This window comes from Pyxicephalus adspersus, chromosome 4, assembly GCF_032062135.1.
Source record: "Pyxicephalus adspersus chromosome 4, UCB_Pads_2.0, whole genome shotgun sequence".
Taxonomy (NCBI): Eukaryota; Metazoa; Chordata; class Amphibia; order Anura; family Pyxicephalidae; genus Pyxicephalus; species Pyxicephalus adspersus.
In genome coordinates this window covers 92,899,708-93,043,886 of record NC_092861.1, presented here as the reverse complement: position 1 = coordinate 93,043,886, position 144,179 = coordinate 92,899,708, and the positions used below count along the sequence as shown (strand labels likewise).

At 37.3% G+C, this 144,179-nt stretch overlaps 1 protein-coding gene across 4 annotated transcripts; it reads right to left on the bottom strand.

The window, feature by feature from the left end:
- Positions 1 to 25,530: 25,530 nt before the first annotated feature.
- HIVEP2 (HIVEP zinc finger 2) lies at positions 25,531 to 139,018 on the bottom strand. 4 transcript variants are annotated; one of them, XM_072409026.1, is made up of 10 exons: positions 138,727 to 139,018; positions 109,872 to 109,991; positions 67,329 to 67,401; positions 47,000 to 47,044; positions 39,899 to 45,253; positions 38,282 to 38,433; positions 36,148 to 36,323; positions 31,555 to 31,656; positions 28,918 to 29,801; positions 25,531 to 27,520 (listed from the first exon to the last, which is right to left on the bottom strand). In XM_072409026.1, the coding sequence occupies exons 5-10, from the start codon at positions 44,969 to 44,971 to the stop codon at positions 26,729 to 26,731; spliced, it is 7,179 nt and encodes a 2,392-aa protein (XP_072265127.1). In that variant the 5' UTR covers positions 44,972 to 45,253; positions 47,000 to 47,044; positions 67,329 to 67,401; positions 109,872 to 109,991; positions 138,727 to 139,018; the 3' UTR covers positions 25,531 to 26,728. The 4 variants fall into 4 exon arrangements, with proteins under 4 accessions (XP_072265127.1, XP_072265126.1, XP_072265129.1 ...); XM_072409025.1 differs by lacking the exon at positions 138,727 to 139,018 and adding an exon at positions 137,954 to 138,370; XM_072409028.1 differs by lacking the exons at positions 67,329 to 67,401; positions 138,727 to 139,018 and adding an exon at positions 137,954 to 138,370.
- Between the last annotated feature and the right edge of the window lie 5,161 nt (positions 139,019 to 144,179).

Genomic DNA, 144,179 nt, shown 5'->3' with positions numbered 1-144,179 from the left:
CTTAAATCTTCTTACAATTCTTGCATGGTGGCTTAAGTTTTTAACAATTGCCTCTCTAGCCCAGTCTTTAATAATACTGAAAATCTGAGAGTGGATCCCAAAAATCCAGTACATTTGAAAAAATGTAGGAATATTTTTTAAAATAGAAGTGTTTGCCAAGGAAGAGTGTGAAAAAAATTCAGAGAAAAAGATTGCTAGATGGTTACAAGAAACATTTGGCTGTTGTGATTTCTGCCTCAAGGAGTCTTACTAAGTACTAGCTGACAGGGTGACCAGATGTATGCCACATTTTATGTTTAGTTTAAAATAGAAGTTGTGCATTAACATTTACAGAAATGTATCATGCCAGTATTAGTTTCCCAGAAAAGTTTTATATTAGTTACCTAGAAAGTTTTGTACAGTTTAGGCAAATATGTTTCTATGAATAACCACAGCCTTTAAGGAATAAAATAAAGCTTTCCAGATTTCATTTCTCTGTGAGACAGTTGGTACTAACAACAGTTTACAATACATGGCGGAAGACACTATTGAATGCATGGATTGTGCTATAATATAATTTTATTTTGTACAATTTTAACACAGCTTAGACAGAAATAATAATAAAAAAAAATACTTTGTTATACTTTAATAGTAATGATGCAGTGCAGACACTACCTGTATAGTGCAAATTATTTGGTCTTCTGCAAATTGTGCAAAAAGCCTCACTGTATGCTTTAAATGACAGCAAAGACCTTCATACTATACAAGTCCAACTTTTATGTGTTTATTTTGGACAGTGCAAGGAAGAATTGTGGCCCTTGCAAAGACTTTATTCTTCTTTGGCCTAATTAGCCAGAGTTTTCATTATCTCCTATTAGAACTTTCAAGGTGTAGTATACAAAAAGTATACAAAAGTTAAGTTACATAAAAATGATAATCAGAAGCTGACTTAAGGATGCCTAGGGAACTATTTATGAAGGACCAACAGACTGCTTTAGTTATTTATACACATATAACACAATTTTTCAGTTTAGTCCATTTGCAGAATTTGCAAATACTTTAAAAGATTATCACATTTTTGAATATTTGCCTTTTTTATGATTAACAAACCATTTCTATTTATGTTCTGTTTGCTGATTTGACACTTTTAGTCGCACAGTGCAGATCAGTGCTGTTTTCCCCTATAGAAAGTGGATGTCAATGGAGCTTCTGCCAAATTAGAGGTATTACAGTCCTTCTATTCTCCACTTTTAGAACCCTGATGGCTAGGAAAAAAACATTTTTTGCACTTTTATAAACATGACATTTTAAAAGTGGTGAATAAATTGGACCTCCCGCTTTTTACACACACATGCTAGATATTTGTTGTTATTGTGTTCATCTTGAGTAAAAATCTAGTGTATGTCCCTTGACATTGTTTAGAGATCTACCAGGTGTATCACCATACAAGTTTCCAGGGATGAGCACTGTCATTTACCCATAGGATGGATACCCTGGAGGATGTACAAACTAAAATTAAACTGTGTGCCAGCTAAAATTGCCCATCTGCTCAACCAATGCTTCTAAATCTTTTGAACAATCCCAGTTGTTTTTTTTAGAAACCATCGGTGCAATATATTAAAGACACAGAGGATCAAATATTTCAGTAAGCAGTTTCATCAGAAGACAGACAACAAGTTTGACTACGTCATATGTACTCAGATCAGATGGGTTAAAGGTATTTAGTAAGGAGCTAGGATTTTTACCTACATACTGAGGGACTTTTATTGAGCTCTTAGGGATTGTGCGTACTTCTGTTTTGATGGCCTGTTTTATAAACAGATACAGGGCACTGTCATGGGCTCCAAAGTGGATCCTAGTTACACCAATCTATTTATGGTGAATTTTGAGGAACGATGAAGGATTTTCCGAGTACAGGTTATGATAGGGTCAACTTGTGTGTATTTGAGAAGTTCCGTAAGAATTTAAACTAAAAAAGAATGAATGTCATGTATTTGCTTATTCTGTGAAATCTCCACTGGTAAGTAAATCATCAAACGCCACTGACAAGTGCTCAGCAGTGATTCACAATTGGAAATAATCTTCAAAGACCCTCTATTTGTTTATAGTTGTTCACATATTCTTAGGGATTCTCTAATCTGGGCCAGATATTCTTCAAGAGATAACAAAGTCAAGGCAGATATGCATTGGTTAGAAAAAGAAACCACACAGGGGGCCCATATGAGCATTTTGCGCACTAATTATGTTATTAGAGGAAAATTATTTTACTCATCCCCATACTGTGAAAAACATTCCAATCCCAATCTTTACCAATTTATATGATTTACCTCCTTAATATGTCCTTGAGGAATACATAGAACAAACATCTGGAGAAGTCAGGAAATGCTTTAATGAACATTATTTTGAAGTTACCACTGCACACTTCCTTTGCTCAGTAGCTGGACATTTTTGAGAAGCAAATCCATAAGAATTTTTAGTTACAGTTGGCTGTTATTGAAGAGGTCAAATCACTGTCATAACAGGGAGGTGATTTGCAGAAGTTTATAGTACAGCGTAAAAACTAGACACTTTGCATCCTAAAGGAATCAGTGAAGAAAGATGTTTAATAATATTTCTTCAGGTGGTAGGATAGTTCCAGGTTGATTCCGACTCAGATTTCAGCTACCTCAAACTGACCGTTGCTTGCTGTTAAATATTTATGGGAAAATGCTTTTGGGAAAGTACTTTAGGAACAGTTCTTGTAAACAGTGGGACTGTTAAAATCACAGCAATTATTTCTAGTTACACATTTTTTCCTACTGTTGTTAATAAAATGTGCATGTTTTCCCAATATTGTGACTGTTAACAAAGTGGAATCACAGCAAACCAGTAATATGCCAGGAATTTTTTCATTGTTGTATTCTTAGTCTTCTGTAGACTACCGAATGTGGTAGTTTTAAAATGTCTTGAAAAGGTTGGAAAAAAATGGCAACTGAGATATTTACGAGAGATCAGACACTAGGTGTTACGAATGACAGGGAGGGGAGGGTAACAGGAAGGTGTATAAACTACTAGGCCTCAAATACCTAGGGAAAAGGGAATGGTCACCCCTTGCAAAACCCTAATCCAGCCCTGACTCCTAACCATATGAGCATCCCCTGAAGGTAGGGATACTCATACCCAGGAACCTAGGCCCTGCTAGCCCTGCACAGCCCTAGCAGTAGGGTCTGGATTGAGACAAAACACCAATACACCAAAAGAACAGCAACTTATCTTATAAGCAGAAATCAACAGGAACTCAGAATGGCAGGACACTCCAGCTATTCACAACCCAGCAGTGAATATTAACCGCACAGCATGAAGTGTGAGGCCAGACTAAATGGAAGACCAGTAATGAGCCCCAGCTGCACCTGATCAAAGGGGAGTGGTCATTACAAACAACAACACAGCAACAAGTAAAACCAAAGAGGCTGTCAGATAATCACACATGCAGCTAGTCTGACAGATCCTTAAACTTCTGTCACGGAAGGGACCGTGACAGTACCCCCCCTTCTACGGGTGGCCTCCGGACACCCAGGACCGACCTTATCCGGATTAGCCCTGTGGAAGGCTCTCACTAGACGACTAGCATTCACGTCGGTCGCTGGAACCCACATTCTCTCCTCCGGACCGTACCCCTTCCACTGAACGAGATACTGGAGAGATCTACGGAGAAATCGAGAGTCCAGTATCCTGGCAATCTCAAATTCTAGATTACCGTCCACCATGATGGGAGGGGGAGGCAAGGAAGAAGGTTCCAAAGGCTCAACAAATCTCTTCAACAGTGATTTGTGGAACACATTATGAATCTTCAAAGCCTGTGGGAGTTCAAGTCGAAAAGCAACAGGGTTAATAATGGCAGAGATCTTATATGGACCAATAAACCTTGGACCCAACTTCCAAGAAGGTACTTTCAACTTAATGTTTCTTGTGGACAGCCACACAGAATCACCCACTCTTAGGTCCGGACCACTCATACGTCTCTTGTCAGCCATACGTTTATACTTGTTGCCCATTTTTTTTAAATTATTTTGGATTTTCTGCCAAATAAATGACAAAGAAGAAGAAAATCTTTCCTCTTCAGGAATGCCTGAAGTCTCAGTACCAGAAAATGTACCAAATTGTGGATGAAACCCATATGCCCCAAAAAATGGCGACTTATCAGTGGACTCCTGCCTACGGTTATTTATGGCAAACTTGGCCAAAGACAAAAATGAAGACCACTCCTCCTGATTTTCTGAGACAAAACATCTCAAATAAGTCTCCAGATTCTGGTTGGTGCGTTCAGTCTGTCCATTCGACTGAGGATGAAAGGCCGAAGAGAAGGACAATTGTATGCCCAGACGAGTGCAGAACGCTTTCCAGAATCTGGAAACAAATTGAGTCCCCCTATCGGACACCACATCCGTGGGAATACCGTGTAGCTTCACGATGTTATCGACAAACACTTGTGCAAGGGTTTTCGCGTTAGGTAGCCTTGCCAATGCAATAAAGTGTGACATCTTGCTGAAGCGATCAACAATCACCAGAATCACGTTTTTTCTTCTGTCACGGAAGGGACCGTGACACTAGGGTAGAAGGGAGGAAGGAATAAGCACCACTGCTAAGCACGCCAGAAGTAATAGCAGACAGCCCAGTAATGCATGTTTTCACAATATAGCAAGAAGCAGAATCCTCCCTTGTGAACTGGCTGGCTCATTCATCTTCTTTGTCACAGAAGGAGATGACTACAGTTCATGTGATACATTATGCTGAAGCCAGTGTACCTACTTCCTTCACAAATCCTATAACCTTTCTCTGAGGTATACCATTCACAATCAACTCATCAGCACAAAATTTTCTGGGTCTCAGGAAATAGAAACAAGTATTTTGTGTGAATCACAGGAAATAAGAGCTAATGAAATATGTGTTGCAGCACAAACTGGAGAAGCTAGTGAAAAGTGCACAGGAGGAGAGCATTGATAGTGGCAAAGTTATTTAACGTCTTGTTTCTGCAGCTGCTTCTGCTAGTGGCAGCAGTGGTGATAGTGGTGGTAGTGATTTTGCAGTTTGCAGTCAGTAGTAATAGTGGTAGTATTTAAAAAAAAAAAAAAAAACACATCTTAGACATTAGTATGGCACACATTCAGTCATTGCAGGGTAAAGGAAATATATTGGCAGATTTTGAGAAACAGACAGACACAACATTTTACCATGTATGATAAGCTGTGACTTGTATCCTAAAACAATTTTTACAATCTTTTTTGGTTATATTGAAGAGCTTTAAAATCAATGTAGTTGAACTATTTGCAAATCAGTGGTAGACCCAGTTATACTATCTGATTTATACTATGTGATTTATATTATATAAAATTTTTATAAATATATATATATATATTTATATATTTCTGCACAATCTGAATTAAAGTTTTTAAATTTATGTAATAAGGTAAACCTAGACAACCAATTGATTTTATCAAATCAGGCAGGCCCTTGTATCATGTACTGTAGGTGATGGTAGATGTATCTGACTATCCCTTTGGGCCACTTTATCCATTTGGAGTCTCGCTTACAGTGTACTACCCTTCTGTATCAAGGCTGTTGAGTGTTTGGCAGAGCAAGTCTTATTCCAGTGTCATGAAACACATCATGTTATGATGCAATGAAATAGCCTTACAGAAGTTCTAATCCTTTACCACTCTATGTTAATACAAAGTTTTAGTCTACGTTGGGCTGTAATTGAAAGTCACGTTTTTATTCAAACGGTGTTCAAAACATTGTGTAAATATGTAGATTATTGCAACATATATTTCACTTTTTTAGAAACCAAAAAAGCATGCTTTTTAAGAGCATGTGTTATGAATCACTGTGCTTCAGTTACATTTTCAAATTTTACAAGTTTTTTTGGCATATGTAATCAAATATCTTAGCACTTCATGAATTCATTGAGCCGACTTAGCTACTATCTACTAAACATTTTTATTGCAATGAACACTAATATTTATAGTGTAAATTTATCAAAGTTTGCTAATTGTGGCTTTAATGTGCTTTTTTTTATCACAGTGCAAACTCATTGAACCCAAAAAGCACAGAGCACAGAAAATAAAAATGTAATATAAATCCTATTGGAACCTTTTCATTGATGCATGTTATGCAATTTTCAAACTGTTCTCTTTTTCAGCAGCCCATCCATGTTCCTTTTAACTCACTACTGGGAAGTGAACCCATCCATCACAGTGGCAGAAGAGCAGTAAAGAAAGATTGGATGGAGCAAAGCCGAGCATGTGAACCAATATATCAATACCAAAGATATCTATATTCAAAAACTAAAGTGACATACAACTAAAAATGTCTGTTATTCGAAAACAACAGCACTTTAGTAAGTAAAATACCATTTCAGATTTCTTTTACAGACTGTGTAAGCCACTATCTAGCATACAAAATGAAAACTCATTTTAACAGAAACATACCATAAAACAAGCTTCCGGTAACAAATCAAACACAGTCCCAAATGGCAACTCTCCTTCTTGACAACTCTGTTGTAGTAAAGCCCAGCGGCAATAACTCCTAATATACCAGGTCTCAATCAAGCCTCAAGCCTTTCCTTTGGACAGGTTTTGGGGTGAAATGAAAAGGCCCGAAATTATGCAACTATTGGTTGGTGACCTAGCCCAGGCTTATATCCCAGTATCCACCTTTCTGTCTAGGGGCATCTGAAGCCAAAACAGGGGAGTATACTGCCCATCAGGAACCCATGCCTGGATTACTGTACATAGCGCCCTCCTGCCCATTAGCAAAGTGGAGGCACTATGGATTATCATACAATTGGCCCGGGAGAGGGCATCAGCATTTTGATGCAGTCTCCAAGGTCTGTGCTTTAACACAAAAGAACTTTGAGAAGGACAGGAACCACTGTTTTATCCCAGCATTGGTCTTTGTTTTTTTGATCCAGGAAGAAGGTCATTGTCAGTGACAAGTCAGAACTTCCTACCTAAAACATTGTAGAGTCTAGGACCTATTTCATGCTTGTCATTCCCAACAATGGCATTTTTTCATGAAAGATTATTTCCAGTTTCATAGATTTTGATGTGTGTACATAAATTAAGAGTTAAGATTTATAAAGATCCATAAACTTTATCTATCTGTCTCTTTCATAGCAATAGGTCTCATTTGTTTCTGTTGATAAGAACTAGTTTGTTGTGGTCATAAATAAAGCAAACAAAAGGCCTGTATCTTTTCAGACAATCCTGTAAGTGATGGTAACCCAAGAAATTTTTACAGCTTTCAGCCAAGGTGATCAGCTGAATCCACATGATACTTCTGTGTTATGATAGTAATACATTATCCAACCTGTTCATCCTGTCATGGCCACATCCCTATTCAATATCAAGTATAGATTAGTGAGATTCCACCAGTTGATGGGACTTTAAGGACCAATAACTTTAATTACAAAAAGTGACTTATATTCCAGAAACATCACTTTATCAAATAACACTAAAAACCAATACCAAAAAAGAATTTTAAAAGGCATCCAAACCAAACACAATAGAAGATATTCGTGTCAGGGTACCCTGAAAGGGTGCACCCCATTCGTTTCTACACATTTCACTGAATAATTCTGCTTCTTCAAGAAAAACAGGGATATCTGGTGTTCGTGGGCATGCAAAAGCCCTCCAATATGGGATGGTACAGGGCCAAGGGACAGCAATATGAGGAATGTTTCCCACAAGTAGCAATCAACAAATCTAAAACATCTCAAATGCCATAATCACTCTATTCCATACTTTAATAACCAATCACTTTATAACTTTGCAGAGTAGTTTTTATACAATAATTGCCCAAGTTTCCTTCAAGGTTCAGTAACCTAATATGAGCCAACCATTGCTCAAGACAAACATTGCTCTTCTACCCTCATCCTGATGTGTCTTTCAATGAATAAATCAATTTCCTATTTCATCAAAGTTATTACTCTCACGCTGTCCTGTCAAGTCTTGTTTAGATGCCCTCTTGTCATTGATGTGTGTATAGTGGTTTAAGTATTGCTCCACACCACTGTCCTAAAGAAAAGTATGTTGCAACATTGGGGTAACATTGGAATGATTCAAGCACAAAAAGGTTAGTGATTATAAGTATTAGGTAAAAGATCAAATAAAAAGTCTCTTACATCCATTGAAAATTGTTGTGTGTGGTCTTTATCTGACTAAATGTTACCAACTTTGATCAAATAAACCTGGATGAACAGGGCATAAACAACCCTAATTAGTGTGCAAAGCTGATATATACTCACCAATGCAAAAAAATGTGAAATAGTTATATCTAAAAATTGTATTATAAACTATTGTAAAGGTATGGAAACTAACCCAAGGACACTGCAAGTAAGTCTATTTAGGTTCAAACAACTACAAACTTCAAAACAACTACAAACTTCAAAAAACATCTTTATCTCAGCAGAAAGCATCACAAACAGTTTTATTTTGGATATCAGCAAAACAAACAACTTTTGCAAAAAGCCCCGCAAGGTTTAGCAACTCCACAGTCTGGCGACCAAAGTGACTACACGAGGAGGGCAGCTGGTACTCACAGGTCACACAGAGTGGTGGTATTAGTCTTCCATCCAGGACTAAGTATCTGCCTCATGTTGCTGCTTTCAGCCCCACAGCTTCCTCCAAGACTTCTCCTGCCATTACTCCTGACTGCCCCAGACATACTTGTCAGGCCTGTCTGAAAACCCAGCCTGCTCTTTGCTGGAGTTGGATGGCCCGCCCAGATCCTTCCCTCCTATTCCAGGGGCCTGTAAAAAGCTAATCAAATAGCAACTTCAGGTCATCAACCAAACTTTCCCAGACTCTTCTGGCAGTTGGCAACCTGTTTTCAAAATGTCCATCAGCTAAAGCAGGGGAAAAATATATCTTCTACCTAGGTAAATCTTTTGTTAGTTAAATGGGGGATATATTCTGGTACCATGTTCCTAGTTGAACAACTTCATACACCATATATATTTTTGGGGACTTTTTGGGTACCTCCAAAAAATGGTAACATAACCCTTTATATACTGCATTCTGCGTCCCACATACAGCGCCTATGTTCTCCTTATTGACAGTTTCTGGACAAAAGATCTGAATTACCTGGGATGCTACTTCTGCCCACTTCCTTGCAGTTCCAGCGTGGACTGCAAGCCAGCCCCTCCTGCGGTTCATTATGAGCCGCATCTTGCACATCTGATGGAGGTGGTATATCGCATGTCTAGCAGCAGCTCTGGTCGATAGAGTAGGCTGATGAAGCCAAATGATGAAACGCATTGAGAACTCAAAAACTTGTAATTCAAAGTTTATGTGATTAATTCTTGGAATAGATTAACCAATTGTCCAAGTTTATCTTTGTGAATTATATGAGGTTTTATCATGTTAAGTGTATTTAAATTGAATAAATTATGAAATTTTAAATTTATGTACTAAAATTTTTTGGCAGGTACCAATAAATATATATAGTATATTATCCGCTATCTAGGACCCACCTCAGGAGTCCTGTACACCATGTTAGCATGGCTGCTGGGATGGATAGATAAAAAAAATGATAGAAAGTCTAAAATACTTTTAAAGCATCCACATGACCCAAAACCTAGCCCAGTTTGTTCATATGATCTCTGATGAATGGAGAGTCAGATTTCCTTCCAGTGGCAATCTCATCTTTGTTATTAGCACTTTAGTTAATACCATTTTACCCAGGTAGGAAATTTTAACCACCTCATCTGTGCATCCTTCCCAGCACGATCCAAAGTATATGGCTGCTTTAAAATTGCTATTGAAAAAATGGTTCTATAAAATAAAACCACAGGAGAATAAACAAAGTTTTTGAAAAAAATTATTCTCATGTGATTTCTTTCTAACAAACATATGACAATGTCACCTTAAAAATAATGAACAAAATTATAGTTTGCAGTGCTTTATGTAAAAACAAATAATTTCGGAACTGGTATAGAAAGAAAAATTCCTTACATATTGAACATAGAACATAAATACAAGAGAATAATATCCGTTATTTATATGTAACTAAGTTACAAACTTCATGGTGGGGTTGCTTGGCCTGAACCATACAATTTTCTCCTATTTTAGTCCTCTGACCCACTTTGTGGCCAGACAATCATAAGAAGTTCCAGCTGAAGCTAGAGTTGTCTCACTTCCTGACACGTTTTGCTAATAGGCTTCCTCAGGAGAGGTGGAAACAGGTTTTTCACAGGTTTTAAATAATTTTTTAGCACATTATAGGGATTGGCAAACAACATTTTGGAGCCACCAACACCTACCATTTATTATTTCTTGTCCTTTATATAAAAACATCAGAAAAAAACATCAGAAACTCACACCAACAATAGTGTTTGGCTGATCATGGCACTGTCACACACGGAGAGACAGGACCACTAGGCGGCGCTATGGCTTGGACAGAGGTGGTGTTGGCCCTGAGAAGGGCCAAGGTGCAGAGTCTAAGCAGTAACCGGGTCTTCTCCAGAGCCTCTGATGGTGGGGATGTTGCGCGGCTTGTTACTGCAGTCCTTGAGCACACCAAGGTGGGCAAAATGTGGTAGCAAATCACAAAGCAGAAGGATGGTTGAGGAAGGCCGTGATTGAGGCAGACAGCAAGCAAGAGAGGTCAGGTCACACGCCAGGGGTCAATTGCCAGGGATTCATGAAACAGACACTAGTGACATAGGGGCCACAGGGAACACAGGAGACACTGGAAGCAACAGGAGGCACAGGTGACACGGATTTTCACAGACAGACAGGAACACTGGAACAGCACAGGGAAGTTGGCTGAACAACTGGACAATGAAGGAATAACGCAGGAGCTGGACAGAGGAAACACTGAATTAAGCACCAGGTGAACAGGAACTAGCTTAGCAGAACTATGGGCTCAGTACAATGGAGACACATTGTACGAACACTGAGTGCAGTGTGTGAGCTAGCTAAATAGCCAGGGATGATTAAGAGGCTATTTCCTGATTGGCTTCCTCAAATTATATTTTTTTAAAAAAGCAGGGAAAAATCACCAACACTGCATAAATATAATTATTTTTTTCAAAGAGGAGCATAAAAACCTATTAACTCACATTCAGTAAGTGCACTAAGCACTATGATTATTCAACACAAGATGTACAGCACTACTTGTCAATGGTACTAGTAGATCTGAATGTCATCACAACCCATACATCTTGGTTTGATGAACATTCTATATATTAGAAATCTGGCCAAGGTGTTTCTTTTAAATATGTATTAAAATAAAATTTTATTAATTTAATACACATCTCTTTCAATATTCATAAACATCCCCCGCTAACTGGCACGACTTACGGGGGACGGGGCGCCACGCTTTGTGTACTTGGTAAGCCATCATATTTTGTCTAAGATTAATATCCTTACTTTCTAATAATTCCTATATCATGACTTCTTTCTTAGTGATAAGCATATATACCCCTATATGATTCTAATACTTCAATTTTATAAAAGATACATACCATTATGATTGCAATCCAAATATACTAACTAAGTTATATATTATTAATTATAATACTTCAGTGTATCAACACTACCTTAAGAACTACTGTCCTGAATATATCACTCAGACTCAGAATCTTTATACCACCTGTAAGTACTATTTATGCTACCATCTTATAATTTTCTTATTCATTACTAAAAGTGAGAAGGACCATATACCAGATATATATGGATCCCTTCTCACTATATTTGAGAATTTAAACATCAATTTGCAATAATACACATCTTAGCATATGATTTCTCATATACATTCTCTGCTGTCTACTGTCCATGGTAGAAACAATATGTCTAGTAAAATACCCTATTTCTGTGACTCAGAACAGAAATAGGTAAATCCAATATAACATAGTATGTCAACCTGAACTAATGTTCCTACTTCTGTGATTTCTTTATAACAGAACTAGGTAAGATAATGTATTACATGCTCTAGGTTTGTGAAGTATGCTCTAGGTTTGTGATGTATTTGTATGACTTTGTTATATATGAAGTAAATATGTACTAATACATCCATAGTTTGACACAAGACTCTTTCTTTGCTTCCTCCTTATACTCTATGCTATTCCTGTAATTGAAATTACCAAAGAGGGAGGCCCAACTGTACAGATTTTGAATCCCCCAGGGGTAACAGGGAACACTCCTACTCCCATCACCCCCTCCTTCCTCCCGGAGTCACCGGATATTCGTAACAAAATACAATGTTGTGTTTTACTTTTTAGGTAGGCAAATTAGTCACAGGGCTTCAGTAAAGATAACCAGTCAGAATATTGAATTTGTGTGCAGCAAGGAATTGGCCTTGACAGTTTTTAAAAACAAAGTTCAGTTGTCTTTTGAAACCCTATGAGTTCTTTCACACTCTTTTTTGTTTTGAAGTAAAGACAAAAAAGAGAATACACCTGTTGATTCTGATAGAAAGCAACCCACAAAGGACCTGACAGTTTCAGACCCTCTGTCTGAATAAAGTGTATACTCTGGTATGTGCATAGCAGAGGACAAGGAAATAGATTGTTTGATTCAACTGAAAAAAAAATGAAATACAATATTTGTAATAATTAAATTGCTTTAAACTATAGATAGATTGCTTACTTACCTAGTGGCCCTACAGTTTTACAGACTTCCCTCCTGTACTAAAATTGCTTACTCTGATTTCAATGAACACACACAGCTTCTCAGAGTTTGCAATTAAAGCACTAGCAAAGTGGCCGTCCTATTTTCTGATTGATGGGCATCCAGTAGTTCTTTTCTTCTCTGCATTACTGTCCTTTCCTTCATTGGATTTTAGGTCTTTCAATCAAGGAAACTCATGTGGATATTACCACAGCTTCTTGCTTTTATGCCCCTCAGCTTCTCCCACCTGCCATGATCTCCCTGCTTTTAGGAGACATTTAGCATGCCCTGCTTTTTCACTCCAGCAGGGTTGCCTACAGCAGCGGAGATCTCTGGGTCTACCCTCTGATCTGAAGCTTGCAGCATCCCCAGTTTTCCTTTAGGTGTGCACTTTCCCCCTCCACTTTTCCTGCACATACACTGAGCCTGTGTGCAGCTGAAGAAGATTTAGAGCAGGGGTCCTCAAACTTTTTAAACAGGGGGCCGGTTCACGGTCCCTCAGACTGTCGGGGGGGCCGTACTATAGTTTGAAAAAAAACAGGAGAACATTCTTATGCACACTGCACAAAACGTATTTATTGTATAAAAAACATGAAAGAACAATACTATATGCACAGCACACTTGCCGATCATTAAAAAAAAAAGTGGCGTTTACTTTGGCTTTAAAATTGTTTGAGGTTATTCCTTTGCATGGAAAATGCACAGATAAATTTGAATTTTCATTGTGTGTATTGAAAATGCAAATTTATCTTGCATTTTCCATGCAAATGAATAATCTCAAGCAATTCATTAATTTGCTTCTTTTTATACACCCTACCCTACACCCAACACTACCCCACACTTTTTATTAAGCAAAAAAGGGCTGCTAAAAAAACTTTGTCAGTGTCTGCTACCTGTCACTCACTGCTGCCTTCATACATCGGCTGGATCACACTGCAGCACATGTGTACATGATCAATGTGCATAGTATGTTTATACTATTTACAAATGTACATTGATCATGTACATTTGTGCTGCAGTGAGCAGGGAATGAAGGCAGCAGTGAGTCTCTGCTCTGCTCATACCTTCTCTGCCTGATGGCTTCAGCCCGACAGCTCCAGCGTTACCCCGGCAACAGTGGTGTCACGTGACCGGGTTCCCTGGAGTGCAGATGGCAGGCAGCCAGAGCTCAAGCAGGAGAAGCAGCCTGGGCGGCCGGCGGGCCGGATGGAGAACCTCAGCGGGCTGAATTCGTCCCGCGGGCCGTAGTTTGAGGACCCCTGATTTAGAGTTTCTGCTGCAACCAATGGACAGAGTAATTCCTAGTCCCAATCCTGCCCTGCCATTGGCTGATCTTTATAGCTTCTCAGCTCCTGCTGGTGTGTTTTTTAGCTTGAATTTACTGTTGCTGACACCAGAGGTTGAACTATGTTGCCACCCTTCAAGTCCAAGTCTAGGCAATTCTTTCATGCCGAGTCCCTTTATTTATCCCTATCTGTCCCCATATAGAAACAGAGCTCTAATCCTGTTCTTGAGCACAGGATCGCATTCTAAGTCCACAGATTTCTCTGCTGACAGCTGAAGGGGACGGGGAGGAAAGCAGTGAGGTTTCTGTTACAACACCCCCCCTCACCTTTAGCTGTCAGAGGAGAAAACTTAGACTGCAAGAAAGGCAGGAAGGAAAGTGGTTATGTGTTAAGTGTTATGTTACAGAACACTCACTACTTTCCTCCCCACCTTTGTTGCATTCTAGGTTTTCTCCTCTGACAGCTTAATGGTCTGTGTAACAGAAGCCTCACTGCCTTCCTCCATTCTCCCTCAGCTGTCAGCAGAGAAATCAAGTCACGAGTCGAGTTGCAAGCAGCTGGGGAAAACCCCCGAGCTGAGTTGCAAGTCCTTCATTAGGCAACTTAAGTCCGACTCGAGTCCAAGTCGTGTGAATCGAATTCCAACCTCTGGCTGATACTGTCTGTTTCATTACACTGAGATCTGAGACCCCCAATTTTGCTTTGTCTTTACCCTTGGAAACCTTGTTTGTTGGACTGATTCCTGTGCATGACCTCTGGCTGTGTTTCTGCACTTGACTCTCCTGCACTCTCCTGTACTGTGCTATGTGTGGAATCCTGGTCCTCTGTTAGTTCTTCCCCAGACATCATCCTTTGTGCACAGAAGTCCTAGGGGCAACAGTGTGCTGGGATGGCATAGCTAGCCTCCGGAGGCTGAGGGGGGGGGGGGGGGCTTGCTAAAGGTGAACAGTGTGGAGTTAGATTGGGGGACTGGTGTATGGTGAGCACTGGTGCAGGGCCAGGGCCTTACATTACAACAGGCCAACAGACTACCCAACACACTCTTTGGATGAGGTTATTTAATTGGACATTAGAATTGAACGCAGACTACATGATCTCCACTTTGAAAGACTTTCTATACTCGCTGCATCTTTCAGCCCTTCGGCCACCTCTGAGTTTCTTCCACCTCCCTCTTCAGCTGACGAGCCAATTCAATTGGAGTTCTCTAAGCTGTCATCTACAGGGAGATTGAGGAGAAGGTATGAAAGCCCTACATTGTGAAGAAGTCTGGAGAACTTCAGTGCCAAGGTGGGTCCAGGGAAACCCACCTATGTAAACAGATACTTTCTTTAAAAATCTGATTGTATTCTATTACCTGTTGAGATTGCCTGGAAATCTTCAATTGTATGCTGCCAGGAATTCCTAGATAGTGGTGCTCTGTTGGAATTCAAGTAATTATTTTACCTGAGCTATTATGTGTATTGGTTGTATGATTCTCCCTTGCAGTATGGGAACCAAAGTATTTTCCAAATAGGAGAGCCTAGAACCCTATCACAATTTGGCAGGGGGATGAATGCAAGATTGCATGTATAACCAGGGGTGGGCATTATGAATATGTGGTTATGCAATTCAATCTGTGCAATGCCATCTTCCAAGACTTTGTAAATTACATATTTTGTGTTTTTTTAGGAAAGTTTGCTGTCATCTATTTAGGTGATTTTCTGACAAGTTATTTTTGTTGTCTTTCAATCAGCATCATGCTCATGTTAAGGTGGCCCTCATGTTAAGAATGTATGCTAAGCTGGAAAAAAATGTGTTTTTGAGTTTCAAGTTCCTTTCTTGGCTTACATTGTTTGTTAAGGCCTAACAATGGACCCAGCCAAGGTTACTGCTATTTTTATTGTCTTCAACTTGAAAGCCCTTTAGAGGTTCCTAGGTTTTCCAACTTCTATAAAAGGGTTTTTAGTATAAAATTAAAAAAAAAAACTGAAAGAGGCCTTTTTATCCACTCGTTTACTTGTACTATCCAATAGCCAGCAACCCTTTTTTGTGGAGGTTGATGTGTCTGAGCTTGGGGTAGAGGCAATTTTGTCTCAATACTGTGGAAATCCACAGTGCTTACATCAATATGCTTTCATTTTCTGTCTTCTCTCCTGTGGAGCAAAATTTTGACAACCTGTGCGTGTAGTAAAACTCCTTGCATGGCTCTGGCTGTAACCTTCCAGCCATTGCCTGTTCCTTACAAACCCTGGTGCCATATTGCCATTGACTATAGTGGATCTGTTGTCTGTCTCCAGAAGATGCACAGTAGTTTGGGTAGTGGTAGACAGGTTTTGTACCCCTTTGGCACATTTTGTACCCCTTTACAAATTGCTGTCTGCCAAAGGATTATCACTTTTTTTTTGTTGATGATGTCTTCAGTTTGCACGGAATCCCTGACAATGTAGTCTCTGATAGAATGGTGCAGTTTGTCTCTGTTCTGGCATTTGTTCTATGCACATCTGGGTATTTCTTTGTCCTTCTAAGGTTTTCATCTGGAAATAAATGGGCAGACTGAGATGACAATCAATCTCTGAAACAGTACCTCTGTTGAAGTGTTAGGAAGCGTGGGCTAGCTTAGTTCATTGAATCACCTGGATCTTTTCTTAGCTTTAAAAAGCTTTGGCCTAATTTAGAATTATTTATTGTTGTGATTATTCACAACCTCAAATGTTGAAATACAATGAATATAGCTGCAAGAAAATATGAAGTAAAATATTCTCTGGTTGATATTCTCTGGTCAAGTAATATTCTGTATATATATTACCTCACCATAAATTTCATAATCGTATTGGTTATCCAATTCAAATCTCCTTTCCAAGTTTAGCAAATATATAGGTTTCTTATCTACCCATGTCTGCAAAACAAACCTAATACTATCTGTTGTGAAACAGTATCATACCATTCTTCAAACTATTGTTAAAGACCTTTAAAAAATGGTCAAATCTGAAATATATTTGTAGCTTATTTGTCAAACTCATTCAATCTAATCACATGTAGGAAGATCTCTGCAATTTCTTAGTGCACATGCAGTCCAAATCTTAATTTAAAACGGGCCCCCAAGAAATGCCTTTTTTTTTTTTTTGTTTTTTAATGGGCATGGGAAAGAAATTTGTATTTGTAGAGAACAGAAGTGCTGAGGACATGACAAATCAATGCTGTTTAATAGCAGAGCTCAGCTCTGAGATTGATTTAATTAAAACTGATTTAAATCACTCAACTCATAGAAAGGCTCTTATCTTTCACTGACAGAATTATGCATTAGGGCCTGATATATTAATTGAAGAATTCATGATACATTTTAAAGAAAGATATGTTTCCATTTATATGGTTACCCTCAGCTCTTTCTTCAAATATTACTGCTGGCCTTATTAAAAAGAGGGTACAGCCTAATAAGGGTTCTAGTCTGCAGCTATATACAGTGTGCCAGTGTGGGTTTTAATTACTGTTTCCTGTGCAGTTTCCTGGTAGAAGTACACTACTTTGGGTATGTACACCTAGAACCTAGCAACTAGAACTTCTAGCAAACTAGAACTTCCAGAAGATCTCCCAGCAAATGAATTTGTTTTCATTATTAGTAGCTTTTAGGTGTACTTTAAGGTGGGCTGGGCAGACTTTTCCAGCCTCTGCTTCTCCAATCTCTGTGTCCCTTATTTGTCAATGAAGACTTATCCTTTTACATAGTAGGTCAGGTTGAGAAAAAAGACATAAAGCCACCAAAATCAACCACTAGGGAAATAAACAAGAAAAATGCCATTTCCAGACAAAACCCTATTTACATGGTTGATCTAGAGGAAGTCAAAAACAAGCCTTACACACATGGTTTTAATTCCTTCCTGATCCTGGAGGCAATCAGGCCTTCCCTGGATCTCTGGTGTCATTCCGTTTTAAACTGTAATAGCCACTTATATTCTTTGCTACTAAAAAAGCATCCTTTTTTTCTAAAAGCAATCTATAAAAATGCACAGTATATAGAACTGTGTAGAAACAGTAGACCTAGACAGGGAAAAACTACAAATCTGGCCATAGCTTCCTATATACTTTATAGTGATTTGTATCCTTGTGTTCTAAATGTCCTAAACAAACTTAAAAAAACATAACGAGTATTTGGTTCTGTCACAGATTAGCAGCACAGCTGATCTGGTACTTGTTGTTTACCAGATATATATCAGATCAGCAGCAGTGGGTTCCCTTACGTGGCTTCAGCTGCTCTGTTCAGGCTCTGAAATTGGAGGCATCACCGAACCTTTCCTGCTGATTTATCTGCACCTGCTCATCCAGTCCCCGCCCAGCCTGCCTGTTGGCCTCACTATACAAGCTGGGTTCAGACTGACACTCCATGGTTCATTCATAGAGAGATGCTCTGCTGGGTCTCATGGAGCCGTAGGCCCCTCTAAACCCCACAAGCAAGGGCCCGGGCACATAGTGGAAGATTTGAGCTCTTCATGGCAGCAATATTTTCACATGCTGCCCACCAAGGCTGACTTTTAGCAACTAATAACAGATGTGCAAGCAACCCTTTGCTCTGAAATTGGGGTTCTATGTACGGATTTACAGCTGGGAGAGTGGAAGTATGGGTGAGAATTTACAACAGGCCAGAGGGGATATTGAAGCCCATAATAACAGATCCAGGGACTATCACTTGAAAATCAGGGACCTTTATACCTCCTGGAAGATTTGGATAATAGGGGTTGCAGAAATAACATCAGAATCCATGGTTTACCTGAGGCTACCCAAGATTCAGATTTGAAGCTAGTGTTGCAGGCCTTTTTTAATAGCCTCCTGGGGCGCCCTTCTTCACAAGAGATCTGGATTTTCATGGCCTATAGAGCCTCGAGGCAACCTACCTTGGCCACGAGGCTGCCAGATTTTTTATGTCATCTTGCTGATGTAACATTGAAAGATGCAATCATGCCTGCTGCAAGAAATATGTGCAATCTAGAGTCTGATGGGGCTCCCCTGCAGCTATTTCAAGACGCTTGCTGCATTCTTTACAGATGGGACTCTCAGTTCAGCCTGACAGCACTCCATAATGGGACATCAGCTGTCCTGCGCTACAGGGAGGACTTGCCAGCTTTTTGACGGGATTTGGGAATTGCTATATCTAAGCTTCCAGGATGCGAACCTGAGGAACCCTTGCCCTCTCTCCCACCTTGGCAGATGGCCACGTCCAGGAAAAATTTTAGACGCAGGGTCCGGTATTCCCCTTTGCCTCCACTCCCTCAGGACAGTGGACAGCATTGATTTGATCTAGTCCTCATATCCTTTTCTGTGCTTACTGTATTTGTGCTGTTTGCTCCAGAGTACTTTCATGCCTTGGCTCCTTTTACATTAATATGTTTAAGTTTGTCGCTGGTTTTTCCTTTTTGATTGCACTACAACCGTCATATTGCCTATACTGTATTGATGCTGTATGTCTCAGGGATGTTGTATTGACTGCACCATAACCGCTATATTACCTATATTTACTACAGCATAATCTGTCTTTTGGATGTACCTTGATTGCGATATCTCAGGCATTTGTGCCAATTATTTCAGAGACTGGTGCTGTTCTCACCTTGCTATTACCTTATCATAATGTTTTGCTTAGTTTAACATTGATATACTAGAAATCAATGCTGATCTCACGATTGCATTCTGACTTTTGTAATGCCTGTGTCCAGTGATGCATAGTACTCCCTTTTTGGATATATCCTAAATTTTACTTGCCCTACGACTCCTCGGAGGGTCCTGCACCGGGTTTGGTTTTACTGGTTGTGGTGGGGGACCTCCCCTTGGGGCTTCTTTGCTGCCTGGCCACCGGTGCTGCTTAACTTGATTTATGATGTTGTATTAGTTATTTGGTAGTGGTTCCTGGGACTCCTCGATCCCCCTGGCAGTGTTGGTATGCCCACCAGGTACTGTTGTTCCCCAATGGTCCCTAGGGACCCTTGGGGACCAGTGGGTGACAAACACCAATTAGTCACTAATAGGCGACTGATTCAGGTTGGTTCACTGTACGTTTTATTTTATTTTTTGTTTAGCTTTCTCCCCTTTCTTGTACCTCTTCCTTATGTTCCCCCCCCCCCCCCCCCCCGAAAGGGCATTTTGCATTTTTTAATTCTTTGATGCCTGATACTCTTACCAGGAGGGATAAGCATAAGGGACAAGGAGCTATTCCATCTAAGGAAAATCCTGCATCCATTGGAAAAAAAATTGTTCTCTTTCTCAGAAATTTAGACTAAATTTGAACTCCCGCAAACTTCTTTCTTTGCATACCTACAGAATAGACATTATGCCCTCTCCCTCACACTGACACCCAGATTCAGAGAAGTCACCTAATTTGAAAGAATATGTATGGATGGTCCCCATACTAAAGGTCTTACTTCTTCAATCTACCGCCTCCTTCACAGGTCCATACAAAGGACTGCTAGCAAATTTGCATATATGAGTACCTGGGAATCTATCTTAGGCCGTACTTTGGATAATGATGAGTGGTCAGATATTTGGGAAGCAACACAAAAAACTCAATTTGTACATTGTACAAAGAAAAGTTATATAAAATCATATTTAGATGGTACCATAAGCCAGATGTATTGCACAGACTGTTTCCCTCTGTGGACCCCATTTTCTCACGAAAATGGTACCCAGAGGGAACCCTGGAAAATATTTTTTGGTACTGTCCCATTTTTCAGAGTTATTGGGACGTGTTAACAAGCTGCTCACAGACGTGCCCCAACAACAGATTTGACTAGATCCGATTATCATTTTTTATTATTTTTTTTTATTATTGGCGCTGCCCTTCATGGGTCTCCCCAAACTAGCCGGTACACTTGCTACCCATATTTTAGTAGCGTCTGACACCCTGATTTCAGTCAGATGGAAATCTAATTTGCCGCCCTCAGTGAGGATTAATATATTCGTATCCAAGATGTCTGACTGATAGAATATCTTACAGCTTTTCTTCAAAACAAAGTGGACAACTTTGAACTGATTTGGGAACTCTGGGACATTTATTACTCTCAGTTACAGGTTTGGAGAGCTGTTTTGAATACTTGAACCTGGAATATTCCAACCACTATTGCCCCATCCCCCCCCTTTCCCTCCTTTTTCTTTCCTATTTCTGTTACTGTAAATATTTGTTCTGTGATTACTGTATTTTTGTTTGTTTCTAGCAATACTGTATGGGATTCTGTTACTTATTTTGGACTCTACATTATTTGAATGTAGCACTTGCTACTTCTGGATATGGACATATACTTTGTTTAGACTGCTCTTGTTCATCTACGTTATCTACAAGTTTAGTTTTTTGAATATTGATTTCATATCTGTATTGTCGTGTTTATATTTGTTTTATGTAAAAAAAAACAATAAAAAAAACAGCCCATCCACACCCCTTTAGCCTTGTCAATTACCACCTAAGCAATTCTTTAATACAGCGGTCACCAAGCAGAGGTCTGTGAGAAAATTTTGGTGTTAACTTCATTCAGCTTTTATACTGTTTTATTCAAATGGCAATTATCATACAGAGTTAACTTTTGGGATTACTGACAATGTATTTTAAATGCCCCTAGTGTAATATTTATCAATATGTTTTGTCTTTAGAGGTGTTTAATCCCTGTAGAGCCTTTTTTGATCCTAGGCTCACTTTATACATGCAGCCTCACATTCTTCCAAACTGTTTTAAACCCCTAATCCCTTGTGTTGGTAGGTTTTACCCTTGACCTTCAATTGCCACCGTCTCTACTGCCCCTCTACACCCCTGCCTGTCACTCAAATGGGAAGGCACTTCCCCCAGACTGACGTCATGATACCAGACCCCACCCATCTCCCATCGCAGGTCTAAGCCTGCGATGGGAGAGTGGGCGGGTTGTATTTAGGGAGACAACTCGCCCAAAGCCTGCGATCAATACAGGGAACGTGGTATGTGGCTCTGGCCAGTGTGCCCCCCTAGCGGGGTCCTTCTCCTGAACTCCTGAGGGGCGGACTGGCCAGAGCCACGGACCACCAAGGACTTCTTTGTAAAAAAAAAAGCAGGGTGCTCCCAACCGTGCCTGCCACACTACACCCCTGCTTTCAACTGTTTAATGACAAAGGTTTAGGTTAATGTCTATTTCACCTATTCATCGGAGGGGTTTATACCATACTTAGTAGCATCATACTCTTTATATTCGTATCTAGATTCTAATATAAAGAAAAACATCACTATTTTTTTTCGTGCAACATAGGAACAATTGTCATTTTTTTTTGTTTTTTTTTGTTCCCCTATTTACCTATCTGTCCCATTATTTTCTAATTTGTATTCCTCCTCTAACTATCACTTAGCACAGAGAGTCCCCTTTATTTATACACAAACTATCTTTAGTGTATAGGTTATAGGACATTTAAAGGTTCCCTAATCCCAAAAGGGCTTGCAGAGGCTTTGTTGTAGAGGTTCTGTTTGTATCACGGTGTATTTATTGATACACGGCTTTGAACAGCATTTAAGGGACTTTAAAATTTTAGCTACACTTTAGTAAGGTTGGAAAGAAACTTACAGTTGAAATGAGAAGTTTATGTACACTTGGGGTAAAGTCTTAACAGCATTTTATTTGGTGTAATATTTGATATCCATTGCATTTTGTGTAGAGCAGGGGGTGTGAAACTGGCCCGGCCGAATCCAAATATGAACTGCAGCTGGCCCGCTACTGCATTGAAATAGCGCCGCTACTACAATACCCGGCATCACTTGCGCCTATAGACCAGCGGGCTCTCTGCCTATGCGTGGCCCCGCATTGGTCTGTTTTATAGACGCAAATAATCCTGGGAATTTTAGTAGGTGCTATTTCAAAGAAGAGGGAGTTTCAGCAGCAGGCCACGCAATAAGATTTAGCTCCGCATTGCGTGTCTGGCATTTCCAGCACTCCCCCTTAGTTGTATTTTTCCTTGCTACTTCAAGGCATGGACTTGAATGGTTGGATTTTCAAAGAAGAATATTGGTATTATTATTGTTGGCCTGTGCAAAAAGGTCACCATTGAAATTGAACTCAGAAGGCAAAAATAGATAACAAAATAGATAAAGAGGCATAAGATTTTTTCCTAAATAAAATTTAAAAAACATTTTTTATGCCTCTTTTTCTATTATAAGCTTGTTCCAGATTGAATGTGAAGCAAAACCTCTTTGTTTCCATATGAAAAGAGTTTATATCTAATGAGAAGGGAAAATTTCCTTAATTTTTTCAATAAATTTCAAGGTTGGTCCGCGACTTTGTCTAAGTTTTTAATTTTGGCCCTCTCTGTATTTGAGTTTGACACCCCTGGTGTGAAGCAAAAGTATTTTTTTTTTCCAACAATGTTCACACATTAAAAATTTTACTTTAAATTTACTATATTACAGTTAGTGGGTCACAAGCATACATGTTTTATATTTGCTAGCATTGGACTCAAATTGTTTAACAAAAAGTTGCTGGAATTTAGACTCTTTCCAGACAAGTTTGAAGTCCTCCTTTCTCACACATGCATTTTTAGTTCTGCCACAAACTTTTATTTTAGATCAGGGATTTATAGAGGTCAGGGATTTACGGGGGCCATGTTCAAAAGTATGACTTTGTTGTTCTTAGGCCATTTTGGCCCAAATTTGGAGGTGTGCTTGGGGTTGTTGTCCATCTGGAAGACGTATTTGCAAGTGAGCTTCAACTTCTTCTGGTGTTGCTAAAGACTACATAATGTTCCTTCGACATTATATCATCTAATATGTTAAGTGCACCAGTCCCTCCTGCACCCTCAAAGCATGATGCTGTCACCCTCGAGCTTGGTGGTTGGGATAGCATTCTTTGGCTAGCAAGCCTCACCCCTTTTTGTGCTTTAAACCATGGTCATTGTGACCAAACAGTTCAATCTTTCATCAGACTAAAGGACATATCTCTAGGAAGTAAGATCTCGGTCCCCCCTTCTTCCTTGATGACCAGCATTTCAGGTCATGTCAATAAAGAAATTAGTTTTACTGAGGATATTTTGCCAACTTTCTTCCAGCATCTTCACATTTCTTCTGGGACAGATTTGCACTTTGTACGTGCATACATTTTTATACATACTTACTATTTGTATGTATATCCTGACCAGTATAGTGGCTGTGTTTATACTTGTGTATTATTGCTTATATAGATGGAACCTTTAGTGCAAACTAGAAATTGTTCCTAAGGATGAACAAGATTTCTTTATTTTTTTACCCATTATGTCAGGCAGTTAATTTGATGGTACACCCTAATACATTTACATTTTGACCCCAGTTAGGCAAATTGACTATCAGACACTGTCTAAAGACTTGACATTATTTTCTGAAGTTTCCAAGCTGCTTAAAGGCACAGTTAAAGTGTATGTAAACTTGTGACTCACTTGAATTATGATATAGTCAATGAATATAATCTGTCTGTGAACATAGTTGGGAGAAACTGATTTTGCCATGTACAAAGTAGATATTAAATGCTATGCCACATACAGTTTGTTAGTATAAAATCTGTGAAGGAGCAGTAAAATTTTTTTTTAAGGTAGTGACTCTGTGAAGAGGTTTCAATTCATTCTATATGGGCTATTATGAGGTATGAAATGGATGCTTTCATTGACGTCTAATGACAGATGTTTTACTTTATGTCAGAATCCATTTACCTGCGCTACAATCAAAGTATTTGTGTTTAACTTTCAACTTGGTGGTACTAGAAACCTCCTTTTACAGTGCTATTTGCTAGTGTCACACACATGGACAACACAGCAATGGTAACTGAGTATATATGCCTACTAGAAATAATGCAAACAGATCAGTCAGGAAATGCTGCGCACTGCTCCTGATCATGATCCACAGGTAATGATACTCATGTTTTCGGGTGGGGTTAATTTACTTTAATATAAACTGTTAATTTTGCAAAATAATTATCACCTTGCAGTGAAATTTTCACTTTCCAAAAGGAAATAAGGTGAATCTTTGGTGATCTCATCTAACTAATCATATGAAAGTGAAATTCCTGTGTCTTTGTTTTTATTTTTTTCCTCAAAATCTTCACTCAGCTAAGCGATCATTTCTTTGCATGTTAGTATTGCAGCTTTTTTGTGGTAAAGCATTTTTTTTTTTGTGGAAAAACGATGTGTGTGTGTTCCTCTCTGATCTTTTACTTCTTTATGTCCTTGATAAGGAAGTGTTGCTTGCATGCTGATAGTATTACACTGTGAGTGAAGGGTGCTAGCTTTTTCTGTGGACTTTGGAGAAAAGACGAAGACAGTGTTCTGTATTCATACCCTAGCAAATCTGCTCCTCCAAAGTTATGGTACACTAAGTGAGAGCCATTCTAGGAGTGTGTTACTGGTAGAATCATCAAAATTGAAAACTAATGTGGCCACATCTAGGGGTGTGTAAACTGCAATATTTTTTATAATCTGTTCTGTAGTGTACAGACACTTCCTTTTTTCCCACCCAGATTATCTTTAGACTAGACAACAGTGTTTAACACTTGTGTTCCCAATGAACAGCAGACGAAAATAAAAATGTAGGTGAAAATCTGAGGTAATGTTAAAAAAAATAAAAATGAATGAACTTAGTCTTTTTCACTCATCGCATGACATGCATGAGAAATGTGCAACACAGTTGATGCATGTAACTGTATATTTATTTCTTTTTTAAAGAACACTCCTTAATGTTTTGTAATTCAATATACAAACTTGGTTTCACAGATTTATAATCCACTAAATAGCACAATAACCCAGTTCCACACAGTCAGATGTGCTTTGTCACCTTAATTTTTCCATTTTTTTTTTAAATAGACTCCAGAAAATGTATTTGGTGACCTGTCCATCTGAGATTTACAAATAAATTGTACCAGTGATACACTTGTACATATACATGGGGTGGAATGTTTCCCATATGTATGACTGGAGAATATCAAGCAACATGTTCACATAAGACCATATACTTGTGATATACTTATAACTGTGCCATACAGCATTGGGAGAAAGAAAACCTCACAATAAGCACATGGCTGTACTTTTAATGCTTTTACATTACTATCATTTTAAAATCACAATCAGCACTTAAGTTATTGTCAATTCAGCAAACAAGGGACGAAAAAAGTACATGAGTAAAGAACTGACTGATATAACCGTCATTATTTTTTTCATTGATGTTTACAATGCGTAAGTGCATAATAAGATAATATTTCAGTTTAAATATCTTGCTTACACTATACAATTTTTTTGTTCTAATTACGCAACAGTAAACCCCATGCTTCACATAGAAAAAGCATTTCACAACATTAAGAAAAAAAATGTACAATTTATGAAACAAAGTAAATAAATATTAGTATTACAGGATTGGAGCTGTACATAAAAGCTGTTGAATTTCATCATATAAAAATATGTTTTAGTGCAACCTCACATATATATTGATGCTATTTTTACCTTTGTACATTTAGACCAAAGTGTCCAAAAAATAATGAAATTACAATTATTACAAAGCAGATTCACAAATTCTAAAATATATACAGGGTACTGCTAAAATGCTTATAAGAATATAAGCAAAGTAAAGAAAAGGCACAAACATCTGTACAATTAAAAGTACCAGACCCAATAAGGAGTTTAAAGATTCATTTTGGTCAGGCTCATGATGACTTATCTGTAAAGATACAGTATATACATGTATATTTATATATATATATATATATATATATATATCTGTTTCATATAATAAAAGTACTTTCAATAACAAATAACCGTAACGCACATGAGACATGCTATGTTTTGTACAAGAAAAAAAAAAGGTATTCTGTAAAATAGTCTACATGCCCATTCAAATCATTGCAGGTTACTGGATTCAGGGGAAGAGTCCTTTACTACTTGTGTGCTTGTTGGCTCTTCTTTTTTGCCATGAAATCCTAATTTTGTCATGTCCATGCTCTTACTATAGAATTTGGAATGAGCCTGTGTAGACTGTGATGTACCAAAACTGTCTTTTTCTCTGTGCAAGTCAACTGTGGTGGCTGAGGAGCATGCAAGTAGCATGCCCCCCTCTAGTCCACTAAAGTGCCTAATGCCAAACTGTGCACTTTCTAAAGTTTTTTGATTGGGCTCAAGAGGACGAGACAGTTGGTCCCGCTTCAGCGGTTGACCTTCCTCTGCAGCAATCCTCAGGCAAGCAATGGCTTTTGTGCAAGTATGTATATTTTCCTCCTGCTCCCTCTCAGTAGGCTGTGAACTTTCTTCTGATGGGCTTTGCCCTGGTGAGGGTAAGAGAGTAGGGGAAGCTCCAGATTCTCCTGGAGGAATATCAGGAGAAGAATGTTTATCAAGGTGCAGTGGGATACATGACACTGAATTAGTTTCCTCTTCTGAACTTCTCAGGTGCAATGGTGTAGTTGTAGGAGGCTGAGGACCAGTTTGGATTGCAGAATTAGAGTTTATTAACTGAATCCCACCTATTGGGATCATAGGTAAAGGTGCTCGTATCTGCTGCTGTGAGTGCAATGGCAGGTGACTAAAAATATAGTCTTTGTGGCCATCAGGGTCTTGGCCAAAGCTTTGGTGTCCAGGAACATCTTCTGGATGCGGGCCTACATATGGGTACTGTGGCCAGATTTTTCGTAAACTCTATAAAAGGAAACAAAAAAAATTAGTATATTGTAAAATTTAATCTATTCAAAAATACAAAATGCTATTAAGCCTTATTTAAAAATCTAATAAAAAAGAAAAACTGTTTATGCTGTACAGATTATGCCCAATACTATAGTCTAGAAAGTAACAATAATTAAAAAGCACTTAACCTACTTAGAAATCAGAAAGCAATATGCTCACTGTTTGGGAAAAAAATATATAGCGTCTTAAAGTCATTAAATGTGAGATAATTGGCATAACAAGTCGGTTCCAGCCATAGCAGCTTAGTCACCATGTCGGGAGGGGGTTTACACACCTAGGCAAAAGTTGTGTAACTATCTCCAGACTGAAGTTTTCAGAGATGTTTAAATGTTTCTCAACGTCTCTTATTCACATGCATGTGGCAGATTTTTTTCAGTTTTGTACCCCCCACCTCAGAGAAATTGGGTTCAAAGAAGAGAAGCAGACAGTAGTTTCATAGGTATAGATTTGTGACAGGTAGGTATAAATTTAGGGGCCCACCCCAATGCTCCTTGTTATGTTAGTGGCCCCGGGGTCCCCAATTTGCATTTTCATTTTAGGACACCAAGGGGCACTTTCTTCTGAAACAGCAACCCCAAAGTTCAATTTTCATAACTTTTTACATTTGTGACCCCATATCTTGAAATTCTTTAAAGCTGGGGGGCTGAAATTGTAGTAACTAGTATCTATGAAGGTCCCCTGTGCACCCTGAAAATTCATTGTGACATACAGTTTAGGAGATTTGGAGGTTTGTACGCATTGAGCAGTAAGAATGCAGAACAACATGCAGACTTTATACACAGCTCTAGCAGTGGATACATTTCACCGGCAGCTTTTTTTTTAAAAGAAATCCCAGCTCGTGCTATGAGATGGGGGCCGGGGTTGCCAGTGTTTCATTCACATGAAGGCTGAACTGTGTGCTCACCTCTCATTGGCAGCAGCAACCCTCTGAACAGATGACAGCTGAGCACAGAGCAGCCCCACTGAGATCCGTGCAGAGGAATAGAGCAGCCGAGGAAGAGGTGGGCGGGGGAGGCACAGCAGCTGGGCGGAGAAACCGGCTAAAATCCTCTGGGGAGAACTATGATTCCAGAATAGCTTTTTTTCTTGTTTTTAGATCACACTACCATTTACTGCTTTAGCCAAATGCTTAGTGGTATTATGAAGTATGCTTAGTTTGACCAGTGCTACTAAGATTTTTTTTTTCCTTTTAAACCTTTGCAGTAGGCCAAGGGAACCACCACGCATGACTTGCCTAATTCCTTTTTAGCCTGCCCACAGCCTGTCAAAGTGCCATTTCAGTAGTTGTTTATTGGAAATAGATTTTTTTCAACTAATACTTTCCAAAAATTAGGTATAAAAATTGGACTTACTCCATGGCCAAGTATTCCAGGCTCTGAGTGCAAATAATGACTCATTGGCAAACTTGGGTTATGGTGTAAACGTCTTCTTGGAGAAAGTGCTCTAAATGTGGCCATATATCGTCTCTCCCGCCTTGGAGAAAGGTCTCTTCCAGTGGATATATCTTTGCCAGGTGACATTGGCCGTAATGGTGAAAGATGACGTCTTGGTGATACATCCCTTCGAGGTGACAACTCTCTTCTTATGGCAGCTTCTCTCCTGGGTGACAGATGTCTCATGGGAGAAGCATCTCTACGTGGTGATAAGTGCCTTCTTGGAGATAAATCTCCCCTCAGTGACAGGTACCTCTTTGGTGAATTATCTCTGCATGGAGAAGAATCGTAACCAGGGGAGGAATGACGGCTACAAGATGAGAAATCTCTAGGAGAGGAACTAGGTTCTGAAGTAAGCATATAATCTTCATCAATGCTACCAGGCATATCCATTTTGTCCCGGTCATGATCTCTGCTAGTAAGGAAAAGCTTTTGATAGTCCATCATCTGCGAGTCCCTGCCCATAGTGCTTGAGGTCATGAGATGTGTAATTTGTATACTGGGCATGGTGGACAAGTAGCTCATTAACGGCGAGTGTCCTATGGAACCTTCAGGTGATGCCCTGTGGGATGCAGATGAAGCAGTTACAGATAGTGTGGAAAATCTTGGTGGCTGAGGGCTAGTACTCCTTGATCTACTTTTTGGTGTTACATCTCCCTGATTGTCATCAAATTCTTCCTCCTCATCATCTTCATCTTCATTGTCATCTCCATCTTCACCATCTGTTTCCTCGGCATCAGAAAACTGGTGATCAATACATATGTTGCTTTTCTCTGTTTCTTTGTGCATTTCTTCAGTGTTTCCTGAAAAAAAAATTACGTTTTAACTTTTGGTGCAATGCACATAATGTAAGCAACTGACACAAAGGAAGCACCAATACTAAAAAGAAATGTCAATGATTTACATGTCAGAAAAGTACGACTTTGAGCTATACCAGGAAACTGCCTATATTTTAGTTACTGCCTCAAATGAATAAGAGTAAAATATATTGAAGATACACATGATCAAGAACTATAAAATATATCACCACTGCTCATAATAGTGTGTAAAAAAAATTAGTCATTTTTCTTGGCTTGCTTTTATAAACCAAAAATATCCAGAAAGATAATCTGAAATACAATCATTGGGCAAAGTAGTTTTGTAAAGAACATCCTAACATTACAGTTCTAATGTGGCTGGCAAATAGTCTGATACTGTAAAAACCGAAGTGTATGGGAGAAAAGGAATACAGGCTGAATTACACTGGCTGTGTATGAAGTCACTGTTTTTTGATATCGCGTAATAGGGGTACATATATACCGGTCTCACTGGTATTTTGGCCCTATCCGCTTCAAAACATCTTCAATGTTACAACATATAAGGTTGCGGCTACTTAAAAAGGATTATGGAAACTGCATTCACAAAATTTTTGCATAACATGAAATGTAGGCCAAGGGAAAGGTGCACTGTTGAACAATAAATGCAATATGTTATGAGGGAAAGACATAAGAAACATGAGGACATAAGGCGCCAACAATGCAATTGATTGTGGAGGAGCTTTGCTTTTCAGATATAAGGGCTACATATTAGCCTGAAATATTAAAAAAGTACATGAGTGCTACTGCTGTCCAAACAGTTTTCCATGTGTATGTTAAGTTTTTGAAAATAAAAACAACTCCAGTTTTAAATATACACTATCTATGTGGTAGTGTAGCTAACATAAGTGGAATATTCTCTATGGTTTAGTGTTAATCTTAGCTTGTTAGCTAACTTGCATTCTCATTGTATTCAGCAATATTTGAATAACATGAATTGCATACTAATATAAGTTGATGTAAAAAAGGGTTAAAAAGCAATAGGGCATGTTTTATAGGGATATCACATGAGCACACATTCCCCATGTCAAACATGTATACAGTTCTATGCAGTCCTTCTTGTGAATGCAAATTGTGATGATAAAGAAATAAATACTTATGCTGCTTTATTTGCTCCAGGGTGTAGTTTACACGGCTGAATCAAATGACCATGATGGTTAATGGATGGTTATTAGCTGTTAAACAACTTTCCAGGCACTCATTGAGGGCCCATCTACCGCTGCCTCTGTTTAAAAATTGCAATGAACCATACAGGAGACAATATATGGGCAGATAATGAAAACAGGCATTCAATGAATGTGATTCAGCGCTAAGTTTAGCATGTGTGCCTTCATACCTTGTTACACATTAAAAGTTTGATGCAATTTTGTTGAAGGCAGAATTTTAAGACTCTCATTGCTTTTATGGTGCAAAAAACATTATTTAGATGGTTAGTGCACACTGCTGACAGGTAATAAATTCTGTACACTGACCATGAAAGGGACCTATTTTGTAGATTCTATCCCCCAGGATTTTTTGCTATATTAGAGACATTTCTCATCACTGCAGTCTCTGCTCTTTTGAAATGTCTTTAAGTGCTTGTATCTTTTTGAATTAATAAGCACACAGATTTGTAGTCTAAAATTATCTTCAATGCTAGGCAGGAGTGAGGGCAATTTAGCTTACACAAACACCCAGGAACCAAAATGAACTAGGCATGTACCTGATTCTTCTGTTTCAGTGTCATCCACGGATGTCATTGCTACTCCCAGCTCCAGGCACTTCTTCATGTGGGCCTTCGACTTCATATGTTTTGTCAGATTTCCTATGAGACAAAAAATCAGATTTAGATAGTAGCAGCATTCATACATTTTTTTTAAGCCGGATAGTTCTCTTGTTTTGATTATATTCTTCCACTTTATAGTTTATGTAATTAAAGCAAAATTAAAAAGCATATAGAAGATAGTAACACCTGATTTTTTTTAGCAAAAATCAGAATAATTTACGATATACGAATACTATGACAATAGGATAAGAGGCTTCTGCTTGTGCATTGTTAAAGCCACTAAAGGTATAGCAAAAGAGACACAGATGGCACAGAGTTTTACCCTGTATTGGCACACATTGTTTGTAATCTTTCCAGATTGTTTTCCAATGATGCAGAAACATGATATTTCAGAGATACAGACTTAAAAAAAAAATAAACCTGGAATAATTTAAAATAGTATACAGTCACTAATAATCCAAATATCTATTTTTAAGGATTTTAATGTATTTTAAGGATTTAAATGTTTTCTGTATAAAATCTGGAGAGGAAATCTGGAGAGGTAGCTGTGCTAGTTCTGTGCTTTTAAAGCTATAACCTTTCCACCACTCCATCCAAATACTACTATCTGTCTTTGACAAATTTGTGTGTGTGCGCACGTGCCTGCATTTCCCCTCTAAAAGTACACCAGCCATAAGAAAACCATTGCTGACCTTCTAAAACTGCCAACATCTACTATTTTTGTATTGACACCTTTTAAGACCCAAAATAAACAAGCAGCAAGTACAATTCTGGGAAAACCCAACACCTACATTTTTTTCTTGTAAAGGATATGTGACTTGAAATATGAAAGACAAAATATAAGTATGACAGCCAAGCAACTTGCATTTTTAGAGAGTCAGACAATGCAGTTGTCTTTAACATGTAATTCACAGAAGCAAACCCTCCCTTTGTTGTGCAATGATACTCGGTACTGCCTAGGGCAGTGATGCCAACCTTTTGGATGTCACAGACCACTAAATTTACGGACTCCAGAAAAGAAACTTCCCCCAGAGTGACGTCATGATACCAGGTTGTGTCCAGAGAGACAACTTGAGACAACTGCCCTGAGTCTGCGATGCATATGGTAGACATGGATCACAGCTCTGGCGGCAGGGGGGGTTTGGGTGGGGGTGTGGCCAGAGCCGCGGACAACCAAAATTTTCTCACAGACCGCTCCACCGGTTGATGACCGCTGGCCCAGGGGAGAGCATACAGCCACTCATGAATCGGGTTCCTCTCAGTAACACATCCTGATACAAATACATCCATGTTCCATTTTGTGGCCTTACCTGAAAGTATTATTAGGCAAAGGCTTTATTGGGTTTTTGTTCAATTTTGTTGGTAAAAACTGTATACTGTTTAGTTAGCTTACCTATCTGGGTCTGCATCCCTGGAACCAAACTGTAAATAGAGTATATTTTGCCACACTCAACAATGTTCTACACTTGGTGGTCCTGCCAAATCTCATTTTCTCTATCACACCAATTTAATCTTACTAGTGTGTTGTCTAGTAAGACTGACTCAGGCACAGGCATTTTTCACAACCCAAAAAAAAAAAAATATATATATATATATATATATTTACTGGCTGCACATATCACTATTACTAGATTTTGGAGGATGCCTGCACTCACCCTTGACTGTGTTAGAGGAAAACTGATTTGAGGCTTGCCCTACTTCTCCTGTTTTCCCGTTTTCCCGTATGTTATGACTCCTCCCCTTTTACTAAATGTAATGTTCTTTCTAAAGCTAGTTTATTGGCACTGAACATGTAACCTCAATGTGGTGCAACTGCAGTAAAATGAACGAAGGCAAGAATTCTCATTTCGGTGGTATTTAGTACAGAATTAGATTTCAGTTCTTAGAAAAAAAAGTTGTGTTTATGATATCATTCCCTTATGGGTTTTTCCAGGTCCATGTGTTTTGATGGCAGTAATTACAACCCATTTTCTGAGTTTGCTATCAATTTCATTTTCTGTATGAAAGGCTTGTATGAAAGACTATAAGCTTCCCATATGGCAGAACTTATTGGGCCAATCCAGTCATATTGAATGATTTGTTTGGTATTTCAAAGCTAGGAGTACTGAATATGTCTTTGTTTTCAAAACTTACCTTTTCTTGGTTGCCCCACAATACAGTTATTTTCTAGGCAAATATGGGAACCAGAAAAGACATTTGCTTTGACTTCAGAATTAGTATGCTAAAGAATATAAAACTGGAGCTGAGCTCAGATCAGTGTTTTCATCATGCTGAAAAATTATTAATCTAATACTAAACAAAATAGAAATGGTTTTGAGATGATAATTTTACTGTCAATTGGCCCAACATGCTTTGTACGTATAGAAATGCGCAGATTATGACCACAGATTTATCATCTGTAGCAGCTTTTAATGATCTATCTATGGCTAACCTAACAGGGACAGTAAGACCATCACATTTCAGTGTGGCCTCAAAAAATCATTGTGATCCACTCCATTACAAATTCCACTAACTCCTACAATAACTGGCTCATTTTATGCAAAAAGGATTTTTGAATTACTGAAAACTGGCAAATGTCTAAAACTGAAAAGACTTGCAATAGAGGAGCATGTAGAACAGTAAAAGATCAGAGAGCTGGGAAAACATAACCTGCTTCTAATGTGTTAAAATCACAAAGAGCGAAAAATAAAACTAAGGGTCCAATGTGTGCCACACAGGGAAGAATCTTTCTTCTCAACAGATGTACATACTTTTGTGATTACTTGGTGCTCATATTGAGAGGAAAAGCCAAGTGCATTAGAAAATGTTTTACCTATCCAATAGAGTACATTCAAGGCCAAGCCTGTATCATATAAGATTTCTGTTACAGACAATATTGATTTCAAGGGCTTCAATGCAAATCCCAGCTTCAATAATAAAAGCATCCCTGGACCGGTGGCATCAAATGGAAGTCGTTTTCTCTGCAAAGAATGTATGTGAACACTAGCTATCAGGACTCCATTAATAATTAAAACAGCTACAGATGAAGTGGGCCACCAGGGAGTCTGTGGGCCTTTACATTATTGATAAACTTGAAATCGTCCCACTGAAAGGACCATAAAAGCACACTTTTCCTTGAATACTGCTCTGTTATAATGCCTGTGTCATCTCTATGCACAGTGCAGCCCTCAGCAGCACAGTTACAACAATTGTGATTGGCCGAAGGATTACAAACATCTGTCAGCCAGCATCAGGAATGTACTGCTCCCCTATTGCAGAAAGGTTGGCTTCATACAGTCTACACATCATAATTTAGTTACACATGGAGTCTGGAAGTGTCTCATGCAAATCCCCTAACTACTGAAGAATCACAGGAACTAATATTTTATTGCTTCTATCCATTTATATGGTGAAACGTTTTTAAAAACCATTACCAAGAATAGTGCTTTGTTCAGTTATTTAATTTACTTGATATGGCATTCATTACATTACCATTACATTTCTGGAATTTTTAATGTAGGAAGATACAGTGCATACATTACATTGTTTGTTTTCAGCCTATGTCTATTTACTTTAATATAAAGACAGCTACAGGAATACCAAACGTTTAAAACCTCTAGTGAGCCATAAGTGAATAGGAGCAATCAATCCTGAACCCGATGCCCTATTATGATATGGTAGAGATGAGAGTAAAGATCAAGCACATAAATGTGCAGCAACTACTCTGAATGAGAATGTGAACTCAGTCCACATAACCCCTATTTAGAGACAAAGATTCAATGATAGTGAAAGACTAATTAAACTCATTCAAAGGCCTGATTTGGGGAATACTGTCCATATACACACTAGAAATGGATAGAAATATGTTCCCCAAGATCAAACAAACAAATATATACATAATCTTGTCAAAATAATATTTTGTTTCTCTCTAAATGAAAAAGTTCAATACCTAAAGGGAAAATTACGTGGATTTTGAATGGAAAACCAATAGGAACAATTTTAACATCTTGCCAAATGATAGGCAGGTTGGAAATTTTAGCTTAAATTCAGGTAACAATAAAAATACACCAAATAAAACAGCAATTCATAAAAAAAATGTGATTTTTTTTTTATCATTGAAAGTATGTTTCTGAATCTGACTTGATTTAAGCTTCTTAGTACCCTCTGTACAGTAACACTCCAATTGTTTTAACAGCTGTAGATAATCTGAGGTCAAAACAGCTGTTTATATGAAACCACTAAATGTATATATGTTTAGCTGTTAAAGTTGTTTACTTTGAGTTAAACTTCAGAATATTTTGTAAATGTTAGTGTTAATTGCTCACCAGCACAGTTTACTCATGTTTAGGGTAAACCTCATGGTAGTCTGTCAGAATTCACCTCTGTAAAATGAAAACTTATGCGCATATAGTTATTACTATAACTAAACTATAACTAAATACCTACAACTGTATTTTACATACATAAGCTTAACTTGTATAAGTATTCAATTTGTTTATTGTAAGCCACTTCAGTCCTACCAGCTTTACATATAGGAAGATTAGATCATACCTTTTGTTTTGAAGGCAAAGTTGCACAACTTGCACACATAAGGGCGTACATCCGTGTGGGTGCGGATGTGCTTCTTCAGCATGCTTGGTTTCTTGCATCGTATACCACATTCTTCACATATGTACTTTCCACGACCTCGTCCCCTCACATATACATAATCTTCATTAGACTTGAAACTGTTGGTAACAAGGTGACAAACAATGATTCATTGTTGTCGTCTTTCACTCCTAATCATTCTGCATGTAGCCATGTGGTTTACAGATCACATTTGCTTGTTATGAAAATATACCATATGTAATCATGCCTACACTATATATATTTTTTGTAGAAACGTAAAAGTATAAATATTTAGATTGACATGTAATGGACTATTTTGGACATATGCAAATGTGCAATTCATTCAGATAATACTGTTTACTAAATTGTTAATATAGTTCCTTTAGATACACAACAAATGTACATGTTTTCCAGACTCTCAGATTAATAGTGAGGGACTGTTCCAGTGATGGCTCCGATTGCATTTTTTAATTTGCTAATCCTGTTTAATGTGCATTGAAATAGGGCTGCCTAAATTTTTTTCAATTGGCTATCCAGTGCTTAACGATACACAAAACAATGTAAATGCTTTGCTTGCTGCAGTGCACAGTAATGGATGGCAGTGTTTGGCATAATATAAGTATAAACAGTAACCTTGCACACCAAAGCATGTCTACTGCATTTCTCCGTGTCCTTATTAGTGGAAACAAGCCCGAAGAGGACCTTTTGGCAGCTGCAGAAGTCTCATAACACACAGAGAAGTGTGCATCGCACATGATAAAGTAAAGCTACAACATATGCCATGTTTTACACTTTGAATTTGTAAACTAATTTAAACAAATTTTTCACTACATTGGTGAACTGACTCACCTGACAACAATGTTTCCCCTTAATTTACCCACTGTTCAGCTTTATCCTCTTCTAAAGACACCCTGGAGCACAAACACTTGGGAGAGGCAATTTGGAGAAGGATGGTTAACACGGTTTTTGTATGTGGGTGTTAGGAAAGGGGAGAGAGGATTTATAACTCAAAATGATAATATATCTGTAACTGTCAGCCAGACATTACATCATGAATGCTGCAGATGGCTGGCAATTCAGCTGTGACAGAGCTGTCATCACAGTGAGAGTCATTTTTGCTGTTTAAAGTGTGAGACTCAAAGGATGGTCATGACTAACATGGCTAACCATTCCACAACTCTGCGGCTACTGTGAGATAATTTTAACGGTTGGGCAACAGGGATTTGAGTTTTTTTATTATTGAAGGATTTCTCCCACCTTATGTATTTATCTTTTTCACCTGCATTTAGTGAGGATCTGAACTAGTGTAATTTATTTTCTTTTAAGTAGACTGTAAAATGCTTCATTTTAAATCTTAGTCTTGGTAGATAATTACAAGGATTTAAAGAATTACCAAATTATATCTGTCTAGTGTTACATTAAAGCAAAACTCCAGTTTGGGAGCCTTGTGGTCCTTAGTGCATGGAAATTTTTTCCAAGCCTGTGCTCACTATCCTAACTACTGAAATAATGCTTCTTACAGACGTTTTGAGTGTCACTGCTCTCTGCCCTTGTTTGCTCCAACAGGTTAATGTAAATCGTCAGAGAGCTGCCCCAATTTCCAGCAGTGAATTGAAGCCCTCCCTGTTGTGTTTAATAACACAGGCAGAGATCTTTTTTTGTTGTAAATGGTGGGGAGTGCATCCATTGATGATGCTGGTTGGTAGGGAGCACACTCTACTGATTTACACTGGTCTTTGGAATGAAAGTAAAGTGTAAGTAGAGTGGCAATCAATGAGGCATTGAAAGGCATTCCCAATCATTGTACATTGAATGCATTGATCAAACATTAGTTGGGAATGCCCTAGTTCTTAATAGATTTATTCTATTTCAATAGATACTATGACTACGGTCGCATTGCATACCTTTTTATCGATTAAATATCATTGTGGGTTTTTTTTTTGTTTTTTTATGAACCTTGTTTGAATTGTTCATTAGAAGAATTGTAGCAGCTGAGTAAACCAGATTTCCCAGACAATGAAAAAGCTGTATTCTACATTTTCACTTCTACTTGCAGATAAATTAATTGTTATCCTACCCTCCTTCAAATATTTTAATCCGCATTGGTTCTGTTTGTTTAGCTGAAATATCTTTCTCTCCATGACTTTCTCCTTTTGACCTTTCTTTGCCATTTCCAGCAGTCTTCTTTTCAAATTTACTGCTAGCAAGGAGGGGCGGTTCTGGTTTCATCTAGGGCGAAAAAATAAACAAAGTTGTTCTATGATATCCAACTTTAGCAGACTTCTCTCCACACAGAACTGCTGCTCTGAATACACAATCTACCCTGGCAACACTTACAGGCATTACAAGTCTGTTCAAAGGCTCTCATAAAGGTTCAACAAGTCAACAGTATGTTGTAAGAATACAGTGTTTAAGCAGTTGACAAAAAATAATCTTAACCAATCAATTTTCAATTAACAGTTGGCCAATAGCTAAAATGCCATGTTCTTGATTACTTCCTATCAAGTCAGCATTAACATCTAATTGATCAAATAAACATTGACCTGTCCATTTCCCTATTCAATCTTACAAGAGAGGTAGTAATTGAATGATGCTGTTCCTGTGCAAAGTGTGCAGAAAGGAGGGCTGGGAGGAGAGCTTAGTCAGAAGACAACTATATTCAGTAATTAATTGTTGCTGTTGGAAAGCCACAATTTACTTAAAGCAGATTTATTTAAAGTTATGTAGGCACACAGTTCGGTACTCTCCAGGGTTGAAGCTGTAGAAGTATGGCCAGCTTCACACAGTGGAAATCACTGAAATGAGGAAGTATGTAAGTAACACTATTTCGCTTTTGCAGTTTTTTCTTACATTCAGTCTGGAAGTGAACTGAGTGTTTCAATCTCAGCATTTCACATATTGGACAACAATATGATAACATTAACATAATGTGGAATACACCTATATTTTTTGGGGAAAAAATTACTGCATGGTGTATCCAGCTAAATGTAGCATATGCATTTTGATTTTAAACTCCAATATGTAAATTTTACATTTTAAAGATGAGTTTATATTGTTTGAATAATAATTTCAAGCATCCAAGCACATTTTCATATATAAACTGAGATTTGCTTATAACACAATTAAGTAATTTAGTTTTGTAAGCATTCTATTTTTGCTCAGTGTTAAGATTCCTGAGTTATAGGTTTCTTCTTTGTGTTGTTTTGAAAGAAGGATCGATGATTACTGCTGCGCAGGTTAAATGTAAATAGTCCTAAACAAAGTACAGCTAAAGACTACTTAATATATTAAAGAATGCGCTTTAACATGCCTGTGTTTTATATTCTGGCACTGTTGGAGAATTTCTTAAACAGGGTGACAATGAAGAAATAACATGAGCTAATGCACCATAGTTCATTAAATATATAGTTATTTTAGCACAGTTTTCTTCACAATATAAAATTAAGCAACCATTATACATCACAAAAAAATTATTGTACGGGGGAATCTTTATATTGTTGATAGTGGCATAGAAAAACTGAAGTACAATGGCAATATTCCGGAGGCCATTTTTCTGGATAGCCCTATGCATATTGCCATAGTAACATTTTAGAAAACTGACAGTAGCATTGCATTGATTCTGTAAAACTAAACTAGTTTATATATCTTATTGAGTACATCTAAAAAAGCTCATATTACGCAACTGAAGCATTACCTGTGCAAACTGAAGTTTCCATACTCTTGAAGAAGTTAGTTTTCCAGCTCCAGATCTATTCATAGCAGCCATAGTATAAATTGATAATGCATTTTTTTGCTTGGATCTCAGAAGTGATAGGGATGTTCTTGTGTTAAGGCCTGAAGGGTTGGGGTTGCATGGACTAATGCACCATGAAGCATACACAGAGGACAGTGATTCCTGTTCTATATGGTTGGGTTTGGCATAATTAAGGAAACACCAGCTGACAGTAGTGGTAGTTCGCAAGCTGGGAAACTGGAGCATTTGTTGGATTTCTGAAACATCTTTAATAAGTATACTTGCAGCCCCATCTTTTGAGCCAGAACTTCCTGGCATTTGCATTAAAATTCCTACAGCCATGTTTTTGTTTTTAAGGGGTTCATCTTCAAAGGTTTCACTGGATGTCCTCTGGGGACTTAGGCTCATGTCAGATGCAGCATCTTCATCATAAAATTCATCAGGTGACATTCTTCCTTCAGTAGTGTCACTATTCTTGGATTCAGATAACCCTTTCTCTGTGCTAGATGAACTGCTAAGAGGTGAATTTGATGGTGGTGGAGTCTGAGCAGAAGAGAGAATATCTTTTTGCTCTGTGGTGCGACCCTGTCTAATTAACTGAGGTTTTGAAGTTCGTGACAAATTTTTCTTAATGTCAGAATTACTAAGTTCAACTGCACTCAATTCTTTAACAATTTGCCCATACATTCTTTCTTCTTTAACACGCTTTTGCTGTTTTGTCTCCATAAACAGTTCTAAACTACTGGCAGGTGAAAGCATCCTTTTGCCGCCTCCAAAAGTAGATGCACTGTCAGAGGTAGACACCAAACATAATGGTATTGTAGATTCTATGCCAAGTGGTAATGTCTGTGGCACCTTCCATATTGGATACTGTTCCAGTTCTCCACAAGGCGCTAACATTTGAGCTATGTTGAATCCCAAACCTCTCATGGATGCATTTGTTGCCATCATTTTCTGTGATGTGCTTCCATCTACTTTGCATATAACAATTGAACTATTGGTTTGTGAATGTGTAACAATAATTTGTGAAATGCTAGTGTACATTACACTTCCATATGATGGCACATGTGTCTGAATTCTAACAGGAACTATAGGCCCTGACAAAGGTTGAAGTAGGCCAGCATTGGGAGAAAGAGAATGTTGGTCAGTAGAAGAGTCACTTGATCCACCACTGTAATCCCTTTGAAGTTTTGAAAGAATATGTTTAGACTTTTTGGATGATGATGATGAAGAGCTGGATTCTAAATATGGCTGACAGCTTTTTTCCATATTATGCAAATAATTATAAGGCTTACATCCAGCATGTTCTTGGGCAGTATCAAGATAATAAGAAGAATGTATTTCAGGTTGGCTTGGTGGCTTGAAATAAGGTTTTTGTAAGTTTTGCAAATGGTGCTGAAAGTGTCTTTGCAAAGGATCAATGCAGGATGGCCATAAAAGTGGATGAGGTGCTGGTACTTGAGCCATGCATACCGAAGAATAAGGTAACTGAAAGGAACTATGAATTGGTGGATATAAAGCTTTCTCATGATGTGAAAATGAATGTTGTTGGTCTTGCAAATGTCTTTTGGGAATATAGGACGACTGTGGTCCTAAAGGACTTCTTAACACATCAAAGCTTGAAACTGATTGCTGGGAATAAGGAGATGAGGTACATGCAGGTTGTGGAGAAGTACCAACCTCTAAATTTCCAGCCTCATCAGAGTTTGTAGAAGATGAAGGAGAAAGCTGCCAAGCAACCTGTGAAGATCTCCGACTACTATGCAGTGGATCAGATTGTTCTTGACTTCCAGTTTGTTCTTGTTCTGCCTGGTTATTTTCAGGAAAGCCACTAAAAGAAGCTTGGCGAACAAGAAAGCACTTTTTCCTTTCACGGGCTGGAGAAAGAGTTGTAGTGATAGCACCGGGCCCTGAGGCATGAGTTAAGTTTCCATAGTCGAAAGATTTGCTTCGAATTTCAGGTATCTCAGTAAGGCTAGGGCATGGAATCTGTTCAGAAGAGGACCGTCTCATTTCTTTCTGATGATGGTGGCCAGGGACAGACAGTGAATAGGTGCCAGGTGGAACAGTTAAAAATTCTGGAGGCCTTCCAATTTCATCCTGTTTAGCTGATACAGCTGATTTGATTAAATCATCCCTGTCAAAAGACATTGAAAAACTTGAACTGTGTGATAAATTGCTCTCTTGACTTGGACTACGAGATAGACTTGTTCCTGTTGACTCAAAACTAGATTCACCTGACGAATTCTCCATGTCTGCCAACCGCAGACGTTTTTTCTTTGGTGGCAGTTTCTCTGCAGGCAGTTGTGAAAGAGTTTCACTTCTTTGAGGCCACTGAAATTCTTCTGGGGGTTTTTCAGGCTCTTTAACTGGGATTTCTGGTTCTTTTTCAGGTTTATCAGGTTCCTCTGTAACACGAATCTCTGGTACTGTAATATTATGTTGGCGAACCAATTTGGGTGGCATATGATATGAAGATTGCTGTGAGTGCTGGGATGGAGAGGGTCTCCCTGGAGATTCTGAGACATCTGATACCTGAGTCCAGTCTGGACTCATAGAGGACATTGTGTTCCCACTGTCACATGTTTCTGATGGTGAGCAAGCTGACTGGCTAGCAAGTAGTTCTGTAGATTCAGACCTTTCAAAAGAGTTGGGTCTGCTCAAAGAGTTAGTGTGTTGAATGACAGATATTACATTTCCAGGAGGTTTTCTATTTGATACATCCATAACTTTATCTGTGTCTGATGAAGACTCATCTAATATAGGTACAGGACTTCCCATCAGTTGATGTGATCGACCAATGTCTTGAGACCCACTGTAAACATACTCTTGCCCTGAAATAGAAAAGCTAACTCTTCCAAGTTCCTGTACTTGGGTTTTTGTATCAAACTCTGAAATTGCTGGACTACCTGCTAAACTGTTCACTGCATCTGAAGGAGAAGTAATATCTTCCTCATCCCCAACACTTTTCTCCTTTCTTCGCTTTCTGTTTTCAATAAGTGTTCCTCCTCGTGATTGTAAAGTTGCTGTTGCATCTGTAAAGTATTCACCTGCTTGTTTCATTGCACCTATGTACTGAACATCTCTAAAACCCTGTTTATGGGCTTCATATTCTTCCCATCTTTTTGTATTGATTCCTGAGGCACTATATTCATACATTAATGGCATTTTCTTCTCTTTTGAGGAGATTGTTTTTTCCTGTACAACTTTTCTGCAGTAGGCAGTAGGTGCATTTTTGGACATTCTGGCATATGGATCAATATCCGAATGGCCCTCCAAGACCAGTGGTAATTCAAACGCACCTTGTCTCCTCAGTAGTCTTTGATGTGGGATGCCTGTTGTACCTGGATAAAATACATCATCAGAACCTGTCATACGCTCATCAAATGAGTGACTTCCTCTTATAGATGGTGGGATACTTAAACTCACTCCAGACGAGGTTGGCATTGAATTACTTCTTATAAGTGGTGACACATCACTTGGAGTCTCCAAAAAGACTGCTGTTTGGCCATGGTGCATGTCAGAATACAGTTTTGATTCACTTTCAAGAGACTCTGTAATAAGCTGTGATTTCTGAAGTTCAGAAACACGGATGCCAGTTAATCTTGATTTCATAGTCTTCAACTTGCTGTGATCTAATAGCTCTTCTCTTTTTGATATATACTGTGAGATATGCTCTTCAATCACACTAGCGTTAACTGACAGACTGGCTTCCTGACTTTGCATTGAAGACCTTGGACTTAGTCTACAATACTTGCCAAATATTATTTCTTCATAGGAAGTTGCATTGGTATTAGGAGGACTTATATTTTGCTCTGCACTTTCCGATCGTGAAAAATATCCAGAGTCTGTGCTTCCTTTACTGTGAGGGCTCAAAAGATTTAAAGACTTCTCTGAATCATGTCCTTTTTTTTCTGTAAGCTTTAGTGCAAGTTTTTGCCTAGCGGTATGTGGTTCAATAATTTTTCCACTTAATAATGGGTTATGCAATAGTTCAGGCTTTATAAAATGAGGGTTTTCACTAGGTAAGCTAGTACCACTTTTAGGGATTATCAGTATTGGCACTTTCATTGAGCCACTTAAAGATTCTTCTGAAGTGTGAAAACCTGGATCTAAAAGTTCCCCACTTTTTACAGCCATATCCAATGGAATCTGGGGGCTGAGTTTTTCTGTGTCTTCTACTAGTAACAGTGTCTCTTCATCAGTGTCTGTACTCTGCTCCCCATCAGAATGTATCTCTGCTTCTACATCAATACAAGATGCTTCTAAGTCTAGTTTGGAAACAGAAGAATCTGTGAAAGGAACTAATCCAGCTTTTATAGCATGTGCATGTGACTTCCTGTGCTTATACAAGTTGCTTTTTGTTTTGAAGGAGAAGCCACAAGGTACACAGGGATAAGGGCGCTCTCCAGTGTGAGATCTTATATGTTTTTTCAGCACACTTGGTTTGGCACAAGCCCGTGTACAATACGGACATATATACTTTCCAGGTTTTTTGGGCTTTTGTTCCTTTTTGTGGATGTCTTCTGATTGCTCAGTAGATTTTTGTGAATACTGGCTGAATGAAGCAAGTGATGAAAATTTTTTCCTGGAGAATGCGGCACTATGTCCATGCATTCGAAGGAATAAATCCTCTGGAGCAACAGGCAAGTGGCTATACGGGTAAGCATGTCCTTCCAGACTCTGATGAGGTTTTGTGCTATGCACTAACCTCTGCTGATGGAGAGTATGTTGGGGAAATGAGAGTGAATGTCGATGAGTGTAACCAGGCCTTTTTTGTGTAAATTGCTTTTCTGGCATCTGCTGTGTGGCTTCATTATGTGCTCCTGTTTTTAGGGAACTAAAATATTGTACAGATGCTGGGGTTGAAAGATGCTCAGGGTTAATCTGTGACTGCCTTTCTCCTTCTTGACTATCATAAATGCTCATTGTAACAACAGCTGGATTCTCTTGACACCATCTGTTTGGTACTTTTTCAGATTCTCCACACCTTGAGGTAGATTCTTGTCCTAACACGGTGTCACCAGAGTCCATTTTGATTCACTTGGTCTTCAGTGCTAGCTTACTTTAATGCTATATAGACACATGGAGTGTGAGCGACTTTGCTCCTACATAAATATTTCTCCCATTTTTCCAAATATCTCTTAAAGTCAGCTACTAAGAGATTCCATGTAGTAGTAGTTTTTGGATATTAGAATAAATTGTAATGCATGACAAAAGATTTCCACGCTCTTGGTTCTGATTAACCAGTATATGGAGGCTCCAGTGAGTAATTTTTGGACTAAAGTGCAGATCTAATAATCACAGATGTACAACCTAAAAGACATAAAAACCAGGGTAAATTATACAATGAAATAAGCGGTGGACAAAATATTAATAAAGAAGTAAAAGGTAAAAGGGTAATATACAACAACTTACTATATTACCTAACCAACCAAAAAATGAAGATGAGTAAAATGGTGTATAAATTACAGTTTACTTGCTTGTTTAAAAGCTGATCGGCAATCTGAAAGCACTTAGCACAACTTAGCTTCATGAATCCTTTATTCGTAAACCACAGTTGATTGAGTAAACTGGTAATTTACTATTCAGTATTAAAAATGACATCAGGACATCAGGGTTTATGCATAGGAAGGTGGATCACCAATAAAGGTCAGTCTCACTAGCTGGTTTTAGATTTGCCAATCTGCTATTAAATAAGCATATTGTCCAATTAATGTATATCTAATAGTAAATACTTTACAAGGTCAAAATGTTTGACACTAAAGTCTTTCCAACTTGCTTTGTTCTTTACACTTATACTGATAAAAAAATTGATGAATGAACAAGTATTTCTTGCAAGTCTTACTTGCTAATGACCTTTGCTTATTCTCCCAACATCTCACTATATCACGAGAGAGAGAGAGAGAGAGAGACAGAGAGAGAGAGAGAGAGAGAGAGAGAGAGAGAGTTAGGCCCTAATTTATTAAAGCTCTTCAAGGCTGGAGAGGATATACTTTCTACGATGAAGTTGGTTGATTCAAAAAACCTGGAATGAATCTGTTTCAAGAACATTTGTCAATAAATAGCAAATGACTTTAGGAAATCCATTTCAGGTTTGCTGGATCACCCAACTTCACCAAAGAAAGTGGTAAGAGAGAGAAAAAGTTCTGTGTCATATGGAAATATGAACTTTATATAGTTGTTGTAGTGATATAACACCACGTCCCAAAAGCGTGAGACATATCCAGAGAAATGCAGAGTAAATTAGGACTTTAAAGGTGTATTAAAAAAAAAGAAAAATCCTCATTGATGAGTTAAAAGATTAGGTAAATTGTCATTTCTTACAGGGGTTTCAATTTTGTAGTTTTTTTTAAATGGCTTCTCCTATACATTAATAGTAATTCTAATGTATTATGTCTTTTAAATTTATTTTCATCATATTTTCAAATAGCAATACATATATAGCTATAGGTAAGATTTATGCATGAAATCAAACAGTACATGTTGTAGTAATCTTCTCATGTGCCATACATTTAAGGTATTCATACCCCTCAACCCTGAAACCTGTACTAGGAATACCATGTCTGGTTGTCCTAAACTCCCCCAGTAAACTATTATAGGTATTTCCTTTGAAATCTCTTTCAAAATATATGGATGGGATTAGTGGATAAAATAGGATTATTTAAGGACATCTGAGGACTTTTCCATGTCATGTGGAAATCTCCTTAAGATTTAAGCAATGATTGTTTGTAACCATTCAAGAGGACAAGGAGTGTTTTTCTTAATTTGCTACAAATGTCATATTTTGTGTAACTATAATAACCTGAGATATTTTATAAACATAAATGTGCTGAATATGCTAACATTTTTGTTGTAAGATCTTCCCCTAACTTTAAGAGGCAATACTGCAGATTAGATGACGAGAGACGTTAACAATGAAAGGCTTATGTCTACTTTCTAGATCATATCCTGTGTTCTCATGCTACATAATAAACAATACAAAAAAAATAAATAAATAAATATATATATATATATATATATATATAGCATTTCTATAGCAAGATAAATTATTTGAAGTACCTGTTTGTATCACGGATTTCTTACACATGGCTAGGCTGCAGTTGTCTGTAAATCAAAAGAAACCAAGTGTTTGATTAGCTTTACTACTAAAAGGAAAGCGCTTGAGATCTTAAAAGGGAAGGGACAACACACTAAACTTTTGAATTCTCTTGCATGTAAGTTTTTGGGCAGACCTCATGTTTGCATAATGAAAACCATTGCACCCAGCTGCCAAGAATAACAAGCACAGGAAATGAACAGTGAAAGTATGCTATTTGCTATGTTCTCTGTACTCTTTACAGTCATTTTATTTTATTTTTTACCTGATGTTTTTCTTAACACTTTTAGATCACTGAAAACTTGAAAGTTTTTTGCATCATCTTGTTTTTCAAGTAAAGATTGCTAAAGTAAACTAATTAAAATCCACGCTCAAATCTTTAACGTAAGCAGACAATGCTCATTGCATCTCAAAACTTACTTCCTAAAATAGAAAAAAACTGATGTGTAAAAGAGAAGGCATTATTACTGGTGTCCCTTCTGGAGTGTTCTTCTATATACGAGACCATCTCGTATCATGTATCATTCTCGTATCATGACCAAAGAGCCACAATCACCTGGGAAAGAAACTGAAACGCCTTGGACATATGAGGTTTTAACTTCCATTCAAAGGAACAGGGTTTTCTTGCATGTGATGTCACTTGGGTGTACATGATGTAACTGAAGGTTGAATCCCCTAGGGGGGATACTCCTCTTGTCATGTGTATTAACAAAAACTCCTTTAGTTAGGTTCCATTATTTACTTGATCAATCTTTTACCCATTAAAAACACTTGGCAAATTGGTTATATTATGGAATCTTAAAATGCCCCTTTTCACTGCAAAAATATTTGAAAAGACATTTACAACTTTCCTGTTTATAGACAATCCGCAAAAGCTAAACACAACAGTGGCTCAGACGTTAATACACTTACAATGAAGTCTTGAAAATCCAAATGTATGATGGGTTGTAGGAATCCATTTTATAAAGTAACAACTGGAACTACTAAATATAAACTCCATGACACACAAAGGTTTTCGATTAAAAGCTATCAACACTATTTTTGTTAATTTTAAAACGGTTGTTGAGGAAGCCGTTTTTGCATATTTATCTACTTTAGACACATAATATTCACAGCTATGCACAAACAGATTTAGAAAGGCTTAGTGTTAAAAAGATAAGTTTCAGAAGAAGATTTAAAGGTATCCCAAAAAGCATTTCAAAGTCTATCATGAAACAGTAAGTTTCAGTAAAGCTGGTTGGCTCTCAGATGTGCACAGGTGGTGTAGCTTACAGTTTTCTTTTGCCCATCTCACCCCATGCCTCAGGGTGCACTTTAAGTTGCTATATTTTTGCTGCTCTACAAAAAAAAGGTAAGGACTGGGACTTTTTAAAAAATTACGTAGATATATAGATAAATACATAGATTATGTTATTATTATTAGGGTTTTATACTACTTTATCAACATGATGAAGTTGTAGGTAGTATCCTCTACAAATCACACACAACCTTTTTTTTTCCCAATAAAGGACTTATTTTAGCTCAGATAGTTAATGTTTAAGTGTCAAGGATCAGGTGAACATTTTATTTTTGAGATGATATATTAATGGTATTATACACTAGAAAATAGTTTGTTAATTTAAAGTAAAAGTTCTGCATATTCTGCCTAAATTAATATATTATTAGAAATAAATAATTTAATGAAACCTAAGCATTATTGGTAAACTGTATTTGAACAGCATAACCATATTATGCAACACTGTGCATTAAATAGGGGTTGTAAATGATGAACAAATTTAAACAATAACACAGAAGGCGGAGAGAAGAAAATTTGTTTCCTTATTTGTACTCGCTTTATTAATGAAGGAAAGTATGTAAGTTTTATTAGTCGAACAAATGTTATCCAAAATCATGTCCATTACGCTTGCTAAAATTACTTCACTTCCTAATTTAAATGTGGAAAATCTGGTAATAAAATCAACCCACAGTACGGAGATGTTATTATTTCCTCCACAACTTACACTAGGTACAGGAAAATCAATAGCCCTCCAGATAAACAATTTTAATGTCATGCAAAATGCTAATACGTTTACAAGCTCTGGTAAAAACAAGAAAGTTTGTGCAACATCATAAATGATAAAAAGACATCTTTTAGGTGATATGAAAAATGGAATATTATGGCCTTCAACCTATGCCAAAATAGGGGATGGCAATATAACCCACACAAACTCTTTTCACTCCAATTTTCCTAATGGGAACCTAAACTAAAATTTTTACCTTACATAAATGGGTAGACAACCCTATATACCAGTGGTCCCCAACCTTTTGAGCGGGGAGCAGTGTGTCACTCAAAGGGGAAGACACTTCCCCTAAACTGACGTTATGATGCCAGAACCCGCCCACTCTCCCATCGCAGGTCTGAGCCTGCGATAAGAGAGTGGGCCTGCTTTGTTCAGAGACACAACCTGCCCACCACCGGAGCCTGCGGACCGTACGGGAGACAAAGTCCATGGCTCAGGCCTGTCCTTCTCCTGACCCCGCTGGGAGGCGCATCGGCCAGAGCGGCGGACCACCTAAATTTTCTTGCGTAAAATCTACGTATTTCAAATTGTGTAGTATTACATGTGTAGTGTCATACTTTATTATTTCTTATTAGCCCAGAGGAAAAAAAAAGGTATGTAAAATGTACAGAAACAAATACGCACTATGGTAATATGTAATGTTACATTACAATTTAACATAACGCATTATGCACTTTCAGGAAAACGCATGTATGTTTTCTAAAGCAAAGGTGTGAAACTGCCCTAACTAAAACAGGCATGTTGGATGGATATTAGGTGGAAGCTCAAATTGTTCTAAAACACAAGTGCTTGCTGAGCATTTCTGAAATATGTGAAATACGAGCCACCTTGTGCTATACCATTCATAAAGTTCAATAGGCTTTTTGTTACTCCATTGCCAGATAAGTATAATGCTTTCCTAAATCCCCTCACAGATGTCAGGCTGCAAACACCTGGTGTTAGTGCCAGTATAGTATTTAATTTACGTATCCCAATGCAAGGTGAACATCCTAAATCAACCTGAAATATGGGGGCAATCATCTGTGCTTCAGCAGTAATTTGTCACGTAGATCACAGTTCCTATAAACTGGAAGTATATTAGGTTCTTATATTCTATGATATTCTGTCTTACACAATAAATTCTGACACATGGTTTGAAGCAAATATACACAGTAATGTTGTTGTAGACAAACCAAAAGTTACTTTGAATCAGCAGTTAAGGACATCATAATTTTAGTCTGGGAGAGTAATGACTATTCATAGAACAAAAAATATTAATACTAGCTCATCATGTGATTACTGGATAATCTGGTATTTTCACAGTAATACTCTTCACTCTATTTGTGATTGGTGTATGCGACCCATTGGCTAGCAATAGTAAGTGTGGTCACTAGGGTATTCATAACTCGGAATTTATGAAGGGGCAGTTATGTCAGCCAATCTAATGTTTTATGGGCCAGCCTGACTAAAATGTCATTATTTTAGTTTCCGTTGATTGCTCATTCATATATTTGCCTGTTAGGCCAAGTTTAAACTGTTTTTTTTTTTAACACTTATAAATGCCCAAACAACTTTTGAATGCATTTATTAGAGTTTATACAAGTATTTCAAGGAGTTTGAAAGCAATCCTAAAAATGCTTGTAAAAGCACATAATGTTTTTATTGGAATTTTTAACCAGACGTTTAAAACTCCTACAAACGCCCGTAAACATAGGCATTTATATGCGTTTACAAGCTGTTCAACGCCTTGAGAAGCATTCTCTTTAACACTCAAAAATGTGCTGACCACATGGTGTGGATTGGCCCATTGGCTTCCCTTATTTTATTGGTGCGGTTGTTCTCCTCCTCCACCTTTGACACAGAGCTGTGCATGTCACACAGCTTAAACCAAATTGGTCCCATATGAACACAAACCTACTAATCCTTATTCGGACACACACATTAATGTAATCCTTACACACACACACAGTGCAATTTCTAACATGGATTTCTAACAGGCCATACCCAAGGATCATACCTCTATGTAAGTAGGCATTGTGATACCTGGCATCTGAAGCAACACTTACCTATGAAGAACTGAGTATAACATTCACACTCCTAATGTGTTTAGTACAGGAAAAGACCTTTAAAGTAAACATTTTACTTTTAATACACCACCAGAGCTCTACTTTCTTTGGCAGGATATTATAATTTCTGTGAGCTTTGAAGTCCAAGAAGCTACTGATTTACTGTACATCAAAACGGAGCTTAGAAAATACAGCAAACAAAATGCTTCCTCCATTGCAAGATGGCAGAGTAGCATAAAAATCATACCATCAGTCATACAAAGTAGAAATAAAAAGGTGGTGCAGGCCTGTATGAAAACTCATGGCAACGTCATTTTCCAGGTGTCCCGTGTTGATTTTGCCTTGTATTGCCTATACATTTGGTGCACTGTCCTAAAATATTTGTATACTATTGACAATAATAAAATACAAAAATATCAGTACTCTTAGCCACAACAGAGTCTGGGAAAGGCCCATGTCTTAGGAAAATATCAGCAAAATATGTGTTTATTGTATCAGCGGTGTGTACTAAGCCATTTGTTTAATGAAACATTTCACAAACTCCTAATATGACTTATGTGTGTAAAAAGAGATAAGAGCTTTATACCTGTAATCAGTCTAATAAACCTGAAAGGCTAGGATTAAAAAAATAGTGTATGTCTAATAATAGCTCTTGGATACAAGTTGTCTAAATGTTAAACATTAAAAAAAATTACAGGCATGTCAGTTGTATGGATTGAGACGTATCTCTGCTGAACAAACCTGCTGTTTTACAATATCTCTGCTAGCAGCATTCTTCGTTTCAGCAGCACAGAGACAAGATTTCAGGGCAGCCTATTTGGAGAGAGATATAAATCATTACACAGCAAGGCCTCTCTGTCGGTTCCTCAAAAGAAGACAAAAGATATAAAAATATCTTGTGCAAATGAAGCAAGCACCACGTCAGCAGCCAGATGAACGTGGGTGGCCAGATAAGACTCACTTGCTGCAAAGGGCAAATTATTAAGAGAAGACTTGTGTTTTTTTTAGCTTTGTTCTTCCTGCCTGAGCTCACCCATCACAGCACATGATAACATAAGTGACACCTGACAGCCTTCCTCCTCCTACGCAGTAACAGCATTTTCATAAGGAAATTGTAGCAAGCTATCAACTTGAGGCAGATCTGGTGTCAGAAAAGAGTGTCTTATAAATAGACACAGCTGGGTTTATATTTAGCTCAGGTGAACTTTTTTTTCTTCTCCCTTTTTGAAAATGTGTTATCTCGGTTAACTATCTGATGCCCAATAGCTTCCTGTTTCTATATATAACCAGAGTTGGCGGGCCCTAAAGTTGAGGGGGAGGGCACCCAGATGGAAAAATCAAAGTCGAATCTTTCCACTGCTGCTGTTATACTCATCTATCTAGAACAATGTGCTGGATGTGGTTACAGATTTGACAAAGAAGAAAAATGTTTCTGCCATACTCCACCATTTTTTATTTAGCCGGACATTCCTTAGAAAAGATTCCCTGAGGTTGTATTACAAAAAAATTAATGAAAATGAGGGACGTATTGTATCCTGGCCCTAGATAAAATAAAAGTTTTTGCAAGCTGGTCCGTTTAAAGCACAACTGACAAACTAATGGATAATCCATATTGCTCTCTTGAAATGGATTGGTAGAAATATGAGCTAATAACAAAATTCAATTGTCTGCTTTTCATATTACACAAGAACAGCAACAATTTAAAGGTCTCTTACCTTCTCATTATTTTAAACTTTCCGTAATTTCTTTTGCTTGAGACATTTGCATCAAAATCCATTTGACCGATCAATTGCCCTATACAACTGTATTTTTTTCTATAATTGATATATTGAAATATGAAACAGTCAAATGAAGCACTGTAATCATTCTTACACCTTTAGACACATTATAAAGGGGAACTAAAGATCCGCTTAAAGGATACATCATCAGGCAGGTCATCATTGCAGAATAGGACAGGTGATGCCCCTTCTGGAATATCCATTAAATTGGGAGCACCTTTGAGGGACAGCTAGTAAAATGAAAATTTGTGTGAAGCGCTGTGTAATGTGTATGTCGTCACTAAATAAATACTGGCAAATAATAATAATATTCTTTCATACCTGCTTGATCAATCGGGGATTCTGACAAACAAAACAAAACTGTGCTGCACATGCACAGCATCAGCTTTGTTTGCTGGGATACCCTGCATTCCCATCTTTCTCTGAGTATGCAGGAAATGAATAAACTCATTAAATAATAATAATAATGAGTTATGTCAGCCTGGCCAACTGAAATGGCCGAAGATCCCAAGGGAAGCAAAGATGGCAGTGCCCTGTGTGGAAACAGGCACGGCCATCTTTGCTGAAAGGCCTGAGTAACTCACAGTTTAGTTACAATTTGAATTAAATCACTGTGAGTATCTGAATTTAAATTCAGATAAAGCTTTTAGGAGCCCTTGAACAAGAATGCTGAAGGGAGCCAATCCGTATATATATGCCCGAAAATGGCATGGAAAGTACAAAAATGACTCCACATAAAGAGTATGTTGATAGTGTTTGTATAGGTTTTTAGGAAAAAAAAAACGGGAGTATAGGGCCCTGGAGCCGGCCAAGGGAGTGAAAGGGTGGGTTTCTTTGGTTAAACCCAATCCTGACTGGGATCTATGCACCTGCACTCAGGTGCATTTAGAAGAGGGAAGTGATCAGCAAGAGGCTGAGAGAATTGATCAGCAAGAGGCTGAGGGAAGTGATCAGCAAGAGGCTGAGGGAAGTGATCAGCAAGAGGCTGAGAAGGGAGTCAGAGTGGGTTCCAGACTGAGAGAGAGCCAGAGTGGATTCCAGGCTGAAAGAGAGCCAGAGTGGATTCCAGGCTGAGAGAAAGCCAGAGTGTTCCAGGCTGAGAGACAGCCAAGGTGTGTTCCAGGCTGAGAGAGAGCCAGAGTGTTCAAGGCTGAGAATGAGAGCCAGAGGCCCAGCTGTGGGGTGTGCTGTAACACCTGGCTAAAATAAAAACTGCTGGTATTTTGGACTTTTGGAGTCTGCTGCGTTAATCTGCCCTGTAAGCATCCCGTTACCATGAGAAACTCCCAATAATATACGTAATGTGTTGGCACTATATAAATCCTGTTTATTATTAATAATAAAATTATGAATAATAATATTAATAATAAATAATAAAAATATTAAATAACTATATATATAATATTTTTTTTTTTGGGTGGGGTGAAATTCTGCTTTTAAATAAAGCCCCTTTTGAGCACATTTAACCACAGTGTAAAAATGAGCACAGGTTTTCAAAACATAACTGGATGACATTTAGTCTGCTGCATCATAAACATCTTTTATTTTTTTATCTTGTTTTCTAATAGAAAATTCTATTTAACATTTATATAGATTTTATTTTTGTGCATCTAAGCACTAATATCTTTTTTTTTTTTTTTTTTTTTTTTTTGCCATTTTTTGTTGTGCTTTAGAATTTGCTCACTGTGCAGCTGATTTATGAAGTATATTTTTATCTGCTCTTTACAACATTAATGATCATTATATATGACAATTGTTCAGTCTATGTTCCCTGAATGAAGGGAATGTCCAACAATGTGATAATACTCATTGCTAAAAAATAGAAATCAGACAAGAAGACGTGAAAACCTAATCTTCGTTTACCACAATGTAACTTTCCAAAAGTTGAAAAGACCATTTTTCTATGCCAGTCTTCTGAGTCCTTATGTTTTCAATGGCAGTGAATTAAATCTTACAGGTCCATGTCTCTCAATGGCAATAATTGATTCCCACCAAGGAATGCTTGAAAGAACTTCAGATTCCCTGATTTAAAAATTAATGTGGAATCAATGTAATAATAAATGTGATAATCAAGGAAATAATGTGACCTTAAAGCGCAACTAAACTGAAAACCAAAAATTTTTACTTACCTCTAATCCCGCTGATCTCTTGATGGCGTTGGACCTTCCCTCAAATCCAGTCCCGTGTCGTCCTGGAATTCCTCTTTGTCCCAGTGCTGAGGACGTGCCGATATCTTCAGTCTTCTCTTCCATCTCCTTGTTGTGGCGCATCACCAGATCTCGCACCTGCGTAGGTGTATGATCGGGTAACGTACCCGCTGTAAAGGGGAAGAAAAAAAGAGAGTCGATCTCACTGTTCTTGCGTGAGATCGGCATCTCTTTCCCTTAGTAGAAAAAATGCCCCAAAAGAAGCACCCAGAGCCTCCTGGGATGCGTGAATTAGGTAGCCCGAGAGGCTCTGCACTCCTGTTCAGTCCTGATTGCGGCGGCAATTTTAACAAAAAGGGTGTTGCGCTTAAAAAATTATTAACTTTTTTTTTTACATATAAGGGTTGTCTACCCTTTTATGTAAAGTAAAATTGTTGAGTTTTGGTACGCTTAAAAGTGGAATCAGCACTGAATCTAGTTGGACTGGAAGACTAACTTTTGAACAAAGCATAAATCCACTTCCCATGTATTTTTACTTTGTTTCTTGCAAAATATTTGACCATGGAGTCCCATTCCATGTATTATGCAAGGATAAGCATTTTTAATATTCTTTAATCAACTATATTTTGTTAGTTTTTCATGAATTCTTTTGAGCGTATTGTCTTTGAATCAATGAACAAAACATTTGCAAGACTTAGCAAACATTGAATACCAGGAGGCCTAATACCAGTCACTCAGGTAAACATTGCTGGGATGTTTTGTACTATTTTTAGTCCAGGAAACACTGCATTAGCATGAACCTGTGATTACCAAAGTCAAGGTCTCAATATACAAACAGTGCAGGGTATCCCTTGTTTTTTTTTTTTTTTTTTGGAAATAATTTTTATTGAAAGAAAACAATTCAAGGCAACAAGTCAACTACAAACAGGTTTCAACAATTTGTTGTACAGATGAAAAATATAGTAGCTCAAATAATTCTTCCAGTATGTTTCCTTTCTTACAGATTTTTTAAGTACTTTAAATGGGAAAGGGAAGGCTAACAGTAAATAATATATCTTATTTTTAACACAGCAATAGATAGCTGACTTTAGGGAATGTCAATGAAATCAAAAAATTCATCATTGTTGCTCTAATACAGGTAAGTGGATCAATATATCAAAAAGATTTAACTTAGATTCTCTGCTGGATTTAGGGTTGCACAAATGAGGAATGACACCCATTTAGGGATGTTGTTGCCATATTCCCAGTAAAATCATACAAACAGTAGCAGAGATTCTGGGAGAGCACTGGATTTCACTTTTCAATGTTGTTGGAAAAAAATTTTTTTTTTTGTCCTGTGTCCTGAAATATACAAAAGAAACAACAGAAATATGAGTTTACACTCTGGTTGCATTGTATGAATCAGCTGGTACCAAAAGACCAGTGATCATAAACTGTACAACTCAAGAAAGAGCTGATTATAAAAGATATATGGTAAAAAAAGCCAATTTAGTTCCTAGAAACAAATAAAATGAAAACAAAAATGACCATGGTATTAAACAGTAACTCAGGGCAAGCTATTACTGTAAACATTTGCATGCAAAATTTACATGTCATAGCCCTAAACAAATGAGGATACAAAAACACTGTAGCTCCCTTCCACATATAAGGTACCTCTTGTTCTTTAAGAATTCCCATTCAAATCCAAAAATTCTATAGCAATTTTGGGTTCAGCACTAGGAATGAGAGAGAAGGCCTCTGACAGTCTCGTGAAAATTTCCTCGAACTTCTGATGGGTCCACAAAATTTTGGCAAACCGATTTCACGAATTTTATTAAAGTCAATAAGCCGACTTCAAACATTAAAAGCAAAGCCCCTATACGTGTTAGAACCAACAAATTTGCTAGGTATGTGTAGGAGGACAGTGACAACAAGGGAAAAATACAAAAGTTCCAAAAGACCTTGTGGTTTTCCAGAAAATGGCAGGCAAAGTGACAGCAGGCAAATAGGATTTTTGCGTGATGGACAGCGTACAGAAGGCAGTATAAGCATTAGGACATTGAGAAAGAGTGGTGCTACGTGTGAACTCAACCCACTAGCAGCAGTCTCTGCCATCAAAACAGCAGGAGACCACATTGCTAGCTGGCATCATGACCTAGAGTTGTGGAGAAGTAGCGTGGTGACATTAGGCAAAGGGATGGAGGACCAGAGACTGAGCGTGGGTCAGCGAGAGCAGTAGCAGTGTGTGGCCTCTGGTCAGCTATCGCCAGGGAGACCGCATTGGTAAGTGTCATGAAGAGCTGGGTGTAGTGCATCGTCAATGCCACCCAGAAGTGTACAATAACATTTTAGTGAATGGAGTACTGACAGGTGGCAGCAACAGCAGGAGGAGGAGGCGGTGGGCCCAGAGAAGGAGCGGGGACCGCTTTGGTAACTGGCATCTAGAGCTGGGTGTAGTGAACCATCAGAAATGTACCTGTACCAAACAGTCTTCTATGGTAAATTGCAACAAGTATCAAACACAAAAATATCTGTATTTATTTTACAGTAGGACAGAAATTTCACTGTACCAAACTGTCTTTTTTGGTAAATAGCAAGACAAATCAGAGTGAAATATCTGTATTTTGTTTGGGTAGGACAGACACTTTTCTGCAGCAACCTGGCTTTATTTGGTAAATAGCAAGAGGTATCAGACTGAAATATCTGTATCTTTTTGCAGCAAAAGGTCTTCTTTTGAAGATATATATGACGAGGTAGCATCAAAAACTGCAATATCTGTATATATACAGAAGGCTCCTAACCTGTCCCTGTCACAATCCACATCTCTCCCTGCTTCTATCCTTCACCCAGAACACAAGATGGAGGGACTAACCCCTCCCTCATTCCCTCTATATATGTCTCTGTTCAGATCTCTCCTGATTGGGCTGCTGGGCCTTTGCTGTGCTTCCTGGGAGCAAATGATTCGCTCCCAGCCACGCCATTCTCGTCGGAAATAGTCGCCGTTCCCGCCCCCTGCTTTTTCCCTTGTTTGTTCGTTGAGAAAGGCACAATTTGCCGCGAGATCGAACTTACAAATCTCACTCATCCCTATTCAGCACTGTAAAAATATATAATGCAAAATGTTCAAGTATTATCCACAGCTCCAACCTGATGCCACGAAGTCAGCATTGTTTGCTGTGATAAATAGATTGACACACATGAACAGTTGTGTACATTTATAAAGCTGTGGTTACAGGAGTCTTGGGAGTCAACCTCTATAAACGGGGTTCCAAAGGCTTAATTTACTAATATTACCAAACAGGTATTGCATAAATGTGAATAAACACACAAAAAATATTTCTGAGAGTTGGATAAAACCTAGTTTCTAGTTTTGTTTCCTTTTCCTCATCATACACTTTATAGGTTGCAACCACATTGTTAATATAAAATGTATACATACAAAATAACACACAACTATATGTAAAAAAAAAAAGTTTTGTCCCTCAGGCTAGTGTTTCTGGCAATAATTGGATTTTGACAAATTATGGGGGTGTTATATAAAGCAAACTTGAAATTCCAAACCTTTATGTCCTCTACACTCACGAAAAAGTAACTTCCTGGCTTGCAATTCGCATAGAATTGGCAAAATGGAAGTTAGGTTATCTGCAGAATAGAACCCTGGGAGAAATAAAAAATATGTGTATAATTCTGCTTTACAGAAAGTTTACACAGCTTTTAATAAAAAATGTAAGTTCATGTACACTTTGACTACTGTGGCTTTACGCTAACCCATAGCTGTCTATTGCATAAAAGAATGGCTGACTCTTGTGTCCATTTTTAAGAAGGCTCATCACTGATAAGCCTGACCAAACTGGCTGACTGTTTTCAGACCTTTTGACATGACCCTCCAAAGACTATCTTGATCATTTCCTCTTCTTTTCCTATTACATTCTGCTGTGCTTAGACAATTAACTAATGTGAAGGCTGAATTCACACCATAACAAAACTGCTGGAAAGCACAGCATATGTGGTAAAACAAATGTTAAAGATCCACATTAAAATGCATTGAGTGTAACTGAAATGAAAAAGACATTTTTAAGAGCACAGTGGGTCTTTTTAGGCCGGATGAGAGATTTTGTACAACATTAAGTTGACATACACTATATTGAGCCTTTCATTTAGAATAGTGATTGCAATATTTATACCACCAGGCCAAAACATTCTAGTAAATACCACTTAATAAGTTTCAGTATAATAATTTCAGTATATATGCTGCCAAAGACACTGTAATAAGGCTATGGATTGATACTTATTAATGCTAATTGTTTTATATCTAATTAAAAATACACTACAAAAATATATATTGCAACACAACTTCTATTGTTTAAATTTAGTTATTGGACTTTACAAATCAAATACCTTTTGTGATTCGGGTTCTGAGATTTGACATACAGTGATATCTTACATTGTAAAGAATAGTATGATCAAGTGTATGCTCAATCCATTACCATGAGGCTATTGTGCTTCCCTCTAGGGAGTAGAAGCAGGAATGGTTTTCTTTTAAGTGCAATGCCTGCAGTGAAGAAAGGCAAATCAATGCTTATCAGGAGATATATGTCTAGGAACATGTGTGGCTAATGACATTATTTAGTTATTGTCCCCCCTGATGAAAATTCTGAGTGCTAACATTAAAACCACACCTCTGCATTAAAGCCACATTAGGTTCCAATGAAAAACTGATTCCAATAATTTGAGTTCTAATTCCTCTGTTACCCAAAGGATGTTTGGGTGACTCATATAGTGTCTCTTATATGAACATTTCTGGTACAAGCAATAGTATACTATTTGCCAATAATCTGGAAGCTATCCTTGTCTTTAAAGTTGTATCATAGCTCACATCCTGCTATTGATTTCCACCCAAGAAATTTCAGTACATGCATTTAGTTAACAAATGCATAGTTACATTACCGTTTTATTGTTTAGGCAAGCATTAAGCTCTGTCAGGAAGCCAGAAAACAGTGCTTTTAAAAGAGAACTATACATTTGCAAAAAAAAGTAAATGAGAAGTACACATATCATCATACTTGCCCATATACTTTAAAAGGTGTTCAGAGGATGACCAGAAATCGTTACACCCACCCCACACCCATATTGTATGCTCACCAAATGGAATGGAAGTTTGTCCTCATTAGATTGAGGACCGGGTCTGCAGGGGATGTGCATATTCACTTAAGGGGGTTGTATGTACTGTATTTTTTTTTTACTAACAAAATAATTAGAGTAGGTATTTCTGAGATGGGGCAGGGGAATAAAATCTTATATACCAAATCCTAAAAGACAAGTTGGTTGACTGATAGTATATTGTAGTATATGTATATGATATACTACAATATACTATCAGTCAAGATATCATGCCTTTTCTAGTAAAGTAACGTGTATTTTCTGTGAGCAACATTTAAAAGTACAAAACTGTGTTTTGCCCATGCTGGCAAAATCAAAGGTTCTCTTATGATGACCCCCACCAGAAGCAGCCTATTCTTGCCTTTCTTTTTTCACCTACTGCCACTCCATTTGATGGGTGAGAATGAAGAAAAATGTACCCTAATTTTATTACTACAGAGTTTACCTCTGTATTTTTTAATTTGGCTTTCATAATTTAGATGCTAGCTATACTTTTGAATGTGTAGGGTGATGTCCCGTTTGCACTAAAAGCCTGATTGCTTTCTTGAAATTGCTGAGCTGCACATACAAACCTCTTCATAAATAGCTGGGATATCCGGCACATCCCAGTTTCCCCTGCGGCTGCTGGAACTCCTGTGTGCTTGTGTGGCAGGGACACCATCCCAGTAGAGCTAATCAAGATGGCCAGGATGGAAAAAAGGAGAAATAAGATGGCAGGGCCCACAACAGAATTTGGGTCAGGTGAGTGCATTCATAAAATTGCAACCTGGCAGATTAAAGTTATAAGGTGATGTCCCTTCTGCAAGACAGGACTGATCACATTAAAAAAAAAAAAAAAAAAGGTTCAGTTATACAAACAAGGAGTGCATTGTCTACAGTTTCAGTGGGAGAAGGAGCACTTATGTAGAACTATTCTGAAGCACTTGAAGGAAGGTAGGAGGCACAAAGTGGGAAGAGAGTAAATATGGCTGTCCGCATGTACTCATATCAAACACTGCACCAAAAGGTTTTTAAAACATTAAACAGCTATAGATAATACTAATAATTTTCAGCTAATGTCTTTTTATACATATATCGCAAAAGCAATTTTAATGAATATATATTACATAGTAGTAGTACATATTACAAAATTGCTAAAAAAACACATAACGCTAGCAAAGAGTAAAATTTAAAAAAAAAATAATCTTGCAATAAGATTGAAAAAAAAAAGCAAGAACCACATATAAACATATAATTTTAAGGCTGGTAGTTTTCATCACGTGCAGCTGCTCCAATATGTGATTTTTTTTTATAATACATTCCAGAAAATCAAGTAGTTCTGTTCTAATATTTTGCTGGCTAAAAATCCAGATCTGGTTTCTACTGTTAAAGTCAGAAAGTGCTAGCATCCTTTTCCCCTGAATGGAAAGATGGAGTCATTGTCTGCGTTCATCCATGTTGTACATTATGCCTTCTACTTGGTTCTACAGCTGACCTAAAGCAACCTCTCATCTCTGCTTGCTGTGTCTCTCTACTTTCCTTTGTGCAACAACTACACACTGCTTCCACTAGAGGGGAAAAACAGCCCTGTTCATTCTTAATTGCTGATGGAAACACAGTCATATTTTCCACAGACCAAACTTGAAACCATTACTGTACCACCTTCATTAGTTTTTCCACAATATTTTACAGAAATGTCAGGAAGCAGCTGCCTCTAAACTGGGCTTAGCACTGTAGCGGAGCTTCTCCAACGCAGTACATTTGGTTTCTGGAAGCTATAATGAACGTTTCATTTCTTTGCTCATCAAGCTTGTTTTATATACAGTTACTTAAGTTTTTTTTTTTCTGAGGAGAACTGCATGCCCGGATCTGGTGTTTCTGTGGTAGGAGAATTTGTCAGGCTTTGGAACTGCATACTTCTAGGAAAAGATTGCTTCCTGCAAATTACTCAGCTGTCTTTTTTGGACCATATTCAAAAAAGTTTAAGTCTTGCAAAGGAGTAACATTCACCAGGATCACAGCTAACTTGTACCGCAAGAGGAAAAACAACATATTCTTTAAAAAGAGCAGCATTTCTCTCACAACTAATGATCTTTCATACATTCTATACAAACATAGATTTAATTTTCCAGGTCATGCTCTAAAACATAGCCTCATCAAATCACACATTGTATATTTTCTGGCAAAATAAATGGAACAGTATACCTCATAATTCAGGCTTTAAAGCAGCTGAAATTCTATAATGCTTCACTTCCAGAGACCTGCCATCTAGTGAAGCCCCTTTAGACTGTTGTGGAAAGAAGTGTGACATTGCAGTAATACAGATAGTGAATGAGATATTTGAAATACCTGTGTTCACCTTAACGTTTCTTAATGTTAGTAAGTGGGCCACAAGCCACATGGATATGACTTAAAGTAGTTCTTACATATCTTGCAGAGTTACCCCCGTGTAAAATCTACAATTATCACCATCAGACATTTGAGAAAATTTGCTTGATCTGGCACTGAACAACTAAATCACAGAATTATTGTTTTTTTCTCATGCTTTAAGGTGTCAGAAAAGTTATCCCCACTCCACAGGAAGTGTGACATCTCTTTAAAAGCAAATGTTTTTAGAGTTCCCTGGCCCAGAACATCCAGGTGTGTGTTAACACAATATCAAAGAAAAAAGATGTTTTCAATGATCTTGGAGTGTTGCTGCTAATCAGTTTGGGAAGGGTTTTATTTCTAAACTTTTTGAAGTTTCACATTATACAGTGAGAAAGATTATTCACAAGTGTATGTGTACACCTTGTATGACTTGTTTAGTTGGGTTGCCAAGGGAAAGCTTATTTTCTTTAAAAAAAAAACATAGCAGCACAGCTTCAGTTTGCAAAGTTGCAACAAACCACAATACTTCTGGAACAATGTTCTTTAGACAGACACGAAAGTGGAGATAATTGGCTGTAATGCACAGTGCCAACAAAACACAGCATATCAGCACAAACATCTCATCATAACTGACAAGCATGGTGGGGATCATTTGGGTTTGTGATGATTTGGGAGTCAACAATTTATTCCTCTCTATACCAAAGTATTCTAGTGTCAAATGTGAGGCCATTGTGTGACTGCTACAGGTTACGTGAATTTGGGTCATGCAACAAGACAATGATCACAAACACACAAACAAATCTAAAACAGAATGGCTGAAAAAGAAATTAATTCATGTTTTGCCATGATCCAACCAAAGTCCAGACTTCAACCCAATAGACATGTGACAGGACCTAAGAAAGCTGTGCATAAACAAAGGCCCACAAACGTAAATGGACTGAAGCAATGTTGTACAAAGGAGTGAGCAAAATGCCTCCACAATGATGTGACAGCCTAAAAAAGTCAAACAGAAAATTATTTCTTCATGTTTTGCTGTTACAGATGGTTCTACAAACTAGTAAATTCTGTGGGTGTACTTAGTTTTTCACATATGGGGTCTCTATTTTGGCTTCATTTTTGGTAAATAAATAATGACAAATATAACCTCCTAAAGAGCAGATAATGGTAGTTTCTTTTTCACACTGTATATATACATAACGAGAGGAGCATAGCCACTGTGGTTTATAAAACACAACCATCGCCTTGTCATTTTCTATGAATTGCTTGCCAGAATAAACAGTCAAAACCTTTTATATTTGATTCAGATAAGACTCATATTTAGACAATTAATTGAAGACAAACATTAGCACCATAGGTGTTGTGTTTTATGCCTGTTTATTTGGGCAATGAAACCAATTTGTTTTCATGTCATTCCTTAAGGTAATCCTAAAGCTCTGCTGGGTTTCCTGGGGAATAAAGGATGCATGTTACCCTTTGTCCTAGCGGTACACAAATCTAGCTAAACCCTGTTGTCCATCTATTTCATTTTTAAAAGATATTAGTAATGTCATATAAATTACAGGTAAAACCATAGATCCCCTTTAATACAATTATTTCACTATCCCATGTCTCAGATTCTCAGATACATAATTACCTAAACTTCACAACAAAGGCCTGCCACAACCTTCACATATTTTTCATACCACTGGCCACACCTGCACAGTTGACCCCCTTCCCCCCCCCCCCCCCCAAAAAAAAAAAAAACTATTATGTACAAAGGGAACTCGATTCAAGTAATAGATAAGATTACAACTATTTTCAGATCACTTTGGATGCTGCTGGCACATTGCACAATTTTAAGAAAATATGACTGCACTAAATGTGTGTAATATTTCATATTCAGACTTAACCACCTGAGCGTTACACTGAGGTCTAGATTTCTGTACCAAAAGTGATCCACTGTTTTTCATGAAATTTTTTTTTTAAATTGTAGACCTGTAACTTACAGAAATATGTCCGAACAGGGGTTCTAGTAGATATGAATATAAAAAATGTATTTACTTTTATTTTTTTTTTATTTATTTTTTTTAAGCCAGAATTACTACTACATTGATAATGCTATTACACTCCTAGTAGTGATTACACGCTTTCCAAAACATAGGACACCAGGAAGTGAAGTCACAATACAGAGGCATTGGGCTGTTGGAGCCTAATACAAAGACGATGGGATGGGACATACTGAGGTCGGCCAAAGTTAAAGACAAGTAGAAAGGGCAGTGGAAAATTGACAAAAAATATAGAGGTTACTTGACTGGACTGTCACCTCCACCCACTTTTTGACCATCCGGCTGAAAAAAGTTTCTGTAATGGTTTCTGCACTTCACACTGCCATTGCATAAACAGAACTGTAGACTCTAAAGTGAAAGAGTCTTTTCTTTAGCAGTTTGCTGTTCTCTTGTCCTTTGGATGCCAAGCCACAGCTATAAGGTGACCATTAGAATACCATTAGGGAAGTTGGTCCACTCAGTATTTTTGTAATGATCTGTATTACTGTAATGTTTCATTTCTGAATGTCAAAATAAACCACAAAAGGTAGAAGAAAGCTTGTTCCTGTCAGCAGCTGCCACATCATAAACTCCAAGGAGAGGCAGAATTGGCTTTGCTTGTTTTGACAGGAAAAAAAACTTGACTGAAAAAACCAAAAGCATTCATTAATGGTCATGCTTCTCAGTGGTAGTAAAGCTTAGAAACTATGAAAAGGATCAAAGGAAAAAATGTAAATGTTTTGACTGAATTTCTATGTTGTAACCTCTACCACAAATCAAAAGCTCAAAAGGAACTTTAGATTTCAACTTCAGCTTATTGGTACTGGAAGTCACCTGGTCCAAAAAGTTTTGGTAATATACCAAGAGAAAACAATGAGTGCTAGTCATATTGGGTGATCCCTCAACTAAAAGAATGGACAGCATTATGTAAGTGTCTTTTCTGAGAGATTTATTAGTTAGCAGAGGACTCCAGGTGGCAAGACTCTACTAGAGCACACCACAGAACTCAGGTACAAAATAAATGCTTTTCTGACTGCCTCTTTCATTCTTGCTTCTTTGGCAGCACAAAAACAAACTCAAGAGGTGTTAGAACCTCCTGTTTTCATTTTCTGTAGAATTGCTAAGTTGGTCTTATTAAACCTGAAGTTCATGCTACTTCCTTCCGATGTTCAGAAGGTGTAAATATTTATTTGTTATCAATCTGAATTCAAGCCATAATGACGATGTTTAGCATATTGCAAACAAGAATTAAATCTGACCCCGAGCCATTGCATTCATATTTGTTACCTAATTAAGCTGCATTACAAGCATTAAGAGCATGTAGTAAAATCCTAACCTGGAGTCCTGAAAATATAAAGGGGTGAAAGTACTCAGTTTCCAGTGATCAATAGAAGGATGCCAAAATGTGAACTCTGCAGCAGATTTATAAAAACACTGAGATGGAGGATTTGTTAGAAAAAGTAAGAGGGGTAATTAAAATAAAACTCCACAACAGGCTGCCTGCAGAAAACACTGGGTTGGAGGGTATACAAGTTTTGTGTATTTAGACAATATTTCCAAGAGCCTGGCTTTAACCTAAATTGAAAAAAGCATATAACATTTTTTTAAATATGCCACATCAATATAGCAGAAGAATGTGCCCTGATGAAACATATATTAAAACATTTTATGTATGTCTTTTAAGCAACAACTTTAGGAGAAAATGTGAAAACTACGTATCTTTGTGAATACATGTGCTTCATGAATACAGGTTCCTACTTTTCCATAGTTGATATTCTCTTAGCAATCACCCGCAGTACAGTAACAGAACACAATGATTGTTAGCAGTAAACATTTTGGCACAAATGGAGCCAATGGAATGTAGATACATATACTTGTAACATGTAACAAGTAACAAGAAATGTAACACAATCATAGTACAAATGAGATTGTAAGCACCTTCAAGTTCACATCTGATGTAAATAGATTTAAAATAAAAGTATACATTTTTTTGTGATGAAAGAAAAAAATATGCAAATATGTAAAAACGTAAAGACTTAAGAAACTTTACAAAATTTTTTCTTTATGCCAAGTCTGTCAAAATTAGTGGCTGTTTGCCATGGGAAACTGCACACTAAATTTGCAGGAACGTAACTCCAGCAATTATTCAAGATTTTGCCTTTTTTGGCCAATATGTACTATATGGTTACAAATTAAATGTAGACATTCAACCTAAAGCAACCGCATTAAAATTGAGATTCTGGCATTTTGCAATCAAGTCTGAATTTTGGCTGCTGTCTTGCTACACAGACAAGTTTTTCAGACATTCTGAGAAATATGGTTGATACCAATGGAAATAAAGTGTTAATGCCTGACAAAATTTGTTTTTTTTTTTATTACTTTATTTAAAGACACAGTAGAGGAAGCCCTTTACAGGGATAGCTGCAGTTACTGTTACAAGACAGATGACTGCCTGCTTTAACACTAGCTAGCCCTTGCAGCAAGTGCTTACCCAAACCTAGCTTGGGTTGGAAGGGTAGCCCTTACCCCCCTAATGACAGAGAGCATGACTAAAGTTGTTTATGTAAACATGACAATGGGCTAAATCCTCTGTCTGCATCCCTTTGATTTGTGTGGCTCTACAGGGAAGATTTACTGTTTTAGGTTGGAAGTTCCATTGTAACCAGGAACAGCAGTAATAGGTAATTGGTGCGCTACATACCATTATTTACATAAATATATTAACAAAAAAATTGGTGACATGTACTTACATGTTGTCAGGTGTGGGGCAGCTTTTTTCTTGCAAACAAAATATTGTATCTTCAGGGAAAAGTTTAATAATGTCTGCAAAGGAAGAAAATAGCACTGTATAAAGCAACACATGTACTTAATGCATGTTAAAACATTTTCTTAACAATTTACTTCCCCTTAACAATATTTTAAATAAACCAAATAAGGTAATAAAGTATTTTTGGCAATAACAAGTGACTTGTGCTGTACCTTGAAAATAGTGTTTGGCTTTCCATGGTGCACCTTAGCACAATAGTGCAGTAGATTAATATTCTGAATTGTTGTTCTCAAACCCATTGCTGTGAGTAGCTGTAAGTCACCACATCTACGTAAGTGTTTATGACATTGTGCTGACCCAGTCATAGTTTACAGCCTGAAAAAGGTGGCTGCACCTGGGGATCACTAGCAGTGATAGGAATATTAAAGTGTTATTTGTAAATCAATGCTTTGTCAAAAAATACATTGGTCTGCTCCAGTGTTCAGTAGGAGTTATAAGCTCCAGATTTCTATGAACAGGTTGCAAGTATTCACGAGGTGACCTTCCTGAAACATACATACACTAATTTCAACGCTTGGATCAAGGTTTGTGATAAACCAGGTGCAAGCTTTTAACTTAACTCATTTTTTTTCTTCTTTGAAGCAAAACTATTGTGTCACTGTTGCTGCAGTGCATGCCTGCACAAAACTACAAGGCTGTAAGTGAAAACATTTTTCAAGGACATCTAATACACAACATTTGCAATTATATTTGCTATCAATAAAAACAAGCAGGCAATGATAATGTTTCGCTAAACAGTACATGTAAACATTGCTCCAAATTAGAATTTTAACATATAAGAAAACATATGCTTTGGCCTCGGGTCTATGATCTTTGAAAAATCACAAGACTTTCCAGGAAACTCATCTGGATTCAGTCTATGCAGGACATTTCAGAAGTTTGGAATTATTACAAGTGATTTGCTATTATCTTTACAATCCCAGAATACAAGGAGATTCCTCAATTTCTGTGCACTTTAGCTTTCCCTAGGCAGTCTGCAGATTTCAATGAAAAATGAAAACAGCCCTAATTCGCATTCCAAATGTCCCAAGCTGAGCCCTTTCCAGCCTTATCTAAAAAATGTGCAGATTTCTAGAAAATCTCTGTAGCAAGGGAGGCCAGTTTTGTAATTCATTCCTTTCTAGCAAGCTGCCAGAAAGCTGGAACATGACTTATTTATTGTTTTCCTTTGTTAATAGCAGAAAGTGTTTTTTCCCTACACTCTGCCAGAAACCAACTATGTATATAAAAAGGACTTAGCAGATCTATTATACAGAATCCTGAAATTAAGCTTTTCATTTACACTTTGGATATTTAAAGAGAACATGAAGTGGCATTACAGATACCAAGTGCTCGTTGCTTCTAACTGCAGAAAATTTCCAAGTATTAGTAAGTAATTTTGATTTTCTATTTTGTTTTCTAGGAACCCTGAACCCTGGGGTGCCGTGGTATGTCAATTTTGACTAGTTTTTTAGGGTGACATCCTGGCCAGAATCCTATCTCCGATTCATCATGGAACCATTATTATGATGGGTGGTCTCATTTGCTATTAGGAAAATGCAGGGCAAGGCTTTTATCCAAGAAAAATGGTCACAGACTGTATACCAGAATGCTTCTTGGTCCAGGGTCTCATAGATCAGTATTTTTCAACCTTTTTTGAGCCATGGCTTTATACATTGAAAAAATACTGCAGTACACCACAAAATCAAAAAATGTTACAAAACAACACTCTGTAGCTAATTCTCGTCTCTAAGAATAAACAAGGAAGAGTATTACATTACTCTGCCAGTCACTACAGCACAGACACTCAACAATGGTAATTGGATAAGTTCCCAGGGTACAGCTGAAGATCTCTCACGGCACACCAGTGTGCCGCAGTACAATGATTGAAAATCACTGCTCTAGATGTTCAACAGGAACTTGTTTACCTCTGATGCTCAGCCACAGCCTTCTTATGTGTTTATATCCTCTACGACCAAATTGTGTTTAGTGCTTGTCAATACATTCATACTTGAAAAGAACTATATATTGAACAAGAGATCCCCTGCATACAGCACTGTTCAGACCCCTAAAAAATAGAATTTCAAGCCTCTCCAGTATTTCGGAGGATTTAGACATTGAAGCAGGCTGGTGGCTGTGCAATGAAGGTAAGTAAGCAAGTAATGTGGGTTGTGGTAGTTGGTAGTGCAGTTTAGCTTAAAAGGTCTGCAGAGAGGGCTGCTTTGTGATAATTTATTTAGGTGACCTGTCATATACGGTAAACCTATCTCAAATATAAGGACTTTTAAGGCATCAGTATAAATAACCTGCACAAATAAGGTGTAGTAAGTTTCCAGTTTGAAATGTTGCACTGACTATACCATTTATTGATGCATTAATTCATTTGACTTTGTGAAGGTTATTTATACTGATGCCTTAAAAGTCCATGGAATCTGTGAAATTTTTTTTTTTTCCTTTCCCTTTCAACGTAATGTAATAGTGGGATGTGGCATCTATTTGTGTGATACACAGAAATAAAGTATTACTTATCTAACAAACAAAAGCTGGGTGCAAATGATCATACAAGACAAGTATTTTTTTTTTTAGTTTGTGGTAAACCTTCTTCAGAAAATCTTTATGGTCAACCTAGTGATGGACAACTTCATCAACCAAAAGATTCTTAAAGTGATAATGCAGGATCAAGCTGAACATATACAAGAAAAGTGTATAAAATGAGAGTTGCCTATATGTAGGTATATATATGTGTATATATATATATATATATATATATGGCTTCCTCTAAGAGAGGGAGGAAAACTTGAGGGTTTTTCAGTTTCTTTTTCTTCATTTTTCATGCCAGGAATGTTTTTCATACGCAAAAGAATACAGAATATTGTAATTATGACATACCTTTTGTTTTGTGGGTCTCAAAATGTTGACATCAATACATGTTTTCTATTTTCTAGAATTTCTAGGTATTATAGTTATACTGTTTTGGTTTGCCATAGGAAAAGATGCTTTACAATTCACAAATTCTACAATAAAAAATGTGCAAAGCATCTCTGAGTTCTCCTGCTTGCTTGGCAACTATCAAACCAGCAGCCAATTTGTCAACTGGTGCCCAACCTCCAACTTGTTCTAATACTCTACATCAAACATCACATTCTGACACGACTAAATTTGAACTATGCACAGGCCCAGCCACTGTGAAAGACATGTAAAATATAGTGACTATGTTTATATTTAAATCTGAATACAAGGCAAACAGCTACATACACAGAAGAACCAGAATGTTACTGGGTACTGTTTTATATCTATATATGCCCATCCAGCTCCAGAGTTCCTACGTCTGTTCTTTCAATACCACTCACTAATAACTTGCTGTATATATTGTTTTGGTATGTAACATGTAATATAGGCTTCAACAACATGTTGTGTTAAGTTTTAACTATGAAAGCAAATACCAATTGAACATTAAACAAGTATAAAATATTATTTGAGTGTGGGAAAATAATGCCTGAAGGTAATCTTTTTTTTTTTACTTAAACAATTGTTGCTTAGGTATACATTAGCACTTCCAGGGATTTTCTCTAGATACGTCAATAACTTGACATATCTTCATAACTTTCTTATCTGTGATGTATGACATATATAGGGCTCACCCAATGAGAAATGTTAACATCACTCCTTAACCCCATGGAAACCAAACATTCAGACTAAATATGTTGCACAATTTTACAAAACAGCTTTCTGAGTGAGCAACCTGTTTAATGATATCATGCTGAAGATATGTGTGATCTGCTTACAGAAATTAAAAGGTGAATGACAGCAAACAGGATACATAACGTATGCTCTGTGAGGCAGGGTGGATTCTATGCTTGTCTTACCAAGATTTAATCAAAGTTTAACCCTTTCTGTGCTGTCAAAATCTGACAAGATTTACATTATCATATCAATCTGAAGAGCAAAGTGAATATAATATAAAATGTTTGTTTCTAAATCCTGAATAATTAGTTTATTAGTAGAACTGTATTAGAACTGCAATGTATGAGAACTTTTTAACATAAATAGCAAACAGATAGAACCTATGACATAAACCATTTTACTGCTTCCCTGAAGTATGGCCAGGGAGCCAATCACTAATTATTTTGGTAATAAACCATTTGATATAATCAATGCATATTAGAAGTAAGTACAGTTGCTGGATGAGCTCCCAACATGCTATAACTTAATATGTGCTACCTGGCTACCATAATGATCAGCAAACTGTAACCTAGTCCAGCTACCATTACCTGACCCTTCTGCAATAAAGGACCTGCCTGGTCCTGGAACTAAGGAGAATGACAGAACTTATTGCTCACACGTTCCTATGCAACACTATTCAAAGCTACAGTAAATAAAATGTCATTGAAAACCCTTAGGAAAAAATGTTATATACAGTCCCAGTTACGCATCTCAGTCACACAAAAGAATGGGAAAATACCTGTGTGAGAAAATTTCCAACTTTCCTCTTAGAAAATAGAAACGAAAACAGCATGCAGGTAGCAAAGGAAAATGTGCAGCAATCTTTAAAAGATACTGCTCAGCCAAAAGGCAAAACAACCTGTCCAAAATGCAAGCAAATACCAGGGGCACAAACATCTGTCTATTACCAGCCTTAGAACTTCCTTTGAAAAAAAATTTGAGTAATACAAGATATTTTTAAATTATTTATAAAAAAAAAGAAAAACAGAAGTAACTTTCATCTAAATATAGCATTTGTCACTGGTAGTGATAAGAAAGGTATGTAAAAATACACACAACTTGTCTCCCCACCAGTGACAGAAACTCAAGCAACTTGTGTGGGTTGAAAAATAATAAATGACAAAATAAGGTATCCTGTGGAAAAATATGAAACCACTTCCCATATCGCATGCAAATTTAATACAAGAACTACCATGTGATACCCTGAAGACTGCTTAGTGGTTTTATTTACGGCAGGTGAAATACTGTTAGGTTTACAGATTCTGTGTGAATATGTATTTCATATATGTAATAAGCGGGATGAACTTAACTTAAAAAGCTTGCTTCCTATGCTATAATTTTTAGCTACACACATATATTTTTCAAAATATTTCACTGCGTATACCCTCATCAATACAAGATGGCATCGCTAGATGTATACTCCAACATCAGTTAATAATTATTTTGCAGCAACTGTAGGAAAGGTGTACAATGGGTCATATTCCGTTTGGGGAAACAATTTGCTTGGGGGGGTTTGTATATAAATAAAGATGGCATCAAAATAGGTAATAGTCCTTTTTTGAACTAGTCATAATGTGGATTATAAAATGTCTGTAAATTTTGCCTTTGTTTTTCTTTCTTCTTTTTGGAAATGCCTTTTAATTTATCCAGTCTTTAAAGTGCAAAGCTAGTATGTTGATTTGCTTCAGTAAAAACATATATTGTATCCGAGTTTAAAATCATGTGAATACCAAACCAAGCAAGTGACCAAAACACAACACATCCCCAGCATTCGTATATTAGAAAGACATTGCGTTGACTAATAAATTAGAGCTGAAGGCTAATGAACTTTTTTATTCTTGACATCACACTAGATGTTATCAAGGGTGTTGCAAAGGTTGTTAGTGTTCCACTTACACGTTATGTTATCAGTTATGGTTCATCCTTGGTCACAGTGCTACAAATCTCTTTGAATGTGTTAATCACTTTTCACTTAAAATAAAATTTAACACAAGACAAGCTGCTGTCTCAGAAGAAAAGTGTTAATGAAATCTGAACATGAAGGATATCACTTGTGCCATTTTCAAATGTGTTTAAATTTAGCGTGTGTGATGTAAACAAGCTTGTTCTAATGACAACTCTACATTACAATGGTATCCACCCTCTGATGTAAAATAAACAAGTGCAATGGCTACGTGAATTGTGTCATATTAAGCAATCGGAAATGCATTTCTCCTTTAAAATGGATGCTACAACCGAATATAGATGTGGGTCAGTGACCTCTACTGAACTTCACATTTCAGATATAATGAACTCAAGATTGGCTACTTTTTTTTATTGTATTCAGATAATGCAGTAGACCAGTGGCCGCCAACCTTTTTGGTCCCGCGGAAGGCCGGGTGTCATTGAAAGGGGGAGAAACTTCCCCCAGGGTCACGTCATTTTGACACAACCCTGTCCTCTCTCCCATCCCAGATCTGAGCCTGCAATGAGGGAGTGGGCTGGTTGTGTCCAGACACCTAGCCCCCCCACTTCCCAGAGCCTGGGAACTGTACAGGGGACATGCTCGATGGCCACAGACCCCCATAATGTCCTCGCGGACCACTGGTTGGCCACCGCTGCAGTGGACCAACGCTTAACAGAAGAAGACAGTGGACTAGGTTTAAAAGCCCCATACAGATGGTAGACATATGTTTTTTAAAACAATCGATTTCCAGCACATAATCATTCATTTTAAAAAATGGCCTCTGTCTCGTCTGTTTCTTCTTAATGCTGGTATCTGACTTCTAACAGCAGAGTGACAATATGGCTATAAACCATTAAATCCTACAAAAAGGCAGAAAGTTTGCTAGAGCACAATGGGTAACCCTGAGCTGTAAATGTGGATTACACGTGAATGTTTGGTGTAAAACATATTTTAGGTCTTGTTACAGCTTCACTTTAGATCACATACAGTGTATGTTACAAGGTGGTAATTCTGGCACATTGTATTTCTTGAGTGCAATACTGTATAAACTGGAATTTGCCTGTAATAGTAACCGTGAACCTGAAAAAACACAGTAAGCGTCTTCTAACAGCATACTAAACTGTTGCCAGCTTTATTTCTTAGAACTTTGTGAGAGATTAATGTTTAATCTACACAGGTCAGACTGTCCTCGGCTGTAAAAGTTCAGAGAATAGTACTATCTACTACTACACAGGCTGTTTTACACTTACAAAACCAACCTGTAATGCGGATACAAACCCCAATAAATTGTAATGTTATAAAAAGCAGGCCGATTTAAAGCAAAATGTCTTGAACAAAAAAATTGTAGCTTTTGCTTATGAATGTCAATAGGATTCCATATTTCATTATTCCAGTACAGGCTACAAAATTTACACTGACAACACTTGGCACTTGACAGCATTCATGTTTTTTTTTTCTTTTGCCAAAGCCAGTACAATATATACAAGTCTCCCAAGTCCCTTTAAACAAATAAGACACAACATTATCCACATTGAGTACAGTGGGACTTAAATTATCTACCAATTTTATAACTGATTTGAATACCATATGGCAATAGTCAATAGAAAGTTAAACAAAAACTCAAGAGGCTAGAAGTGGAAGTGCTGATAATATGCAATACCTGTACTACAGAGAAAAGCCCATTTGAGTTTACCTTTTTCTAAACTGCAGCTAATTGCACTGGGCTAATGGAAACACCTGAATGCATAGTTTACATTTTTTTTAGTTATGCAGTTATTATTTTTAACATAACATGGATTCAGGTAGAGATAAAAGGATACACCAATAGAAGAAATGATCATATTGTGTCTAGCCTGATAGATGAGTAGGTATAATGTGAGAAAGGGAAGGGAAAAACAGGGTTTTACATGCAGCATATATATTGATATAAAAGCTTAACTTTATTTCATTATTTATGGTATTTGCTTCTCATTTATCCAGGGGAATTGTGGACATTTGCTACATTTGTATGTGTCTGGTGGGGGTGTAACCTTCCTAGCGGTAACCCCGACTGTGACTCGGGGTAGAAAAAGTTGCTACAAGTGGTAACCCTGAGTCACACTCGGGATTGGAACACCTAGGGAAGAGCGCTTACCTGATCCGCTGGAGTCCCGCGCTGTCCAGCGCTGCGATCTCTGTCTTCTTTCATCTTCCTGCTTCTGCATCCTATGAGTCACCGGGGGAGTTCCCGGTGACGTCAGTGCCTGTGTACGTCCCAGCTGGGCGGGGTGGGAAATTCAAAATCTATTGGTATTGCATTCAATACAAAATAACTGTATTGAATGCAATACGTTGGATTTTTATGTGTAAAAGCAGTACATTGTTCTCAAGAACATTTATTTTACAGTATATAAATTAGTATGAGTATATTATGTATTTTTTTTTTAATTTAATTATTTTTTTTAATTTTAAATATATAGATTTTTTAATTTATTCAATTTATTGTTTTTAAATGATTTTGTTTTTCAAACTTTATAATACTCATACTATTATATTATACTGTAAAATACATTTTCATGAAAAACAATGTACCGCTTTTAGACATATAAAACCAGAAAGAAATGAACCACTAGGGAGGTTAAATCATGGTGTTGCTTGGATTGAAAAATGGCTAGAAACCAGGGTATCTTTTAACGAGGGACACTTTCTATAGGTAATGCTTGGTTTTTCTGATAAAAAATTTGCAGTGTTTGGATCTGCTAAAAGTATGTGCCAATGTTTGAAGAGTGGAATAGATAGTCTTGTGAGTTGTTTGTTAAAAGTCGTAATCAATTACCATCTCATTCATGTGGGTGTTTCCTTTGAAAGGACTAACTCCTTTTCATTTTGTAGTAGGCTTTTTTAAGAAGCTGGTTCTTTATCACAATCTTTGTAAAAAAAATGTATGTATGCACTCAATTAAATACTCACTAACATTGTACTCAAAGAATACTTTTGTACTCTATTACCTGTCACTTCAGCATACTGATTATATATTATTGTAGGTCTCCCAATCCCCTAAGGAAGCCTAAATGGGCAAAACATTTGCGGGGCACAGACCCTGCTGATTTTATAAAACATAAATACGTAAATATACTAAAAAACAGAGAACCACTGTGTTAGTAGATATCTAGCACAGTAGAACCATCATATTTACTTTCCGTGACAATTATCTAGCGTGTGCCCTTACCTTAAAGCTAAGAAAGGTAGGCCTGCATAGCTATGATAGTTTAAGTCACTTTGTGCTTTCCCAGCATACACCTGATTCCTCAAGTTTCTTCTGTTGACAGGCACTTTCCTAATACTCACAATATATAATAAATAAAGCCAAAAACATTTTAAAGACCATCATATTTTAAAACTAATCACAATACACTTAAATTTCCTACTCTGAATACTTATTCACCCAATATAACACTCAATCTTGCAAAAGTGAAATTATAGCCTATAAATATGCCGAAAGGGGAAACATCTGCAATACAGATCATGAAACTACCCCTTGTTAAAGATACAGTCTATTGCAAGTCTTTAGTTCATCAGACATCAGACATTTAAATATGTTCCTAAAGAGAGAAAACTATTTCCATTCTACAAAAAAATGTGAATTTTTAGATACTCCAACAACAGGTTTGTGACCAAAAACTAACACGTTAACCATTTGTGTTGATTACCAAGTTTAAAGCAATCCCTGGTCTTTATTCAGTAGAGAATTGCTGTCACTTCTCTTAATAGGCAGTTCTATGGTAAACGGATTTACATTTCAGCCATTATCAAATAATCAAGTTTTACTGTGTATTTGTGTATAGTGTGCTTTATTTAGTTATATATTAGGCTAATGTGCACAAGTTAAGGGATCTCTGTTAACAAAATTATTTTTGAATTTTTATTCAGTACAGTCAACCCAGCATTCAGCAAATGTACCTCATGAAGCCAACTGTGCCTATATTAGTGTTATTCCCAAACCAAGAAAGAACTCTATGGATATCAGTAATTACAGGCCCATCTTGCTAATCAATTGTGATCTGAAACTTATGACCAAGATATTGTCAGTTCGTTTGAATTCCTTTTTGGGAGTCTATATCCATCCAGATCAGGTAGGCTTATTGCAATAAAGGAAGGCTCCTGACAATACAAGAAGTTCCATTGATTTAATATCCCTGCTTCACTCCAAAGTACCAGTCCTTGTTCCAAGCCAATTACACCACTCTCCTCAACAAGATTTATGCTGACCTAAAACGATGGTCTAGCTCCCCCCAATATGGCTGGGTCGTAAAGCCTCGATTAAGATGATAGTCTTGCCTAGTAATATATACCTCTTTCGCACACTTCCAATTAATGTCCCATTCTGGATTCTCAATTCCCTTCAATCTAAGATAATAAATTTCATCTGGGACGGTGGACAAAGCAGAATCCAAAAAAACACCATGTGGGCACCCAGATCTCAGGGTGGTTTGGGGGTCCCCCTCCTCCAATATTACTATATAGCAGCTCAAATCGCAAAATTATCTCATTCCATGTTACAGGGGGTGAGGCAACAATGGGTAGAGTTGGAAGAGTCTTCTTGCATACATGGGGGAATCGCCTCCAGCATGTGGTCCCCTAAAGAAACAACTAAAGTGGTCTTGGGGTGCTTCTTCCTATCCCACTCTCTTTTAATTTGGGGTAAGTTCCCACACTGTTCGAGGCTTTGTCCCGCTCATGTACTGCTTACTCCGTTATGGAACAATCCGGAGTTTTCCCCTGGCAGAGTTCCAGAAAGTTTTAATGGTGGCTTGATAAGGGCTTTTACCGAGTCAAAGATATTATTGGTGTGCGTGACATTTTTAGTTTTGATTATTTGGTGAGTAAAAGGGAACTCCCAAGAAATACTTCCGTTACAGACAAATTCAATCATTCATCTAACCAAGATCCGACAGGCCCCTCGTCCTATGTGTTCTACTACATTTGAAAGTACCTGTAGATCTATTGCTGATATGAAAGGTTAAATCTCAATAATTTTTGCTGCCCTGGCATCCCCCCCCCCCCCACAAACACACACGAAGAGTGCTTTATTTAGTAAATGTGATGCGGGGGTTTCCACATACTCTTTGAAGATGTTAAAACTTATTCTGTTAGCAGCTCGCATTACTTTGGCTAAATCATGGAAAACTAATGTTATTTTGCTAGACCCTCTCTTTACAAAAATGGACTGGATTATGGCTAATGATCGGCTAACATACACACTCAATAATACTTTAAGAAAATTTGATGCTATTTGGGATCCCTGGAAGGATGCCCAAATAGCATCACACTAGATGGGTGTCGCTTCTGTGTGCAAAGTTTTTTCTTCCTCCCCCCTTTCCCCTTGTCCCTGTCCTGTCCACTCCTTTGGCCTCTTCATCTTAGCCTTCGGGCATAAAGGGTTGTTTTTTAAGTCTTTTGCATTTCTCTTTTTTTTACATTATTACTCAGATGTCAGATTGTTATTGTGCATTCTGTAAGCTGGTGAGGCAATGTTTGTCCTTCTGTTATTACTATTGTTCCTATTATTTTTTAATATTGTTGTCATTATGTGACTTACTTTTCTTTAAAAAACTCAATAAAAATATTGTGTGTGTGTGTGTGTGTGTGTGTGTGTGTGTGTGTATGTGTAATTGTGTGTGTGTATGTGGGTTTATTGCTATGCACAAAAAAGAGACCACTCAGTAAATGAGACTGAGTGTAACCAGTGAAATATGATAAACACCAGGACTGTTAAATATATTTGTTTCAAATTAAGGCTTTACCTTCCCATTAAATTGATCTCTATTAGGCTTTACATTTAAAAATTAAAAGGCCTCTGGTTCTCTGAGTAGCAAAAATGAATTGACTTGGCAACCTGACAACTGCAAATGCTTTGTGTTGAGGGTATACATAAACAATATAACACATCCTATTTATATACCTTAAATTGCCACCTATATTCATAGTAGAAAGCCTGGTGTTGCTTAAAATTGAAAAAACAAACAAAAACAAAAAAAACAAAAAATATGTATCAATAAAAGTATACAAACACACATTTATTTTTTTCCACAATGTAATAAACGGTTGTGTTGTAGTAATCCAGAGGCCATTTATAGGGTGGGCGGGAGCACACTAGGCTGGACCAGCCCTAATGGCTCCTCCCACCACCAGGGAACGCCCCCTGAAGAGAATTCCCTCTCCTCCGTATGCATTGCAGAGGAAAGGGATTTACCTTCAGGGAGCTTTCCCTATTTACCGCGGCGGCGTAAGTTTCAATGCCGGCCACGGTAATTAGGGGAGCAACTGCAAGAGAGCGGCACCGAGGCTCCAGCGGCTCCGGCTCCAGTAGTTCCTAACGCCCCCCTGGCCAATTTGCCGGCAACCCTGCTGTGTTGCTGGCCGGCATTAGACTGGATCGGAAAGGGGGCATTAGGCCGGAACCAACCACTGGCTAGGCCGCATCTGGCCTAAAGGCCAGAGTTTGCCAACCCCTGTAGAAATCAATGCTTCATAAAAAAAAATTTTGAAATGAATGTATTTGTTGTACGTAACAGGAACCACAATTTTGCATTCACGTAGGACCCGCCTTAATGGCTCCCCCCACCACCAGGGAACGCCCCCTGAAGTGAAATCCCTCTCCTCCTTATGCATTGCGGAGGAGAAGGATTTACCTTCAGGGAGCTTTCCCTATTTACCGCGGCGGTGTAAGTATCAAAGCCGGCCGGGGTAAATAGGGGATCAATTGCAAGGGGGCGGCACCGGGGCTCCAGCGGCTCCAGCTCCAGTAGTTCGGACAGGGGGCATTAGGCCAGAACGAACCACTGGCTAGGCCGTATCTGGCCTAAAGGCCGGAGTTTGCCGACCCCTGTAGTAATCAATGCTCCATAAAAAAAAGTTTGAAATGTATCTATTTGTTGTATGTAACAGGAACCACAATTTTGCATTCATGTAGGGAACCTAAAAAAAATACTCCCCTAGCCGCTCTCTTCGCTCCTTCAATGACCTACTACTAAATTCCTCACTCATAACCTCATCACACGCATGGTTCCAAGACTTTTCTAGAGCTGCCCCAACTTTTTGGAAGGATCTTCCTTGTCCTATTTGGCATGCTTCTACAATCTGCTCTTTTAAAAGACCACTCAAAACACATTTTTTTCAAACTTGCCTACCCATCTTATTCTGTCTTTTGAAACCCTCACTACTTCCCACCACTACATATCTCCCCTCCTATTGTGTGTTACTTCCCCCACCTCCTAGATTGCAAGCTCTTCGGGGCAGGGTCTTCTCCTCCTGTGTCACTGTCTGTATTTGTCTGTCATTTGCAACTGCTATTTAATGTACAGCACTGTAATATCTTGTGATTATTTAAATCCTGTTTATTAATAATAATAGTAATAATAATAATATTATTAACAAATCAAGTCAACCAACCAGATTGATTCTCACTCTCTTGTAAGCAAAGAGCTGTAAGTTACAAACAGGCTTTTACTGGTTAGGTCAGGTACAATCTTTTTTATATTATTATATCACATATATTATATTATCACAGATAACTTTTCTTTCTTCTGTCTTTTATATTTTTGTTAAGCCATGGAGTTGCCAAACAAGCATTAAACTTTTATTATTACCCAGATGTCTATTTCCAATGGAGGCCTATTGGAGCCCTACGCTTCTCAACTGAAGGCTAGACCTTAATTCAGAGCTGAAAGATTTGTAATCATCATTCACAATACTGGCTACTATACCTCACGTTATTAATTCTCAGTAATGTTGAAGGAACCCTGAAACTAAGCTGCACTAAGCTTGTAACTATGTAACTATTATGTTTGAAAATCTATAACACAAAAAGTCACTAAAACATTAACCAATGATATATAGTGTTGGTGTTTGAATTCGGGTTGTCCTTATATTCGACACGAATATGGCTGTTAAAATTCAGACAGACCCGACCCAAAAAACATGGGATACGACAATGCAAATTCTTGTGTAAAAAAATGTGTTAAAAGAAAATAAAATTAATGTTAAAATGATTTATTGAATGTGTGTGATTTGTGTAACTTTTTTTTTTTTTACAGGTTATCACACAATGACAGGATGATTACCACATCAGTCAGTTCCTAACCAGTTCCCAACCTCAAGTGCCGCTTATCGCACACTGCTCTCAATAAATGCGACAGTGGTCGCATTCATTGAGAAGATGCCCGGGCACTAGAGGGTAAATGGGGACAAGTTTCCGCATTCATCACCTCTAGTGCTCTGTGATTGGCTAAGGGAAAGGTAAACCCTGATGACAGCTCAAGCATCATCAGGATTTTCCTTTCCCCTCTAGTGCCCGGGAACAGTGTGCGATCCGCGGCACTAGAGGTTAAATGTTGACAAGTCTCCCCATTCAAAACCTCTAGTGCTCTCTGATTGGCTGAGGAAAGCTTTCCCCAGCAAATCAGGGAGCACTATCCCTATTTCTGGATAAAGTTTCCCCATCCGGAAACACAGGACTCAAAGAACACATACAAGTAGTAAAGAGCTGCAAGATCAATCAGGGGAGCGGAGCTGTCAGCTCCTGATTGCTCTTGCAGTTCTTCACAGTTCCTAAAAATAACCTGAATTCTCTCACTATTGACTTTAAGGGTGTTTTGAATTCGGCATTCGATAACCCAAACAATATCTCCCTATTCGATCAAATAGCCGTCGAATCAAATAGTGAGATATTCGACCAACACTAGTGATGTATATATAAACGTTACGCTCATCCACCAGTAAGTACAAATGGTAACAGTGGGGGGAGGGAAAGGCTAAGTGCATAGAATTCCAAAAATCATCAACTGTTTTTAGATTTAATATACTTTAACTATAAAGAAAAACAAAAAGTCACTCTGTTTTATTTATATCAATATAACCATTTCATTTTATTAAAAAAGGCTTTTTATTTAACTTCTGCCTACTTACAGTGACTAGCAACAGAAAAACGTGTATTGGCAGCCTCAGCCAATGAGCAGACTAGTTCCTAGTTTCAATCTTGTCCTGCTATTGGCTGCTAGTCCTATTTAAACCTCTCTTGTTCCAGGCTTTGGTTGCTGGATCTTCAGCATGCTACCCGAGACTTAGCCCAGCTATACTCTGCTATATGATGCCTTTGTGCGTATCTGACCTTGACCACGCTTCCTGTCTCGGCCCACTTAGACTTTTTACTGTTCAGATCTTGTTCCTTGCCATCTCAGTCCGTCTCGACCTTGTCTCTTGTAAGCAGCCTACCCAATACCTGATCTTGGCTGTCCCTACACCAGAGCCCTCTTCTCCATTCTCTCCTAGTGGGGAGAGCCTGAGGGTTGAAAACTGGTGTTTTCCCTGCAGCAAAGTATTCCGGTGGCCATAGGGTTTTTGGCCTTTTGCAATCTTCTCGCTTTGACTGCTTGTGACAATGCACACTGGCACAAATAGGGGGTGTGAATAACAGTTGTAATAATTTCTTCCTCTGAAGTCAGGCTCAAACAAAATGGATTACACTGGTTTCTATAAGATACTTAGCAACTGGTTCCTAAGAGTAAAAACCCATTATTGAATAGAGAAAATAAATGTTTTACTGTTACCAGGTAATGCAACAATAAGGGGGTATCCTATTAGTGTGGTAGATAAAATAATGTATGTATTGTTCTGTGTAGAGACATTTGTACTTTTTTGTAAAACAAAAAAAGGTTTTGTACTCTATAATTAACTAATACATTTTTTTAAACCAAAAATATGTACTGCTAAACCCATGACATTTTACTACAATACATACTTCTACACATACATACCATACTGGCATAAATATTGCATTAGGTGCTATTTTCTGGATAGGGTGACATCTCATTAGCATACTATTTATACTAATATACAGTACATATATATAACTAATTATCTCAGAAGGGTCTTGGTCCATTTTATTGTAACAAAGGCGTTATGGAGCAAAAGTCTTGGCATTTCCTTCTTGCTAGTATAGTGTGACTTGCATGAAGTGTATATACTTCTACGCATTATACAATCTTTAAAAGCTGAAAATTCTTGTCTGTAGGTCACTTAAAAACAGTGCTGCAAAACCCATCAACTACAGCGGATAAAGAGAAATCCTGGAAATGCTAAGAGCATGGATAACTGCTGAATGTTCCTCATTTGTTGTTCCTCTATAACATCAAGTAAATGCTAAAGTACAGCACTTTGACTCCATGCCATTACCTGAGGAAACCCCAGGAAGTGGTGTGAAATAAAGAACAAGATCAGACTTGCTGGTGTTTGTGAGCCTATCAAATAGACACTTCACCCTTGCATCTGCTACTTGATCTGACATACACAATATACTGCAACAATGCAGAGTCCATTAAGGGCAGTAGAAAATGTATCACAGACAGATCTGAGGAATCATTTGTGTTTTAGTGAGTAAGTAACTTGGGAACCTGCCCAAAGGATTAATCATCTACTGCAGTTTCAGGATCTTAACAGACCTGCTCTTTGAACATGACTGCTGAGGGCAGAGGAGGAAATATTTATTAAAGTTTTACTAGTACTGCAGACAGGGCACCAAATGTGTCAAAACAAACATTAGGCTGCAAACTTATCGAGAGACAACATGATTGTCAAGCTTGTCAATGTAGGACAATGGAGTATATTTTTAGAACTGTTTGGAGAGCTTTTGTTTACTTACCTGGTCACGGGTTCCAGAATCATTCTGGGCATCATTGCTCACAAAACAAAGGAAGAAAGACAGGAACATTAATATTCTTCCTTATTATTCTAAATAAAACTTCTAGTCTCCACTGAACAGTTCCTGGCCTAAATTCATGCCTAATCACAATTTCCAAGATCTCAGTCTTTATAAGTAAAAAGTGCTTACAGTTGTTTGCCATACCGTATAAGATGCAGATAGCTTTATGTGTACATGATAACATTGGACAACCCAAACTTTGTCTCCTTGGTATTAGGAATGACCTAAATTTATCCAGCTATACTCAAATACTAAGCCTGGTACGCATATGCAAATCTGTTGCTATTTTTGTGCTCAGCTGACTAGTTCAGTCATTTTCTGTTTATACACATGTACAATATTTTGCCCTTTCAATAACTTTTTTTCTGACCAAAAGTAATCAAAAGTGATTCAAATCTTGTATAGATGAAGCCCATTCTTTGTACACCTGACACAACATATGTAGGACTTTTGATGAAGATTTACCACCATTTCTAAGAATACATACCCAAATCGAAAATAGGAAAAGTAGTTGGCTATAACTGGTTATTAGTTGATTTTACTTTAATTGTATTATTGCTTTAGAAATTGAATGGAACTTGCCTACAGTGCAAGACTGCTGGACTGATGCCCATTACAAATTGTGTACGTTACCACTTCACAAGAAAAACTCCCTGATCCCATTTTCCTTTAAAATTCTACTAGTTGCCACACTTTGCAAATTGTTCTTTTATCTAAAATTTAGGATGTTTTGAAAATTGTAACCTGCCAATGTATTTGACGTTTTTGATAAAGTAGGGAAGAATTAGACCCTCTTTCAGGTTTTTACTGCTGTTTACTTTCCCATTGGGGATATCTACTACTTTTATTTGTCCAAGTGATCATTGTCACAGAAGCAGAAATTGAGGAAAATCCAACATTTTAAGTTTTTTTTGTCATTTTGTGAAAATGTGGAATCATCTCCCTCAGGAAGTAGTTTCAGCAACTATAGTGTTTTACAAGACCAGTTCAATCAAAACAGATACAAATTATATGAAAACATTAAAGTAAAATAATAGATGCAAATCCAAGTAAGTAAAAACTACATCAGGTGTAAAAAATGTTATGTCAGGTGTTTGTTTACTACAGGCCCACCATATCAGAAATTACTAAAGTAGTAGTAGAACCACCAATAATGATAATGCATACAGAATCTGTCCAAAATGTATCTGAACAAGCTAAAGTGCCAATTTTCTGACTTTTAAATTTACTGTACAACATTTCTGTGGATCCAAGGAATGTTTTGGCCACTTTTGCAGCAGCAAGGTCTCTACTTGTAAAACAAACCTCCCTTTCCTTGTTAAAATATAATGCTAATATATCATGAATCTAATATCTGCAGACAAACTACTGCAGACTCCCTAGAGATAGATCTATAACATTAAGTGTAAATTATAAAGGCAGCCTGGCAATAAATCTTTCCCTGGGTCTGACTGTTCCTAAAGACAGCCTATAAAAACATAACACCAGTGATTACATGAGCTTAAAGGAAAAGTCCTGTACATTAAACTAACAAAGGACAATAATAACTATTCATTGTGGAATCATTAGTTAAAATTGTGAAGATATTCAAGTTCAGCCTCATTCTCCAGCTTCTTGCAGATGTGGAAGATATGCTTAAAGGAATGCAGAAAACTTGTAAGTAATACACCTCGGATTTTCCACTCCTGCTGTGCCCACATCCTTTTATCAGTTTTATATGAAAGGAGGAAATTCCTAAAAACATTTGCCATTGTCAAAGGAGAGCTTGGTGTAATTTAAACAGCTGATACATTAAGTAGTAGGAAAAAACTGCTCACATCCTTTGGGATTGCAGGCTGTGGCAAAGCTAGATGTACTGCAGGTTTTACAAACAAACGTCCTTTTGAAAGCGGCGTATATTAAAGGAAGACCCATTAATCATTTGCAGAATTTTTTCCCCCTTTGCTTACAAATGTTTTTGATTTACTCATATTCATGTTCAAGCAATCCATGCACACTTTTACTGGAACTCCAAGGGTCACAGCAAATCAAATGCAGTAAAATATTGCAGCAAGCTGGTACAAGGGCTTGCAATGTAGGATGACTGAATTTCAACATTTGATCTGTGGACTACAAGAATACAGTAGCACCTGCATAGTACCTCTCAACAACAGGTTCACATTAACAGATGACAGGATTTAGACTTTCCCATAAACAGAATATCACAACTTCTTATAAGCAGACTATTAAAGTCACTAGAGTACAATATTACCATCTACCCTATGTTTCATCAGCTAGAATCACACTTTTTTCTTTTACTATTAAATGTGTGACTCATAAGGGGAGTATTTGAATCACATAAAAGCACAACACCTTAGTAGTCTGTGCCACTACACTTTTGGGATTCTGATTTATTGGGTACTTACAGTTTACATAGGGATTTTAAAACTTACTTCTACAGATTGTGGCTTACTTTGGCAATCTAAATACTGTTCCAAGTTAAAGTGAAACTCCAACACAAAGACAAAAATGAAAAATTAGTGTGTGAACTTCTAACAGTGTTCTACTGAGGTGCCTGGATTTATTCTTAACACCCATTTTTCTTAAAGGAGAATACAGGGTCTCGAAAGAAGGAAAATTTCCTGACTAGGGTAACAGTAACTAATGGAATCACGACAGAATCATGTAGTCAGGCCTATTAAGTTTGTGCCAATATTGATTTATGACATTTAATTTTCAAAATCCTTATGTATGGGGCTAAATATATCCTAATCTAATACTGATTTATCAAACGAAACTTGTGAAATTTGCATGCATGATGTATACATAAATATATCTGTGAAAATAGGATATGGCATTTTTATTTAGAAATGTGTATATTTTTCCTAATTCCCTATTGTGATTCTTGTGTGTATTTGTAAGTATTATGTAAATGTTGTTCCAATCATTCATTTTAGATGTTAATGAATGCTGGAAAGTTATGTGTGATTTGCTAGCAAATTACATTTTATAGGTAATCCTGGGGTTGGACACATGTCCACATTTAGTGCTATGAGAAGTCTATAGTTTATATAGAGTAATGAAAACTTAAAATCACCTAATAGTAAAGTAAGCTCTGCATCCCTACAAGAAACTATACACAGTTTCACAAGAATCATGGGCCCAAAACAACTGGGAACTGTAATAATCAAAGTGTGCCTTCAGGCAGCATAGTGAAAGCCAAGGCTGCCCATCACAATGATGAACCAATAGGAATTAAAGTAAGGAAAAGGTTGCTTAAGAATGCTGTGTATGGTTTTGTTTTCTGAGATTGTTATAATGGGATAAATGATACAAAAAATATACAGAGAGCTATGATACAAAAGATATACTGTAACCAATGTTTTTTATATACATTAAAACAACTTTAGACATAAAACAGCTGCTTTAAAATATCTCCTTGTATGAAGGGTTTAACAACATGTTAAGTGGGTTGTTAGGTGATTAGCTACATTGTAGGTATACATAGGAATCTTAATGCTAGTATGGTATTATTATGGACCATTACAGTAATAGGGAAAGCTGAATGATTAGTGTTTTCTTTCCCGCTTTAACTATTTTGTTTAAAAATTGTCATGTATTGTTTCCCAATTCTATCATGCCCTTTTTTTTTGGAGTCTTTCCGTCGTTAAGTGGGGACTAACAAAAAGAAGCAGAAGCCCATGTAGTTGCTAAGATGAAACCAGGTTTGGATCCCCAACGTATATCTGACTACAGATATCAGACAAGGTTGCATGATCTCAACAACTCTGCAACTGTTGATCCAGGGAACATCCGATTGCCCCATGGAATCAGGAAGGAATTTTTTTTCCCCAGTTGAAGCAAATTGTACCAGGGTTATTTTTTGCCTTCCTCTGGACCATCTATGTCTTATAGGGTTTTATATCTGGGATATATTTATTTCCCTAGTGGTTGAACTTGATGGATTTATGTTCTTTTTAAACCTAACCTACTATGTAAATATGTAACTAAAACGTTATTCTGTAGTGTACTTCCAATTACATTCTTGCTTAGAAAAGTGAAATAGGATTGTGAAATGGCACTTGACAGACATAAGAACCCATTCTAAATGTCCACAAGAACGAAAGTCATTTCATGTCTGCACAAACCTTTACATAACCTCAGACTCTGGGTTACCTGTTACAATAACAATTATTTTGCATGAGCATGGAAATAAACATAGAGACCAGCTATTTCATGCCCCACAGAGAGCCTACTATTGACCTTGGCACTGGTTACTGTTGCACCTTACTGTGCTACTTTCTGCGTTTATAAAAATCATGCCTAAAGTGTTTTTTCCTTTGAAATTTGTGCATAAAAAGGGACTCTTGATTTCCTCTTTAAAACAGATGTGGTACAATAGCCAAGTAAAACACAATGGCATTGATATATTATACATAAAAAATGCAAACTAACAGAAAACCTATAAATCATATCTTTATGTAAGATTACTCCAGTTTTTTCCAAATAAAGCTGTTTAAACAGTTTCCTATGTCAAGCAATGGTCCGCTAATTAAGAAATTGTAGCAACGAAGAAACAAGGAAACGTTACTGCCTTAAGCTAAAAACACAGGCACTTTTTAATAATATCTTTAATTATTGCCTTTACTCTATGACAGATTATTAAGGTGAACCTGTCCATCAATGTAAAAGTTTACCTTTAAGGGATCTATTTATAAAACGGAATATGACATTCCCTCTAACATTCTCTGGTGGGAATCAATAACTGCCACAGAAACACATTGACCTGAAAGATTCCTACAAAGGAATGTTTGTGGAACTGTCAGACTCCCTGTTTTATAAATAGAGCCCTTAAAGGTAAACTTTCACATTGACAGCACAAAATCGGCACTGCCTAGGCCAACAGACCATCACTGTTTGAACTGAGATTTTCAGTACACTTGGACCAATAACTTGGAGGGCTCTTTAAAGAATCAGCATAAGAACAACCTACCATATGACCCCATTCAGCAACTTAGGAGTTACAAATAAATAATAGAGTTTCTTTATTAGAAAAATGCTAAGCACCTCTCCTTAGGGTTAAACCCTTCACAAATGCAATCCTCCTATTCAGAAAAAAGGAAGAGAAACCCTCCTATTAAACAGGGTGCAGACAGGTGTGCAAGGCTTTGAACTAAGTCAGGGAAGACAGGACCTAGTAAAATAAGGTAACTAAAAAAGAATGGCCCGCAGATGAGGCATTTCTGACAATACAGCAGACCCCATGGTACCTTCTTTGTGGTCCTTTCACACATAATGAACACATTACTAATTTATAAATTGCAGGTAACTAAGTTTGCTAGAACTGTTGACATCACATTCACAGATAGTGGTGCTCAATATAAGTTCTGAATTTTATGATGCTTACATAAAGGAAACATTGTCATGTATGTGATTTACCTGTACATCCTGAGCATATTTGATCCCCTTTTTATATGCAGTGCTTCATGTGTTGTCATATGCTACTTTGATAAGTAACTTACAACAACGACAACTTACAAAAGGCTGGGACAAAATACTAATTGCCATTAAAGTCAGTCATACAGTTTAGTTAATTGAACTGACCATGATTTATTGTGAAAATTAAACATAAAAGCAAAACTATGAAAAAAGTCCTGTGGGGTGGTCATGGAGCCTTACCTGAACTGGCCTGTTTTCATTAGAATTTACCACCAATATACTGAAACCTTTTCAGATTTTAATAGATCAATTTGTTAATGCGACCTCTGGCCTTTAAACACCTTTTAGCAATTAACTACAGTTCAGACCATTTCACTTTAAAATCTCTCAGTAGCCTTGTGAATCATATCACAAATCAAAACAGGCTTTCTAGGCACTGTGCCATGCGTAATGAATTACAGAGAGGTACAGGTCTGTGTAGTACTGCTAAGCCTAGACCCATACTGTGCTACTTACTATCCTTCAGTCCCAATCAGCCATAGCTCCAGGTTCAGTGCTTGTCTGCTATTTTAAGACTTCTAACCCCTGTAAATTTTACAATGACTTGGCAAAAATCTTAATCCTGACTTTTTTTCGCTTTCACATTTATAGATTTATAGACACACTATGTGTTGTTTTTTGTAGCCACCATTATATTCCTAATCCACATATAATACTAGTGATTAACAAACCCAAAGAATAAAGAATGATCATTATGTCACACAAGCAAGATGAATCAAGACATCATTCAGTAAAACAGTTAAAACTAGGATCACATATGAATAAACCTACCCAAGGTCGTAATAAAAAGACAAATACCAAGTCAGTCACTTCTGAAGCAGAAAATTAAAATACTAAGCTGAATTTTTCACCATCACAAAGCAAAGGGGCAGGAGTTGCAGCTTTTCTAGCATCAGTATTGAAATCTGGACGTCACGTTTCTTCATTGTATCTTCTCCTTAGAATGTTCATCATACATTGCATTCACAAAGAAATGGATCAGTAAAGCCTGCATCTTCTTACGCTGCAATCTTGTGTCCCCAGCCATTCAATAAATAACTTGAAATTCTTGTTATTCATTCCCAAGAGACAAAAAAAATCCCTAACTGCAGCCGTGACTCCCATCAATCATAAGTCCCTCACTGGTACAGGGTGCAGGAGGAGACCTACTGATGTCAGCCAGTCACTAGAGAAAATACCCACTGATGACGCATATCCAGGATTAAAAATAGCTACAGGGCCCCCATAGGGAATCTTCAACAGACACATTTAGATATGCTTACTGGAGACCTGCAGCTGTGTGGTGGCAGTACAATGCTTGAACTCTGCAACAGACACACAATTGTACTGCTGGTAATCACTGTTGTCTTTATACTGGTTTCTGAATGTGTTCTATTTTACAGGCAGCAAAGCACACTTTAATTTTTATTAATAATAACATTGTTTTGTTATTATCAAGCTCAGCACTAAAGATGTAACTGAAAATGATCAGGGTAAAACAATAATATCACATTACACAAGGAAATGTAAAAAGTACAAAATAATGTATGCATGATTTCTCTGTATTTTTTAAAAGGATTGTAGCCAAAATATTGCATTTGCAATGACAGAGTTGAGTACTGTGCATGATACTTTTTTTTTTAGCGCTAACAGCTAAGTTTTCAGGACAAGAAGGAGTGGGAGTAGACCCACAAAAATGTTCTAAATGTTTGTTCTAAAAATGTAACAGTTATTGTTAAAAAAAAAATGGATCAAAAATGGTACTTAACACTGTTAGAATTTTTGGTAACCTTATTTTCTGGAATTTGGTGGTTATGGGCCTGCAGATTTCAATCTCCTAGTTCTAGCTCCTATTTAAAAATGAAAAGCTGCAATTTATATTATCGTTGTTTGCTCGCATTTTGTCATTTACCTTCCCCGTCATTGAAATAAAAAACATACGCTGATGATATTGTAAGCACATGTTGAACATAGAAGAGGTTTTCAGTCCACAAACATTTTTATTGTTTGTATTCATTGTGTTCATTGTTTGTATTCACCTATCAACCTGATTACTATTAGAGTTTGCCTTGTTCATTTTGGGGTTTATAGTTGTGTTTAAGGGCAAAGTAAAAGTTTCACTAAGCATCAGGTGGACTGCCATGCCTTTACTTTCCCTCTTCTTACTCCATTACTGCCCCATGCATCTACTGTTGCTCCTCAAATATTGCTAAGTAAGTTGGAGTGAACCTGTGGACAGACCATGCAACGAACTAAAGACATTCTTGCTTTGACTTTCCAACTAACATAGCATTGCAGGACACAATCCGAACCTACAAAGTGACTTTTAGGAGGGGCACCAGTAGGCGAACAGGGCAGCAGGATTGCAAATGGAAGGTAAACAACTGAGGAAGGTTGGTAACTAACAAGCTAAAAAAGCCTTTTTGAAAGTGTCCCATAGTAAACACCACAGAAAGTGAAGAAAATGACACCACAGAAAGTGAAGAAAACTCTCCAGGAGAATATACACTTTCATCAGTGAAGCTGGGTGATCCAGCAAACCTGGAATGAATTTCTTGAAAGTCATATGCTATTTGTTAGAAAATGTTTTCAATCCTGGACCAGATCCATTCCACGATTTCTGGATCACCCAGGCTCACTGATGAAAGTCTATTTTCCCCAGTCTTGGAGAGCTTTAATAAATCAGACCAATATATTCTTAGTAAGCAAAATGCCACCTTAGTTGTAACCGTAAAATCCTTTTAATCTTACCCTCAAATGTTTTGATTTTTCCCTTCAGCTTTTGGTACAATGATCACCAAAAAAAGGAAGGGGGGGGGGGGCAAATCTTCCCAGTCAAGACACAAACATGAATAAAACCTAATAGTATCCAACACGTGCAAACTATATGCAAAACTAAAATAGGAGTTTTTGGTGTTAAATACACTTAAAATAAAAACATTTTTATACAAAAATCATTGGTGACCCAATGAATGTGAAAACTTTATTTATTTATGTATTTATTTGTGTGCAAACTCACTAATCAGGGAGTAACTGACTAGAACAAGCAGATACATAAAATACAGAAGGACACCTGTAATGCATATGCTTGTTCTGGGATAGTAGCTCATTAAGTAATGAAGCAAGTAAAGATAAGGTTCACTGCCTCTGACTCTGCACCTTAACAAAAAGACATCACTGGTAGTTCCCATATTTGTATTCACTTTATAAAACTTCTGTGACATCCCCTGAGAGTGTTTTTCTGCTTCAAGCAACTGAATCTTCAAAAAAAGCAAATATACAAAACCGATAATCGGAAGCATTATTTTACATTTTTTTACTATTTTTTTTTCAAAATGAAAGATGGACAGTTGCTCCAATACTGTGTTTGTTTACCAGTTTTTAAATCAACCGCCTAGAAATATATAGGGAACCGCCTAGAGGGAATATTTAATCGGATGTCAGATTCCCCATTGTTGTTGTTCTTGTTGAAGGGAAAACTGGTTAAAACTCTTGCTTTCAGTCCAACTGCAAAGTTTCCAGTAGTATAATTGATGGGAGTTACTACAATTAGCAGCTGAACATTTAATGCACCATAATGCTGTGTACAATGATATCTTTAGGTAATTATCAATTATATCACTTAGTCATGTGCTTGTACACTTTTCTGCCATAGAGAATGACATTATTATGTTTACAGTGCCAAGCAGGCATTTTTACACCTCCTGATTTTAATAAATAAACATTAACTAGTTTTACAGGACCATATACAGAAACAGGTAGTTAGTGGATTAAGAATGCATTAAAATGTAAAACAATGACAATGAGCTGCAAAAGAAAGTGAACCGGAGTAAAACTATTCCTCCAAAGCTTTAGGGGATACAAGAATGACAAGCTATTCTAGTTTCCTTACTGCAAACTCTGAGCAATACTTTAGACTCAAGGGATCTGTGCAAAGCAGCACCTTGCCTAGGTAACAAAACAGTGTTCAAAACAATACAACAATGTCATACCTCTCTGCACATATCAAGTGACAAGATACATCATTCATTATTCATTTTTTTATTGTTTCACAATAGGGAGTATACATACACTATGTGCATTGCTACCAGTACATGTGGGTCAGATTTTACGCTGCTTTTACTACAACCTACTACAGTAAGTGGTTAAAGTGTCTGCAACAATTATATTATTAATACCTAGTATTTATATGGTGCCATCATAGTACGCTCTTGTTTACTTCTATTGCAGTCAGACAGATCCATGAACAATGTCAGACAATTGCTGTACAAACGTCAGATTCTCGTCCGATACCAGCCCTGACACGAATCGGACGAGAATCATTCTAAGGTAATTTTTGGAGGATAGCCAATTAACCTAATGGTATGTTTTTTGGAATGTGGGAGAAAACTCACGTAAAGACGGAGAGAATATACAAACCCCATGCAGATTGAGTCCTGGCCGAGATTTGAACTTGAGACCTAGCACTGCAAAGGCCAGAGTGCTAACCACTGAGCCACTGTGCCAACATTTATTGCATTGCAAGAGGATACGATATATGTGGAACTAGATGGTATCCCCAATGATACTGTACATGGACCATGAATGTAAATGATGTGGACAGATTTCTCAAACATTTATTTTATTTACTTCTCAAACAAAATTTCCTATGCATCCACATTTTTTAAGAATTATGTTGCACAAACCCCGCTGTATACTTTGAAATTTTACTATCTCTAGTACTTTTATCTAAACATGAATTCTGCTGTTTTGGCACATCATTTTCCATAACTGTTAACTTTCACAGGAAAGTGAGGATTTGGACAGTGCAAATGACAACTAGTCGGGTTTCAAATATCCTTAAGTCTTGAGTATGCTTAAGGATCATTTCACCTCATTTAAAGTTCACCAAAAAATTAATTCTAATTGATTGTAGAGTTTAAAGCCTAACTAACTTAAGTTCCACTTTAATATTTCATGATCAGGCAGGTCACTATTACAGAAAGGGACAAGTGATGCTTCTTTTGCAAAAATCTCTCCTACCTGACTGACCTCTGGGTTTCGGCACATGCACAGCATCAGTTTTGGTTGGCAGGATACCCGATGTTCCCAGCTATCTCTGCATGTGCCAGGAATGAATGAGCTCTTGCCCAGGCATCTTCATCCCTACTCACAATATATAAAATCTATGAGCACCTTTTGGTCAGTTGAACTATGTTAGTTGTTTCTTGTTAGAGCCACATGTGATTTTTTTTCACACAGTAAATGTTACTATATTATGCCAAAAGTCCTCTACTTCTTGTCTCTTTTTCCCTTTAAATAACGTATTGATGATTTGGGGGCAATTATTTTACTGATATAGAGAATATGCCATTCTTTTCTTTATTTTCACTTCATCCCAACCCAACCAATCGAGATGGCTGAAGATCACAAGGAGAAAGTGAACAAAAAAAGAAAAGATGGCAGAGCCCTGTGTGAGAACGATGACAGGTGAGTAATGCAGGGTTTAGTTCCAGTTTAATTGTTTCTAAAGACACTCCGAATACTTCACATTATACTACTGCAACAAACTTTATATATCTCTAAAACATTTTAAACATGTTTAAATCATTTGTATGCCTTTTAGGTAGGTTTATACTGCGACCACATTATATGCGACCACACAATTTCCCATCCCATCCTTTTTCTTGAAGTGCGGGGACATGTCTGCATTGTTAGAGGGGGGAAAATACCTTCTGATAGAAACAACACAGCACAGCTGGGCAGGGGGAATGGATACTTCACAAGTATAGGAAGGCTGGGCATTGATATTGCATCAGGTAGCTCCAAGCAGCTAACTCAGCAACCACAATATCACATATTTGTTTCTGTGTTGGAGAGGTTGGAATGAGAGAGGAGGAGATGGGAAGTGGCAGGTACACAAGGTATAAGATTACAAGGCAGATTACAAGGTATTTTCCAAGAATTTTCTAAAAATCTGAAATAAATGTAAGCTTGCTAAAAACTTGGTATTACACGGATGAAGAAGTTTAATATTTTTTAGTTAAAATACACTTTAAAATAAGAGTTGGTATATTTGTTTAATAAATTAGAGCAATTAGAAAAATATAATGAAATATATTCTGATTATACCAAAATTACTGCATTATTGGGTGCTTCAGTTTAGTAGTGTATCAGTAAACCAAACATCAGTAACTAAACACACTCCACTGTATAATCATTAGACTGCTTCAAAAGAAAATAAACATGTCCCTAAATCCAGCTAGTTAGAAGGGAGGAAGAAGACTATGCCCATGAGGCCACAGACAAACACAGATTTTGCTTTTCTTGTCTAGCTATAAATACAAACGCTAATTATTTTTAGCTCCAGAACCGAGAAATAGGTTCACATTTCTGTGTTCTGCACATGTTCTGTCAGTCTGCTGCGGCACTTGTCAAAGCTGTCCTCAGCCACCCCTAGCCGTCCCAGTAGCTTGCTAAGTCGAGAAAGTCTACTGATACTGATACAGTTAGTTATGGGCAGTGTTTAATATGTGCGCTGTCCCTATATTGTAAACAAAGAAATGACAGTTTATACTCCTGTACTACATAAGGTTTTAAAATATTCTGTGTGCATCCTAATTTCCTAAAAATGTATATCCAAGAAGATTCCAAAACTCAGGATAATTTATGGAAATGCTGTATTCATGTTTCTTACACATCATTCTCACAATTTAAGATCACACCTTTTTTCCCCCATGTATAACAATGAAAACATGCAGATAGTTGTGGACCACAAGCCTCATGGTTCAGGACATAGACTAGAAAGATATACAAAAAACAATTGCACACTCCAGAATGTAAAAAAATTTAAATGATTGTTTCTGTTTTATGAGCATTGCACATTTTTATTCAAGCTTTACACAACTCCACCACATTCTGTACTCTGGAGTGCCCAAACATATATTTTTTGGAAATTGGAAAGCTTCCTGTCCCAGTACCTTACAGGAAGTTAATATCTGCTTAAAGGGGCATAGAAATGTTTCCTGAAAATCTAGTCTTTTTTGTAAGTAAAGAGACAAATATAAAATATTCAGAAATGGCCACATTTCGGGACAAATATAGAAAATATGAAAAAAAAGTTATTCATATACTTAAAAATAGCTTCACAGGTAATAATCATATCCAGTTCCCAAATACAATATTTTATGCCTTTGTGGTGCATTAATTCATCTGAATTGCCATCATGGTGGCCCATTTCATCATATCCTACTTTAGGGATAAAATAGACAAAATCAGACATGATGTCTCTGCCCACTGAGCCACTCCAACCATATCCACCCCTTCCACCTGTAAATCGTCACTGGCCTCCCTCAGCCCTGTTACTGTGGACGAAGTCTTAACTCTTCTCTCATCATCTCCGTCTACTACCTGTCCACTTGACCCAATTCCCTCTGATCTACTCCGTGCCCATTCCTCCACCCTGGCCCCTGCCCTAACCAAACTATTCAACCTCTCCCTTTCTACTGGTAAATACCCCTCAGCTTTTAAACATGCCATAATTCTCCCTATCCTAAAAAAACCCTCACTGGACCCCTCCCTACCCTCTAACTACCGTCTCCACACTTCTTGAACGCCTTGTCTACAAAAGACTCACCGATTACCTGAGCACCAACTCTCTCCTTGACCCCGTCCAGTCTGGTTTTAGAGCTGCCCGTTCCACTGAAACAGCCCTTACTAAAGTGGCCAATGACCTCATCAAAGCTAAGTCCCAAGGCAACTTTTCCCTGCTCCTTCTCCTTGATCTTTCCTCTGCTTTCAACACTGTTGATCATCCCCTTCTAATACAAATCATGTGCTCCATTGGTAACTGTGACACTGCTCTCTCTTGGTTTGCTTCCTATCTGTCTGACCGCTCCTTTCAAGTTTCTTTCAATGGTAACTCCCCCTCGCCCACTCTCCTCCCTGTTTGTGTTCCCCAAGGGTCTGTCCTTGGACCGGTTCTCTTTTCTCTGTACACCCCCTCTCTCTCGGTAATCTCATATCCTCCTTTGGCTTACAGTACCATCTGTATGCTGATGACACTCAAATCTATCTGTCCACCCCTGACCTGTCTCCCTCAGTCCTGTATAAGGTCTCATGCTGCCTGTCAGCCATATCATCATGGATGTCTGACCCATTTTTGAAACTCAACCTGGATAAAACAGAACTCATCATCATCCCCCCCTCAAATTCCGCATCTCCCCCTGACATATATCTAACTGTTAGCAACACTGGTATTCGGCCCTCCCCTCAGGCACGTTGTCTTGGTGTCACCTTTGACTCTGCTCTCTCATTTACCCCCCATATTCAGAACATTTCCAGGTCCTGTCACTTTCACCTACGCAGCATCTCCAAAATCAGCCAGACTCATCCATCCTTCCCTCCGCTCCTCTTCCGCTGCATCTCTTTGTAGTTCTCTTCATTGGCTTCCATTTCACCTTAGAATCAAATTCAAGCTGCTGGGCTTTGCCTTCAAATCTCTCCACAGTTCTTGCCCCACTTACATTTCTGACTTGGTAAAAAAAATACTCCCCCAGCCGCTCTCTCTGCTCCTCCAATGACCTCCTAATGTCTTCCTCACTCATAACCTCATCACACGCACGGATACAAGACTTCTCTAGAGCCGCCCCAACCCTCTGGAATGGTCTTCCTCGTCCTATTCGGCTTGCTCCTATTTTCTGCTCATTTAAAAGAGCACTCAAAACCCATTTTTTCAAACTTGCCTACCCATCGTATTCTGTCTTTTGAAACCTTCACTACTTCCCATCACTACATATCTGCCCCCTATTGTGTGTAAATTCCCCCACCTACTAGATTGTAAGCTCTTCGGGGCAGGGTCCTCTCCTCCTGTATCACTGTCTGTATTATTCTGTCATTTGCAATCCCTATTTATTGTACAGCACTGCGTAATATGTTGGCGCTATATAAATCCTGTTTATTATTAATATTAATAATAATATTACTATTATTAAAGGTGTTCTCCAGATCTAATAATCTTGTTTACATGCCACACCAGTAAATCCATATTTTATGACCTTACCATGAACAAGGTGTTTCATCTATGAGAAAAAAAAGGTAAAGTAAAAATGTTCCCTTCCATGAACATCTTGTTTCTCTTCATCCTGTTATGCTGGTAGCCAGCTGAGGATTTTGTAAGTGATCCAGGTGACATATGGTGGGAGAGCATCCCCTTTTACAAAACACTGCCTAACTTGTTCTCCATTACAGAGGCTCTTCTGTTCATCCTTAGTTGGTGCAGCTGAAGAGTGGTGGCAGGGTGATAAAGTTGTTAGAGCCTAGTACAGAAGACTTTGCTTGATTTTTATGTCTGAGCCTTTAGCACATTCCCTGTCCATGACCTTATTCTGTTATGTTCTTTTATTTCCACAAAAATATGGTTAGGAACAGATAACTTACTGAAAAAAAAAATCATCTGTCTCTATATTGCCACCACAATATGTTTTTTGTTTTCAACCAAAATGTTACTTTACACTTTTGAAAATAGAATGCTAACTCAACACAATAATCAATGGCAAACAAACAAACTCAGTCAAAGTGGAACTCCACTCAAAATATTTTTTGTTTTAGACAGAAAGCATGAGGGAAATCTCTTTAGCAGATTGCAAGCAACAACACAAAAGCTTCGAACTCCTCTCCTCCCTCATTTCTTATTGTGTCCCATTCAGAGAGATGTTCCCCTTTTCTTAACTCAGTGACTGCACAAGACAAATTTAAGATGACTGATGGGTTACAACCCCTCCCCACTTTGGCTTTTTTCAAACCTCATTCTTTTGTTTTGGCTAAACAAATAGTGAACAAATACCAGTTCCGGCACCATTCATAATCAATAAAAAACTAATATTTTAAAGCAAAACCTCTGATGTTTACCAAACCTTTTTTTTGGTGAAGAACCTTATAGTACAATGTTACAAATGGCAAAATTGATTATTTATTAAAATGTTTGTTGAAATTCAAACTTACTGCTTTTTAAATAAATCCTTAGATGTTCTAATTCAGAAAAAAATCATTTTAAGGGCTTCCACTGTCAGTATTATTACAGCAATATATAAGAAACCTTTTGTTTATTCCTAGTCCTTTACTCTGCTTAGTAGATATAATTTTACAAGGCAGATTCTTCAATATTAATCAGACTAATAATGAAACTATTATGCAGAAAGAAGATATTACCAAAAAAAGCACAAACAATACAAGATGGAACAAAGCGTTATGGCTAATGGATTATACCTAAACAGTAATCAATATGTTGTGCTTACTAACACCACTGTTTGAAATTCCCACTGAATTAACATTGCAGATTGCAAAAAAGTCTTGTCACACGCTTATCAACATATCATAAAAGTAACAAAAAGTAACTTTTTGGCTCTCTGTAAAATACCAAGGACTAACTGATGTGGTTAATTTCCACTTTTAGTAGTTGATAGTTAGATTTTGAGAACACCAGCCAAAACCTTCTACACTGTTTTGTATCAAGTGGGGAAGTGTATGAAACTCATTTATATTGTAACTGGGCAGATTCTGTTCATTTCATTTATTTGACTTTGCTAACTATTTGTAGCATATCTGTAATCAGATATATGGAGGACAGAGATCAGACATAGTTTTCTGTTTTCTTTCCATACCTTTTTTTGGACCCATTGATTTGTTGACTACTCTTTGCAATGCAGGCAGATCATGACTAGTGGGAGGGTCCAGCAAAGGTTCTGTACATACCTTGTTTTAGTATTCCTCTCTGGAGCACTCAGATGCAAACAGTGTGCTGGCTCTTGGAACAAATTAGTTATATATAATAAAATGTCTTGAGTGGATGTTAGTCTGGAGTATGCAGTAATAGCATTCGAGGCTGCATTTGGGGGTTTTCATGATTGAAATTACTGAAATCCCATGAATTAAATAGGACAGGGAGGGAACAACTTGCTGGGTTCAGTGAAATCAGAGTAATCTATTTCAGTACAGCATAAGAAATTGTAAAGTACAAGGCTTTAAGTAAGGTTGGAGTTTAGCGTCATGCACCATGTTGTTGTAATTTAGAAGTTACTAATATAGAGAGGATTTACCTTAATATTAAAAAAAAATTATAATAATAATTTTATACCATTCTTGTTATACCAGTTGTTGAAGCACCCATTAAGATGATTTTTTTTGTGGAACACATTCTTCAAAGGTAAAATACCAAGACTCTGTTTCATCAATGCAAACTTGCTTCATTGCTCTCTTGTATACTGGGCAATCTTCAGTCACCTACTGTTGTTATTAGCAAGCCAAAAGAACAGTGTAATCATGTAATTACATGAGAATATTTTCTACCATTACATTCTCATGTCCATCCTATACACTATATGTCACCAGAAAAACATGAACTTCATAAACAATTTGCACTCCAATATCCTTTTTATGCATATTGTATTTGTTTAATTATGGACACCACAAAGTGTAAATTATCAAAGTACAGAGGTAGGTCCTTGAAAAAAATAAAACTCCACTGAGAACGGGTTATAGTTAAACCAACCAAATAACATAACCCCAATGTGAACTGTGAACAATAATCTTTTCTGACATAATAAAGTGTTTTGGTTTCTCCATGCATCTGACAGACTTGGACATTGGAAGTGGAGGAACAAAAAACAAAAATGTCATAGCAGGCAAAAAAGTTGTAAGAGGGTGACATAATGGATGGCTCATACTGGTTCCTAACACTACACAGGCTGCTGTAGGCAGCACAAATAGCAGATATGATGTGTGGATTGAAGCGACCACTTTAATAAATGTTCAGATAATGCATACCTATCTGTATATCAATAAATGATGGGTTAGCTATACTCATGCTACGAGAGAAGCCACAGAACACCATTCTATGAGGCATATTTACGAGCTTATAATGAACTGTGTTGTCACTGCATAATTAATACCACAAAGTAACATTTTTCCAAATATTAGCTATCAGGACTGCACACATATTTCAACTTCACCCTTCATCCTTTTAAATATTCAACTGATCTGCACTTAGCATTATTTTCTGTTGTGCTGAAATAACAGGGATACTGTAGAAAACCTAATTATGATGATTGACAGATACAAACGTGAACAAATGAACCACAGAGAAAGCCTGTCATAAAAGAAATAAGGAGGCTACAATCACTGACCTCCTTGTGAACATTCTAGTTGCATGGTTGTATTTAGCCTATTGTGATTTACTGACCCAGGATAAGCATACAGCCAGTAAAGTCACAACTCACAATTTGCTAACTTGTTTTAGGAGCTGTGCTTCTGAAAGATTTGAAGCCAAAGCAAGCCAGGCAAAAGAATTTTCTAAATGAGGTCAACCATTGTAGCCTGCATGTTTCCCTCATGAAAGGTTTCCTTTAATGGAAACAGCACATTAAACTACAAAAATGTGCTCAAAGTAAGACACGATATAGAATGGAATATCTGCTGTTATAAATAATTTTTTGTGGCCATTATAAAGAAAAGGGCACAGCAAACTACCATTTCACATCCATTCATTTGTATTTTTCAATGCAAACAGCCTCCTTGTTTCCATGGAGCTAAACCTCTAGTGTTGTATGCCAGCAAGAAAATCAGTGTGAAAACCCCTACTTTGCTGCACATTGTGTCCACATTTTCTTTTTTGGAAATGCTGCATGAATATCAGAATTCAGCCCTGATTTTCTAATTCATTTATTCACCAATTGTATTATTTTATTTTAATTTATTAAGCTTTCTTTATCATTCTGGAGTAACTAGAGTACTGGAGTAAGCTCCAACATTTTTACATTTTGTGGTTGTAGATAGTGACAAAGGAAATTACTTTTTTATTGTCACAATGTATTTTTGCACATCAATGTCAGTGTTTATGCTTATCTGTCTGGTGACCTAGCGTGATTGTGCATTAAAGCACAGAAAACCAAACATACAAATTTTACTGTTGTCCCAGGTAGATCTTAACAAAATCTGATCCTATGATCACCTTTTGTTTACTATGGAATGCATGTTTAACTCAGAGTAAGGCTAATTATAATAGGATAAAGACCCATTTGAAAAGGCTAGTAACATAGCTGGCCTATGTTGTCTGTGGATCTTGTCTTGATGTCCACCTGTTACAATGGCGTCAATAACGTATCAGCCACCAAGCAACCATATGACTTCACTTACTGCAAACTAGTATTTGTTCACTGAGTCAGATAACAAACATATATGCTAATCCAGCGAAAGATGTTGTTCAAGGAGTGCTCCACACCAAGAGTTTAGAAATAGATATATTTCATGGGCCAATAATAATATGAGTATCAGGGACATTGAGTACATCACTTTTATTTCTCAATTTTTATTCCTAAACTTATTGTTTGTTTTACATAGTAAACAGAGAATGAACATGCTAAAGTATAAATGTATTATCTATCTGATTACAGCCTTGCATAGGTCACTATGGCTGTCTAGTTAACTGCTCTCTGTGTAACTAGACTACAGTTCTTTTATTTTAGGTACTTTAGGCAGTTTAGAAGATATACTGGCATATTAGGGAGTGGAATGCATCCACAGCATAGAAAAGAGTACGTGGAAATGGGATTAATATTAAAAAAAAAGTATTTGTACTGACATACACAATACTTTTTTTAACAGAGTATTTGGTATGCACACCAAAGCATGTACATTTAACATGTAGATACAGCTCCTTACTGGACTAGGTCACACCCCCATGCCACAGTAATAAAAGACAAAAAATGCCTATAAAAGTTGAACCTGTACACTAAACTGTCTAATTTTCTTTAATGGTCATTGCTCTGCATATGCCCATACTGTAAATGTTGTCACATGGTTTCGTCCAGGATGACAGGTACATTTGCCCCAGATACAGGTTAAAGGCAGAGTATTTTTCTGTTTAGTCAGACAGTTTTCCTTTTTTCCTTTAGACCTGAAGGTGAGGGTTGAAGTACCAGGCTGAATGACCATGAGCTTCATGGCCAGGTGGGGGAGCTAAAGAGGCCTGGGTATGATCAGGTGTAACTGTCTCAGCTGAAATGCAACCTGGAAATTAGGCTGTGGATATAAACTCCTAGCCTGCTTATTCCTGTGTCTCTGTCTTGGCGAGTGAGCTGGGAGGAGGTCCAAGGTCATCTGTGAGTAGACACCGACTTTGTTGGAAAAGCTGTATGGTTAGGGTCTTAAGAGTCCTGCACAGCACTAGGTTGGGTTGGATTGTTAGTTAAGGGAACTAACAGTGAGTTAGTGGCCAAGTAGCCAGGCTTTATTTTGCTGTTTGTTTTATTTTGCCTGTTTTTGTGTGAAAATAGTAGTAGTAAATAAAACCCTTGATGCACTTTTAATCTGCTGGCCCTGTTTTCTGTTTGAAACACCCCCCCCCCCCCCCCCCGTACTACGGGTGATCTCACAATGTGTAATAGATACTTACATTACATAAGACTAGAAGGGAAATGTATAAACTAGTAAAGTCCTTTAAACTCATTTTTCAACTTTTGGGAGCCTAAAGTTTTTACGAAACTGAATTTCCGTTTTTACGTAGTAATCCAGAAGAACAGGAATAGCAAACCAGTAATGGCCTACTTGTTTCAGACAGGATGGCCCCTAATAAGCTAGGGAAGTACCAAGTTAACTTGCAGCAAAAAGTCCTACACAAAGAATGTTTGATAGCCAAACATGTCTTTCATAGATAAGTATGAGGGTTACCATATAAGAGAATCCAAAAAAAAAAACACATGAAAAACTGGGTTAGTGTACATAACTATATCTTTTTATCTGAATAAGCACTCATCTGAAAAGGATGTACACAATAACTATTCACTGATGTGTATTTAGCCTAACTACAAGTGCCCATTCCATGAACTAAATCAACAAGAACAGAACAAGTGCAGGTGAGAAGAGGGCGAATTATCAGTGGAACCATCAATGTTTTCACTTGAAAAGGTTGTACTTTGAAATATCTGTCTGGTCACAATCTGCGTCATTAAAGGGTTGATTGCAACTATAGCTACTCTATAGGAATTACAACAGTAAAGGTTACTAGCTCTAAAACTGACACTGCTATGTTGCAATAAGGAAGTAAACAATAAAAACAAATGACTAATGAGAAAGGCAAATAAGCTTGATATACCATATTACCATGTGAAGCCTTGAAATGCATTCTTTGTGTTGATTTTGTTTACTATAATGATGCAGTATCTTTTCTGAGAATATATCATTAAAATTGAAGGGGATACAACTGGTTCCCTCTACATTCTAAAAGAAATAATGGAAAATCTCAAATTGGACCTCCGCTTAAGTTGAAGGCATTCTTCCCTCTCCCTTCTGAAAATACCTACCCTGCTCTTAAAAAAAGTAAAAATGTAGAGTTATAATAAATTTGCCCCCATCACAACATTGGGAAATACATCACTGTATTTCCTGTAGATTCATGTGATATGCAAAGCAGGAAAAATCCCATGAGCAGTCGTACAAAGTTTCTGCTCTGCCCTCCACAGGAATATTATTGGATAGACAGTGATGCCATCCTTGATGATTATGGCAAAAACTTACCTTTTCTAAGTGCCCTGCTGCAATCACAGAAGTGAAAACTATATATATGATGCAGTCTGTCAATAACATTAACACAGAAGTCTGGGTTTTTTTTATTTGTAAGCACCCCTGTTAATGTTAAATGGTTTGTACCAATTCCTCTAACTACTACCTTTGCTGGACAGCCTGGCCTGTTAAAGCAAGTTGAAAAATAACATATCTACTGTAAAGATTACCAGGTAATGAATGAATTATTGTTACATAGGGACCTTCAAAGGCAAGCTGTGGCACTTCTATAGAAACACTGCATCATTGTTATTCATTATCATTGTTATTAGGTTGAATACCTGGAATTTTAAGGTGGCTTCACTTGTACATTGGGAAAATAGACAAACAATACAGTCTGTCAGCTGTCAATCATTTATTATTTCCCCATGTCTCTTATCTCATGTGACAGAATTTAATATATATCATATATACTACTCATGTAAAATAGTGCACTACTCAATGTTGTTGGTGTTTTTGTCCTGTATGTAGCCATCATTGAGACTTCCTAAAATGCTCTTGCTAAATCAATCCAAGATCAAGAATGAACATCTGGAAGATGAATCACTACGTTAAAATATTCAAAATCATATATTTTCATGTAAATTTGAGTTATGAAGCCCAAAGTGGTTTTGAAAGCAAAATCTTGTTCCCTAATATAGCTCACTCAAAAGCATACTGCAGAGGCCTGCACATTCCACTAAAGATAGTATTGAAAATAAGCATTGATGATTTGATCCCTTCTATAAATCTCTTACTGATAAATGAACATTATTAAAAATGCCTTTCTAGTTTTCACTTTCATATATACTATAGTATATTTAATAAAATAAAAAAAGGTATATGCATCTATGCATCAGAATTGGCCCACAGGAAAAGGCACCTGGGGGGATATGTAGCTGATAATAAACCAATGCTTCAGGCACTAGCATTTTGAGAAGCTCCCCTGTCTGCACTATGCAGGTATTGTGGTCATAATATACTACCTATGGGGAGCCTCACATGAATACATCTGACCTGTATTTGTTTCAAAAGAGTGAACACCATAAATTTGAGTCTTACAGTTAGGGTTGACAGATTTTCTAGTTTCAATCCACAATGCTAATCAAATATGTAATCAAAATATGAATATTTGTCTATTAGGAGTGTTTTAGTTTTAAACTAGCATATACATTACATCTGGTAAATTACTGCAATGGCCACATTATTTAATCAGCTGCCACTGTGAAATCTGTGAACACCGTTCTATTGTAGGCTTGTGTTAACCACACTATGTTCTCCCTTCAAAACTAATAAAAAAAAAAACAGTTTAGAATGATACAGACATGTGGCAGACAGTAGATTCTTTCACTTCTCAGGGACCACAATGGGAAGCCTTGCAATTATAAAGCCAAACAGTAATGCCTTGCTCCCCTTGGATTCTCCATAATAAACCATTTTGGGGATCCAACTAAAATAGACTGACTCCTTTATCAAAATTTTGCAGGTAGATATGTTGAGAGGAACCACTGCAAGGAAATCTCATCACAAGGTATATAAAAAGCTGGGAGACAATCCAATGAAATGATAAGTTACTTTTATATGAAAACACCTTATTCTGTAAAGTAGATGCTACATAGTAGCATATATTATACTAGAGATCATTAAGAATTGTAAATGTACAAAAACAAACGAGGTATAAATGTATCTTATATCCAGTTAAAACACAAATCGTCTCATGTCAGAAATGCTCATCCCAACTTCCTGTTTTGAATGGTGTTGGATGAGGCCGTGTTAACATCATCTGGTACTTACTTTACCAGCATCTCCATTCGAAGCAAGCAGATAGTCAGTTCAAAGTTACAATGGAAAAGCTTACACTCCATTTGGCGTTAGCAAGACCCACTGCACCAAAAATTATTTCTCACACCACCAGTAAACTTGTTACTAAAATAGCTTTGCCAAAGTACACAAAGTTGTAAGATCTTGTACACATTTATACTAAAGAATGTAGTATTTAAAAATCAGAATTATTATGAGATGGTTACAGATTTTTGTTGCCAAATGCTGCTTGTGCTGTTAGACATAGCTAATAGATGCCATAAGATTATTTCTGTTTACAAAACACATTGTCTGTTGGGAGACACTTTAATAGAATTTCTGTTCTGATCAAAAAATAAATCCTTGTTCTTGATATGTTACATACATTTAGCACCCATTCAAATTTTTGTGGTTCATTAAGGCATGAACATGAATTGTGTTACAGCAGCCTTTTAGCTTCCTAATGTGCAAAAAAACTTTATATATTTATTTATGCACTATTTTTAGCAATGTGGTTGCATCTTGCCACATGATGTGGTGGGCATCAGTGCATGTGCTTTGGAAAAAGTGCACTAAGACACCACAGAGCACCAACATGTATAATGTGTTTTCCAACAAGTATTGCAACACAACTGTGTAATTCTGGCCTGACATGAAATGCTAAAGAATGAAAAAACAGAAGCATAAAAAAATAACCTGAATAACATGTGTTTATGAATATATGTATTGACACACACAGCAGTTAGTTGGTAGGGTTTACAGCATGGGCTTGTTCACAATTTCCCAGTACATGCACTGGCTGCCTCAACTCAACATTAACCCTTTGATTTAAAACCTGCAATGCCTGAAGGACTTTCAATCATAATTGCTGCATCTGGGTCAACTACAACAGAATACTTCACACGTTGAAAGCTCTGGAAAATTCAGAGGGTAGTGAACTGCAAGAATATTACATTTTTGCATTGAAGCATTAAAATGTACATGTAGTCAATTGTTTGACAGCAACACATATCTGACAAGGATAAAATAATTGTTTTATAGATAAAAGGAACTGTTTTAATACCAAGGTGGAATTTTGGACACGCATACTTATAAGTATATAAGCTTGTGTCCTTCTTAGTTCACAGGTTTTTTGCAATTGTAGGACTAACTGTTAACCAGTCCAACTATAAAATTAATATGGCTTTATTACAAAGACCAGCTTGAATTTTACTAGTCAATACAGTCTGTAAAATAAAAAAACAGAAACATGGCAGATGTATCTCCTGTTACTAGATCCTTTGATGTAGTGTGTGAGTCTAATCATGAAACATGATATCCTTCTGACCCTAAAACACCATCCCAAAACAGTAAAACAAAATAAAAACTACTAAAAAACATTTATAGAGGTTTATGTGAACAGAACCCCAGTGCCTTAGAAGCTTTTATAAGCTGTACAGGCTTCAAGCTGCATTAACAGAAGGCAAACATGTTAGAATAAAGAAAACACCTATCTCTATATGTCAGAAATAATTCACATGCAATTATTTTTTGACACATAGCAATCCATGCTGTTAAAAAGTGGGTGAATCCTGTATATATATTAAATAAATATTTTAAAAATTCCCATTGTCAAAATTAAGCATTTAACTATGTAAATGGTGAAATGGGAATAAACTGTGAGAAGTTTTAAGTATCACATGGGAAAAGCCTAAATTGTCCTATAGGCTTAGTCTACACTAACGTTTTCCCTAGCGCTTAACCTGAGGCTTTAAAAGCCCATGCTTTAAATCCCCATGCATTTCAATGGGCTAATCCACACCAGGACGTTTTCTTGAGGCACATTTATGAGTGATATCTATAACGTTGCTTGCAACGTTTAAAAAAAATTAAAACGCGGAGTTAACACTGGAAAACGCGGGTAAACACTTCCATTGAATTTAATGGGGCATTTTCCCGCATTTATAAGCACATAAAACGCGTTAAAAACGCGGCATAATGAAAGAAAGCGTAGTATAGACATTTTCCAGCGTTTTAAAGGCAAGTTTTAAAACGCTAACCAAAGTGCATATAAACGCAGTAGGAAAGTTTACATGCATTAAATGTGTAAATCCAGCCATAGATAGTGATCTGTATACACGATTTCAGAAGTATTTATGTTGTTAGTGCACTTGTATATTGAAGCTTAGTCTGTGTTCAGCTTGCTCTCTCTACTATGAGCAAGAATTATACTAGATCTTCTGAATCCTTTAAAATCTAGAAAATACATATTTGTCAGTATTTGGTTCACACGGAAAGCTCCAAACAAAACACTTTGTATACAGATGATTCTTCACACTGCCAGAAAATTGCATGCACAAGTTTAAGTGCAATATATAAAAGTATGTAAGGCTTAGGCTGGGTCTACATGGACGTTTTTCAAAACGCATGTAAACATTCCTACTGCGTTTATATGCATTTTTATGCACATTTATTAGCTTTTTCAAGCTTGCCTTTAAAATGCAGGAAAATGACTTTACCATGTTTTCCCACGTTTTTAATGTGTTTACGCTTTAAATGCTTATAAATGTGGGAAAACACCCCACTGAAACCAATGAAAGCATTTACCAGCATTTTCCTGATACCTAAGCCTTAGTCTACACGGATGCTGGGAAAAACGTCCGTGTAGACTAAAGCTTAGTCTACAGGGTCTTAGTTTTTCCCAGGGTCCATGTAGACCAAGGCTTACGCTTTCCCCAGCATTAAACCTGAGGCTTTAAAAGCCCATGTTTGAAATTCCCATGCATTCCAATGGGCTAATCTACACCACTGTTTCCTCGAGGCAAGTTTATGAGCGTTATCTATAACGCTTCTTGCAATGTTTAAAAAATTCAAACGTGAGGTTAATGCTGGAAAACGCCCCAAAACGCGAGAAAAAGTGGGTAAACGTTTCCATCGATTTCGATGGGGCGTTTTCCCCTGTTTTTAAGCACTTGAAAACTTGAATGTTTACATGCATTTTTAATAACGTCTGTGTAGACCCAGCCTAAAGTATATAAAAGGTTACTGTATAATTTTTGAAACAATGTTGACTTTATTTAGATGTTTCTAGCTGCTACTACTACAGCTCTTTCAGCAGTCCATTCATTCATGTCAGCAAAGGCTGGAGTGTCAATGACTGCTCATCCCTGTGAAAATACAAATACCTCTGATCCTTTTCTATTTTCAGAGCTCTGTCTTAGTAGTGCTAATTATAACCTAGATTAAACCTGATTTCGCTAAAAGGTACTTACAGGTTTAGTTGGCGTCTTCTTTAGTCTCAGAGTTCCTAATCCTGCAGGTCATGTCACAGCAGCATGCAAAGGTAATGTCTGGGGCAGCCTTGGTTATATTTTCAACAATTGCAGGGGCATCTAGGAGGTAGGCAAAAAAAGTGTTTTTCAATATAAAAAAAGAACAATTTATACAGATGTGTAAATGAATTGGAACAAGTTTAAAATGAAAAGAGACATACATAAATTGTTGTGATTTCTTCAGTACATATTAATACACTATATTGCAAATGTTGCTTGGTCCAGCAAAATACAGTTTAATACATCCGCTCACAAAGGACATGCCTTCAATTATAAAGGTACCAAAATCTGCCTGAAAGTAAGAGTGGAAGCCAACGGAAGCAAGGGGAGTTGCCTGACAGCTAACATTTACCATCAGCCTCATGTTCTCTTGTGTTGACTTAAGGTTATGTAATGGATTAGGGATTTTCCAGTCATTGCCCCTTGGATGAAGCAATAAAGATACTGCAGATAATGGTACTATTGTTTTCAAACAAAGCACATTCCACTCAGAATAACCGCACTTCTTTCATAAAAAAGACATTTTGGAATTTAGTATAAGCAACCTCTTCAACAGCCTGGAAACCACATTTCCTTTAGCAGGACTTTTGGATTTAGACTGTGGACTGACACAGGTGTGCCACCTACACATAATATTGCCAGAGTGTCATTCAAAAAGATATAGAAACAGATAGTTATGTCAATCTCCTTGTGGATATGGTGGACATATTGTAAAGCTCTCAATGAAAGTAAATTACAGTTACAATGTTTGCATTTTATATACTCATTTGTATATACTCATAGGGTAGATTTTCATGTACAGATATTTATATGATAGTTCCAAGACTTCTGTTGTTAGTCATGCTAACATATACCAGCTGTTTTACGTGCACTGGGTGCTGAGCCTATTCCATTCAGTAGAAAGATTATAACACTTCAAAATTTAGCATTATAGTAAACATTGCATCTTACACAGCAGTAATACACAAATGCAAATGTGGTTTCTACGTTAAAGGTAGTCTTCTATGATAGAAACGTGTAAAAATGTCCAGTTGTCATGCTGACCCTTTATCTTAAAGGAACCCTAACGCAATATGAGTATGTTGAGAATTTTCCTAACATGAATACTTGTTTTGACACATATTAGGTGTTAAGTGCGTGTAAACCTGAAATCTTTAAAAATATTTTTCTATGTTCCTGGTAATATTAAAGTAGTTTTTATTTTACCTTTGGAAAACTTAAAGAGAAATTCCTAAAGCATCCACTTTAACTTGCTTTTATTTTTTAAACGGTATGCTCAGACTGCCTGTGTGGTTTTGGGGCTGTTACTGTTTACTCAAGCCAGTGAACCGCTATAAGAAGTGTCTACCCGCGACAACTCCATAGAGAATGAATGGGGGTGGCAGTGAGTGGTACAGTACTACTCATTGCTGGCTGTTTTCACATCTGCAGAAGCTGGGTATTTAGGAAAACCAGCAGTGTGAGTGACCTGCAAGGTGCCAGGAGTTTCCTAATGGTTGATCCCAAAGAAGGTCTGAACCTGCCCTTAGGGTGATAAAACTAATCCAATGCTTTTTAAAATAGTCATCACTGTTTTGTGCACACTACCATTTAGCTGTGTACCAGAACCAGAATGTAGTCATCGAGTCCACTGGCACCTTCAATCTACAGCAATGGAATTTCAATGGCTGCAGGTGATGCGGAAAAAGTCACATGACTGCGGTTACAGCACCCACAAAAAAGGTCCAAATTTATTGCATTCTAAATATCGTATAAATCTTATAAAGGCACAAGGTATATACCACGGCTTAAATATTTGCCTTCACGTTGTCTTTGAAAATGGTAATGAATTAATATTGTATATGATATATGAAATATTTGTAACACCAAACAGGAGACACCTAAGCTGGATGGATCATACTAATCTTTAAAGTCTGCTAGATATGCTATAAGGTGTATATTGTGCTGATTGCCAACTTCACTAAATCAAATGTATTTCATATAGTCATCTCATCAAGAAGCTATTCTTCGTAAAGCTGCCCATGCAACTAAGATAAAAAATTCAAACTGCCCCAGCACAATGCAGAGAATCCTAACTATAATCACTGTTGCAGTATGGCATTTCAGGAAATATTAATGTAAAGTACTAATGAGCAGGTTACTTGGCAGAAACATATCTGAATATTAATATTATTAGATGAGCAAACATCAAGAAAAAGGGAGGGAGTGTGTTTAATTCCATAATACAAACATAGGTATTACAGGCACTGCATTAAAAGTACACAATGTACAAAAAGAATCTACTTGGAGAAACGGAATTCAGAAATGCACTAGAAAACTACAGAACAAGTAAGAGACCTGTAAGAAAATAATAGAAATGAATATTGCACCTGCAGCATTGCTATAATTAATGAATGTATTAGTGAGGCCCAGAGACCTCATGATTTACAACCTTCAGGGTGTGGGTACAGAAGACACAAATCTCCAGTGCATAGGCCTATGCAAATGCACTATAAATATATCAATATACTTTCAAGTAGTAGATAATTGCATAGGATCTTCCCATGGTCCTGAAGGCACTGACAGACAGACAGCTGTAGAAATGATGCAGAGAAACCTTACTTTTGGGTCCCAGTCACACATGTTGGATTACCACAAGACATGGTAATTGCCCTAATTGCATGGCAATTCTTCCTGAAAAGCAACCTAATCCATAAGGCAACTCAGCTTAATGTCTGTGAGTTGCAGTGCACCACAATATACAAGTTTTTTTTTTTTGTTTTTGTATGTTGTATCTAGTTCCCGGCTGACAGCCCATTTATTTGAATGTCTTCATGCAACACACAATAACGCACCCCTGTTAACGCAACATACCAGGAACAACAAATGTAAACAAGCCCTTGTGGTTATTAGTATATATGAACTCATCCTATTTATTTCAGTTTGTTAGGAACAATAATCCACGAACTTTTCAACCAAGCCAAAGGCCATTAAAGGTCATTAAAAAGCTTTGGACACTGCTGGGAAAGTATGGGAGCTTCAGGTGAAAAAAACAGTTCCTCTGTTTATGATTTAGATAAATCTACCCTCCATAAATCATTGATTTCTGATTTTAGGACACTATTGTGTCACCCTGCCATGTCACTGAATAAGAATCTCTCTGCAGACAAGATCTGGTACATAAGAATTTGTATGTGTTATGCAGTTGTTAACATATTATAACTAAAGTACACCAGCCTTCAAAGTAATTTAGATCCAATTTAAACTGCAACTGGTTAAACTTTATACTGATGCATTTAGGTAGTCTAGAGGCCTAGCTGGAAGACCAAATACCCCACTTTTTTTCTAAATCACCTTGTTATCTCTTTATATACTCTTTAATAGGCCATGAAATCAGAAAACATAAAATTCACAAATTATGACTCCAAACTACATTAAACAATTTTTCCAAGTAAGGAACAATATAAACTTGGAATAATTTGCCTGGCAACCTTACAATTTGTGAATCAGGTTTATGAAACTACAAAAAACATAGGGGTTTCAGTTAATGCCCACAAATTGAATAAGGCTAATTGTGTTAGTAATCAGTTTGATAAATGAATTGATACAGTGTATATAAGGAAAGTGGTGAATAGATAATCTGTTTTATAGCTCAAATCCGCTTTCACACTACATTAAAGCTGTTTACGCCAATCTCTTAAATCAGCAGGGTCATTTATGTGTGACCATGATACACCCAAAGCTGGAGAAACAATAGCAAGATTATATTTTTGAACCCTGCATTACTATATTTGCCATGCAGAGGTGGGAAGTACATGATAAGCAATTGTAAGATCGATCTTCGTTAAAAGGAAAGTAAAAGGCATGACAGGTCCTGTAGCTACATGGCTACAGGCAGGCACAGCTACACAGTGTTTCTTTTTAATTTGTAAAGTTCATTTCCAAAGTTAATTCATAAAATGTATGCAAACCAACAGGATTGATTGGAGTGGAGACTTTGCCTTTTCGAATTTTGACTAGGCGTTAATATTAGGGGAAAAAACAAATTCAGGATTTCTAGAAAGATATGGAATTGGCCATTAAAATATTAGGATAGGTATCTACCATTTATTGATTTTTTATACATTTACCTGTAGCTCATTAAATTAGGCAAGATTAGAAGTCTTCAGTTTGAAATATTTTATTTGTTACAGCACTTACGCTAGCATTTTAAAAAAAGAAGAAACAGGCAGTGTTTTCCTGTCTTACTCAAAGGACATTGAAGCATTTGACTATGAGCCTAAAACTATTTAATAATCACGGGAAGTCAAATACTTAGTTTTGACATTGTTCCAAAGAAATCATACAAAATGTATTTAACTATAAAATGGCAAGATCAATAATAACAGATGTTAAAAAGTTCAGTGAAATCACTGGTCTGGCAAATGCTCTTAAAATATACAAGCCTGTGTCCTTGGAACGCAGAAATATGAAGGAAACAAGTTCACAACAGCACATCTGTTTTCAGCACTGGAAAGTCCAGTGCTGCTGATTTTCAACCACAGAGTCTTAGTGCTAATAACCAGTGTGAATAGTGCAGTTATCTAGCATTTTACTCCTACTATTACTTTCAACCCTGAATAAGCCTGTAACAATCAACCTCCAAACCTACCCCTTAAACTGACCCTCTAAAATGGGCTATTTATTATAAGCAAAAGACTCCTATATGATGTAGACTAACGAAATCCCAAATCAAACTTAATATGCACTGCACAAACCTTATAATGAAAACCTTTTTTTAATCTGCCTTAGGTTAAGTTAAATCCTCATTCACTTGTGTTTGAAGAAGGAAAGCAGCAACAGAAGCAGTTCCGTCAGTCCAGAAAGCAGGAATACTGTCTAGGGTTTGGGTGACAATACCTTCTTCAGAGGCCTGGAGGCAAACATTTCTTCACATGAAAACATAGGATTTGCGCAGAAAACCAACTTCATGAAAACTAATATAACTGAGGAGAAACTAGAGGAAATGTTCCAATTGAAAAATGACCACTAATATGGTAGTTTACATCACTTTATGAGATTTCCTCTACCTTCCTCCTAAATCTCTAGTAAACAACATAAAGGGGAAATTTTCCTAATGGTACACATACAATGAACAAATAAGCTGCCAAGGGTTTTAACTATGCAAAAAAATGTTTAAAAAGCTATACATAAACTTTACGTGCTGGAGCACATATTTTTCAAAAAGAGGCCCTAGTTCTACATAAAGCAGACCTATCACCAGAATTTTTATCCTATGTAAAAAGGAAGCCAACCTTTTTTTTTGTTTTTACCCTTTTTCTCTTTAAACAAAAAAGAATGAAGCCCCTCCCCTTTGGTCTTTATCACCGTGGCGATAGAAGACAGCATGGGAGTGCAGAGCTTCCTGGTCACGCATCCCAGGAAGCTTCTGGTTGCTTCTTCTGCACATGTTTGATCTCGGGCATGTGCAAAAGTGGCTTTTTTCCAGTCACTGGGGACAAAATGGGTTTTTCATGCATTTACAGCAAGCTATGTCCCATGATCTGGCACCTGTGTAGTGTAAAAACGGGTGACATAGCCAAAAGAAGAATGAAGACGGAGGAAGTAAAGACTTAAATTTACCGCTCACAACTCTAATCCTTAAAGCTTCACAGGTAACGACTGGGCCCCAATACACATATACTGCAGGTCTAAAACAGTTTATTTCCACAATTTAAAATTTCTGACTGTGACTTTACCACAAAAAGTCAAGCACTTCTCCTATGTACTGTTCCTGTAAAAATACATCCTCTGATTGAAGACTATCATTTTGCTACTTTTTAAATATAAACTTGCATTAAACTCTTGCATTGTGTGAACAAGTGTTACTGCTAACACAATCAAATCCTGTTGGGGAATGCACAGCACAGTAAAATGTGATGCCTTTAAAATCATGCAGAAGATATCTTGAATTTGTGGAGTGGAATATAATCCAACAAAACAACAATAAAAACTAATAAGAAAGGATCATTTTGCACTACAACTAGATTAGCAAATGTGAAGTAAAGTGACATGGTAACAAGCATGAGCGCTACTGAAAGTCCATAAAGCTTTTTGCAATCACTGCATTTATCTGATACTTCTAATGCTAATGTTAACACAAAATATTATAATGTGTGATATTCATTTTGCTTTAATACAATTCATTAAACTGTAAACCTTGCAGACATTACATATTAAAATAGCAATACTATGGAGGAAAACACATATTTAAATGTTTTTACTATTTGCAAGTTTAAACCATGTGCACCTTGAGTCATGCTACAAAAGGCATGTTCATACAGATGTCTGCATGTAGAAATCGGTAAATTAAGAGAAGGCTGTTAGTAGACATCTATTAATACACATATAAATGCTATCTTTTGTCTTGTTTTTTAATCTTATTACATCCAAGGAAGAAATCTTCTGTAATTCAATATGCCTGTATTTAAATCAACACAAATTATTACAATGAGAAATGGATGCTCCTTCAATGAATTGACAAACATATAGCCAGCACTATCAAAAGCCCCAATAGCACAGGGTGTGGTCAGAATAGGGCTTGAAAATCAAGTCATAATCTACAGAAGTTAAAAAAAAATGTAATCAGTAACAGTCACAAATAATTAAAATATGTATTCTCTTTGTAGTCAAGGAAAAATCAAAAAGTAAGAGGACCCAGTTTTCTTTCCACTATTAAGAGCATTTTTTTAAGTACCTAATAATGATATAATGATTATAGACAGATTAAGGAAGCCCAGAATATGAATAAAATACATTTTCTAATACAGGATACCATGCAGCACAAAGGAAGAAAGGTGTAATTGTTTCTATTGCCTTGGGTTTTTGTGTCCAAAAAAAGTGTTCTTCAGGTCTCTCTAGAAAGCTGAGAGGTTAAAAAGACAACAGTCACCTGACTGAAGGTATCTTGGTGTTACTCCTGTTTCACATTGCAAACCTGCCAATATAAACTGAAGTCACCAGTGACTAAGCATTTATTTAAGTACATGACAGTCAGTGGTGGTATACTGCCAGAAAAAAAGCTTGCACAATGCAATGCTTTGTATTTGTCTATCCAAGCCACTATCTAGGACCTTAATGTGTTCTGTAAGATTCTCCTTCTAGAGGAAATGATGGATCCCCATGTAAAAGACCAAATCAACTTCCCTAATCTAAACAATTAGGAGCCAGGACTGAACTTATCAGCCACCCATTTAACCCACCCAAGCTGTACTTATTTTGATGATGAATAAATCTTGTATATACATTTTACAACTATGCATATAAATATCAAGAAATTGATAACAATTATACAGCTTGTAATTTCAAAGAAGTTTGCGTCAATAGTTAGAGAGCTTGCTTGTATTTTACTTGAATTTGAAATCAGTTTATCAGAAATGATTTTCAGTCCATTGACAGGTGCATATGAGCTGCAGTTAACCTATTTTTATTTTGCATTGTACCACATTCTTAACTGCATCAACCTGCTTTAAAGTTGCTTTTGTGTTCTTACTGACTTGCATAGTGGGAGCTATTTTAGCCTCCTGTACAGGAGTTATTCCTGCAAAATTCTGGGCATGCCATGCCTTCTCTCATACCACCAAAAACAAAAACGGCAACTTCCAGAACCAACCAGGTCTTACCAATGTGACCAATGCCCAAGCACAACATTATAAACAGGGTTAATAGTACACAAAGTACCTTTTCCCAATAAAGAACAAATGTTAGTAAACAATACATAAACCTCTCAAATTTGCTTTATGAATAGAGCAGGTTCCTTAATAAAGAAGGTGGAGTGATTGTCCATATATATGTATACTTTTACAAAACAGTGGTAATGCAGCTTGCTATAACTCACACTACGGGCCTGATAAAATTAAACAGGACTGAGCCCGAGTTCAATGTTTGTGGCATACTTCCGACAAGTTCACCCTACTTTGAATATGTCACAATTACTCTTTGTCTTTAAACCTGTTCTTTTTACATACACTGTTACACATGCAGTCATATTTTCAACTGTATTTTTTTTTTTTTTTATCATCAAGCTTTAGCAATAAACGAGATGCATATCATTCAAGTTGATATCCCCATACAGTATTTCTTTATTTGCTGTCTCCAAACATTTATTTATTTTTTGAACTTGGTCTATAGAACCAGCTAAACTGAAGATTGCTGTTCATAAAAGTAGATTGGAGATACTTTGGACATCCAAGTCTCAACATAGTTAGTGGATATCAGTTATTTACCTAGTGTGTGCAAGTTTAGAGGAGACAAGAACAACATTCAGTTACACACATTAAACTACTCACAACAAAGTCATATTATACCATAATACTCTACAAACAGGTCAACAGAATTGTCAATTGTATTATGTATGCTAGCCATGTGATCATGTGACTGGAAAAATCTCATGGGAATTGATAGATTTTAAACACCATATGCTTTATTGTCATATCACATTAAAAAGTATATCTCGATCATAATGCATAGTGGAAAGAATATAAATTGACAGTTTTATGGAGTTACTTGCTTCAGATTTTCCATAGAATAACAAGTATTTAGTATACAACCTTTAAAATTTAAATAAATAATAGGGAAAAAGTTTACAGCAACATAGCAAAGTAACTTTGTAAAAAGCTGGGGCATTCCTGTAATACTACACAAAATATTCTGACCTGATAACTGAATCCATATTACAATAGCTACATAATGGCTACATAAAGACATATCAGGTAGCTAGGGTACCTAGCAAACAAAATACTGCTATGTCCAGAGTTTTTGGAACGTGACATATTGATTTCAACTGAAGCATGGTCTGGAAGCCCTAAAACTCCCTGATAGCTTCCACATAGGATTACCCAAATCCCATTGTCTACATCAGTTTGTCTACCCATGACCTATAATGTAACACAAAGTGTACGTACTTAAAAGGATCACGCCTATTGTATAGATGCTCTCTAATTTTAAAACCTGTCGGACATTAAAACACATATTCTCATTAACAAACGTGCGAAAAAGAAAAATGTCAGTATCTCATAGTTCTCTTGGAAAAACTAGATAGTATGAAATGAGCTTTGATTTTTTACAGTTGTACATAAAGCTGAAAAAAGGAGGATAAAACACAAGGATTAAATAGTTTTGCTGGGGTATAAATTTAACATTTCCAATGTTTACAGGATACTGCAAGATCCTGGAAAATACTGGGCATGCATAACCTTCACATTGCCACATGCATCTTTTACACTCTAAAAGTACAAAGTACATTTCCTAACCTAACCACTGCAAAATATTTCTAACATGAAGTGCAGCTAGAGATTAAAGGAAGTGCTATATTATCTAACATGGACAGATAACACAACCCTGATAACAGTATAGAAAATCTGTAAATAATAATAAAAAAATACATGCACAATGTCCCTCATTTATTTAACTGTAAGTCACACATTAACAACTATACCATAGGTGTTCCTATGTCTTATTAGTGTTTATGTTCCTACGGTATGTAGTGTTGTTAGTGCAATGTATTGGAAGGTGTGGGTGGGTCACTTTTCTCCCATGAACAAGGATCCACAAACTACAAATCAAAAAGGAGTTAGATGAGAAAAAAGGAGGTATAAAGCAGCTATTACATGAAAAAATAACAAAGACTGATTTAGAAAAAAATATGGAAGCTGCCATGTCTGACTTGTTTTTCAAGGTAGAAACTCCAGGCCTATTTGGAAGGTTAGTGACCCAGAGCAAGCATATCAGATTTTGGAACTGACAGTTGAAAACTGTAAGAGCATTTGTTAAAGGGCACACCTAATAGTTGTAAATGTTTTTATTTTACAGTATGTGTGGGGGACTGAGCGTCCAATTGACCGAGACATTGAAGCTGTAATAAACTACTATCCCTGTAACCACAACATGAAATTTTAAGCACCACTCTGCATCTATACAGCTGTGAAAGTTTTGCATTGTATTATGCGCTGCCACGTGGTGAGGACAAGCAGCCAATTCATCTTCACAGGGACCAAAACTTACATGTGTTAAACCAAAGATTTTGGTTTAAGTAATTCTAAAACAAATCACATTTCATATGGCTCTATTTATTAAACAGGGAATCAGACAATCCCTCAAAACATTCTCTGGTAGGAATCTTCCAGGTCTATGTGTTTCAATGGCAGTAACTGAATCCAGGGAATGTTTGAAGGAATGCCATGTTCCCTGTTTTATAAATACAGCCCATGGACGCTTTGTTATGTTATTGTAATTTCCATTTGTTGTAGTTCTCAAAATACTGTTTGAGGGAAATGGTGTGCAGCTGATGTTAGGTAAGGTGAATAGAGACATGAAGTGGCTAAAAAGGTTGGAGAAGATTAGCAAAACTTAAATGCACAAAAGATGAAACCTGTATTTCTATTTTCCAAGCAATTAACCTTTACAAAAATGTAGATGTTGACTCTTGGAAGTTTCTTTTCAAGAGAGAGAAAAAAGTAGACACTGTAACACAGGCACTTTGTGTACTTACTTTTAATGAGCAATAAAGAGAACACATAACTAATAAAGACCAGAGCTCTGGGATATGAATCCTGGATTACTATACATTTTATGAAGTAAGATTTACTAACAGGTAAGGATATAACAAAAAATAACCCTCTCTTAGATTACTCATTAAGTCGTGTATAATGCATCCATAGAATCATCCATCATCAGAAATCAGTTTGAACAGCAGTGTACACAGATGAATGAAAAGACAGGGAACAATAGAAGAAAAAAACCTAAAGCCAGATTTTTCACCTCCAATCTAATAAAACAATTAGTTTTGCAGTTAATCTGTTCTTGATGCTAGCAATCGACCAATTTTTCTATCTTTGATTAGTTGTGGGTAGATAAGACATGCTGGAAAATAATAATTGTTGTTTCATATCTGTAAAATGTGTTTATAAGGTAATACTTGTGTGTAATATATAGGAACTTTCAATCTAATGATTATAGATTAAAAATTCATCAAACTGGGTGTTCAATGCAAAATTGGCAAACTATCTGTCCTTTTATAAAGCTTAATTGACATATAAAAACTAAAAGCCAAAAAATGTGTTTTTTAAAATAAATAAAGAGGGGTGTCACTGAATAGAAACTTGAATAAAGAAGAAGGTTATCGAAAAAGAACACAAAGGAAATGTCAACATGACCTACGCATTTACACATTGTTGTTAAAAGCCTATTGTACTTTCTGCATATATATCTAGATCAAGAGACCAGCTGTAGTTATATTCACCATCCAATACCCCAATCTTTCTTCGACAGCACAGCATCTTTGTATAATAAAACTTCCTATATAACATACATAAATATTCCAAAAGACTGTCAACTTTTGCTCAAAGAAGCAAATGTACCACAGCCTCGGACATGCGTCACACTTCAACTCTGGGCCCAAGTACACTCCTTGGCAGTGATATCCCAACAGAATACATTCCATGCAGAGAAATTAACTGTGAAAGGTGCAGTGCATTTTGGCTGAAGTTGGTTCTGCATTTGCTAGGCCTGCCAGAACATGGTTTTTCTTCAACAAAAGCTTGCCCAAGACAATTTGTGCCATATAAGGCTAAAAATGTACCTTGTGGTTAAAGTAAACTTGCCAAGCCTTGTCAAATAGCAAAAAGAAAATTATAGTTTGCTGCATTTTTGTATTTCCCAGTATAGGCATCATTATACAAAAAAAGCTTTTGGACAAATTTCACCTTTCTCACTAACGTCGCCAATATGATAACAGCACAGCCAATAAGATCCCAGCTATGCCATGTGTCATAAAACTCCTTCCCTTGAGAAAAAGTTCTTGTTAACAAAAAAATGGCATACGGTAACAAGCAGTACATGTTATACTTGTTCATGTAAATGAGGTAATTGAAGTTGTTCCATAACAACAAGTTATTCAAAAGAAGGAAGTAACACTGTAACATGTACACGGATGGTGCGATCTTACTTACAGGTTTATGTTAAAGGCAGCTTTGTAATAATTAAGGATTTAAAAAAATCTGAAAAAACAAAATATTTACTAAATGACTATCTTCAAATTTATCAAAAAGTATGAAGAATATTACACCCAACCTATAACTTATCACACCAACTGAAGATGAATAATGTATTCAATTATTTTGACATATTAGGACCTTTATAATGGCGCCAAAAAACCCTTTATTGTCACCCCTTCAGGACATAACCTTTCCGACAATTTTTATGAATTCAATCCAAACAAAACCTAATGTCAACTGTCTGGGTGTGGTGGAAAACATAGCTCACAGTATACATAGAAAGGAGTGATGACAGCATTTTGTGTATGATGGAAAAAGAGAGCACAGTACAATAACTTCCCATACCCAGGAGCATGTGTACAATACAACACTTTCATCAGCACTGTAATGATTTTCCGGTGCCATTGATTTCCTTTTACATAATTTTTCATATCCTCTTTCAAAAAAAAAAAGTAGTGTAGGCTTGTAACTGTAGCACACGTGTACCTACATGAACAGACAAGGTAGATGGGGAGAATTTAACAGAGACACAAGCAAACAAATGAACCCTGTCCAACAGAAATCACATTTTTGAATGAATGAAGTGAAAAAACAGACCTGTGTAATAAACTCAAATCCTGTAAGACAATCATGCTTCTAAATGTGTTTCAGTGTCGGTAAGCAAAGGTCAAACAGTGTTGAACCACAGGGAAAACCCAGTGTACAAAGGGTTCTAGAGAAGGTAGTGCATGGTTGTGGTGAAGGAGTCTGAGGGAAGTTTCACACACACATCATTTTGGAAAAATACCTTCCCACCTTAATTATCAAAACATTCCTGATTTCTAGCAGTCACTTGTATGTCTAAGGCTAAACTCACACTGGCAGTGAGGTTGGGTTGCATTTACTGCTTTCTCAAGCCAGGAACTTCTACCACTTGGGGAGTTGCTACATGTAGTGTCTCCATAAAGCAGCCCTATTGGGAATGAATAGGGGCTGCAGTGAGCGGCAGTAGTACTGCTCACTATTGCCGTCTGTCACATGTGGAGACGTTGGTTCTTTCTGCTGTGCAAGTGTTTGAGCAGCTGGCAACGTGCCAGCCATGGGGAGCAGCACAAATTTGCTTGATGTAGTCAGATGTGAACCTGCCCTAAATCTTTTTTTTATCAGCAAAAATTTTTAGAAAATACTAAAATTGCTATGCAGAGGGCACCACCTGGCACTTTTCAGTAACCACCCAGCTGTTTTTGGGTAGTTACGGATGAGTTGGGTCATAATACAAGGGCTGCCACCTGCCTAAACGTTCTTCCCACCCTGCTTGTCCTTTTGTCCTGCTAATTCACTACAGTGAAAACCATGGAGTGCAAGGGGAAAGCAAAGAAAGAGGTTTTGAGGCTCAAGAGTTTTTAAGTCAAGCTATGAATGTATTATTATATATTTACTTCATATATAACAAGGTCATTAGAATAGTTAGTTCACAAACCTAAAACATGTAGTCCATTGTCTTGCCTGGTTATGTTGTACAGAAAACACAGAAGTAAGAATACTATTGCAAGTTAACATAACATGTTCTGTTAGTTACACCTATTTCTGTTCTGAGTCACAGAAATGGGGTGTTTTACTAGACAAATTGTTGCTAGCATAAACAGTAGACAGCAAAGAAAAATGAGAAAAGGTAATAATATAATAGGACCACATTTTCTGTATACAAGTCCCCACAATGTCTTGAATATATCACCCAGAACCGATCAATATACCATCTATCACAAATTGTATTAAGTCACATCCCCCTGAAGAAGCCTAATCTGGGCTAAACGCGTCGGGGACTTGTATACAGAAAATACGGTCTTATTATATTATTACCTTTTCTCACTTTTCTTTGCTTTGATATACTAAAGAGGGAGGCCCAACTGCATAGACCCCTTATCTTGGGGAGAACAGGGAACATCCCCATCCCCATCACTCCCTCATTTCCCCTTTCTCCCCCTCCCTCCCGGTATTACCGGATATCTACAATTCACTACAGTGTACAGTAATATTGTACATAAATAATAAACAAATAAATGCAAAACATTTAGGAGCCAGAGTTCAGTAGCTTCATCTCTAGTTCTGTGATCAATAAATCAAGGTTACTCCTGTGTATGAGATCACTATGACTTAATTATATTAAAGCCATTATGACACAAATCCAATGATAAAAACTAATAAAATAAGTTGAATGTATCCCGGAATGATGAGTTATATGGCACTGCACACGGTAAAAAAAGGATCATCATTTACTCATTCACCATTGTATATACTGTATCTCTGGGTACTTAGCTCAAGAGATCCAGCTGTGACCAATAAAAGGGGATTTCTCTGCTCAATGTTTTACTTATGTTACATTATGATTACAGCAGGTGTATTATAACTTCCCATGTAGCATCTCCAGTAAGCAAGTAAAAAAAATAAATATTCATTCTTTTGTAGTACCTGCACATTTCCTCTTGTTTGTCCCTTTACATATGCTACAAATTAAGAAAAATGCCTATTGATCCCATTCAAAATCCATAGAGCTCCTTCCTGTACTTCCTGTAGTAAGATGACAATGGTGACCCTGTTGCACTGAAATCCCAAACAGTATTGTCAACCTTTCTGGACTACAGAACACCCCCTTATGCTATAGAGATAAGGGGATCTGTTGTGCGTGTTTTGTTTATTTTGTCTGGACACGCAGTACAGTTTCAGAAACAGCTACTCTACAGATCATAACCACTATGATTGCCTTCCTGATTCTCCTCTCTAGTTGCTTATTACCACATTATTTATTTTAGTTTTGGAGAGGCGGTTAGAATAAACACCAATGGTGTGTGTAAGTTAGAGCACATCTCTGGTTAAGATGGCAGGAGCATTCGAAATGCTAATAAAGGACTATTCTTGGTCAGGGCTGGCATTATTTATGTGTGTCCATAAGCACAGTTTGCACTTACTGTTTTCCTGAATTTCTACAAAATCTAAGCCTGAAGCACATAAATTGCAAGTTCAAGCTACTAAACTCAATAATAAAAAATAAGAGTGGTTCTACTATATGTCATGTTACAAACAGGATCTGACAATTTAAAAGCATGTTTGCCAATAAATTTTTCATACCAATGTATTAACTGTATGTAACCTAGTAACTACGCTGTGTAGATGTATAATCTATATTCACTGCAACTAGGAAGTTGGCATCTGGTAGGACTGCAGTGGTAACTGGTACAGCACTTTCTTTTTGGAACCCAGTAGTCACATAGTAACATATTTTATGTTGACAATACTGAAAATCAGATCACTGTTGTATATAATTTGATGAATGGTGTTCAGCACAGTGGATTATTTATTACTCTTAGTTGTATAAGTTTACCACTGCAGAAACCATGCTATATAAATGTTATCCCGCGTGTAAACAAATGTGTTATCACAACATTAGTGGGAATGAGCCATATGTATATTTTATTAGTTTATTAGATGGGTGGATTCCCAAAATATTATTGTAGGCAACAGATGACCCCTTTCTTTGAGCAGCAGTGATGGTCACACTGCCCATGTAGAGATCTCAGTGTAGATGTAATCATGATTAAACATTAATCTACTGTATGCATTATTATGATTTATTTACATCTTACACTAGCAATGTCATTGTTAGAAAAATGCACCAAAATGTAGTATAGTATATCCCTATGCAAACTAGTTCTACAGAAAATAAAAAGTGAAAAAATATTCTTTATAGTCTTCATTATTTACGGCCTAATATTTTGACAAATTCCTTATTAGACATAATGGAGACATTCTGGTTAACCTTTGGCACCCAAAACACTTAAGTATCAAACGTTTAGACTAGTTTAAAAACATTCTAAAATAAGATTTTATTATTCCAAAACCACAGTGTACAAATAAAATGGCTTGCTGTATAATTTGAAGCATATTTTAAGATTTATTACTTCTACAACATACCCGGCTGTCTATTCTTAGTATAACACTGTGTTTACAAACACGATAGTGCAACGCTCTAATATACCAGTGCCCATATATAGCAGTGGGCACCCCACACTGTTTTGAATTAAAACATTAAAAGATGGTCTTTTTTTGTTGTTATATTTGTACACCTAAATTAGGGAAAATGGAAAAATAATTTTCTAAAAATGTAAACATAGGATTGCAAATGGACGAAAAGCTGAATTCAAAATAAAGGAAAACAAACCAGTAAGAATGAAGGACGAAACTTTTTTTCCTGCTACTACCACAAGACTTATCTCCCTGTAACACCTAAAAAACTAACCAATCAGCCATATTTACCATTCACATGCCCTGACAGAGACACCACCAGATGGCTGCTTTTACCTGTATTGGCCAGAGAATCCTCCTCCCTCAGCTTTTCAGATCTGGCTTTACACAACTGAGCATCTTACATACATTGATATTTTGTGGTGCCCCAACACACTTCCACAATGTACCTGGATTGTAAAGTACTGCTGTACACTGCGGTGTGATGTGTCAAATGTCCTTTCTGGTGATTGACAGCATATTACCTTGCCAAAAAAGTGAACTTTACATTGATAAATACCAGGCTGCAGCAATAGGTATCTGATGTTTTTCACCTATTTTCTTAGCTTTCTGGTGAAAAATAAACTTGAAATCCCAGGCTATTCTCCTGATCATGTGATAATGCCAACCACATATTGCCTACCAAGATGCATGCATGGGATGGGGGCAGACCCATCCAGTCTTTTGCTTCTTTATTGCTTTAAAATGATCAAAGCTGGCTCTATATGTTTAACCTTTTTTTAAACAAGGTGAACAATTGGCAAACACAGTGTGCTTAATTCAGGATAGGAAAATGTAAAATATCGTTCCAGCACCTAGTATTGTAGATTATGACTATGATAAGGTCCAGTTTAACCTATGAGCTATCACAATAAACCAGGTAAAAAGGTGTAAGGAGGTCCTTAAACTAGTTTCCTTTACTTAACCAGGGGCTTGCTTTCCCAAAATGTCTTGGTGGCCAAGGAAAGACTATTTCAGTGGCTGCTAAGGCCAAACTAAGGCTGAACATATTAGACAGGGGCATAGCAGTCCTACAGCCACAGGAGCTGTGTATATTCTGTCCATCTCCAAATACCAGTCATGTGTAACAAACTTCATTGCTAGTTTTATGTATTCTATAGAGCATTCATCTTTATACTTGTTAATATACAACGCTCTGTTTTTAAATCACATCACAATACATTGCAACAACATCACTTGAAAGAAAAAAAAACTGGGACAAGAAAAAGTGAAGGTGTTGGCCTCATGTACTTTTATGACCTGGAACAATGAGAGATGGACTTTCTTTTCATCTGACAGACCTTCTCTGTGGTGAATGCTAGAACCCTCTCTATGTTAAAAGTTCTAAGCGGTAACCATAATTCTGGAAATTTAGCAAATTCATACAGACATACTTTTAAGGCAACAAATTTTCATTTTTAAAACATTAACCACATTTGAATTTGAATGAAAGCATCCTTTCTGTTCTCAATGCTAATTATTTCTAATCAATGCAACATCCTCTCTCTCCTGCCAGGCACAAACTGGTAATTATCTCACAGTACACGTGTTTTTTCCCTAACTTTCAAAATGCTGAAAAGAAGAAATCTTCCACAGTAACACAATGTGCTAAACAGGAGCGTGTAAAAAATTGCAGCTCCTATAAAACTTGCTAAGTTGGTAGAAATCTGTGAGCTTTGTTAGCAGGCCTTCTCACTTTTTCCCCTCTCCTGTCAAGCTGAGCTTCACACGCTGATGTCAGCAGGCAGAACTTGGAAGCAAGGTGTGTGAAAGCATCCAAGGTGTGCTAGAGCAGTAGGCATGTATCAGCTTCATGTGCAACTAAGTTTACTTGGAAGTGTAAATTGGCTTGGCCTTGGGCTAATGCTAAGCTGACGTCAGCATAGTAACACAGAAAGCAAAAATAAATAAAAGTTTTAGCAAGTATTTGTTCTCTGCCACACCAAGAAGAGACATGCAAAACATTTTCAAAGCACATATTACATAAAAACATATAGGACTACACCTATAAAGTTAACATGTCTAGTACATACAGATTACAGCTGTCTTGGTCAACCTGGAACCTGGAGGTCAACCTGGAGTTAGTCAACACGCTAGGTGTTGACTAACGCCAAGTTTCAGACTGAATGCTGGCAGGGGAAAGCAATAGGATTTCAGCTACTGTCTGTCCCATTAACTCCCACACCATCAAACATAGGACCTGATTTATTAAAGCTCTTCAAGGCTGAAGAGGATACACTTTCATCAGTGAAGCTGGGTGATCCAACAAACCTGTAATGGATCTGATGGAGGACAGAAAGCATTTGCTAACAAATAGCAAATTAATTGAAAAACAATATATTCCAGGTTTGCTGGATTACCCAGCTTCACTAATGAAAGTGTATCCTCTCCAGCCTTGGAGAGCTTTAATAAATCAGGGCCACAGAGCCTACAAGAAAGTAGGAACACAAGATTGGGGAAAGTGTGGTAAAAGGTGGCTATCAGTGACATAAGTACTGTGTATGTCAGTTATCCTTTACTGGTATTACAGCACATGTATGAACTCAAGGAATGCTGTCGACTTCCAATTTTTTGTTTTTACAGATTTATTTCGACTTTAAAATTCTTTGAAAAGAAAAAAGCATGAGCAACAGAATAGGAAATTGGACATAGGAAAATATTTATCTTTATTGACAGCAACTAGCTAATATCAGCTAAAGGCAGAGCTGTAAAGTAAGTCTGATGACTACAGGTTAAACCAGTAAACCCTGAAACAAAACATCAAGATAACCATTTTTCCAGGTAATCAATCACACTCCAACTACAAACTGCTCAAAGGTTTTCTTGGTTATAGCAAAAATGAAATACAGTATCACCACCGGCAAGCAATTTTCCATAGTACAAAACATATGTTCACCATCCAGTACAGCCGGTTAGACCAGACAACTGATAGTTTTCCTACTAAATACCACCATGCACTGTAATAACCAGCTCACTCAGAAAACAGGACTTCCAAAAATATGATTTTTTTTAGCAACTAAATTATACACAATTCTCAAGAGCAAACAATCTCTCACAAAGACCTTATCTCATTTTTAACACCAACACTGTAACATTTTTAACATTTTAGTATTCATAGTATACTAAAACATAGTATACTAATACTAAAACTTTATGATGTTGAAAAGGGTGGGCAACACGCATTAAAGCTGTGTGACATATACATGACTCTCTCTGGTTTTCAGGGTAACCAAAAAGTACATTTAAATCCAAATTGAACAATATTTTGTTTGCAAAACAGTATATATATATATATATATTAATATTATTTATTTTTTTATTTGTAAATCCATTCATTAGGTCCTGCTGATCTCCTACAGCCCTATGCTGCAACTTTCTCCTTACCTGCATACACACCTGCACATGGCATTTCTCCAGAGTATCCTGAGGGTGACAACAGTGAACAATGGCTGCCTAATGTGTTCAGACAGTCACCTGTAGTGTTTAGTGTGAAAAGGCTACAATACAGGAGCACAAATGAAAGAAACAAGTGTTTTCTTACACTTGTTGACTAAATAAGGAGATTTGTGGAAGGATTGGTGTTTTTTTTTTCAATGAAAATAGTGGATTTATAATTTATTAAAATACTTTTGTAATTACATTGACTTGGTAAAGCTTGTAGAAATGTTTTGTTGATTGGGTATATATATACTCCATGGTCTGCAGTGAAATGTTAAAAAAAGTTATATTTCTTGGAGTTCTTTGCATAAACCTTTTAAAATCATGGAAGGCTGGCAACTGTTACTGTAAAAACTGGGTGCACAACTAAATGAGGGTTATATTGTCATACAGTACGTGTTGTGCTCCCCCAGCATGATCTATTTATCTATTACACTTTATTTCTTTCCATGAAACATTTGTTTTGTGTATTCTGACTTTGACTTGAGCAAATACCTTGAGGGCTGCTCAACAGGTCAGGGGAGTTGGGGAGATACTGTATGTGCGTCACACATAGACATTCCACTTCATAAGACTACAGCTGGTATGCAAAGTGTTACTGAGCCAACGGAAAAAAAGGAGAAAAACCTAAATTCTTTTCATTTTCACTTGTCGTCTTTAGATCTGAAGTCATACTTTCGTAGAATTTTCTGGTCTTGAAAAGGTTTTAAGAACAATACACATATCTTTTCTATGAGTAACTTGAAATAATAAAACTTTCAGCTAATACTAATTAAAAAAAAAATCTCCACACGCTTCTGTATATTAGACATTTAGCCCTACTAAAATTTACCTTTGGAGTTTCCCTACAGAAATGAGGAAATGTAGCCAGATTTGTCAAGGGTGGTCATATGGGCAACATAATTATAATTTATTGTAACATTTATTTATGTGTGTTTTTATTGTTTGTGGATGCTGCAAAATGGCTCCATTATTTAATATTTAAAGTTTGCAAGCCACTACTACACAAGCTTTTCAGTAGGCTTATTGGTAATCTATAGAACTTGGGCTAATTACATGTCCACAATACACTTTCTAGGGCTGGCTTAGACCACAGTCTAAAAGAGCAGAAATTTACATTTTAAAACTTGCCACCCATAGCACCAGTCAAAACCCCTCCATTGGTCTTTTTACTAGAATTAAAATAATTAGTTGTATACTTTCTGTCATTTTTCGGTCTGGAAGACATGAGGTTAAGTGTGACAGTAAAGAATGGAGAGTTTCTCTATTGAGAATGGAGTCAGCAAGAAATATTGTTATTTTTAGAGTGGAAAAGGGTTTAAAGATAAAGAAAAAAAAAACCGTAGGTGAAAATTCAGCTTTACATTCCTACTAGCTAGACACACTATCTGTATGAGGTTTGTATGCTGTTTGTAAGTTTGCTCCCCCAGAAATAAAAGGTTTTCCCTTTAAGTCAGCTCTACTGTGGGATCAGTAGATCCTAACTGTTAACCTAATTTAAAAAAATGTTCAGATATAAGATATAGCAACTGACAAAACTACTGGTGACAGTGTCATGTCTGCAGGGACATTGTTGTATTAAATTTGATTATTACTCAATTACTTTCACCCTGTGCACTACAATTGTCAATAAAAAACCTAACCAAGATGCCATATTCTGTATGTGCACTGGGCAGTTATTCAAGTATGTCAGGAAATCTCTTACCTGTTGCAACAAATGGAACAAACTGGAATTCCATAAATGTATGACCAGACAGATGATAAAACACACCTCTGCTGTATGAGTGTCATTTCAACTAAATGGCAGAATTGTTTGACATTACAGTGATTCATCACCTGGCATTACAAAAGATCATTTCAAAGGTTTCTCTTATAATTTACATAATGAATCACAAAGGTGAAAGCAGCTGACAGGTACAAGCTCTTGTATCAAGGCTATTGCACATAATTTATTATGCAGAAATTCCAATTATATTTGCAACATACAATGGTAAAGAATAGCACCACGTCGTTGCTAAAATGTAATCCAAATCCAAGAAACACCAAAACTGTCTGAATTCTTTAGCTATTAGAAATAGGGTGAATGAGTCCTAACATTACTTAGGGTCCTAGCTTTACCTAACTTTAGGAAATCTCCCCAAAGTTAGGTAAATCTTTTAGACAGTTGTTACTGGAACAAGTATTGACACTGAAAACTTCCCCCCTATTCATGTTCTGGAGCCACTGAAAATTTTGATTTTTTCATAACTTTCAGACCCAATGACAATGGTAACCTAGATGCATTATGGAACAAGCTTATCTCAAAGCATGTACATTGTAAGCCATGGTACCTGCCTGATAAAATAAAGTTCTTGCTATATGTTTAGTGAGGGAGGAGGCAGATCTCTGTTGCCGATCTGCACTTTTGCTTGGCCAGTGCCCAGTGTATTTTTCTTGGAACTTTTATTAATCTTGATGGACGTGGTAGGTTTGCATAGGAGGGTGTGTGTTTGTGTGAAATAATGGGTTTGGGTCAGATTGTGGGTCCTAACATTTAAGGGTCAGGTGCGGGAAATGGGTGTGCAGATCTGAACACAGACAGAAATAAAACCCTAATAGCCCCTATTCCAAAAAAATGGTTTATTTATTTATGGCTATTATAGGGGAAAAGAATATGGTAAAAAAAAAGTATTGGCTGTGGCTTTAAATAACCTTTTATCAAGCTTTTTAATAAAGTTCACTTCCAGCTGTCATGGCCTGATCTTAGAGCAGTATGCACTTTTAATTAAAAGAGGAAAACAGTGATGGCCTTGCTCACAGCTACATCTACAGCAGACAGCCAGACACTGAGGACAATGTCAGAACAGTGTAAAGGTAAACACCCTTTACACTGTTCTGACATTGAAAGTTGTTAAGTAACACAAAATTATTCAAGGCATGGGTGACCCCAATTACATTATCTGATTTATTTGTGTTGCTTTAGTTGAACATTAAAAAATAATTCCACATGCCCCAAAATAATTTCCCTCAAGGGCATGTTTAGTCATAACACTTTGTAATGCGTGCAATGACACAGCAGTGGAGTTAATAGATGCTGTAAATGAAACCTCTAGAGGAATCTAAAATAATTTTGTCCTGGGTGGAAGATGATTAGGTAACAATAATTGTAACCACTGTAAAGAAACAAACGAATCAATGAGAAGAAATGATCATTAAACAAAATTCACACCATTAGAAATCTCTGGTGGTCTGAAAGTGGAATTGGGAGGTGGGCTAGAAAAGGGAAGGCAATTACAGCTTTTTTATGGTTCCAACTATCCTTACTTCAGGCAAAGCACAGGTTCATTCAATGTACTAGTTTTGAGTGGTGAAGCTACTGTATTTAAACAGTGTCAGTCTTTTCAAGACAGATATTAAAGTTTTTGACTTGGTATGGCAGATCAAACCAACCACTTGCTTATGCGGCTTTGTGAGATTTTTGGAGCCAGAAATTGTGATAAGGATATATGGCTGCTGCAAACCATGAAGTTATAGGAAATTGTTGGGAAAGGCAACCCATACATTGCTTTAGAACTGACTTGTGCCAAACGATATCTAGAATGTGTATTTAGCTTTGGTTTGGTTGTGATCAACTTGGGCAAAATTCTAGCATGCGTACTGCAGTGTGTGTGTGTGTGTGTGTGTGTGTGTGTGTTTAAAAGACAGATTTGCTAGCTCTGTCCTCGAATGTTTGTTCCTGAGTACAGAGTAGTTGGAAGTACACTGCTCTAGCATGTTTCTCAGTTTGAGTGCAGCACTTATCTAAAACAAGAGGGTATGCCTCCATGCATGGCACTAATTAGGTTATTGATAATTTACACACATACAAATTGATCTTTCATCAAGTAAATTGATATGAGTACCTCCTAAGAAGGAGTACCTACTTAAACGACTTCTTGTCCCAAGACTGGGGATTCTTATCACACATGAATAATATCAGCATGCATCCCAGATGAGCTTGAGACATTCTGAATCATCTATCACCAAGGCAGCTTTGAAAAATAACAACCTGCAGATTATGTGGGAGTTTCCTTGAAAAGCTTGTTGGCATTCAATGAAAAAAGAGTATATGTAAAAAATGTATGTGTACCTCAGCCAGGAATGTGAGTCTGTGTGGATCATTTATAGTTTTCAGCAGTCAGTGATTGGCATTAGGAACACTTGACAACTCTTTCTATGCACTGGAGGGTGGTCATTTAAAGCACCCCCTGGTAGCTGTTCAGGGCACAAGAAGAGGGAAATGGTGGAAGTAGTGCTGCCAAATGTGCTATCAATGCTAAATTATTGTATTAAATATTTTTAGGTGAGCAGTAGCGATGGGCATACGTTTGTTAACCTGCTCAATAGATTATTGACCCAGACAGAAGTTGACTGTCAGCTATATGTGGGATTCCTAGACATAAAATTATCACTAAATCTATACAAATAGATTATCATCTTTTAAACACTATACCAATATATCTAAACAGGGTGATATTTTCATTTTTTTTAAAGATCTGGAATAATGTGATCAGCAGACATGCACTTGAACTACTGACTGTAGCCACAAAATGTTGAACTTTTATACAATCTCTTTAGTAAACCTAAGACCACTTGATGTAGTCAAGGAAACTCAATTTGTAGCTGTTGTCATGACACGTTAATCTAAAACAATGCACGGTCACTGCAAGACCACACCAGGATCTATCTATACTAAGGTACATAAAAAAGAGTGCAACAGCAATACAAAAATCCACGCCATCTAAAAGAAAAAGCCTACAGATACATATTAAATGTCAATGTTTCTAAATCCACCAAATAACTCCTAAAAATTCCTTAAGTAATTTGCTATTTGTTAGCAAATGTTTTCAATCTTCCAGACCCATTGCTGGATCAACCTGCTTCACTGATAAAAGTGTATCCTCACCAGCATTGGAGAGCTTTAATATATCAGGCCCATTTTGTGGTCAGGTACAGAAGAAGAAATTCATATGACACACCATTCATCATTTTACAGACTGTTCTGAAATAACGCCTACTCTATGCTGTTCACATTCTACATTTGTCTCCAATATTATAATCACTATTTTGTAAACACCAAAAAAGCGTTCGTAATAGCTTAAGAAATGTAACTAAATACAATGGAGAATGTTTTGCCCTTTAATTCAGTTTTTTATAAATATGTCACACAGTATTATACAAAAAGGGTCAGTCATTTTCCATGTCATTCCTATTAAAGTGAATTAGCACTTCCACCTATATTTTAATGAAATCCTAAACATGCACAGCTTTATAATGAATTCTATGATGCTAACAATTTGAATTCTTAATTAACTTGAATGTTCTGTATTATATCAGTTACTGTTTGTAGTTCACTTTTAGCAAATGGGGATGACTCTATGTATCATTCTAATACTAGATAATGCAAATTTCTCCTAAAGATATTTTCCAAAGATATTGTAATTGATTCAAATAGATCTTTTGCAACTGACAATAGGTATTTAATGCACCATCAACTTGTTTGATAACGGATTTGCACTATTATTTTACCGTTAAATAATAAAAATAAAGAAATGAAAGCCTTGCCTGATCAATTTTTTTATCAGTTACATGCCCAATAATAGTATGAAAATACTACTGTGAATAGAAGTTATTTTATTTATGATTTATCTTAAATTTCGATGTTTTTGTCTGATTAATCAAAAATATAGAATATTGTTTGGCCAGCTTAACATAATGTGCCTTTTACAGATAGTCTTATGACATGTTTTTTTATAACAGTAAGCCTTCAATACAATATGCATAAACGCAATTGCCTGCCTAGGTTTATGGTACATATACACACACGTATGAAAATATATATATATGTGTGTGTGTGTATATATGTATGTATATATATATATATATATATATATATATATATATATGTCTTTATTGAAAAGAAGAAAAAAGAGTGTGAGTAAAGGTATGCTGCAATTAGGTGTTTTCCAGTTACAGTGCAGGAACCCCTGAGCAAGCAAAGACAGCACAAGTCTTTTGTAATAGGAAATCCCTGTGGGATGGAGTATACCCGCCTCAGTGCACAACTTCCCAGCATGTCACTGGAGACATGCCTGCCTATCTAGAATGGATCTCTGCTATTAGTATGGATGCATCATTACAAATATCCAGACAGAAAGCAAGTTTTATTCCCTCCCCGCAGGGCAAGGTTTTGCAAATACAGAAAAGAAGCAGAAGGAGAGGGAGAACATCTGGTTTGATGGCAGGCAGAGCCCCTTGTTAACCCCCTTCCTGTGACTATTACACGTCATGGAACATTCCCGGAACGGGCCAATGTTCCACCCACTCCTGAGAACACACAGGCATCTGAAGACACACAGCCAAATACACACAGACAGCTCTCATCTGCGGATGTGCAATAGGTGGCCCACTACATACAGCATACTCCAGGACCAAAACATGTTTGTCTTATTTATATTATCCACGACCACTGACAAAGTAGCAGCCATGTTGTCTTAACAAAGGTCAATAAGATCATGGTCAACAGAAGCCTAATATTTATTAGCAATAATAATGGGGGCAGTATTAATAATAACAAATATATGAATTAAATATACTAGCCACCACTAGCGAAATGCATGGCAACCAACCATACCAGATAGATATATATTTACAATTGATAAAGCGTGTGTGTGTGTGTGTGTGTGTGTGTGTGTGTTGTGTGTGTGTGTGTGTGTGTGTGTGTAAGATATATCTATCTATAGATAGATAGATAGATAGATAGATAGATAGATAGATAGATATACTGTATATCCACAGTAACACAAACCTACCAACAAACACAAAATCATACAAAACAAACAATATAAACGAATCAGATATCTAACAATCATAGCCTGTTGGTTTTTAATAAACACAGGCCTTTTCTTTCATAGTTGTACAGAACACAAAGTGAAGGGAATCAGAGTCACTTAAGGGCAAAACTGGGCATGTCAATACAGGAGAGCAAGCAAGCTGTCAGCCATGGTGTACCAATACATGAGTTTATCTTGGGAGGAAGGAAGCAGATTTGAGCAAGTTTAAGAAGTCAGGTTGTAGACTTGTATCTCCTGCTCTATTCACAGAGATGAGTGGAAAACCTTAAATAGACTCAGCCCAGGCAGTTGCTGATCTTTGCCCCCCTCTCTCTCCCTGGCTGTCATTAGGAGCCATACAAATTCCTGTGGATATTACGCAAACCTCCCCCTAATCTGCATACATTTACAGCCTGGGTATTCCCCACATTTCCCAACCATCTCAGGCAAATGTAAAACCCTCTTGTTATCCAAATACTTCTGTCAAGGGTGTGGGAGTTTTTAATCTGCACCATTTTATGCACTGTCTACATAAACAAAATTGTATTTCATGTTCATCTTTAATGAAATGATCCACTACCTCTTTCCTACGAAGACGCACTCTGCATTGTTAGAACAATCTACTTGCAATAACGTGGTTTCAATTTCATTTATCAGAACTGGTGCTTGCTTTCACTATTCAAGGCTTGCTAAAGGTCAATATAAAAAGCTGATGGGGAGCTAGGTGGCCGCATTTGTTCAGTTTATGGTTGCCCACCTGGGAAAATATACTTTGGTATTGTTGTGTATATTTTAGGGTTACATATGATATTAAAGGTATTGTTGCTATATATGAGCGAATCTTTATCAATAATATAATAATATATATTATTTGGTGTGTGTATTTCATTGTTAACACATCCTAATAAACTTATCATTTGCCAATCAGCTCCTAATGATCAGAGTTATCAGTGATCAATCTGGACTGGCAGACACTTGCAACATAAAACACAAGAGATGACCTGAAGGCCCAAAACAAACAAGCTGGCAGCACCAGAACAGCTGTATCCTCTGCACACTGACAGCCCTCTGCCCTGGTGCCCTCCATCCTGTTACAATCAGGCGATGGACTGACCATCTATGTACCATCACTGGGGTTCCCCCTTGTGATAACCAAATCCAGAGGGTGTGACAAGGTGTCAGTGAACAATTAAGCTTTGTTTACAGATCCTGGAGAATCATAACCCAGGCACAGGTTACATCAGGAAAGACAGTGCAGTATTATGAGAATTGCCAAGGAAACCAGGCAAAGGAATGGATACTGCCCAGCCACATAATAGGCACTGCAATTGATTATAAATGTAAGATGTTGGGAGCCATAGCCAGTGTTTGCACATCTGATCTGTTTGTAAGAACGGGATCTGCTCAGTTTATGATGTATGTCATGGTACACAAGTGTTCTTCATGTGCACTGCCTATTGGGCTCTGAGCTTGGGGAAGGCAATCTATGAGGCTGCCGCATTTGCCAGCAAAGGTATTCCTGTGTAGCAGCTGAGGTTCCGGGCGAGCAGAGCCTCTGAAAGTCAGCAGTACAGTGCTGGAGGTGTGCAGCTCATCTGATGGAGCCCTTCACCAACAAGCCAAGGGGTAATGAGATCAGATCTTAACATGCAAATGGAGGAAAGACTAGGCTGCAGTGACTCACCGGATCTGAAGCTGTCACAGTCCAATACCAAAATCAATCCGAAAATAAGAGCAGTGATGAGCAAAACACTAATCCTCTGCACTTTCTTCCAACATGTGCTTTCTTCTGTATTTTTTCCTCCCAAAAGAGAAAGGAAAGCCCGGGCAGATAGAGCAATGATATTAATAATAAAGTGTAACAAGTTGTTCCTGATCACCCTCCCTTCCCACTAGATCTGCAGCCACTGACTGTCACAGAGGAGGTGGGGAAAGAATAAGAAAGCTCCTAGGTAGGTCTACACGAATCATGAGAAGGAGAGGAGGTGTTCTCCTGGAGCAGCACACACAGCAGCAGGAGGGAGCAGGTTGTCAGTGTGTGCATGATCTATGTGTGAGCATGATATGTGTGTGTGTGCTGATCAGGGGCAGGCAGAGAGAGAGAGAGAGGGTAAGGGAGAGTTCACAGGAAGAGGAGGAGGGAGCTCTGCTACTCATGGAAAGGGGTGGTGTTTTCAGGGGGATCCCTACTGCAGCCAAGAAAGAAGTATGCAGGCATGTATAGAAATGCCTAGGACTTTGCCCTAGCTGTACAAGCGATCTGTCAAGAACTAGGACAGGGTACTAGGGAATCCCTACTGCAAAATATAAAAAAACAATCAGAACCATGCCATTGCATTAATTTGCTTCTGTTTCATGTCTAGTATGATGATGAATAGGAAAGCTGGGATGAATTGGTTAGATGACATTGTAGCTGCTAATCACTGTGTGAGGACAGAAATGGAGGTATTACAGTACCTGTTATATGAAGGACTGGGTGCAGGTGTCTGCTGGGGGGGTGTAGATGCAGTCCTTGTCTCCCGATGACGTCCTTCAGCAGATGATCACCTGTGAAGTCCCCCTTGCTGATGGGGATCGCTGCTCTTCTACCTGGTGTCTGTTTGCATACAGCATTTTCCCCAGCACTCTTCTCAGCACAGCTCCTGCCACTGTGGCGCTTTCTGCAGAAAAAATGTCTATTTTGCTGGCAGTGCACAAGTCTAAAAATAAGCAAAGGGAGGGGGTTGGAGGGCTGTAGAGTGTTGTCAGTGTGTCAGGGTACACTGGAGGCAGCCTGGAGATAAGGGAGCCTCCTGTACTCTGCAGACAGACGGGGTTATTCCTGGCACAGAACTTCCACAGTGGGGAGAGCTCAGCCTGTGACGTCATCGGATCCCCCAGCGCGTCCCTGGGAGAGGAGGAAGCGGGCTGAGCGCACATAGCAACACCACAGTGTGTGAGGAGAATGCTGGAGCATGGCTCTGTGTATGTCACATACCACAGGCACACGATGTGTTGTAATATATCAGTATTTTCACCTCTCACTGTTGGAAGGTTATAGAAGGACTCTCTCAGCTTGTCACACTGACTCCAGGGTACATTAAAACTCATACTGTATACTGTACTGTGTGTAGCAATGCACCACAAATGTGACACACAGAAGTGCAATGCTATGGAGTGACCAGGTCTCCATTATTAGGTTTATCCTTAAATTGCAAAGGAATGCTGCGATGGAAGAGATAATTTAAGGTACATGGTTCAGTTATAACACAATGCAATGTACAAAATTACATAAACTGGCCTATTACTATTGCCTTGACTCACACACTTCCCTCTCAGACACTGCAGCTCAAAGTGGGAGGGCTGAGGCAGTGCTGGTTATGTAGGGCATGGGTGTGGCCAGCTGTTGATTGACAAGCTGCATGCAGGTGACTCAGCTGTGACAAAACAGATAGCCACACCTCCTGACAGCATATCAACTACATGTGAGCAGCAATGATGCTGCACCGCTCCTAATATCAGGGTATCCTGAAGGAGCTAGGCAAAAGTACAGTTACACTTTTACTTGAGTGTTGCATTGCATTTTCTTTTAAATGAGAGGCCATACTTTCCTTCCACTTACCCAATGCTCAGTTTACACACCCAAAGGGAAGACAAAAAGTGCTTTGTAAGTTCTAGACGGCAATGTGAAACTTACAGGGGGCTGAAACTTCCCTTCATGTCCTTCCTCATGTGGGATGGGTGCCACAGTGGTCAGTCACCAAACACCCACCAATGTTGGCACATGTGAAATAAATAGGCATTTCCAATGGAGGGTTTATTAGGTAAACACATGCAGCTGGGCAGAGGACAGTAGTTAAATCCAATTGTAGTTTAGGCCATTAACTTACAGTCGATCCCCTAATAACATAGTGAAATTGAAAATCAGGTTTGGCTATCTCCAGCACCGTCTACAAAACCACTCATCCACTAATGCAGCCCTGATTCTGTTCCAGGTAAAACCATGCCCTGTGCCATTCAACCCACTCCTTGTTATCCCAAGGTGTCAAAGATCCACCTCTCCTTACTTACTCTGTGCCGTCGATCTGCAGCGATGACAGGTTCAGGACATGGAAGGCCCATCCTCACCACTGGCAGACCTCCATGGAGATGGCAATCCTTCCCACTGATTAGAGGAGTTACACTATCACCGGCAGCTGGCTCTGTGCGGTGACACTGCACACAAAGCTGAGCTCTAAGCTACATGGTGCATGCAACGTATGGTTTAGAGCTTAATCAAAAAGCTATCAGGAGCAAGGGAGTTATGTATTTGACTCAATTCATGAGTCAAATATGAATCAATTCATGTCAAATGGTACTACCACCTGCTGTTTTTTTTTTAGTTTAGGTTTCCTGAACTTTGTAGCATGAACGTACCCTTGAACTATGTTTCAGGCATTCAGGGAACCCCACCTATATTTACTATATCTACAGCTCACAGTACATCAGTTTTGTGGTCATTGGGAAGAATGTCTCCTATATTTCTGGCCAGTGGGAAGACTGTCACCCTTACATGTGGCTAAAAAAGATCATTTGTGTAAGGTAAACTGACCTTAGAGTCACATTTCGCTCATTATTCAGGAAACCCCTAGCAACCTCAGGAGCACCTCAGGAGCAGGAGGAATATGCGTACAATTGTAGTGAGTTACTATACTTGGATGCAATCACTACTACAGGCATTTGCAGGAGTTGTAAAACTTTACTGTATATATGAATTGCTGGAGTTAAAAAAAAATCTAAATTATTGCACAGAGAAAGAAAGTAGTTTCATGTTTTAATGAGTTGTAGGGAGTCTAGTGACTTGTCTCAGCAATTCCTACATGAAAACTTTTTGTTTTTCCTGCTGCTCATTCAGTGGTGTCAGGGCTAAACTACTCATAACTTTTATTTACACTCAAAAATCATGATAAAAGAAAATATTTGTAATACTTAGTTCTTTTATCAGTCTTTATTGATGCTTTTTATGGTATATTTGTCAAGGTATATGAAGGAAGTATGCTTCTTTACAAAAACTTTCACCTACTTCTTCCAGGAAACTTCTTGGTTTATGTATAAAATGTAGATCAAAACATTAAAAAAATATATGATTTCCTGCAAAAAAATTACCAGGTGCTCAACCACATTCTAACCCCTGTATGCTGCAACAATATGAGGAATTTACCAGATGCCTTGCACACCAACTGCAAATATAACATGATGTTTTTGCACTTCCTTATACAACATTTTTTACAGTTAAACAGTAAAATCATTGTAATGTCATTTACATTTGTGAAAATGGAGACAGAGAAATCCATACTGCTGTTTAAAAACAATACATAAAAATTTACAATCACTTATGAGCATGTGCATGAGGCTGACATCATCCTAAGCAGGCTATCATGATGGCTGAAAACACCAAGCCTGGAAGAAATCCAAACAAAGATGTAAGCTCTGGAGACAAGCAGAACCTTTTTCGGGATTCCCGTACAAGCTCCCACACTGATAGCCTTCACTGTTACCTTGCCCCCTTTTCTTTTTTTATGACTACACGGGACAAGGGACATCACATTGCTGGAGCAGTACGTGCGGCATAGTGGTTTAGAAGTAAGTGGCTCAGAAGTAAGTGCCCTGGCCTTTGCAGCGCTAGGTCCCAGGTTCAAATCTCGGCCAGGACACTATCTGCGCAGAGTTTTCAGGTTCTCCCCGTTTGCCTGGTTTTCCTCTTAATTGGCTTCCCCTCAAAAATTGACCTTAGACTAAATTAAAGACATATAAAGGTAGGGACATTAGGTTGTGAGCTGCTTTGAGGGACAGCTAGTGACATGGCTGTGGACTTTGTACAGCACTGTGTAATATGATTGTGCTATAAAAATACTGTGTAATAATAATTGTTTGAGAAGTAGGTGCAGGGTGCGTCCTTAGTTCTGCTTTGAAGTGATACCCAGCTATGGCGTCTAACATTATCTGAGCATAAATAGCAGTCTTTAGTGTGCAAAAACTTTAGAAGTTGGATGTCCAAGGTTGAAGAGTAAATTCTGCTTGCATGCAATGACATCAATTGCTCTTTTCCAATTGACTGAAATCAGTTATTATTCTATTGGGTGTGTTTTTCTCTGCAGCAAAAAGAAAAATAGAAAGAAACAGCTTCTATATAGGAGATCCAAGATATAGATTTTTACCTTTGTGAAATGTTTTAAGTGTTTCATTAAAAGTGTTAGAACACCAATCTTTCTTTTTAATAACATATGTGGTATTGCTAAAATTAGGATAAATATTGTGGTCATGTTTTATTTATTACATTGTGAGAAACAAAATGTCATGGCATTTTTGACACATTTTTCACAGAACCTCAATTTACCCTGCTAAACATGAAAACAAATAAATCATAAATGCCTTGTTCACACTAGTGATTTTGTTGGGATTCATGAAATTGTGATTCATGTTAACCAAGTGGTTGCATATGATGGTTTTTTTGAACATTTTTAAATGCAAGATGAGCACCAAAACAGTAGAACTTATGAAAATCTACCCAGTTGCTTGACGGGTATTGGAACAGGATGAAACAGGAAGTAGAAAGCAGTGTGGTTTGGCAATGAGTAGAGGTGGGTTTGGTTATTGGTGCTACCTCCTTTTGGATCTATTGACTATTTTGTAGGTATTTCTTTTACAGTTGTTGTTGGCTTCTCAAAAAATCAAAGGAAGGGGGTTGTATTTACCTGGTTTACCATGACATAGGCATGCCCTTGAGGTCACATCTTCAAAAGTTCTTCACATTTACTTGGATTGCTACCTTTTTATTCACCTTTTAAATTACTACCTTTTATGAGTTTCTGATAATTGCAAGGCCACATATTAAAAGCAAGACTTCTCAATTGTGAGCTAACATAATTCTAGAAGAAATATTTATTGGAATTTGTTTTATAAAATACTGTATCTATTTCTTTCTTTTTTCCCCACCCTCCATTCCTTCCTCTTTTTACTATCCCCCAATACTCCCTCTTTCCCTTCTGTCTTTTTTTTTCTTAGATTATATAGTTAGGTGCTTTATTTTATATTTCTGATATGCTGACGATATGCTGATGTTATATGCTGACTTCCCTCTTCACTTTTTTATAGTTTTTACATAGTTTTGTTGGAGTGATCAATTATAAACACAATTGCCAAGTTTTGTGTTTTATTGTTGTTTTTTATGAACATTGTTTGCAGCCTGATGGTGGAGCCAACAGAGACACAATTGAAGAGATGGCCAAGGCCTTTGTAGTTACTGCAGTTTCCAAACATATAAGAATCACCGCTGAGATACCCAGAATTCTAGAATAATTATAAGAAACTTAGCAAATGTTGATAATGCCTAAGTTGCTGTTGCTGATGGCAGTTCTGCTGATGCCCAGATCTTCAGGGCATTCTCTCTAGGATGCAAACCTTACAACAACTAGTTTCCTATTCTTTGTTCACTATAAACTGAATGGTGGATAATTTATACCATTTTGGGTGCTAACAAAGTATTTGATCCCCACAAACATGTGTAAATATTTAAATACAAGTTGACTAAGCTCATTATTTTGTGGTGTGAACCTTTAGTGTAATGAACAACATAAAGTGAGGGTTGTGAACATTCATGAGCCTTCATCCATATTGACCAAATTGAAAAATGTGTTTGTATCCCCAAAACTTTGTCTGCCAGGGAGAGGGAGTTAGTATGAAGGTTTAGTGGGCGCATCCTTTGAATATCAACAATTGAACAGCATTCCAAATGAACAGTATATGGTTGATTTTATGTCCCCAGTTTATAAACTCTCCTGGCAGTATTTCTAAGTTACATTTGTTTAACTTCCTTGCCAACTATCATGTGATTCTGTGAAAAAAACATTTTTATTGTACTCACAGAGGAAAAGCTAGTGTGTAAACCATTC

Coding starts and splice junctions, on each gene's coding strand:
- HIVEP2 (XM_072409026.1), bottom strand. CDS start 44,971: ATGGACTCTGGTGACACCGTGTTAGGACAAGAATCTACCTCAAGGTGT. Junction 36,324..38,281: donor ATTAAAATATTTGAAGGAGG/GTAGGATAACAA, acceptor TGTTACCAACAG/TTTCAAGTCTAATGAAGATT. Junction 29,802..31,554: donor CACTGAAACAGAAGAATCAG/GTACATGCCTAG, acceptor TTTTTTTTTCAG/GAAACACTGAAGAAATGCAC.